General features: G+C 39.6%; 2 protein-coding genes across 4 annotated transcripts; both read left to right on the top strand.

Annotated features, from left to right (window-relative positions):
- The first annotated feature begins 73,151 nt into the window (after window positions 1-73,151).
- LOC146319252 (uncharacterized) lies at window positions 73,152-88,595 on the top strand. The gene is made up of 5 exons (XM_084730647.1): window positions 73,152-73,323; window positions 82,309-82,620; window positions 83,085-83,175; window positions 84,785-84,930; window positions 87,647-88,595. Exons 1-5 carry the CDS (start codon window positions 73,152-73,154, stop codon window positions 87,811-87,813), a joined length of 888 nt encoding a protein of 295 aa, XP_084586773.1. The 3' UTR covers window positions 87,814-88,595.
- A 2,495-nt stretch (window positions 88,596-91,090) lies between these two features.
- Window positions 91,091-139,766, top strand: sh3pxd2b (SH3 and PX domains 2B). Of its 3 annotated transcripts, XM_084729840.1 has the most exons (15): window positions 91,091-91,492; window positions 96,080-96,160; window positions 109,883-109,958; window positions 118,017-118,093; window positions 124,877-124,968; window positions 130,852-130,877; window positions 131,507-131,542; window positions 133,655-133,786; window positions 134,779-134,880; window positions 136,190-136,273; window positions 137,057-137,174; window positions 137,393-137,601; window positions 137,833-137,879; window positions 137,997-138,125; window positions 138,235-139,766. In XM_084729840.1, the coding sequence occupies exons 1-15, from the start codon at window positions 91,421-91,423 to the stop codon at window positions 139,726-139,728; spliced, it is 2,775 nt and encodes a 924-aa protein (XP_084585966.1). In that variant the 5' UTR covers window positions 91,091-91,420; the 3' UTR covers window positions 139,729-139,766. The 3 variants fall into 3 exon arrangements, with proteins under 3 accessions (XP_084585966.1, XP_084585964.1, XP_084585965.1); XM_084729838.1 differs by lacking the exon at window positions 136,190-136,273; XM_084729839.1 differs by lacking the exons at window positions 131,507-131,542; window positions 136,190-136,273.
- Window positions 139,767-144,179: the final 4,413 nt, after the last annotated feature.

Below are 144,179 nucleotides of genomic sequence, written 5' to 3'. Positions count from 1 at the left end.
CTCTTTTGTTCCTGTTATAATTACTATGGCCACTAGAGGTCATCGCTTAACAATACATGTAAATATAGGTGACAAACTGCTTGCGAAGATGACCTATACACCAGTTTTTCTGGTGAGGACTCGCTGCATAATCCGAGGCCACATCAGAAGAAGGCTTGAACTGAAACTGAGTATTTTCTTGATAGCCTGTGTTTTTACAGGAAAAAAAGCAGACAGCATGTTTTCAGGTAAAGTCATAAGTGAACTGGGTAAATAATTAATGCTGGAGAATAGATTTTGTAACAGCAGTGTGGTTTACAAGGAGAGGGATGATTGCCTGTTTTCAGTGCTGCACGTGAGAGGTCACAGCACAAAATGCCTCGCAGCACAGCAATCAGTATGGGGACAGTGTGGCAGACTCTGCAATGATGGTCAGTAATGTTATGTAAATATGGAGGGAAACCATTATGTTCCCAGATGGGAGGGAAGTCAGACCATTTCAGCTGTCTAATGAGTGAGTGTGCGCATGCGAAGCGGGTGTTAACCACTGACGCTGATGCAGAATGACAGCTGAAATTAAACATGAGGCAGTCATTGACATTTGTTTTTCTATTCATTCACAGCTGCAGATTGCTGTTATTTTATGATCTTGATATTGACAATTTTACATAGCTGTTATGATGCTGCCAGAAACCACTTTTCTCTTGTGATTATCATGATGTGCAATACAAAAAGTGCTGATCTGAAATTTTATCTGGCCAAGAAAGCTGGATCTTATTAATGGGTGTAAATGATATACACAGACGCAGATACACCCGATCTGTGCATTATCTGGAAAATAGATGTGTACTAATGACAGGTGTTAATAGGGTCTGTTGGGGACAGTACTCTTCACTGCATCTGTGATTGGAAATGGTCATTTCTATCATTTTTTTGGCTGTGGAGAGAATTTCAAATCAACTGAAGCGGAGGGGATATGTGTCAACGGAAAGAGAAGTAGTCTGTGAAAGATTAACTTTCTTAAAATGGCAAACATTCGATCCCTGCTTGACTTAAAGGAGCAATATATAGCAATTGTGCGTGCCAAAATTTATACTGCAGTCCAAATAGTAGGTTTGAGCTATAGACTGTATATTAAATACTTTAAAATCATACTTAATATACAGCCAATGGTTGAGATGAGTTGTTTTCCCTCGCTTCTCCTTCCTAGACTTGGGGAAGCTCAGGCAGACTGCAGGGACACTGCAGGAGTGCAAAACGTGTGCAGCATTGTAATTTGACAATAACAAGCAACAATTCCTATCCTGTAAGTTATCAGCTGTTTATAACTGTTTGTCTGTCAATGTAAAGCCAAGCCCATAATCCTGAATAGAAAAAACCCTGCTCTGAAAATGCACACTCTGCTTGTCAGACTCCATTAACATATTGCTCATTTTAACCATTTTATCAGTGTTTTCTACAAGATTATTAATGATTTATTATGTGTCATAAATAGACACTTACTCATTGGAAACATTTGGCATTAATTTGAACTCTGATTAACATGAAGTGGAAAAACAAAAACAGTTATTTTGGTCTCAAAACGAAACTGCAAAGGGAAACACCACAGCTCTAGGGCTGATGATAGAGAAGTGAGTATTTCAACTTAACATGTTTCCTTGATCTCTGATGAATGAATGTGGTCATTTTATGATTTATTAAAGTAGATTACAAATTTCTCTTTTAACTGCTGCTTTTGAGAACTGTTTGGCATGTCAGGTTTCACTCGCAAGGCTCTCTTCTTATGTGAAACATAAAGTTTCAGGTCGTCAAAGACAATTATTTCTCCTCAGCTCCATACTACTTCTGGGCAACCTGATTAGTCAGTTCCACTACATCTCCCACCATTGCTATGCTGATGATATGCAACTCTTTTTTTTTTTTTTTATCAAAGAATGAATGTCACTCAGTTTCCTCAAGCTTCATCCAGACAAACCCAAGGTTCTCTTTATTGGTCCAAATAAATGTTTTTCTGACAGGGAACCCTGTATCAGCACTCTGGCTACCAGTGTTAAACCATCGTCAAAAGCAGCTCTGTCCCATCTACAACTTGTCTAAAATTCTATAGCCAGGCCACAACCAACCACAAATCCCACATTACATTTTAATCACTGAATATTTTCATTGACTCTCGGTTAAGTATAGAATAGATTTCAACATCCTACTTACAAGGCCCTACCTTGCCCTCACACATTTCTGAACTTTTGCATCCATGTTCCACTTATAGGCCGCTCAGATCATTCAAACAAGGTCTTTTATTTACATTCTGCACCTTTCAAAAATCCAAGGGCAGCTGTGCTTTTACTATTTAGGAGATCAAGATCAGCTGAGGCGGTAAACAGCTTTAAAAAACCTCTCAAAACTCATTTTGCTTCTACAAGCCTGTAACTGACCCTTACTAAGTCCTGCCTCTTTTCACTCTTGGTACCTCGGTCAGCTTTCTCCTTTTTCTGTTTCCCATACGTAGATATTCTCTGTGCAAGGCTTGTATATGTTGGACAGAAAAAGAAATATTTTGAAGATGATTAAAATACATTGCTGAGGAACCTGTAAAAGCAACATATACTCACATCTTAAATTAGTTAATGTTAGCAAAATGCTAGGTAACTAGCTAGCTACTACACATCAATCACTAGCTAGCAATTTGGATAGCATTTTGCTAACATTAGCTTATTTTAGATGTGACCAAACCAAGTTTGCTCAACTGTTATTGGAGCATGAAGAAAAATAAGGTTTGAATTAGGAAGGATCCTTTGTTTTGTTTTTGTTATGTTTTTCTATATGTACAATATATTTCTCTGTCATATATAAATGTGTGTAAGTGCATATATACTGTATATATTTTCATTCATTTCTTGCTGTATATATAGGATGCTGTAATCTTCCTGTATGTATATCCTGTGCAGCATTTTGTAACTTATTTTAAGAGGTGCTATAAATAAAATTTTACATACTTATTTTATTGTCTTCCTGTGAATGACAATGGTAAGTGACTGCTGCTCTTTACCTAGAAGGTCACTCCACAATGGTGAATCCAGGACAGAGAACATTTGGCCAGCTTATAGATCAAGTCCAAGCAAGTGACTTTTGAATGCAGCGGGAGCAGCCATGAGTATTTGGAGTGAGTACAGAAGGGAGGTTCAATGGGAGAGCAGTGGGATGTTAAGACAATACTGGTCACAGCATTCTGGATGAGATAAATGTGGTTGGAGGAGGTCCTCCAGGTAGCTGGCCAGGAATGAGACACAGTGGTTCAGAAAGGAGAAGTTTGGTAAAAGAGAGGATGAGATCTTTTGCTTTCTCTCGCTCGAATGTGGGATGTTCTGTTTTACTGCAAAATTATTGATTGTGTAGCTGAAATCAATAGGATAACACTCACCTTGTGTTTTGTCATTCAAAAGGACAGGCCAATAATTGATCTTGTGGAGAGAAAACGTAGAGAGAAGGGGCAGGGTCAGGCAGGATGCAAGAGGGAGGCAGTCTATGAGGCTACTTTATATTTTGGTTCATCTTCTATTAACTGAGATGGATCATCACTAGGTCAAACCTCAATTTGTTAAATGGTGATAGTGAGCCCCAATCAATCCACTAAAATGTTGTGAGTGGATTCATTTTAGGAACAATGGATTGGGGAAGGAGGAGAAGGATAGCGGGAGTGCAGTGATAGAGATTAATGTTAAAGTGGACTAATGGACTGTCTGTCTAAGCACTCACCATGGAAAAACTCTGTAATCAGCCCATGGAAGCTGCTCGGGTTTGCAGCAAGGCAGCAGGCTGCAATGGGGTCGCACATAGAATTTATTAGCGTGTGTCTTGGCAAAACGCCTCATTTCCCAAAGCCTCCCAGTCCTGTGATCTGCATTTTAATTGTTTCTGCATTTACATCCTGATATGCAGCAGCACAGCTCTCTGATTGAAACTTTATGACCTTGATGATGCCCAGTATTCCTCTTTTCCTTCTTTTCCCGCATCCTTTACATTTACATTCACTCCCTGTGCTTACCGTCACATTTCTAGTGCGTGATGGAAACTTGCAATGTGTCTTTTAATACATGTTAAGATAAATCATGGTGTTAACCGTGACACAGTTCAGTATATCTTGAACTTGAATGTTTTCACAAGGTCACTTAACTTAACTCAATTGTTTTTACATTTTCAAAACTCATAAGACGACTTTGAACCAATTATCCAGCCCATGTTCAGTTAACTCACATTTTTAAAGCAGCAGGACGACTTACATTTTTACGTTAAAACAGATTCAAATGATTTACAGTGTAACTTCTCTTGCTTTTAGCTTACCCATTCTGACTTCTTCTCAATTCATCATTGTTTCCTGATGAATACACTGTGTGATGGAACTGTGTGACTGACAAGCGGAAAGGTCATCTGAGCACCATGAACAAAATTCAACAAGAAAGCCTGATATTACAAGGCTACCTGAGGCTGTGCAATTACACCTCCAACCTGTAACTGAATGCAACTGCTGACTTAAATTCTGTACTTTTTTTTTTTTTTTTTTTTTTTAAAAAGTGTCAATGGTTCCAGCTTCATTTGACTGAGAAAAATAATTTTTTTTACAAGAATATTATACTGTATTTGAAATGGCACTGATACCACTGCTTTGCAGCTAATGTTTCTCACTCTCCTGGAAAGCAGAACTGAAACTTGAAAGTGGTATTCTTATATATTTAAATATACAGTGTGATAAGCTGCTTTTGAAACATGAAAATGCAAATGTGCAGAGTTAAGTACCTGGCTTTTAAACTTTTTCCTTCTACTCTCTTTTTCATAATACGCTTTCATCATATGCTTACATATTTGAAGCAATAAACTTCAATCACTACCCCGCATATCTAAATTGAATATGTTTTATGTAGCCTTTACAGCCTGCAGTTGAAATAATTACAGCAATATTTACACTACAAAGAGGCGGAGGACAGCTGTGTAATACATATCATTCATGTAAAGACAAATATGCCTCATGGCAAGCGAATTGCATGACTCCAGCATGGCACAATTGAAAAAGCCCAATTAAAATGCAGTATCTCAGAACAAAGGGTGGTATGAGTGAATTTATGTTTGTTAATTTAAATATCAAAAGTCTGTCAACTTGGTCTACTATTCAAAGAAAAATAATCTTTCTTTTGGTCAGAAAGGTGTTTTCTTAATATGAGTTTTGCACAGAGACACAACAGACGAAGAAGAGAATTCCATGTCACATTATCTCACATCATCATCCTATCTGGTCTAATCTCTCCATGTGTCACGTTGCCATGGGGATCATAGCCAAGCTCTCCGGGTCTCCTGTCAGGTAATGGAAATGTCTCTGGCACAAACACGACGCGAGTGTGTTCTGAATGCAAAACAAGCCATCTCAGTGTCCAGCCGTCAAACCAAGCGAGGCTCCGAAACAGTGGTTGGCGAGCGTTCACGGACTGACAGAGCAAATCAGAGCAGACCTCCTGACGTCCCAGAGACGGCAGGAAAGTGACACTTAGATTTGATTGCAGAGTCAAACCGTTTTGAACGTGAGCACATGGTCGCGCAAGACACAAGATGAGAAACCTCAAATGACATCACTTTAGGATGAGGACAAGCAATGTTTACTATAGAATTGATACATACTAGTACAACATTTTATTGTTTTTGCATTAATCTTTTTTGCTTTAATCTACTTTTTTTTCATTTATCGCCCGTGTATGCTGTATATTCATGCAGTTGTCAATTATAAATGGTGATGGAGCTTGTGACAGATTGTCAATAATACAACAAATGGTCATTATGGTAATGACAGTGGGAGAAAATGTCTGACACACTTATCAATGGCTCTTAATTTGATACATTGATCATGACAGGATGCATGTCAATGTGTATATTCACCTCGGGAGTCATTTATTACATTCAGATGTCAGTTTCATTTTTGTAAAGACAGATGAGCCAGTATTTTAGTTGATATTGATTACAGTTGTTCCACTAATGAGAGTGACCTGAGGAAGTATGCTGTGTATTATACCTTAGTTAGTGATATGGCACCTCGGCAAGATGTATGCACCAGTTAGATATGACAATAATATGGTTATTTAATTTAGAAAGCTCCTTAAAGTTGCAATAATTATGGAAATATACATTTTTCACTGCTGCACTGAGAGAGATAGTCCTGTTTCCATCCAAATTGCAAATTTGAACTGAATTTCAAGTACATCAGCAAAAGAAAATATGAACAAATGCTCTCCATACTGTTATGCAATAATTAGGAGCTGGTTCATCGAGATGAGCAGAGGGTGGCGCCAGTTTTCTGACCAGAAAACTGTCATTGTAGAAGAAGAGGGCACAACAAGATGATGTGATTAAAAGAGTGCTAAACCTAAAAAGGTGAAAAAGAATGTAGAAAACAGGGTGAAAATATGGCATTTCTGTTAGTTTCATGTATTATTGTAAGGAAGGTTACATGAGATCTGTGTGGAGTGATCATTAAATATTATAGCACCATGGGAGCAATGAGGGGACTGTGGTGTTAAATTTACATTATAGGTGTCTCTCACAATAAAACAATGATTAAACACATAGTTTGATGTTGTTGTGAAGTAGCATGGAATCATGTGAGTTGTTATTTTCATTATTAAACACCCACTATAGCTGATGAAAATGTATCTGACATGACTCGGGCAGAAATCTTGCAAATGGATGCCGCAATATTAAAGTTTTATTCACGTTACGCTTGCTCACGTTTGCCGACTCCTTTCATCACTCTCTGACGTAGCCATCGTATCCCGTGTTTTACCAGAAGAAAACTAGCAAACAGCAGCTAACAGGAAACGCACTGTTACCTCCTTCAGCATACAGGCATGAACGTGCACAAAAAATACTAGCCTGATCCGTCTGATAGTACTCAAGATAAGCTCTGGACACACGCACGCACAGACAGAAGTGATTACATTACTTCTTCCGTCCTGACATGTTCTTTATTTCTTCCTTTCTCCTTTAGCAGAACCATAGATGAGCGTACCCCAGTGGATTCAAAGCTGAAAAGTGTGGCATGCCCTCATTTTGGCGGTGCTAATTCACACTTCAGTGACTATCATCAAGGTGTCAGCAATGGCATGCTTGAGTATGTACACACACACACACACACACACACACCAACACACACACACACACACACACACACACACACACACACACACACACACACACACACACACATTGTCCATCAGTGACCACTTTCTAGCAGCCCAGGCCTTGCAGCTGTCTGTGGCCTGGTCTTAATCACTGTCTCCTCTGGGTGCAGACGGGTCACTTTAATCTCAGTGGTAAGTCACGCTGACCTTTCATATCTCTGATGCTGACCTCTACATGACCTTTTATAAGGAGTGTAGGATGTGTGTCTCACCTGGCAGCCATTTCTGGCAAGCATGAGCAAGAGTAGGTCACACTGGGAGTCCAACAAGATGGAACATGGCCTTCAAACTCTGCAGAGTACAGATGCACCTATCACAGAAGTGCCAGACTTTTCTATCTGTCTGTACTGAAATCATCTCTGCGATGTGACGCCAAAGGAAAGCAAGGTCCTCCTGACCTGCCAGAAATTAATAACACTGGGGTATCTTACTTCCAAAGCAATTTTTTTCTGATTAATGGATTAATTGTTCATGTCAAGAAATACAAAAAAATTGGTCCATCACAAGGCCCCAGTGCCCAAAGTGACAAATTGCTTGTTTTGTCTGATAAATGGACCAAAACCCAAAGGTATTCAATTTGCAATGACATAAAACTGAGCAAATTCACACATCTCAGAAGCTGATAAAAGATTAACTAATTGTCGTAACTGTTGTGCCAACTCACTTTGTATTGTAATTTGTCACTTCAAACAGCAGGGCAATGAAGAGGGGCCCATATTAATTTATTTTTTTTCACTCGGCCCCACTCCACTTTGACAAGCTCGGTGCACTATTCAATAAAGATTACAAACCTCAACTACCTCAACCGTTACAAATTTTCATTGATTTTAATTTTCACACATATAACTGCTGGGCATACACACTGAAGCACAGACTCGGGACTGTCATACCGTATTACCTTGAACAAGGCATGCATATGAATGAAAGAGCCTTACAGAGCAAGGAGGGTAATACAAAACTGAAAGAAGTCTTGCCAAGATGGAGACGTGGGGATCTGGCACCGACAAGCATAGAGTAATGGGCAAGAGACGCTTTCTAAAAAGTATTTCCACAAATACCCTTGTTCCTGTGACAATTCGTCTCGTTCATCACCGATGATGGTGTTTACCTTTCCTCCACTGAGATAAACAATGCAGCATTTTGGGATGTTGTCTTTGATTGGCTGTGACAAAGAGCTGTTAGGGTGGTGAGCAATGATGGAGACAATCACAGCAGGAGAAGATGGCAAAGAGGAAGCCTGACGCCCTTCCCTGCATACATATATCTCTGCATTTTTTTGTTATGTGTATTTGCAAGCCACAAACACATGAGCACAAAAGTATGGACAAGCCAAAGTGTCGAGAGAGTCTAGAGAAAGAAAATGTGTAAGATGAAAACAGCTATGATAGAAGACAGAAGCCGGAGAATATAGATGCCTTTTACCTTTTACAACCCGGTCACATAGACTGACAGACAAATGGATGGCTGCAGGAGTGTCAGAAAAAGAGTTGGGAGATTTACACACACAGGGTGCCGGCTGAAAATGCTGGCATCTGCTAGCCGGCCTCACGTCCCCCTGTCTCTTTTACGCAGGGAGAGGTATTATTTATGAATGCCAGAGTTGTTTATGCACTGTAAAATAACACCTTGAGTGGGTCGAAATGAAACCGGCGTTGGAGTCTATGATGGTACCATATTATTTTCATTACATCTACTGTAGTCTGAGCTGTAGCTGGAAAAGAAAGTAATGTGAAGTGAGACAAACACTGTCAGCAATTCATAGTAAAACTGCTTCAACATGCTGTTCTTGACTCTGGTCATAGTTATGTGATTGCAGAAGGTCATAGTAGTTATACAGCTGCAGAATCATGGCTACAGAGCTGGGGGTTCTTACATAAATGCCAAAAAAATTATATTACTATTTTTATTTCATTATTATTGATTTCTGGGAGACCATTCGCCCCTGTTTTTCTCACCTTTCCACAGAGGCCAGGCCAGGGTCCAGGAGGAAAGCCACACTGTCATACTAAATGATCCGTGTCTGCAGAAATTCTTGTCAGAAAATTTGCGATTATGAGATTCTGCAGAGCCAAAGGCAGAATACTGACAGGCTGTGAGTTTGAAAAAGGATTCTTTCAATTGCCCCTGGAAATGGCAGCTGTGGTTGGTTTATTTTTCCAGATAAATATGCTCCTACAATATAAAAGAGTACATGCTAGCTACAGTTTTAAGTTGTATTTGCACCTTAATGAATAATGGCTTTAATCCTCTCCCTCTCACCGGCACTCCAATTAAATATTATTTAAATACTGTGACATTTGACATTGACATTAAAATCCTTTACTCCTGAAGTGGTAATCCTGGCTTCTTTTTTTTCTGCTGGGTTGATCTGAAGCCTTTGGACTCTGTGTTCCTGTGTCTCTTTCTTCTGAGCCATGTCAAAGCTCATTTTATGGTGGTCAGCACATTCAATGATGTTGTTGATGTCTTTGCAATGGGTAAAGGTGTCTGATTTGTCAAGGTTTTCTCAGTTGTCGTGCGTGTAATTGAAGTCGCGATGAAATGAAAAATGCCTTTAAACCCTTTTAGATCACATCCCCAGCCGTAATTAACAATGAATGCCGGAAAAACATTTTTCTATCAAAATCATAGAAAATCCATTAGCCTAATTATCTCTTCCTGGAAAAAAAAAAAGCATACAAATTAATGTTACTGTACAAAAGCACAACTTTATAACTTTATTCAGTGATTTTGGTGAAACTGGACCGTATTTTATAGAGAAACTGCTTTCTCCTTTTACCCCTAAAGTCCTCTAGCTGCTCAGCTAACTTAACTGCCATTAGCTGGCAGCAGATCCGTACTCAGCAGACTCCCAGTGAACATGACCAGACCTGGACTGAACACAACTTCTGTGACCGACATGGAATACAGCACCAAGCATAGTGTTTCCTGATGATTTCTTGAGCATCCTGATAGCTTTACTTGTTGCTAAAGTAGCTAACTGCTGTTTGTTCAGTTAGCCATGCAGCTAAGTTAGCTTACTCAGCCCAATTCAGCAAGCAAACTGCCTGTGTATCTGTATTTACTGCCATAAAACCTCCGTCAGTCTCAGAGGCTGACGGAGGTTTGGTCCTGGTCTTGCCGTGTTCACTGGGAGCTCCCAGGACACGTGGAAGTATGCTGAAGAAAATATCACTTTTATTTCCATTTCATGTAAACATCAACATCAGTTATTGTGTGTGTGTGTGTGTGTGTGTGTGTGTGTGTGTGTGTGTGTGTGTGTGTGGTGATTTGTTGGCCTTGGTTGACATCAGGTCTGTTCTAGACAAACTTTATATATTTCACAATTTGATTTCTATACAGTCTGTGGAAGTCAGATGTAATAAAAGAAATTACAATATAGAAATAACCAGAAATGTAATCTTTACTAAAGGTATGAGGTCCAAATTGGGGACCAAAATAGGAATTGCAATTCTATCTATTCAGTAACGCACACATACATACACAGCTCCACACACAGATGAGTATCTCATTCAGAGTGGACTATTTTCACAGTGCAGCAAAGCTCCTATTACTGCCAGAGCAGGCATCTTGATGATTCAGTCTGTTGCAGCAGCACAGCATGGTGCCTCTCGCCAAAGCTCTTAATGGGCCACTTATTATCATGCAGTATATCTAACACCAGTTCAACTGGCCTGCACAGATGATTGCTGTGCTTTGATGCACAGAAAGACAATAAAATCTGCCTTTCTTTTCTTTCGCTGTTGTTTTGTTTTTTTTCTTTTGATAAACGGGCAGTTATGAAACAGAACTCAGTGCAGAGGTCGACAGTAACGCTTTCCCATAAATTCTTCTGCTGGATGAGAGAACTCTGCTTCTCATTTGCCCAAAATGTCAAGTCAATTTTGACTCGCATTTCAAGTTGATTTTTAAGAGAATTTAACAGATCTTTGACATGTACTTTCACCAGTAACTCTTTTCAATTATGTGTGTGTTTGGCATTTTAGCTGCCAGTTCCTAATTTTTAGATGTCAGAGCTGCACATGGAGCTGCTTCAGTCTGTGGCAGGACTTGCACTGTGTGGGTCTCTCACACAAATAGATCACCAGAGAAATCACTTGTCACAGTGTATGCATACATAATTATTGTCTTTTTTTTCTTTGCAGAGTTGGCAAAATTTATTACTGCAGTCCTCCCAAACTTTTAAGTGCAGCCTTTACTGAATGCACTCAAAAGCCAGGGTGTGAGCTCAGCAGACAACAGACAGCCTTGGAGGTGCCCTGAAGAAGGTTGACGTTTGCTCATTTCAGACATAAGTAAAACACTGTTGAGCAGCCAGCGTGATTCTTCAGAAGTGCTTGTCAGATGGGCAATAGCTTCAGAAGACACTCACTAATACATTTCTGACACCGGATTATGGGGCCGGTGTCTGACCATTTCAGCAACTTTCCCACACTGACATTCTGACATTCACACGCACTTCACACCATGACTGTGCATCGGTGAGAAAGGAGCCTTTCTCTGGATCTATTTCTGTCACTTTTAATGTGAGCTGTCAAATGACACACTATGAATGCCTTCCAGGATAGACTATTATTCCTAGATTTGAAGAATATCACATCTCCTCCCTCTCAATGATGGCAGACTTTTCGCACCACTTACAATCATAGCTGTCAGCACACTGGCCCTCCAGGTTTGGGGGTTGGGCATGGTGCTAGCAATGCCATCCCATCATCAGTAAGGACAGTGGGGCCCAAAAGAACACCAAAGCGAGGCTGGGAAAGGCTCAACGTGCCTTCTCTCAACTCCATCCCATCTGGAGATCCAAGCAATACAGCCTTAATACGAAGATGCTTTTGTACAACAGCAATGTCAAGTCTGCTCTGCCTTATAGAGTTAATAGTATTGGTGAGTTGTCAAGACATGAGGAGAGTGGAAGCCTAGCACAGATGAATATACCAGATGTTCTGGCCAAACAAAATCTCTGACCATCAACTATACAAGGAAACAGGTAGCTGAATCAATGAAATCACATACAGACGTTGAGATGGCTAGGCCATGTGCTGAGAATGGAGCAGGACCAGATCACGAGAGTCGCCTTAAGATGGACACCACCAGGCAAAAGAGAACCTGGGAGGCCCAAAACCACCTGGCACAGAACTGTGACACAGGAACTGAAAAAGATGAACCTAAGGACCAAACGCAATGGAAAAAGCTCATTAAAGCCTTACGTCCCATCTGGGATGAGAGGAGTTGCTAGGGAAGTAATAAAAAGCTAAACCATCAGATCAATGTCAGATTGTTCTGCCTCTTGCCCTCCACATGGACTAAGTTACCTCAAATGCAACTGTCCGCTCATAAGTCCCTCCGCTTCTTTTTGCTCTGTGCTCCAAAAACAGTTGAGCAAACTTGGTACTTTCTTCTTCTCCTGTAAAAGCAATGCATATGATCACATCTTAAATTAGCTAATGTTAGCAAAACTCTTCCTAAATAACTAGCTAATGCTAGCAGATTCTATCTAATGATTGATGTAGATTAGCTTGCTAGTTAGCTGGCATTTTGCTAACATTAGCTAATTTAAGATGTGAATATATGTCGCTTTTACAGGTCCCACAGCAACATCTTTCAACCATCTTCAAAATTACGTTTTCTTTTCCAAGCACATAGCATTTAGCGTTTTTCAACCACCTTCAAAATTAAGTTTTCTTTGCAACATAGACGAGCCAGGCACATAGCATTTTTAAAACAACAAACAGGAAAAGGAGAAAGTTGACTGAGGTTCCAAGTTTGCTCAACTTTCATGAGCGCACAGAGTGAAAAGAGGAAGGGTCAGTTGGTCAACACTACTTGGACTAAAAATGGAAACCAGACAGCTTAAGAAACCAAAATCTTGTCCTTTGTCTACAGATTCTGCATTCATACGCAGATATGTGATTACAGAGATTAGTTTGAGTGTGAGGGGTAACATAAGCATAACCTGACCCTTATCTGCCCCCCTTTACATCATAAGTTCTACTTATAATATGCACTCAGTTTGCATTTTACTTGGTCCGCTTAGATAAAAATACTTAATGCAGTCTACTACAACAGCCCTACAATAAACCCACCCATCATCAAAGTATAATGTTCAGTTTTATTTGAAACTCATTTACAGACTTGTTAGTGCAGCTTGATGGTCATTTTAGAGGCTGTAGTTTGTGCTGCTGTTAAATTTTATTGTTACACTGAGGTGTTTATAAAACTTTAAACCTGTGTTTAGCATCAGTGTTGAAGAAGTGAGAATATAGTTCTGCGCCAGAATTCAAAGTCAAGTTATCAATTTTAGTTAACACGCCACTGAACCATGCAATGTCCAGAGCCCAGAGTTCCTCTCAAAAGACACACATTATTTCTCTCCATATGGTCCGGCAGTTTGTCCCAAGCAGTTGACCACAGGGCCAGGGCTCTGTGGCTCAGCCCCCCTCAGTCTGCCCATATGGCCTCGCAGGCTCCGCTGGGCTCCGATGATACACCAGCCACTGCTGCCATCCCGCTCGCTGCCAGGTAACACCCACCCACAGACACACCACCACTGAGGTTGGTGATGGCATGGAAATTGTGGTTGTTTTTGAGCAGTTTTGGCTCATGCAGTTTCTGTCATGTTTTCGTTTATTTGCCTCAGGCGTCAGCCCCGCAGCAGGTTGTGGAATCGGTGTGAAACACTGTATGACAGAGACACGCCGTAGGAGGCGCTGTATGACTGCAACCTAAGCATCTGTGTTCTTTTCAGGTAAAGTCAGAGGTGCTTTTGAGTTACAGATATAACTTCGGAATCAGCTTTACTATTGCCAGTGCTATTTTCAGTGTTAACCTGTTTACCAAGTATGAATAAAATTCCTCTGCTGACTCCAGTCGGAAATGTGCTGTACCTGAGTTAAATGGACTGTATTGTGTGTGTCTGAGTCATTCAGGTACTAAAGATAAGCAAACTGAAACTAATAACTAAAGATAGTACTTTATTATCTTTGTCTTAATCCGTTCATACAAACCCCAATTCCAAAAACAAAAAAAATATTATTGCAATTATTTGCAAATCCTTTTTAACATATTTTCAATAGAATTCAGTACAAAGACAAGATATTTAATGTTCAACCTCATAAAGCTTATCATCTTTTTTAATTATACACACAAAAATTGGGCTTGTTTACCATTTTGTTCCAGTACCTTTACCTTTAAGCATTTTGGAACCGAGGACACAAATGTTGTGCCTTTCAGCATCAATGGGAGCTTCACAGATGTGACAGTTAGCCATGATGCCATGGGCTCTAACACACCCCCATATCATCACAGATGCTGGCTTTTGAAATTAATGCTGGTAACAATCTGGATGATACTTTCCTTCTTAAGCCCAGAGGACACAATGTCCATGATTTCCAGAGAACCCAGAGAAGTCTGCAGAGTTTCTGGATGATGCTGCATTATAGAGTCTTTTTTCTTTTGTATGTTTACTTTTATTTTGTTTACACACAACAGTTTTCTGAAGTGCAAGCTCATGTAGTATTATCCAGTGTATAATCTGTTTTTAATGCAGTGTTGTCTGAGGGGTTGAATGTCACAGGAATCCAGTGCTGGTTTTCAGCCTTGCCCCCTAGATGCAGAGATTTCTCAAGATTCTCTGAATCTTTTATTGCCATAATGGATTATACACGGTGAAACTGTGCATTGAGAAACACTGGGCCTCATGTGAGAACATTTTCATATTCTTATGTTACATGCCACAGTGTCTGTGTGGTGCTGTGCTCTCCTGTGCCCAGATTCTGCCCCTCCCCCCTTGCAGGTTGCAGTGATTGGCATCAGGTGCAGCTGCTCTGCAATCAGGTCCTGGTGCTTAAAAGTCTGGAGAGTGCAGCCAGTCGGGGCCAGTGGGCCATTTGATGGACAGTAGTCCGCTTGTTAGGGCCAGAGGGCCATTCGTTTCGGGGCCAGTGGGCCATTTGGCAGATGGAGGTCTGCATGTTGTTGTCTTTGTCTTTGTCCATGTGTCTTTGTCGGCCATTTTGGCTAGCATGGACACTTGTTGTCCTGTATGTATTTGTTATTTGATTTAGTAGATTAAGTTAACCCTTATGTTAATTTAATTTGTTAACTTAATTTCACACTTTATTTGTTGATAAAAGAACCTTTTGTTTACATCTTTGTCTCAGTTTTCCTTCCTTCCTTTTTCCTTTTTTATATTTATTAAAAAAAATATAAAAAGCCCAACTTGGGCTTGTAACACTTATCTTACATTTCTCTAACTTTTTTTCATATGAACATGCCATGTCAGATTCAACAAACACTTAACACCCCAATTAATGCAATATACGGCTGCGCTTCGTGCCCTATATGTCAGGAAATATGCAGAACTTTACAAGTTTGTAGTTTGACGTCCTGCTTTCAGGGATCCATGAAGGACAACATCGATAGTGGAATTAAAATACCTGCTAAAGCGCTGAAACAGGAAAAGCAAATGCTGTAATGTTACCAGAGTGTCAGACTGTCAAGGAAATGCCTCGATATGAAAATGACTTCAGAGGAGAAAAAAAAGACACTTGCCACAGCCACAGTAAGGAGCGATCAGTAACTGCAGCAGGAGCAGGAGGAGGCTAAGAGGAAGTTTTCATCAAGGAGATAAAAGAGAGAATAAGTGAAGATCTTTGCCTGGACAGAGACTTCATAGACCTGCTTGTGCAGATATACAGTCAGTACACCTGATAGCAGGTAATAATGGATCATTGGCTTAGACTTTATTCGTAAATTTACAATTATATCATAATTTGAAATGTAGTCAAACAGGATAATGTTGACATAATTATGAAGTGTAACTTATTTTTCAAAATCAAAATGTCTTCAAACTAATGAAAGATACAGTCGTTAGTCAAAAACTTCTATTAACCCACACAGTTTTGCATTAAGTGGTGACTTAGTGAACACGTGCCCTTAGTGGTGCTTGTGAATGACAATTAGACCAGATGTTTATATTTTATAAAGAAATTTATGTAGAGCGTCTCTTTGAAATAGTATAAGCATACACTAAAAATACTATTATTAATGATGGTGTTTGTACCTTTACTCTGCAGGCCTCTGCAAGCCTTTCATGCTAATTTGAATACTGACACAGCACGGCGAGAGGACTGACTGTGAGGTCAATAAAGCCTTCGACATATGCTGCAGGTGTAAACAAACATTGTATATCCAGAGTACAGAGCTAAGGTAAAAGTAGCACAACTATCAATAAAATCAGCACATGCTGCGAGATGAAGCCTCAAGCTGTTCTCTTTGTGTCAGTCATTGCTTCTAATTAGTGCACATTTAGAAGATGTCCTGACATACTTTGTCTGAGCTCATGCTGCGCCTTTTGATTACAAACAGGCTGTGTTGATTGTGATGATAAAAAGAGACTTGACCCATCGGTGCCCTTCTCTCAGCCCAGCTCACTCACACCTTGCCAGAGACTTTCTGTGGATGTTTGTGGAGGTAATGAGGAAGCTTCACCAGAGGCAATTAGTGAGTCTATAATAACGAGCACTGTCTGTGCCACCGCTCAGGCTTCTAATGCCTCTAATTCGTTTAATTAGTGCAACTTTAATGAGTAATACCCAATTAACTCCTGAGCAGGATCAATAGCGCCAATGAGTTATCAATATGATTAGCTCTTAACCTTTCAGTTTAGAGGTCGGGAAAGCTTAGAGAAGGATCAATGCGAGCACAAGTGTGAGTTTTGTTTTTAGAATCTAATGCAGGAAATGCAGCAGTTTCTTTCGGTTCACTTCAAAAGACTAACAGGTGCACTCAGTGACACTCAATGTATTCAATCACTCAACATACACACAGCCACAGCACCTCATTACTGTGTTTTTTAACTGCTGTTGATGTCATAAAACACATCACTTCCTTGTGACACAACAATATAAAAGGTAAATATTAAAGCAGACTGTGAGGCCCAAGACCACAACTCCAGGGACGTTACTAACTTGTCTGTGCATTGTTGATTTGTTAACATCATCATTATGATTGGATTACAGTGAACAGCTGTCTCCTGTTGGCTACTTAAACCATAAAGCGTTCATCTGCAAAACAGTGTCCAAAAGAAAACACACGGCAGTTTGCGAATCCTGCAGTGTAACACTTACCGAGACAGCTGGGGCCATGTCAAAATTTATTGGCACTTAGAAACACAACAGAAAGAAAGTTATGGTAAGTATTAGTGACATTCGCAAAGCTTCTCTGTACCAAAACTCTTAAGAAATCTCTTCAACCCTCACCCAAACACATAGCTTTACATATTAGATACCTACATATATACTGTATTCTACAGGGTGCTAGTTTCAGATGCTTGCTCACTGTTTGCCCCCTCGCTTAGTGCACAACCTACTTTAGTTGAGTTATCTTGTGGGCTGTAGATAATGAAGTTGAGAGATTGAGTGTACAGGGCATGCGGTGACATATTCCTCCAAATATCAGCTCCAACATTAACACTATACCAGTGCTCCCTCACTTGGGTGAGCTAGAGATGTGACAGCACTTGGTCTTAACTTTTCTCAGTCTTGGTGCACTCTGGTCTTAGTCATGACTTATTTAGATGGCCTATATATATACCACAATACAATATAATATATAACGTATGGGAAGACATTTAAGAATCAAACATTGTATTGTGACATACTAACATTTACAGTCGCTTCTTCTCAGTTGTTCTCGAATCACAAAACTAGAAATCACTGTTTTGAAATACATATTGGTTTCTGCTTTGAGGTACTGAAAGTTCAGAAGTTTAAAGCCATTTCAGGACATTTTAAGCACCGTAGTCATCCAACACACCATGACAGCTACAACAGTTCAACAAACACAAAGATAAGTGACTATATTGCAATGATCTAATGGAGGATAATTTAGTTTGCACGTTATTGATGTTTGTCATCAACTTGCAGAAGATGAAGATGAAGAGAAAGATGAAAAAAAATCTCCCTCTGAAGTTCTGTTTCAGATGAGGTTTTCATTTCAGGGCTATCAAGAGAGTGATCAGAGAATCTAAAAATGAAACTCAATTAACTGAATGAGATCATTGCTGTTTTTCTTTTTTTTCCCTCCATCTAATAATATGTATCCATTAAAAGTAAGTACACAAAACACTGTACACATACATATAAACACACACTGAAACAAGCACACTGGTTTCTCCATCTGTATCTGTCAGCTTCACTCAATCTCTGCACTGACCAGGAGGAGACTCACACTCATGTACATACAGATTTCAAAGATATTATTAACACTGACGAAAATGAAATTCGATAAAACTTAAGAACAAAGAGATTCAATGCAAGTTCAAACACGCAAGGCACATGTGCATTGAGAAATGCATTGTTTTTGAAGTAACAACCTGTGCATTACTGTGCAAAAACTCCTGCCTCACACTCTTCTGCCTCGTTTCTCTCCACTAATCCCCTCCCAACAAACCAGCAAGTTCAAACGGCGGTAGAAGGAGTCAGTTGCCCTGCAAAACCTTACGCCTCATGGTCCGCCTCTCAATGGCGTGAGCCTCACCAAGACGCCAGTCCCTTTCGCCACGACCTGTCTCCTCCCCTCTAGCGCTCCCATGGCAGAGCGCCCCAGGCCTCAGAGGGAGCTGTTTGTTATCATGTCTAAAAGCGGGAAAAGAGGCTAGTACACTACCCACACACACGACTGTTTATTCCCCACTGTTTGTCATCATGCTTCTTTGCCACTTGTCGATAGGAGCGGCACGACATCAAACATAATGAGCCTGAAGCTCAGTGTGGAGCCAGGACATGCTCATGTGTGTTTGGTACTACACACTGTTGTAGGCAAAGATGTTATTAGAAATTTATCACAAGTTCAAGGATTTTCTGCAACAATTTCCACCATGGAATCAGGCTTTCACCATCTGAAGGGACAGGCACCTGCATCTTCAGAACGCCATTCTCCAATCGCAGACCAGATTTTCTAAAGCCTGAAAATAGCCAAGAGGAGGTGCAGAGGACCAGTTTTTCACTCAGACCACTTGAATTACATTATGCTGAAAGGTTATTATGTATTTTTTTGCCCACTGATGCTAAAATACTACTGCTTACTCAATTTTGGTTATATTTTGACATTTATCACTAAAGTGCTAAAGCACATTCTATTAATTTTAAAAGAACAGTCACCAAATCTTGAAGCGATGTTGCCATAGTGATACAAGCTTGTTAATTTCCTGTTAGCAAAGACCTGCCACCAAGAATGCAAATATTCTTCCCATGTAGGCTTGAAAAATGGCTGCCCAAAATTTCTCTTTAGATATAGTCAGCTTCGATTCATGTGAGTTATAATGTGCTCCAATGGTAGAAAAAAAGTTTTCAGTGCTAAAAACAGTATAAATAGAAGTTTTGCAAACTGTTTTACCAAACTTCAGTAGAAAACTTTTTAAACTTCAGTAGAAAACTTCCCAGACTGCCCTTGTTTCATTGTACCTTTCTACTGTCCATTCATGTGCTCAGTTTGTTCCAAACAGTACTACAAGAAATGGCTAAATACATTCCATCTGTCACCTGCTAATGAGAACTCATGCTCACAAGAGTGACTGCCTCAGGAACAAGCAATAAATGGGAGCATAATTTTTTAATAGCATAATTTTTTATTTTGACGTGGGGAAGGCACAGGTGGTTTCAAGTCAAAAGGCTGAAGTGTGAGTGAGGTCACAAGTCCTTGGAGTTAAAGTCAAAGTGCAGTTGCAACTCGTCAGATTTATGACTCAGGTCTGGCCGGTGTCAAAATAACATGACCCTGATCCACACCTCTGGTGCACACGCACGTAAACAGACACACAGTCTCACGTAGTTGCGTCTGTAGAATTTGGCAGCGACGGAGTCTGGTCACGTCCTGCAGTGGCTGCAGTTCAAAGAGATGTAACAGGCTCTGCTTGCTGTGCATGTCTCGCTTCGCGCTCCACCTGTTCCTTTGCCCTAACGCTGCACTACGTTGGCACAGGATCCACGTATACACACAAACATGCACTCACATTCACACACACAATGACACATGTGAACAAGCAAATACTTACATATGCTCACATAGACAGTACACATGTATAGTATACACACAAACACACTAACACTCAAAGTTCCCCTTCCCAACCTCCAACAGCTGCGACAACAGGAGGTTAGAGGAGTAAAATAAATTAACAACATCTGCAGACTGCAGATTAATGGGAGAAATCATCTGTAAATTAGGCATGGAGCTTATTCATCTGCTCAACCATGCACCGGAGAGAGAGAGAGAGAGAGAGAGAGAGTTGGAGAGTCACAACATCTAACAAGGCAGCCAGCTCATCTTCTGGAAAATTTTGACTGTGTTAATTTTGCAAAAGCATTTTTAACGGTTATAATGTCTCATAAATTTAGATTTGATTCCGGTGAAGTGGAAATTTTCTCTCAGAGCAGTTTAAATTAACTCAGTAATGTATGAATATTTTTATACTGTGAATAAATGTACTTTTTTAAAAACTATTCAAAGTATTTAGAATTTGAAAGCTTGCAGTGGGTGCATCGTACAATTCAGTTTACTTGACGATATGCTAAAATGGACAGAAATATTTTAGAGTAAGTACTCATAAGGTAATGAAGGACTACTTAGTAATTACTCAGAAATATATTTCTTTACTTGAAGGGGCACAAAAAGGGTAAGTAATCATAAGGCAATGACGGACTACATACTAACTGCTCAGAATTATATATCACTTTACTTCAGGGGAAACAAAGTACAAGTAATGAGAAACAAATAATGAATTAATGAGGGACTTAGGGAATTTGGGGACCCAAAAAGAGTAAGTAATGTTTAAGTAATTAGTAAATAATGAGTTGTTATTTGTTCTGTTCAGTGTTAATTAGGAACAATTCAGAAAGAAAGTGGTCAGTATGATTCATTAACAAAGGATCTCCCAGTCTAACTCATCATTATCTACTATATAGTCCTCCATGAGGAAGTATTAGTGAAGTACTCATTAAGGATTCATTCATTATAAAGTTATTCCTGATTCATTCCTTGCAAGTTCATTAACTAACCACTTTCTAGTCATTATCTTTGAATTGCATGGTGGTGCAGTGGTTAGCACTGTTGCCTCCCAGCAAGAAGGTTCTGAATTCAAATCTCCCAGTCGACTGGGGAGTTTGTGACCGGGGCAAGCCCTCTCTGTGCGGACTTTGCATGTTCTCCTCGTGTCCGTGTGGGTTCTCTCCGGGTGCTCCGACAGTCCAAAGACATGCAGCGTAATAGGTAAATTGATAACTCTAAATCGTCCGTAGGTGTGAATGTGAGTGTGAGTGGCTGTTTGTCTCTACATGTCAGGCCTGTGATGAACTGGCAACCTGTCCAGGATGTACCCTGCCTCTCGCCCAATGTACAGCTGGGATAGACTCCAGCCCCCCGCGACCTGTCAGGGATAATCGGTTACGGATCTTCTCATTTTTTGTACACCTTATTATAAAGTAATACCACAGCATCTATTTGTCCAGCCTGTTCCCATGACAACGTGTTCATCACATGTATGTGTGATCATAATCATGTACTTACACAAGTTTGCAAACTTTTACTCAGTAGCTTACCAATGGCAGATAGATGTTCAGCAGCAGCTGCTGTTATGTCACATATTGAACAACAGATTGATGCTGAACTGCTCTGTAACACTGACTACACACTGCATATCAGGTTCTATGAACATGCATAGGGCACAGTGCTGGAGCTCTTTAGGCTTGAGTGCTCATTTTTTATTCATGCAAGCACACAAACTTTGCCAACAAGCCTTCAGACCTAAACAACAAAATAAGTTACTTATCAGTGCCTTTCAAAATAACCCAGAGGAGTGTTTCTGATCTGCCACTGCTGTGGTCAATGTCTGATAAAGGAGACTTAAGTGACTTCATGGATAAAAGATGCAAACACGGTGCAAACTATAGTTTGTGTCAAAGTCACACACTTTCTGAACTATAGTGGTAGAAAGTAACTGACTACATTTCCTCAACTTTACTTAACATGTGAGGTAGTTGAAGCTGGGCTGTTTGTACCTGACTTATTTCCATGTTAATGCTGTCTTTCCTCCTGTACACATTCTCTTGACGTTCCATGTTGCAATGTTAATAGAAGTCCAGGCATCATAAGATTCAGATGCACCGTCTCCTTGTGGTTTTCCGTGTACATTGTCATATTTTTTCTAGCTTGGGAAACTGAAGAGTCATGTAGGGCTGTCGTGGCAGCACCTGGATCTAAAGGCGCAGGACCAGAGAGCATGGAGGGCTGACCTGTGTTCCTTAGGGAATATAAAGGCAAGTAAGCAAATAAGTAAAATACTGTATTTTTAATCCATATGAAAATCTGACCAGCTTCTTTTTATTTTTTATGCATTCGGTACATTTAGCTGCTAATGGGTTTTTTGCTGTTTTTCACCTCTACCTCTTAAATTATGAATGCAGGACTTCAACTTGTATTTTTATAATCCCACCTTTTCTTTATCCACAATGCTTTTTGCAACTAGTGGAAATACAGGAAACTTGTTGAACTAGTGTTACAGTGTATAGCACTCATTGGCACTCTTTTGACTTTAGATTTTATTTACTCAGACTTTGACCTCTTTTTGCTGTAGAGACACCCCCCTGCAATTACACAGACATGACGACTATAACTCATAATATAAGTGAAGCTGCCACTCAGGAAATGAACTGGAGTAGCACGACTGTCAAGCACAACTGAGAGATATCATCTTCTAAAATGTCAGGTCCTTCATATGATTCACCTAAGTGATATATCACACTGAGTAATGCACCTCAGATAGATAAATTATTTGAAATCACTGTAAAATACATCCATCCTAGAATCTAGTACTCTTAGGAGAGCTCCTCCCTCCTGTAGTGTGATAACAAGCCAAGCTTTTGGGCAGCCCGGCTGGCCCTGTTTCACCTTTCTAGCTGTCCATTGAGGCTTCAGTCAGGGAGGAAATTAAAGAGTTTCTTCATCTGGGTTCCCCCTTTGAAGTCGGGGGGGAACATGTGCACTAAACCTCACTAAATGTGGGTCATCTTCAAAACAAAATTTAGTAGCACAAGAAATATAGCATCCATATGTACTGTGTGGAAGTCTGGGATTATGGAAGTGTCATGCTGACCAAAAAGGAGCATTAGACTAAAATATGAATAAAAAGTGACATAAAATTAATAAAACTATTTTTTTTAAAAGATTAGATGCAGCAAACTTAATAAAATCAAATAATGGCCATAAAATATTATAAGCAAAGGCCAGTTATCAAAACCCAGCTCCAGGCTGGACAAAGGAGGGAAGACCAAGCATGAATTGTAATTAAAAACAGGTTTATTTGACATGACTAATAGAGAAAATAACTTAACACAAACTAAAAAACAGGATGGCAGCCAGGGATGAGAGAGCAAGTTGCTGGCTTTTACACTTCTACACTCTGGTCAATCAGTCCAGTTGAGTTGAATCTCCCCGATGAACCGACTTCGCCCGCCAGGTTCCTGCAGGCCGAGCCAAGGAGCCCTGCAAAGTAAGGGTCATCACACCGGCTGCAAATACTAGGTTGGAGAGAAGATGCATTAATGAGGTTAGGTTAAAGGGAAAATTCTGCGCTTTTTCCTGGTGCTGTCCAGTCAGTGTTGATGGTAAATGTGGTCGATTGAAGCAATAAATTCCCAGCGTGTGCTGTATCGATAGAGAAAGCTGAGCTCTCATTCTGTAAAACCTGTTTTTCCTCTTGCATCAAATGATGTCACAGTGATGTAATGGTGTTAAGGAAGAACTACAGACTATGTCAGCTTGGATTTCCAGTCTTCACCTCTTGGTTGCCAGGGGGCATGCCAGATAAGTATTTTTGTCACCTAATACTTTGTTTTGGCTAGCATAGTGATAGCTAACCTCTAGGTTAGGGTGGTGATATACAGCAACATGGGTGTGGGTGTCAGAAGATCACACACATTGCATCCTGGTATGTAGTCACTGCCAGCAAGGCTCGGTGAGCAGGAGAACTCTGCTTTCATGGTCAATATGGCACAAACTGAGAACTATATTGCTGCAATCATTGATATATATAAAGATGGACAATATGACAGCTCCTCAAAAGGTAAACCAACGTCTCAATTGCCCCCGGATGGCTGGCTGCAGTACAGACCATAAATCCTGCCTCCTCCATGTTAATAGATAGGACAGAGGCCAAACTAAAACATCAAAGTATGTGTAAAAATAATGATTGTTTCTGTTTCTGTCATTTTAGGTAGGTCTAAGATCTCTAGAGCAGAGTCAATTTTTTATTTATGTCACTGGCTCCATTTGACTACATTTACCATCAGCACTGACTGAACATACACATAAGAAGTTCCAAATTTTCCCTTCGAGGTTCATTTTGGGAGGTAAATCAATGTAACTGTGACAACATGATGTATAATGTATGAAATGAAAAACCATTAAAAGCAATGGTCCGTTAGTGGCTTTAAAATAATACAAAATAACACCAAACATTTTTGCATAACAACTGTCTCTAGGACCACTGATTATTTTAGGCATCATACAGCACACATTGTATCTTAAGTCCTCATATGGTCTCTGAACCCACAGCATCCGAAAATCCTGGACGAAAACATCTGTGATTCTCAGAATGGCTCTGTTCTAAGAAATGAATTCACACCAAATCACATTTTAAACCACAGTTTCCATATAAAAAAATAGTCAAGACCATTCACATAAGTACTATGTCTGGTTTCATTACAGGGCAGGAAACAGAATGAAATTATGTTGAGGATTAATTTGAGCAAAGTGAACAAAACTCTGAGAGAAACTACATAGTACAAAAGAGGGGAATAACAGGGTTGTTTCTCTTTTGATTAAAACTTACTGTGCAGATATGGCACTCAGCAAAGATCATCATCCATGAAGAATCGATAATTGCTTCAATGTTGGAGGTCAAAAGAGTAGAAGAAATAATAAAAGATAAAAAATTAGTTACTTCCACGACTGAGAAAAGGTTGGAATATGTTTGATTCTAACTTTTATTTTAGAAAGTAAGAAAGCATAACTTTAATTAAATACTGTGCGAGCAGTTCCAGTTTGTTTAGAAAAGCTCACCAAAAATAACCCCACCCCGTCATCATGTTCATTATGTTTTAATTATTATTTGTAGAGCTGGATGGGGAAGAATTCAATTTTATAAGATGAACAAGATGATAAAATCATCAAGTTCCATAAGGTCACACTCTTTACTGTTCATTCATCCAGTGTACATCCCAGAACACAATATGAAAGTGACACTAATGAGCATTAATTAAAATTTCACACTAAGAGACTTTACCTGACAAAAGAAAATAAAGACACAGCGAGAAGTTTTCACCATGTAGCAGGAAAGCAATGAATCCCTTTATTTGTATATTAATCTTCACACAATATTAAATCAGTGAACTATCCTGTTATTGTTGTGTTTTTAATAGGAAACCACGACAACAACACCTGCATATCAATGTCATATGAGGAAAATTATCCATTTACGTGTGCACAAGCTATGATTATTATAACTTGTATCAGTCAGGAAAAGCAAAGATCTCACTGAGTGGCTGAATGCACATTTGTGTGAATAAGACAATTATATATCTGACACATACAAACCGATTGCTGTAAAGTGAAGGGCATTGTGGACAAGCCAGTCATCTATAGGACAGACAGAGTCAATTATGTGTTCAAGCAATTACACGCTGGTGAACAATTTACATTTTCAGACAATATGGTGGCAGCATAGAGACATCAGCTGTCAGTAAGTTAGAGGATTTCAAATCATGATAAATGTCAAAGACAAAAGAAAAAAGGAAAGCTTCATTACCTTTCTCTGTCCTGAAAATATCAAACAACACAATTTTAGATCCGGTAAGTTACTTATTTAGTGGATTTTTAATTTATTTACTACTCTAATTCCAAAAAAGGTCATGAGACATCATGGAAAATTCCATATTCAATTGAATACAAGTGGAAAATGATGAAGCAAATCATTGCTTTCTGTTTTTATTGACATTTTACACAACAACAACTTTTTGGAATTGGGGTTGTTTATTTTAGTCAATGAATGACATGAATATCATGCAAATATGTCTAGAAAAAAAAACATGGAGAAGTTCGTTCTAAAAATAGGGGCTTGGAAAAAAAAATCTCATTAATACTGGGATGATGTGTTGAAAACTTAAAGTGGTACTGTGCTGTATGTAAAAGTATCATCTCCCACTTAAAGTCACTGTAAACTCCTCTAATGGTTGCCTTCAATGCCCCCAGTCCTACAGGTGCTCAATAAAAAGACTGACAAGCACGAATCCTGAAACTCAAATCACGCCGTGACTCAGCTTCCGTATTAAAAGTCTGCTATGAAAATCTGTCGTATTAGCATAGACCCTTGAAAAAAGTATAACTATTTGTAGCTTGTATCAGAAAATCCAGCATCATATGTCTGCAAATCCATCAGCATGTCTGTAAAACTTGATTGAGGTCACACTGTCCCAGAGTAATGCGTATCCAAATGCAGCCATTTGTCCAGTTTTATTGATTCTGCTGCGGCACCTCAAGTCTTTATTAGTTGGCACATAATTTTCCCCCTGGCTTGGCCTGTGAAAATGAGCTACAAGCTTAGCAATGGCCTGTGGCCAGCCACCGCCTTCCTGCAGAATAGGCAAGTAGCAAGGGGCCAAGCCATTACCATAGTACAAATTGACTTTGCTTGACAAAATAATTTAGAATTGAGCACTCTATGAGGTTTTTTTTTTTTTTTTTTTTTGCATGTTAACATTTGAATGAACTGATGGTAGACTGGAAAATTAATGAACACACACATATCTTGTATACTAACAATAATTTTGCTCAATGTAACAAGCCTTTAGTAGCAATATTGTATTTACAACATGCATCCTCCTCAGCAGGTCGACTCTCATCGACTGTTGCCATGCAGGGCCAATTATATCTGCGGGTTCATCCGTTACAGGAGGTCACGCTAGAAAGGTCGACATCATCAGTGTATTCCAACCTGTTCATCTACGCATCTCAGCATGAGTCTGGGCTCTAATGCGATGTTTAGCAGAGAATATGATATCATCATTAAATAGAGATTGTGACAGTGTATGAGCCACCGTCTATTTTGACAGTGTCTTAAAGCATACTGTAATTACTGCTGTAGGCCTCCTGAATGAAAACGGTGAGGGCCAAGCTAATTATATGGAGCCTGAGCATATTGATCTAGCAGGAGAAGCTTTCTAATCATTGGCTTCATGCTGATAAAGCGTACATGGCGGCTGAAGTCAATCCGTCAATTCAATTTCAGGCAATATGCTGTCCTTGCTCCGACGAGTTCGCCTTAGGTTTGCTCCTGCAGCAGGAATCTCATTTTAAAGTACGTGTTCTCTATACTTTGCACAAACTTGAGCTGGATCATGTTCTGAAAAATGTCATCTTGATTTAAATCTGTTCTTTCTCATTGTAATGAAGAGTGGTCTTACAACTCCCACCGTTCCAGCTGCTAATGAGAATACATGGCAGCAGTAGTGGAAAACTTTTGTCCTTCAAGCAGGAAAGCGAAAAGATTCAAATTAATTCACATAAAAATGCATGTAAGAAATGTTCCGCCTTCTTACTCGGTGCCTCGCTGACCTTTATTAAATTCTGTCTGCTATGGCGCGCTCTCTCTCTGTCAGCTCGGCTCATTATTTGTCTTTGCCCTCATTTTTCACTGCTGTGCACTTTCAAATCAAGTTTACTTTGAATGAATTGTTTGATGCTAATAAGCCATCGCAAGAGTTTGATGAAAAGGAAGAACCTGAGCAACTCTGTATTCCCTCGGAGCTCAAAACTAATTGCCTTTTAATTGATAGCTTTCAGCTTTAATGCAGCTTGTCTCATTGTCTGCTTTGTGTCTGTGTTATTCTGAGCTTGGTGACTTTTGAGGTTTTTCCGCTTTATTATCGCTAACACAGAAGAGAAGTTCACATGAAAACTGCATGGCACAAATTTGCTTATACTTTTGGTTTCATACTTTTCTCATTATCATTCATGTGAAAATGTATTGATACAACACGGTACTGTCATGTTTCAACCTGTAATTTTATTATACGATTCTTGTTGGTGTAGGTGCTTAAACTTTGCCCTAGGTAAATCTTATTTGTTGTCCTTAATTGACTTATATCCAAGATGATCTCATCCACCTTTGAGCATGCAAGAGAAGCAGCACTCCAATGCCTTCATCAGTGACTTTTAAGGTAAAAATGTTTCTGTCTGCATCCATGAGTACATGAGGGTCCTCATAACTAAATTTTGTCATCTGAGAATTACACACAGGCTCCGTGTGGACTTCCATGTGCCTCCAATTTGTTGTGACCATATGGAGTTGGAGGCCGCTACCCTTCAACAATCTATGAAATAACATTTGCAGAATAAACAGTATAAGCAGAAGTAGTAAGCATTAATAGTTTCCACAGCTGTCTGGGAATGTGTCCATTTGGAGGCCTTTAGCATGTACGTACGTTGTGTGTAAATTGTGGGCAATAAAATGTAATATTTCTCTGTGCTGCATTTTTTTGTTTGTTTGTTTCACTAGCATGGAAAATGTTGCAGCTTCTTTGTTGTTTGTCCAACGATACAGAAGTGAGCACTGTTATCTATTTGACTGAGCTGAATCATCAAGACAGTCTCCACTGTCATTTTTTCTGAATAAATCAACAACGATTACAACACAAAACTCTCTTCAGTTTGTCATTGTCACCGAACATCAGTGGGAGCGCTCTCATGCAAAGTGTGCCTGGACGGCATTCTGTGCAATTAGTGAATCTGACTTTGTTTCTTTTCTATTCCTTCAATTCTTTAATCCCACAACTTTCTCTAATCTGTTCATTCATGCTGCTAATACTGTATCCTCTTACATTAGTAATACCTCCTCCCCCTCCCTGTGTTGCTGTCTGTGTCATTATGTGTGTGACTGAATGTGTACATGATTAGACTTGTCTTTGCGTGCTGTACTGTGCGCTGTGTGTGTGAGGATATGCGAGTGTGTCGGAAATCATACGCATATGTGCGTGTCTGTGAGTGCCCTGCCCCTTTTCTCAGCAGGCCGCCGGTACACTGACTCCAGTGTCTGGTGGCAGCTGTCTCTCTGTGTGTCCCTGTTTCAGGTGACAAGCTAGCTTCTCATGTCATATCATTGTTCTGCCTCGGCGCTCAGACACCAGTCTTCTGGCTCAGCTGCTCGCCATGAGACCGGGTGGCTCTCCCCAAAGAAGGGCCGTGCTCTGGAGATAAAAACAAGAATGCTCATTCACACGCCAAGCCAACGAGATGTTGAATGTGTGTGTGTTTGTTGATGCACGGGTGTGCACGTGTCAATTTGCATGCCTGAGTGTGTGCGCTCTCTCCTGTATCCCTCCAGTATTTTGGGTCTCCAAAGCTCGCAGCTCACAGTGGGATGAGCCAGAAAAGAAAGGCATTCACTTCTATTTCTATATTATCCTACCCAAGGGCAAGCTGATATAATGAATACATCATTCTGTTATCTGGAGTGAGCAGTACACTCGCTGATACTTTTTGCCAAGCGGACTTAGACGGTTTCCAGAAAGTTTCACTTTTAAAAACATGTAGAGTCCTCTCTTTGTACATTTAAGTAGTTTATCTGTGGCCCTCTGAATTTCTTCTGAGGAATAAAACTATGTCAAGGTGATCTTGGCTGATATCCTTCTCAGAGTTAGTGTGTCCGTGCATGTGAGAGAGTGTGAAAAGAGTCTTTTGAATACAGAGTCATATCACGGCTCATTCACAGATAAAAAAAATGAGGGCTTAACTCGTTCCTATGCACAAAGTTGCGAGTTAGGACCTCGCCATCAAATTCCTCTATTAAAGTGGATTTTGAGAAGAGGGCACTGAAGATACAAAAAGTCACTAAATTTGCATTTCCAGGTGACGTCCTTGGCACACTTTAAAGCTTACACATCCCCAACCAGCAGGCTCGAGGAGTAATGGCTCACACATGACGGGATTAAATAGGATACAAAAACTGTATTCCATTACAGTTACAGACAAAAGACATAACCAGATTGCAGATACATTTTGTAAAAATGGAGATTATTAGCAGGATTAGAATTTTTAAATAAAGACCAATTTTCTACCACTCTGGTCTCAGTGAAACCAGCAAATCTTAGCGGGACAACTCACAATGCTTTGCAGTGAGGAAAAACAAACGCAGACGTTAAACAAGTCTGGATGTCTATTTCCAGTGAGAAGTTACATTATTTTTATATTGTGATTTTTTTATATTATTAACAAGTAATTAGAAACCGTATTAGAATACATTTCTAAAGTAAGTCTCTCACCCCTGCACCCCAGAAAATAAAGAATTTCAATCACCCTTTCCCACACACACTCCTGCTTTTCAGTTCATATTCAGTTACCACACTCTAATTTTGCTCAATGGCCATAAGACCAAAATACAGCCTCTTCTTTACATGGTCAGTTTACTTTTGAAATTGTTTATTTCTCTGCCTCTCTTAACTTTTCTGCATACAAATACAGACTTTATCTTGGGACACAGAGTATCTATTTCCATACAAATTAAAGTTTGACGAAGGCAATTCAAAGCAAAATAGTGGTATGGTTGGGGAAGGCGGTGGGGGAGGGGGTTAAGCCTCTGAGAAACTGGCCCTCTGAGAGGCAGAGCAGGGAGACTGGGGCACCAGGCAATTCATCAGTGACCGAGAACGCTGTGATCCGTAGCAGCCACCGGCATGCTAATGTTCCTCTCCTGACTGGATGTGTCACTCTTCTTCGCGATGTCAGTGCATGCATGAGGATGCCACTTTAATCTCACATAACAGATGTTTAGAGGAAGACTATCAAATTTAACTTCCTTGTGGCATTGATGAACAATCCACTCTGACAGCTGTATTCCACATCAGTAAAAGCAGTTGCGAAGACTTAATGGAGAAAGCACATGAATGTGGAAGCCAATGTTTTTCACAGTGCTCGCTGAAGAAGGCTGTTGTTCTCATGATTCGATCAATCACAATCCCTGGCACAAACCAAACGTCTGGACTTTTTTGCACTTGGCTGACTCACGAACGTAACAACTGTGTACCTGTGAAGTCTGGAGTGCCTATTTAGATCCTGTGCCTGACGTCAAAGCCTCAAACAGCTGCCTTACTGGCAGGCATAACAAATAGTATTCCCAGCCAACATACGACTGCATTGATACTGACTGCCGAGTTACATGAGAGGGTTATCACTCAACATTTCTACTATGGCAGATACACAATGTAAACAAAATGCTCAAACAGATGAAACTCAAAAACCATATTTGATTTTCTTCACAAAGGAAGAGGACAAACACGCTTCGCTCAAGGAACTGCAGGCCCTGATTTACCCTGATATTCTTACCCTTACCCTAACAAATCACACCACTTTGATGGAGCCTCAGTTGGTCCAGGGAGGTGGAGGTGGACAAGTTAAAACTGAGAGGCTGCTCACTGTAGAACCAGTGGGTGGAGCATGACTGAGTCCAGCTACACTTCTATGTCCAGCTGCACCTGAAGACTGATGGGAGGCCAGTGTGATTAAATCTTAATAAATCATATCAATTTAACTTGTTTTCACTCTGTATTTCTCTCCTGGTTATCCACACCACACCTGCAGTGGCTACATGGCTCCGCCAGGGGTCCTGGTTTTCCGGCTCAGATTTTTGCAAAACATTTTATCGTACTGTTTAGGAATAATTTGAGAACGTTTGTGGCCAGGCCGCCATTTTCTCCTGCTTGAAACAGACCGAGCACTGCCCCAACTTGCATGCGTCACACGTTTTATTACTCTTATTGCTTGTGGATGTATCCAGTTGCGTCCAGAGGTATTTTGGTCTGCGCTCCTTGAAAACGCTGAAAATGAACTGAGAGATCCCAGGCTAATTCGCATTTGTCAGTCAGTACATTTGTGAATAATTCAGGCTATTCCTGGTTATGAACACAGCTCTCCAAGTTCACATTTCATCAAGTACACATAATTCTTAGCAATTTGGATGTGATTATGAGAAAATAACAAGATAAAAAGTTACAAACTAATTTTAACACAGCGTCAGATATACAACATTAATGTCGGGCTTACTCGAGGGCGCCTTTGTCTTTTAATCTATAGCTATATTTATCTGAGGCATGAAACTGCATATGTAAATTCCTTTCACAATGGTTGATAAAAATAATCTGAGATGAATTATGGGGTGTGTCATGATCTTGCATATTCATGGTAATGGCTAAAGTCTGAAATACTGTCTCATAGCCCATATAATTTTATTCCCCTGTAAACAGTCTACAGGGAACAGTTCAAGATATGGATATAGATATTTTGATTTGGCTTGTGCCTAACATGGTTACAAAGACAGTCAAACACAAGGAAACTTCCACACAAGACAGTAACAACTTTCTGATCACCGTGATTATGATTGATGCTTGAAGAACTAGAAACCCTTGAAATTTTCTCCACTTGAAATCTGCCTCTCTTCTATTGTGTCACATCCTCGTATCCAACGTGAGCGCAAAAAGTAATCAAACCTTTGCAAACGTGCAATACACATTTCCAAAACACCTATCAACCCCCCGGTGTTCAGTGTCAACACACATTCTGATTGGTTGAACAAATAATCAGAATTTAGTTTGAGGCTTTGACTTTGTTCCTGCTCTGTTGTATCTTCCATCTGTCCTTATCTAGTTGGTAGTAGAAGTTTTTATTCCCTTAATCAAAAGGCCCCTCTTCCCTCCCTCCTTCGTCTCGCAGGATCTTGTGGCAGGCAGATGCCGCTTAAATCTCCTCAGAAAAAGTTCTGTGCATTTCCATGTCAAAGGAAGAGCTTCCACACAGACAATCCTTCCTCTCAAGACCAGCTTCAATCAAAGCTGTGTTAACTGGAACACTGATTCAGATGGTACTATATATACAGTATACAGCAGTGGCATTGGCCCTTATGCTGTAGCTCACAGTGATGACACTTTCTGGAAGACTGCCTTTCAATTACTGCATGTTACAATCAGTAATGCGGATTGATTTGTGCATCCCTAGGTCCAGTGTTTTTGTTCTCTCATGATTAATTATGACTGGAAATGCTCATACTTCACCTAAGCTCATTCATTATTGCATGTTCCACATTGGTATTCTGTCCGAGTCCAGGTAAGGGATTCAGGATGCAGAGGGCAAACACAGGACAGGATTTATGAGAATTTACCACATTTTGCATCACTTGTTTACCCAACTGCTCTGCAATAATGCAACCTGGAGGAACATCAGAAAACACAGTGTCAGTGTTTTGGCCTTGAGCAACACATCGGCAGAGAAAAGAAGCACCTAGACAATTGACACTGACATTCTGTGTGGATGATTGTTATTGGTTTTATTACTTTTTGCTTCATAATAATCATAGTAAAGAAAACAACAGAACTAAAAGAAAAAAATTATGGACAGGATACTTGATGATAGACATTTTGCTAAAAATATGAATCTCATGTTGGCGCTAGAGTCAGGGGATGACCAAAGGTTTTAGCCTTTCTTGGAAAACAAATGACTGTACTAAATTTCATGGGAATCTATCCAACAATTATTGAAACATTTCACTAAAAATCAAAAGTGTCAGTTTGCTACTGGTTGAGGAAAAGTGAACTGTTGGCAAAAATCAGACAAAAAATGTGCATACTATACTGACAGCTCTAAACAATGGCCTGACAAAGGGCTCTATTAGATTGAAACACTGGTCCACTACAATTGCTGGAAGCTGTCAGGACAGTGTCCAGATCTTTAATCTGATTCATGCCTTCAGTTTGCCTTTTTGATCCAGCACATTGAGAAGATTTTTGGATGTGTGTAAACTGGATTGTTATCAAATCCACAATCCAGGGCTGTTATTCTCCTTACTGTGAACATATTTCGAGATATGGGAAAGACTTTGGTAAAACAAAATATTGAGGCAAGCAGCATCAGCCTCTCACAGCTCTCCAAATACATTTCAATTTTATATAAGTAAAATTGAGCCTGGCCAAAAGTAAAGACATGAATTAGCCCCCTGGATTAGTTTCTTCTAGTGTGGCCCCATGTCCATGACAACACGATCATGCCCTCTAGAATCTCCTTCTAGAAAAAAACATGGTGAGGTGCCCTCCAGAGTGCCCGCACACACAACATGATAAAGGTCCCTTGCACATGGCCCAGTTTCCAAGTCAACATAGTCAAGTGTCCTCAAAGGAGCAATTCCAGTAAAAAAATCTGATAAATTGCATCACAACTTTTGAGCCATAAGTGCCCCACAGACTCAGACAGCCTGAGACTGTATAATTGTACTTTGTATGGTTGTATAAGTCAGTATATTATAACAGCATCGGGTGTTAAGCTGCTACATCATCGACATGCTCAGTAAGCATTCCAATCCCTTAGTCAGTACACTTTCAAGATGGTGAGTCCACAGTGCAGATCAGTCACTGCATGTTGGTGGTGGGTTTTCAGCTACCACTCTCTGTCCTCATCCACATCCAACAGGATGGTAGTACTTCAGGGCTTTCAGGATTAGCGCATGTGTAATGGTTCTATTTGCGTTTGTAAGATCTTTCTTTCCCTCTTAGCCTCAATGCGAGTTAGTATGCTCCAGACATCCTGAGAATCCAGGAATCCTTTTTTGCACATGTTGATGTACTGGTTCCCTGTAATATAAGAAAGAAAATCCATCCACTTTTCTTCTTTTGGAACAAAACAGCCCTCTGCAATTTGCTAACAAGCTGGTATCTTCCCCTTCCTCCAGATCACCTCCAGCAGTCTCCACAGATGGTACAGTATCCTTCTGTAGTTTGCGTCAGGGAGTAGGAGTTCCTCAGCTCTCTGGTTTTGGTCCCGGCTGTGGTCCTCGTCCGTCTGACCAGTGTTAACTGTGCGCTCCCCCTGTGGCCTTGCCTGACCACACATTGTTTTTGCCCGGTGGATCTTGAGGCCCCAAAGATTCTTGCAAATGTTGCCACAGTGGCGCTTGGTGTCTGCCACTTACCTGCTCAAGGCTGTTTTTACTAGCCATGTCGTCACTGTAGAATTAGTCCTGTTGGGTTTTTCACCCCCACCCCCCTCAGAAGACCCTGGGATTTTGCCTCCTAGCTTCTTTTGTAGCTAAATTTATGAGTGTTCCTTCAGAGAAACTGCATGTTGGGCTGCCAACTCTCTATGCACACAATAAAGTTGACCTTTATGATTTCTAATGAATCACAGCTAAGGATTGTAAATTAACAGGATTCTTTCATGTTGATGCAGAGGTAAAAAGTAAAACAAAGAAATGCAAATAATTTATATCTAAAGAAAAAAGTCAAGTATAAAGTTGATTTAGTTTTTTTATGTTTATACCAGGGGCTCTCAAAGTTATGATGACTGAGCGCTAATTTAAGAAACCCGCATACGACTGAAGGCAGCACAAGAAAACCCAGGAACTTGTAAGATTTGTGGTCAGTCTTATAATGGCATTAGTGTCACTGCTGATTAGTGAAAGTACTGAAATGATTAAAATGTTTCTTATGACCCCCATTGGCCTGCAGGCCGGACTTTGAGAAGCTATGACTTATATATTTTCAAAGCTGATCAGTCTTTCAACTTGCATCATTGTTTCCCGATGGCGGTCTGGTCTATGATTTGTTTTTGTTTGCTGGCTTTTATGTTGGTTTGTACATATTTTATGCATTTATGTACTGCTCTGTCTCTTTTATTTTTAGTGGCTGCTGCGAGGCATGTTTCCTTTGAAGGAACAATAAAGAAAAGCGAAGTGATGTGAAGTGACATAATGTCTTTTGCTCAAAGACATATAAAGATTTTAAGACTCAATACGAGATTGAATCACATCTTAAAAAAGGATACTTGAATGAGCTATGACTGTGAGCATGTGTTATTCCTGCCCACACTTACACTAACCAAGACTGTCACTTTGTTCAGTTGTATGGATCCGGGGTAACTGAGGAGCAGGAGCAATCGAATGATTCAACCTTTCCTATTATATGATAAGAAGGCCATCTGCTGACAGGCCTGCATGTTAAGAGACTGCCGCTGACAAAAAAACAACACACGTTTCTCTCTTCTTCATTGTTCTTCATCAAAAGCAGCCCAGGGGTGAAGGTTATATGGGAGAACGTCTAATGATGTGTGGACCAAATCAATCTATTTCCCCTCCTCAGTGGCTTTTCTCAACACGATAAATGGAGGAGGCTTTCATTTCCCATCTGTACTCCACATGTTGTGTTAATGTGTCAAACAGGGTTGGAAATACATTTCAGTACAGACTTCATCAAGTTAGCTAACCACTTCACATAGGCAAGACGGTCTTATTTATGTATTTAAAGTAAGAATACAGAACTACAGAATGAATTATAAGTCGGTTAGTCTGTGAGTATGAACCCAAAAAATGATACTTGGATCCTAACCATTGATTTCCTATCTAACTGAATGAATTTTCACTCTGCCTGATACTCACACTAATAAACGGGTTCTCACACTTTATTGTTATAACTGTGACAACAACTACAACTCTGTTTTGTCTAAAAAAGATGACCCACTTGAAAATGAAATGGTGCATATGGGCTTTATCCTCTCATTCAAATTTCCTTTAGAAGAACTGGACCTCTGCTTTCACTGCACAAATGATGTTGACGAGATTAATTCAATCAGAAGCGAGACGTGAGTGTTGGTAACCAAGCTCCCACCGAGCTGACAGGACAGCAAGTGGACAAACTGTCTTTAATTAACAGGCTGATTAATCAGATATTAAAAAAGGAAGTCTTGTGGGTTCACTTTAAAACATACTCAAGAGAATGTGTCCTCTGTAGACTGCCCTTTAGTCAGCCGGTTCTCGCTCCCAATGCATCTCTGTCAGTGTCACTGCTTCAAACTGTGACAGTGTATGCACTCTTCTAGCATCAATTCTGGAGTCACCCCTTTAGTATGATGTATGGGTGTGCCGTTGAAGTCAGGTGACACGGTATAAAGAGCAGAATGTCAGTGTTCGGAGGAGGTGGAGTGGAAGGATGGGTCAAACAAGCACAGGACAGGTAGGGTACCTACAGCATCATAGTTTGAAGCATATAGAGCCACAGACCAAGCTTACATATTTCACAGGTTGTGAGTGTGAACATGCTTTAATCACATTCTGAACACTATAGCAGTATTATAGAATATTATTTAGTTCTAAGTCTGGCTATGTGAGAGTACATATTCAGCGACACATAAAATGTAGCGTATATAAGCATAAATAGGCCAAAACTCAGTTTACTTCAGTACATTGAGTAATATTTATGTTGCTTTAAAGAAAGGGGTGATGATATTCTATACACTTAATTTATAGCCAAGAAATTCAATGAAAAGACCAAAACAAACAATGAACTGATCCTACTAACAAGTGTGGTCTGTAACAAAAGCATATTGTAGCTCATTCCTCTTTGCTATAGAGCTCCATCGTTGTCCAGTAACTATTAGAAACACATCAGTGAGTCACACTGTTACAGTGGATTACAAGTTCCTTCATTAACATGAAAAATGGGCACTGTTTTCTAAAATGAGTCAATCCCACACACACCGTCCTGCTGTTGTAAATACTCTCTAACCAAATGTATAAACCAGTTTGTGAAAATAGCCTCCAACAAATACTAATCTGTTTGAGAAAGGTTTGCCAAAAGATGATTTAGGAAATTACTCCGCCTTATTTTGTTTTTGAACTGTAAGATATATTATACATACATTTAAAAACCAGCAATGGACAGCATAATAAAATTTATTTACCTTTATTTTCCAGAATTAGCTTGAAAACATATGTATATATCCTATGTATATATTCTGCTGTATATTTGTGCTGGTTTCTAGATGTTTGTTGGTGCAGTTTCAGAGGTTAAGGTGACCAGACTTGAGAATATTCAAAACTGTGATTAAGAAGAGGTCTAATGTATTACAGTAGGCACATCCGGCCCAGTTTCTGCCTCTGCAGGCAGCAAATGTGGCCTGACTCTGGGTGGAAGGACGCATCCTTGGTTTTAAGGTCAGCAGCCCTGTTAGTCTGTCGGCCTTAATCACCTTTCACATTAGCATGTTGGCTTCGCTGGGGATTGATCTCCTGCTCACACTCTCCATGTGTTCTGGCCCTTGTTCAATCACACTCGTCTGCTTCGAATCAACTATAATTTATTTGTCTTACAAGTGGAGGAGACGCATACCAACCCAACTTAATCAGGGCTTGAAAGGAGAAGGTGGGTAACGGATCGATCTCTTATTCTCCCATCACAGGCTGGGGGAGGCGGCGCACCAGCCTGAGACAGATATAGCTCGGCTGTTTGCACAATTAATTCCAATCCTCCACAAATAAAAACAAAATACAGACTTTCTGTATTACTCTGCTGATGATTCCTGATCAGAAGCATGAACAACAGGTCAGTTGTCATAAAGCAGATGATGTTGAGGAATTTAATCCTCTTATCTGTAGATGGCAGTGTGATTTTGTGTAACTGATCTACAAGAGTGCCCCACAGATATTTATTTGGAAAAGTTTTGCATTAATTTGCTTTTATATAATGCTTTCAAGACTATCTTAGGCTCTGGCCTCTGCATTTTTAAAACATGTACCTTATTCCGAGAATTCCCTGAGAATTCATTCACAAAGTGCTCTTTTATACCTGCACAGATTCCTTGGCTTTCATTTTGACAGTCTCAATGTCTTTGAGTCCCCATATGGATGTCTCACCATCTGTCGCATCTCAGCCCTGTAACTCATCCTACATATATCCACCTGTCAAACCTGCGCAGTCTTTTGACAGGCTGCCCAATTTATTCTCATATGGTTTAATTCCTTGAAAATTGCTTTTAGGTACCAGGGAGAAATGGGTCACACAGTTGAAGGAGTTATGAAGTTATGACTTTGTTAAATGCATATCACATATTATGTGTTGTGTGGTCCTATTCAGGATGTGTGACTGTACAGTACAGACTCAATATTTCCTTCTGTATGACACATGTTTTTATCTGAATGTTTTACGTAATTAAGTGTCTTTGTGTACCAGAGAGTACCAGAACAACAGTCTGTGGACAGTCTGAAATAAACTCTCTGCTGGAACTTTGGCACAGCGCGTTTGTTTGGAGGACGAGATGATGGATGTACATTTTTCCTGCTTCTGCGATGGAAAGTAGCATCACCAGTGTGCATAGTTACTGAAGCCTAGGTTGTAAGTGCAGCACCCCCTGCAGATGGTTGATGTCTTAACACGCAAATCGGATCTGATCACTCAGTAATAACAGTGTGGACAGTTAGTCTTTACGATCTAATTTGAGAAACAAATCAGATTTACCTGCAATCTGAACAAAGCCTTAGATGAAGTAAGTAGTGTAACCCAGATTAATAACTAACTATGATATTTACTATATTTGCTGAGTCTTAACAACCTATGCATTTACTTTAAGCTAATTTTTTTTTTTTTTTTTTTTTTTTTTTTTTTTTTTTTTTTACTGAGATTTGGTTAAGAATTTGTTGTACGGCATGAATTTAGATCTTAAAAATGTATAAGCTACCATCAAATCCTAGAACAACTGAAATGAACTGAACAAGCTCCTACTAAATGTGCTAGGAACAAACTAGAAAACAACATTGTGAGAGAGTAAATAGAAGCCCTCAGTGCCTGTAGCTCCACCCAGGTAAATAATTACTAGCCGCCGCTGGTTGAGAGTGTGCTCAGCCATAAAGCTAGTATAATTGCGCTTTGTGAGGTGACCTGAGCAGGTGGGAACACGAGTGAAAAATCTGACAACATGGAGGGTGTGTTTACCGCCGTAGTCTGCATGTATCACTGATCTCTCTCCCCCTCTCGCTGTCTTTGCTGTTGCACGGCCTATAATCCAAAATGTTATCAAAGAGGCCGTGTTGGGACAAAGCAGACCGCTTAAGCAGGCACAGCAGAGACATCATTTGAATGTCAATGTTTCCAGCTACGTGTCAGTTGCACAGAAAATTCGACACTGAAACTAATAAAAGTCTTCAGTGGGACTTAGCAGCATTTTAATTTGAATGCATGCATCATGTATGCATTCAAATGCATCTGCTTCTGTGATGTCTCTTGTGGTGTGTGTGTGTTTGTGTGTGTTTGTGTGTGTGATTAAGGCTAACTGGCATGCTTGGATGTAGTAAGTGATGGCAATATGGGATGCATGGAAGCAGCAATGTTCCCTGTAGAGAACCAATTAGATGGAAGCCTTGGGAATGCTCAGAGCCATACGTTAGCTTGCCAGCATGTAACAGGCCAAACGTAGGGAGGGGGCCTTACTTTCCACTCACACACACTCCAGAACACACTCACTGAGCAAATACACATTTACGCAGGCACACAGAGGCACAAACAAGAGGACATATGCACCAGCCATAAACAAACTGCCATTTTCAAGTGGCAGTGCAACTGTTTTCAAGTGGTTATATGAGGTGAAACAATCACAAGCTGCTCTTCTCAACTCTTTATGTTTTGATGTTTGAGGGCTCCTTAAAATGTCAAAAGCTTAGAAGAATACAAAGTCTTTGCCACTGCAAAGGTATGTTAGAAGAAGTGGTTGATCTGAGAGAAGGCTGCAGACAAGGGTAAAAGTTATTAAACTCAGATTTCTTTACTCTTTGCTTCAGTATTTCCTCCTGAAGAACAACAACCCTGTGTGTTATAGGATTATTCTGTGTGCACTATACAACAGAGACTGATTCATCTAAGTCACAGAACAAGGATAACTGCTCAACATGTCATGTTATATATTTCAGTGTTTCATTTCTCCATTCATGGCTGCCCATACTGTAAGCAGATGTCCATCTAGCATTTGCTTTTACAGATTCATCTACTGATCACTTTACATGTGTGCATATATCACCTTCTGTAATGCAGTGTTTGACTGAACATGTACACTACATTGCAAAAATAAACTATATGTATTAACTTTGAAAAAAAAAGTCCAGGCTGCCTTAAAATTTTTAAGTTGACTGAATTTGAAAGGACAAGTTGTGGTAATTGTATAATGATTCAAAACTTACAAACTTTTCTAGACAAATCCAAAACCCAAAATTTAATTCAATACTAACCTTCATCATGGTTCACAGTGTCTCATTATTGTGATAACAAACAACCATGACTTATCTTAAAGTTTATTAAACACACAGCAAATTTTCATCATATACGTTTCAGCCGAGTTCAACTCAAATAATGCATGCAGGCAAGTCTGCTAATAAGCTGTTCATGTTTCTTTAGAAACGTAATTTAATGAGTTGATTGAACTATGTACAGTACATTCATTCAAGTCATTATTTCAAGTCAAAAGACTTTAAGATAGAGGAACTCATCTTTGTAAGTCCTGTGTGTAGATATTTTAAGTTTAATTAACTGAAATAAATAAAAGCTGCATATTTACAGTAAGTTAATGACAAATGATTAGTTTATTCCACTAAATTCCTGTATTTTTTGCAATATATATTGCCTATCAATGCTGCTTCAGTCTCATAGGTTCACTAAGCCACAGAAACTCCCACCAATCTGTGCTTCAGGCCATATTTGAAAGCAGTGGTGTGTGTAGGATTTCATCTTAAATCCCCTATAGATTATATCATTTAACAGATTTCTGTAGATTTACACACATGCACAAATTCATTCATGAAAAAAATCTCTTCACTAATGTTGGTGTAATTGTATGTGTGACATTTTATGGAACCAACCCTCTCCCCTCTCTGTCTTCCACGCATGCTTAGTTGATTTGTGGTGGCCTGGTAATTAGTCAAGCAGGTGGGAAGTCATTAAGGAACAGACGGTCTGTTCTAACCAGAGGAGAAACCTGAGCAACAGAAACACAACTTGCTGTTGTATGGAAGTTGTACATGTACGTGAGTGCAGTCACAATATGTGGTATCCATTTTTTAGGGACTGTATTTTTTTTTTTTGAGGAGCTATTAAACCATAAAACACTCTCACAAGATCTGTTTTAATTCTTAAGGTGTGTTAAGACTGAGGCAAAGAAACAGCACAACTGCATATTAATTCGATGGATAGACGCAAGTGGGCGTGAACTTGCTCGAGGCGAAATGATACAAGAAGACAAAAAGGAGGAGAAAATAGAGAAAAATAACAGAAAAACAGTTGATCCTAGTGAGTTCTGCAAAAACATGCCAGCAGCCAAATTAGTGATAATTTTCCAAGATGAAAATTTTCCTCTTGTTTTGTGTAAATTTACCTCCAGGAAAATGTTGAGGAGCTTTGCACATAGCATAATCAAACACGAGGATCACATTAAATTCATTATCATGCCATCGCTTCCGTGTATGCATGTATAATCAAGGGACCTGCATCTTGTCTGGAGCAAATCTTGCATACCACTGGAATGATCAGTCTAAGCCCCCATGTCAGCGACAGTTGAGGCATTATGTTTTCAGGTCATCCCATTCAAAGATTTTTACAAAGTTCAAGGTCACTGTGACCGAATGTTCATCCCATTCTTATGAGGGCGTTATCTCAGAACTGCTTGGAGGGAATTTTTTTGAACTCACTAATTCATACCTTTATTGTAAAAAAAAATGACACACAAATATCTAAAAGGTTAAAATGATGAAGTTTATTTATATGCAAAAGGACAAAAGGTCAACTTCACTGTGATATGATAATGTTCAACTCTCTATCAGATCTGTACTTCTCTGTAAAAAATGTCTCTTGTTCCTCACTAGAAACTAAGCACTTTTTGCTAAAAAAAAAAAAATACAATTAATATTTGTTATAAAATTCCTTCAAAGTGATAAGTTCCATATTGAATCACTGCATACATTACATGAGTCTGGACAGACATGGATGTAAACTGCCACGTGACTTGTTGGCAGAGGAATACAACTGTGAGGCAGCAATTCTGTCTTTTGACTGATCTGTTTTATATCACAGTTGACAGCTGACAGTTCTTGCTATTCTTAACTGGCCGCAAGAGGCCAAAAGTGATCAACCACAAGTGATCCTACCTCTCAAGATTTCAAATACCGAACACAGTTTTGATAATGACTCCATACAGACGCTCCTCTCTAGGCCAACTCTTGTTTGTACTCATGAGTGAGTGGCTGAACCAGCATCAGCGCTGAATTCATCTCACAGCTGCACGGGCCGTAGATTCTGCAGCCATGATCCATCGCTGAATGTGAATCAGTTTACTCCTGTGACATTTCCTTCCTGTGTAACACGCTGCAGGCAGTAAAGGAGATAACACTAACTCACATTGATCCTCCATTTCAGCTCTTTTGTTAGCTGATTACCGGGGAGGCTTGTGACCACGGGCTGTTACAATGCAAAGGCTCAATGTCAGGTCTAACTTGAGGCAAGGCAACCAGAATATATTATGTAGAGGGGTTCTGATGCATCCCTGAGTGCAGTTAATCTCTGATGTTGCACTGGACTTGAAGGACGCTGAAGGCGAATTACCTCTGAGGAGATATGAGTCAACATTTTACACAGAAAGTTTGTCAGAAGCCATTGTCTGTTGTCTCCTGGAATTTAAGAGATGTGGCCAGCACTAAATATGATGGAGTCCAACACAATAAAAAACTCACAAAGTCATGCACACAGCTTACACATGGCATAGCCATACTTTTAGTGAAAGGCAACCTGAAAAGAATATTTGAATGTAACCCCTTTGTAATCACCAACATTTTGATTAGTAACTGGTTTTAATTCCATATTTTTCAACAGATTACAATTGCATTTATTTTGTAATTTGACTACATGCAGCTAGTTACACATAAGTTTTTACTCTCCATGCGTAGCTGGTATCCCAGCTATTATAATTAGCATACATTCAGTCCAAATGGAAGTTTGTGTCAAGTTTGAAGAAATTCTCTCATTCTTATCAACAAAAAAAAAGGATGACCCAAAAAACCTAAAGCAGCGGTCCATGGCTGTCACCGGAGTGGAGGCATAAACAGGCTTTTGCTTTGTTTTGTCTTGTTTTGCTGGCGGAGATTATGAAGTAAATCCTGCTCTATTTTGGTCTGGAACATGATAGCATACATGACACATACAGTAAGCTCAAAAATCTGTCTGCGTAGATTTCTGTAGAATTCTCTATTGCTAAAAGATTAAACAAGGAACCATCTCTTGGTGAAATGTCTTTGTGTGTAGGTGCTGGCATTGACGGTGTTGATTTATTTGATCTCTTTCCTCTCTTTTTCCACTTAATTGCGTTACTTCCTCAGGTGCCCAGAGCGCTGTGCACAGGCGGAACAATAACCATTTTAAAAGCTAATGGTTCTCAAATGGTTGTTGAACACACAGTCATTTTTAAATCTCGAAGACTGAGAAAAATACATGGTTAATGGTTTAGGTAATCAAATAGAATTTGTCCCACTCTAATGTCTTCCTACAGTTTGCACTGCACAGCATTGAAAGAGAGGTAGAAGACGATGATGACAGTGTTTATTTTAAATCTTTTATGGTGCGATCCTTTGAGAAATAAACAAAAAGACATCTGGGGTTTCAAATATTGAGTCTTTACCTAGCCTACGAATAGGCAAAAGTCGTTTTTAACCTGAAAATTTCAACCAACTTATGATTTAAATTTTGATGCTTTCATTTTCCTCATTCTGTGTCCTAAAAGAAGAGTTAGGGCAGGTTCATACCAGCCTCGTTTACTCTAGTCGGACTGAACCAAACCAAACAAGCCTTCACCTCCTCGATGCGGTTTGTGTGGGCGCAGACAAAACAACTGCTCTCTGGTCGACCTTGAAGGGACGGCCGGCTGCTGTCAGCTGAACTCTGGAGTGGTTTATTTCTGCTGCGAGCACCATTCAAACCAATCACAGAAGGGTACCATTATATGTGTCATTTCACTGGTTTCTCTTCCTGTTTTGGTGGTTGGTGAATTAGTAGCATGTTTGCTACCGAAATGTGGACTGGCACGGCACTAATCTGATGAAGTGAGGCATGCCCACACTGTAAAATACCAGATGTCTTACAAGATGTTCGCCGTCCTCTAAAGTCTGTGTAGATGCACTCTAGATCAACGCCAACATGAACAGAACCTGACAGTGCCCCTCCACCACATGTCTTGTGTTTACAATTTCTGGACTGTTCAGTCTTAGTTGGGAAATTATCCTACACTTGCCACTGGCCAGATATGTACACACGATTACATCCAATGCATTTTACTTTCACGTTTAAATAAATGTGTCCAAGATGTGTATTTATATTTCAGAATTGGCTAAATGTTAACGTTAGCAGGTAAGGCAGCTAATGGGTTATCAAATATCTTTTCAAATATCTCTATTTTAGCTTGAAATGCTAACACTTGATATCTCTACATTTATATAACTTGCTACCTGAAACATAGCAGTACAACATTTGAGTTTCCCACGACTCTTTGCCAATACATTTGTCATACCAAGTTTATAAGCTGATATTATGTCAATGTTGTGTTTATACGTTGCTGCATTGCCCTCTAGTGGCAAGAAAAATCACCTACTGCATGTTAAAAATTATTTACTGCACTCAAAAGAATGCTAATTTTTAAGGTGATTCAAAATTGTGTTAAAAACACAACCCGATGAGAATTCAGTAATGCTTTTCCTGGCATCACTACAGTTCAGACCTGCCAGAAATGGAGCACAATATTTGAGAAGGTGATTATGTTTCTCTCTTCTCTGCCTCAGGAATCAAATAGGACACAAGGAGATTTAGCTAGAGGGGAATTTAATCTTCCAGAGAATGCTCTCAAACTATCGCTTACCTTGCTTTGGGGGTCAGATGAGGGGATGGAACCTGTGAATTAAATTTTGGCATTACTTGTTTTTTTTTTTCCAGGCAGGACAGCTGAATGTCATGTTGCTCAGAACAGCGTTTCCACTTCATCGCGGCGGAGCTTTCAGAGAAACACTTTGCTGACTAAGCGGGTAAAACTCTTTGTTACCTCAAAACAAATCTGACATCAGTTTTCCATTAAATTGAATAGAATTATTCTGGAATAAAAGCTTGCCAAGTCCTCAAACTGTTTTTTGTAATATTCTTTAGTCCATGTCCTTCACACCGGCACAGTATAATGATAATTACTGAATCTATTGAATGCGAGATTGCAGTTGTGAGGTAATGTGTAAATGAGTTGGAATGGGCCACTGTGGTGCATTTAAGTGTTTATCTGGCTGTGTGATGAGCAAATACTTCTAAATCTGGGTTTTACTTTAGTTTGATTCTTTTTAACATCAGACCAGAATGAAGCACTAATGTGGATGTTTGTCACTGAGACTTTTTACTACTATATTTGTTTGGAAATATCAACTATTATTAATTGCATTCATGTTTACATTTTAATTCTGCAGCTGACAAAAACAAAGACAAAAACAAGAACAGCAACAAACACTTATATCTGCTGGATTTCTTGTGGTCACACTGTTAGCAAAAGTGTGTAAAAAGACTGCAATATTATTATTTTATGTGTAATAGGTTTTCTCAGGTGGAGCTGCATTATTATGAAGTAAACATTTTGTCTTACGTTATCACTTTTTGATGAGCTTAATACAAATCTCATCACTCCCGCCTGGTTAGTCTCGGGTGCAGTCCGGGAGCTGTCAACTTAATGACCTGCTGCTTTAGTAAATCTGGCGCTGAACACTCCTGGATTTCTGCCACAAACCCAGTGTAAAGCTGGGCACAAGTGTCCACTAAATGCATAATGAGATCAATATGGTTGTGGTGACGGTGCACATTTGATGCTTTTTGAGATTTCGCACCAGTGGTATCCATAGCAACAAAGGAGTAAAGATTGACTATCCTTTTATGCAGCCTCACACCTCTGTGCCCTTTTAAACCCACATTGTCATGCTGAGCAGTCATCTTCCGAACATCTAAAACCATAGTCTGTCAACATTTGGTTTCAGCAATATTGTTTCTTTGTCATGCAATCTCTCATGAGTTTATGTTTTTTTGTCCTCTGAAATCACTGAAATGCATTGTGTGTAATTTCTGCAACTATGGATCTCTCACATCAAAACAATTGACTTTCAATCTACATAAAACTGGCAGATTTACATTGAAGTTATTTGATTCCACAGAGAAAAGCAGGGTTCTTATTTCGAGCTGACAATCATGTTGTAGAATTTTCTTGGGCTAAAATGATGATTGATGATGAAGTGTAACTAATGTAAGCTAATGCTTAAGCTTAAACTCCTCAAGTTAACTGAGAGGTCTGTCTCCAGCTGACTATTTAATGTTTCCATCCAACAAAGGGTCGGAAATATTCAAAGTTACTAAACAGGTGTGTATGTGATATTATGTCAATGCTAAAAGTCTATATCCCAACAAACACTGGACAGATGTAACACATAATTTATTCAATCAGTGACAGAAATACACTCACTGATGTCGACAAACAAAGTGCAAAGATTAGATTAAGTGCAGCAGACCTTGAGACAGTCACCCAGCCAGACCAGCCAGACCAGCCAGACTGCGATCGCCCCAGGCAGAGAGCCGGGAAAAGGGTTAAACTGACCCAGCTTAGACCTAAGACAGCAAGCCAGAGGGAGCTGTGTTGTTGTCGTCCCTCTTTCATTATGCACCAGGAGTTACTTTGTAATGTCTTACTGTAATTCCGCTACTTTTGGCAGCAACTAGACATGTAACTCATTACTTTTCTCAAACCAATAACACAATTACAATCACTGGAATTGAAATGGGCTCAGTACTTTGTCTTACCTGAAAACAGCAGGCAACTGCAGACATAGCAGAAAAGCACAGCCTATTCAGATCTATGGTCTACTGTCACCTAACCTTATGGAGGTGCAAAGGAGTTCAGGCAATGTGAACTAGCTTGCTCTAGTATGATTTAAAACTGTAAATCATATATGCTAGTCGCTGCTGCCTCGTAATGGTCAGGAGTAACTCCTATTAGTGATGATGACTATGGTGATCAGTGTTGGGCAAGTTACTCAGGAAGTGTCATAAGTTACTTTTTGGCAGCCTTATTTTGCTCCAGAGTTGAGCTGCTGATCCATGGAACACCCAGAAAAAAATTGTTGTTAGCTGTCCAGATGTCCGCTGTGGTAGGAACAAAGAAGCCGAACAAACTCAAAATAATGTCAATACTTCCACCTATGAAGTCTGCTTCTCTTCCTCTCCCTCATCCTCCACCCTTTGTTCAGTTGATGTGACTGCCCTTACCTGCTACACCTACACATCATCATAAGAGCCTACAGAAGTCAAAAGTAACTCAGGAACTCAGAGTTACTTGAACTATTAACAGTAATATTATTACTGTTTTGGAAATTGTAATCCCTTACACTACATATTACTAGGTAATAGTATTACACAAATTAATTAATGAGTAATATTACTGCCCAACAGTGACAATGATAGATAAAAAATTGACAGTTGAAATAATATAGCTTCATTAAAATATTAAGTTACGTGTACATTAGTAAGAGAATTAAGTGAGACATTTAAAGGTTAAATTACTTTTCTGAGAGAAGTAAATAGAAATTATAACTAATTACTAAATTGCTAAATAAAAAAATCTATGTGGCATGACTCAGGCAGAGATCAAATTCATGGACAAGGTAATATTAAGTTTTATTTTCATTAGTTACATTGGCCAACTTCCTTCCTGCCCATCTCGCTCTCTCTCTGATGTATTTGGCAAATCCTCTGTTTTTGTTATGCACTGTTATCTTAATAATATAATGGATTTCTCTGCATTTGAACATTATTGAAAATATTTTAGATAATATAAGCTTAAGTGCGCAATTCAGCCAAATGCAGTATACACTATAGGTCTAGTCTTTTAGACATTTTAATAAAGAAATGTTACATATTATATGTTTATTTAAACAAGCATGCAAGTCCACTTTATATGTTGTAAGTGCAGAGACAACAACACGACAACTGAACTGACAGCCGAGCTCTGCTCTCGACTGATTTCCCATCCCCCTCACCATGACCCCCACAGTGCACTGCATGCACACACACACACACATACACACACACACACAGAGTCACAATTCTTGATCCCAGTGCTAGTCAGTTACAATGGCTCCCACTTACCATGTCAGAAGCAGTGCTCATCTCAATCTGTCTCTCGAGATGCATCATGACAGCTTCTGCTGTCTGCTGTGGACAATGTTTTCTGTGATGTGAGACAGAGGGAGGTGGAGAGGTGCCAGGGTGAAGGAGCAGAGAGAGAGATGATGTGATACAGCAGATAGAGAGAGACAGAGACGGAGTTAGTGCACGTGTTCTCAGTCCACTATCTGTTAAAAAAAAAAGAAGAAAAAAAACGTGAAGGGGAGAAAATGTTGAACATCACAAGGCTGTATGTCACAGCAGCACCGCACATCCAGGCAGGGACATTTTTCTTTCACTTGTGCAGAAGAAGTTTGTGGTCTTTGTGTTTGACTGTGGTTTCATTTGAGGAAATTGGTGAGATATTGGACTCTCCATCATGTTATCAATCTTACTTACTGCCGGTTAAAGCTTTCAGGCTCTCACTTGAGAGATGTGAGGAAAATACACAAACACACACTTGCACGCACCCTTAAGACTTGGAACGTAACAATGTACTGTACTTCTGACTGAGATTGTGGGCTGAACTGTAGGCACCACAGTAAATGTCTGAACAGAGGATGTTTAAGAATAATTGTGGTTCGTTTAAAATTTGGCTTATTTTACACCTGACATCCTTTATACTTAAATCTTCATCACACATAAAGAAATAAAAGAGAAGACAATGTTCAGGCACAAAAAAACAATCTATAGTGACATTTTAAATAGATTAAAATTTAATTCAAAGATAAAATGTAGAAGTACTTCTTATTCCTCTTGTACCAAATGCAGACTGGGCAATAATGGCCTGACCTTTCAGACTTGGGCTGTCTGGAATGAAAATATACTACATGTCTGGCAGTCATTTTCACGCTTATTTTATCTTGTGTAGTGGAAGACAATTGAGGCAGCATCTAGAATGCCTCTCCATTGATGCTGACCCACGGAGGCACAGAGTGCTCTTCACAGACAACTGTAAACAACATGGAGAAGTAAAAAAGAGGATTAAAGCTTCATTTCAGTGAACCTGCAACCATTTGATTATCAGCCTCAGGTTAAGAGCATTATGCCAAATGAATCACACCTGTGGCTGATCTGCAGGACTTAAAATTGAGCGATAATGTGATAAAGTGCTCTCTTGGGTTCCGTTCCATTGGTAAAAACATGACGAAGGACAATTAAAGGTTCTCTTCCATTGGAGAAAAACCCTCGGTACATGCTGCACACCTACATAGTCACCCTTTGGGAAGGACAAAGACATAGCTCACCTTTGCCATTGAGTGCTCATGAAAGGCTGTCAGGTCAGTTCATTCATAAAGCCATGATTATATGTATAAACATTTTGTGCGGCTGCTGTCCAGTAGAACAATGAAGTCGGTCCTTTGCAATTTAATGCTCACCAGTGAACACAAAGTCATGATTGGTTTATGGATTGTCAGGGCGGCCATTTCTCTCAGTCAAGTCACTATAGGAATGTATGGCTGAAATTCTGACTTAGTTAAAAGGTATTTTACAATTCATTTATGAACACTGTTTTTTTTTATGTATATCACTACACTGTCATTTATTATATTATTGGTATTTGGTTACATCTCTTCTCTTAAGTAGAGTCACAATGCAAACCTCACTCACGAAGCTCAGAGACATGTGACTGACATTGTGGATGGTGAATACAGGATTACAGCATCCATAACATTAAATGGGAACATATTTATAGAGGAGCTCTTATAAAGTAAAAAGAGATAGCATAAGAGAGGGAAAAATAAGTTATGAACAGTATGAAGGGGTGTTGGCAGCAAGGAGACAAAGGAGAGAATAAAACGAGGCTGGTGAGAGAGAAACTAAAGGACACATGACAGAGTATGAAGGGCAGAGAAAAAGGAAAAAGGAATGGAAAAGACGTTCAGAGAAAGATATATTGAGATGGAGGTGTGATTAACTTAGAGTCTAAGAAAAGTGAGAGAAGACAAATCCCTTTGCTCGGCGTCCTCAGCGAGTGATGAAAGTCATTTCAGTTTTACAGCCATGATGACATGTCCCCAATGTCCACAGTCAAATCGATCAATGTGTGCGAGTGTGTGGTTATGTGTGAATGTAACCCATTTACAGTCTTTGACCGCCCTTGGAGTTTGTGTCTGCAATTCTGCTCCTTGAGTATGAACGCGCATGTGTGTTTGTAGGGTGTTATGCATTTATTTTTATTTACTGTCACAGGTAAATACACACACTAGAAAGAGGTGTCCTTATGAGAAGTATAAAAAAAAGTAAGATCATTTACCTTTTATTTGTTAAAGACATATTTTTAAAGTTCCCACAAAGTCAAAATCAATGTCTAAGTGTTTTTATCACATATGTATTGACAGACAGCTTTAGTAGCTTACTTTCTGATAACGAGCTACCCGTGACTGTTAGCTGTTGTGGTTGGGCAACACAACTGGGTCCAGCAGCCTTCAAGACAGACAGGGAGTACAGTACAGAGATCGTTTAAGGTGTCTCCTTACTTGATGTTAACTGCCAGTTGCTTGACAAGCCGTGACTCAGCCCCAAGTCGATTCCTTGTCATCAAACTGGCCTTATTTGGTCTCTGAAGCTGTTTTTGTCCCGGTCCTGCCCTGGTTACCTGGAGCTCTCAGTCTGGGAAGAGTCAGCTTATAGGACCACTGTCCTGCATGGTGGGGGGGGGGGGCAGAACACACATTCAGTGCTACTGGCTACTGTAAACACCAATCAATCCCTTCCTAGCTGCCTGTTTTTGTATGTATGTAATATGCATAAGCAATAAGCACTCCTCTAACTGTTTCATAAGAACTTTAAGCTGAGGAATTGGTTTAAGCAGCACAGTTTTAAAATGTACTGCCTCATATTTGCTATGTGATGTTCAGTTCTTCAGCCTCTTAAGAACATTGTAATTGAACATTAAGTCCCTTGGCTTGTAGCAAATGGTGGCATAATAAATAAAAATGGCGATCAAAATCAAACTGGAGACAGTGGTTCCACTTCACCATGATAAACTAAGAGGACAATTTCCAGAAAGATTTCAAAGAGTGAATCAAATTGAAATGTTTGGGTCAAAAATGGGAGTTGAAAGTAAGGTCAACATGTCCCCTCATCCCCAGTGGAAGCACTGCCCCGGTGTTGAGGTCTGAGAATGAATGCAGTCGATAAAAGTCAAATGTTTGTCTATTTTAAAAGCCTGTGACCAACACAGCCATATGTCACTTTGTGTGCCTTTACATCTGCTTTGGTACCAGTGTATTCCTTCCAGTGTGTGTGTGTGTGTGTGTGTGTGTGTGTGTGTGTGTGTGTGTGTGTGTGTGTGTGTGTGTGTGTGTGTGTACCGTTCTCCTTTTTTTTCTTCTTTCTAGGACGTGTGAATGGACTTGTCATGCTGCTGGCAGCCTCCAGTGAGCAAGCCAAGGCAAGGGTTCCTCATCTCTTTGTTTTTTTCGCCTTTGATCTGCCCAACTGTCTGGTGAAAAGGGTGACATGAGCTGTCGCTCTCCTCTCGACTGCTGCACACGCTCGTCCAGAAGAGCTCACAGACACCTCCAGGATCGCCGAGAGTCACACAGAAGGCCATACACACAACATTTGTATCTGCAGAAGTAATATTCACACATCAAGCAATACAAGGAAACACACTAACAGAGGTATGTGTCGAGGTGTGTGCAGGCATCAACAGTCAAAGACAGACAGATGCACATACAAACAGGGCAAAATTAGAACAGTGTTGAAGGTAGTGAGATTTCTGACTGACAGGCTGCCGAGCCGACAGCTGGCACCATTCAAGATGTTCTCGGGACTCACACTCAGGCTTGTTTTGACTGGTGAGCATCTGTGGCATATTCACTCACTTGGTTTGCAATGAATGTGAAGCAGAGAGTTACTGAAAAAGAGCAAGAGCTGAATAAAAGTACAATCATCAAACCAAACATCCGTTTTCTCTGAAAACCCACACTCTTGGATATAGAATAAAAAAGAAATGCATCTTAGCATGCATAGCAAAAGTGATATGTTTCAACCTCCAGCATGTCCTTTGGTGGACTCTTACATTCATCTTATCGAGGCCACTTCTAAAAAAGGGGAATTTGAGTGCATCTGCATCATATTTCTATATGAACGAGCAACAACTGGACTTCCTCACCTTGATATCTCAGCTGTTAGGCCGTCAACTTTGTCCTGTCAGTTTTTTCTTGACTCTTCTTAATTGGAAGCTCCACATGATTTTGAAAAGCAGAATTACATCTTAATTGAGCCTCCTAAATTCTACAAGCGAATCATGCATGTAACTTCAATTTCAATCCACTGGACTGATCCAACATTCAATCTGTCTTACTATGACAGTAATAAGTTCAGCAAGACCCACAGAAAGTCTGATGATCCAGCCTAATATTTACTAGCACTGCATTGATAGTATTGCATAGAATTGATTAAAATATGAATGTTCACTTAAACCAAATCAAATTTTTATTCACTCCCATGAATATTCCATGTTCATTCGCTGCAAACAGCAAACTTACCACTTGTGTCCTTGCCTCATTTCCTGCCTTGACTGTAACATGGTCTACTCTAAACACACATGCAGTGAATGAGCTGAGCTGACAAGTTTTTGTTTTCATTATTAGGGGAGACTGGGGAGTGTTTTAACCCTGGTTTAGTTGTACCACTGTCACTTTAACTAATCAGAAAAGAACTGCAGTGATGGCACCAATATTGCACACTTCCGTTTTGACCTCACAGGAGACGTAGCATGTGTCTGTGAGCAACACTGTGGACTTTATGACCAAAAAACAGATTTTCAAGTTTGTTTTAAGCTTGCATGCTAAAACAGTTAGCTATGTAATGGCTGCTTGTGGTGGGGATAGTTGTAACACTTCATTAAAATGATTAGAATTTCTGTGTGTGTTCACTACTCATAAATGTTTATTTTTATTCTTTGATAAAGTTATTTTGTAAATTGCAGCAAATTACCTCCCATTGTTTCATTTATCCCCAGCTAATGTTACAATTTACCCCAGTATTAGAGTAGGTTGTAACTCTTTGTATTTAACTCAAAGAATCTGTGATTGTGTAGTAAACATCCAAGTGAGTTTTATTTTTAGTAAACAAATATGAGTACTGTGCATCAAAGTCTGAGAGATCTAGCAAGAACAAAACACACAAGCTCAAACAAAAAGTATTACTACCATCTGCCTCCCCCCTATTTGTCATTTATCCTTACACAGTACATAGCACAACTTCTTTTTAATCTGTAACTATTTTTCACCTGCTTTTGATTTTTATTGTCCTTTAAATGCAATATCTGTTTAATCTTTATTTATTTTCATGACTTGCTTTTTGTTTTTATTGTCTTTTAAATGCAATTTTAATGTCTTCTTAATGTCTTATTTTTAATGTATTTCTATGTCCCTGTAAATCACTGTAAATTGCCTTGTTGCTTAATTAGGCAATATAAATAAAAAATGGCTTTTGCAATCTGTGATTCATAGTCTCCTTTTTTTCTGTGGACAGACATTTGGTGTCACAAGTTGAGTTACATTCATACTAATGAGAATTAAGCAGTTATTAGCAATTGGATTGCATTCAATTACATCGCTTTACACACAGTGTAACACAATGAAGCATTTAACACTCAACATTTTCAGTGTATTTGACAACATCACATTCAAATATTTCAGAGGTAATTACACCCCTTACATGTCTTTAGTGCATGGCACCAGATTTGACCCCTTTTATTTGGTGACAAGGATTTCACGGTCAAATAATTTCCATCTAGCATCTCTGGATGGTGAGGTCAGAGGATAAAAAGCCTCATAAAGTGCTTTCTGCTATGCTGAGCAATTCAGGTGAGAAAGGACAATTTGCATTTAGGTAACCTTTGCTGTAGCGACTCCCTGGGGAGGCTGTAACAAGTAAATGGCCTATTACAACAAGTTAACTATGAAATTGCAATCTCTACATGCACATTTACACTCATTCAGTGTCCTCTCATTTTCACCTCTGCCATCATTTCTCTGCTGCTTCCAGGAACACGTCTGAGGTGCTCGCCTCTCAAGTGGCTTGTTCCACTGAGGCTGCCTGTGTTTCCAGCAGGGTGCTGAGTTTATGAAGGTACACACACTGTCAAACTTTACAACTTTAACTTGAGCAGGCTGTCATTTCTCCGCCTACGATTTTCCAAACTTATGTAAGCATGAGGAGAAAGTAAAGAAATTCAAACACTGAATATATTATTTAACTTTCTGTGCCAAAAAAAATCCTGTAAGGAAGGACTCTACATAGCCAGAGAGATATCAAAACTAGACATAGCTGCAGAACTGCGGCATATAGTTCCACCTCTTGGGACAAAGCTTAAAAGTTACAGGCCCTACTTATATTTATGACTCATGGAAAAAGCTGCTTCCTCTGAGAAGAGCTCACCTTGAACACAGTCATATATTGCCCATGAATTTCTGTCACTGGATTGATCCATTGCGCCCAACTATCCTTCCATTAATTCTGATGAACTTGTAGACATTATCAAATATATAGGCTCAGAGCCAGCTGCTGGTATAGGCATTACGCAGTAGGCAAATGCAAAGGATACCAGGGTGTTATACAATTGTCCAGCAGGGAAATTATAAGAACAAAGATAACTTAATTTCGGAATCTTACCAGACAAGGTAAGGTGTCCACAGCTGTCCGTGTACATGTCTGTTTGGAACATTGACAGAAATACAGATTAAATTGAGCTAGTGACATAATTTGGGGCCCAAGTCTGCGCAGTAGACATTGGGGTTTGAGCCAGCGTATGCACACATCTGCCTTAAACCGGGAGCAGGGGGCAGCTTTCCATCATGACATGAAACCTGCTTTTCATTGCATCAAATAACTAATAAAAAAAACTTGAACATACATAAGAACTGCTTGAAATGGCAGAAACCATCTTTGGGAAAGAAAATTATCTGATGTGGATTTGATGTCTTAGTTTGGTGCATGTCCTATCTATTAAAATAGAGGTGGCTGGGTTTATGGCCTTTACTGCAGCCAGCCACCAGGGGGTGCTCAACATGTTTTGACTTCACTTTTGGGGAGCTCTTGTGTTGTCCATTTTTAGAGGGCACTCTACTGGACTCCACTGGAAGGACACCCTAGAGACACCCCTGTTTTGTTCACTGGAAGCGTCCCCTAAAGGGCACTTTACCATGTTTAATCTACCTCAGGGTGACCAAAAGAGGAATTTGGCTGTGATTTTTTTGAACACAGAGCCACTCTGAGTCCACCAGTGCCAGGGGACCTTTAACAGATTAACTCATCCATAGTAGAATGTATCAAGTCTGCATTTTTTTTTTTTTTTTTTTTTGAGACCTGGTCACAAAAATGGTATAATGTCCTACGCTGGACAGTTCCTGCAGTCACAGCACAGAGGATCTTTATAGCCCCAGATAAAGGCAGGAAACTGGCAGAACTCCAGCAGCAAGAGGGGAGGTGATAGAAGAGTTACAGAAGGAGTAGTTAGTCCTCCCTTTGCATCAGTAGAAAGAGGAGTAGTAGAAGGAGTTTCTGCTATCTTGAAGTAGGTCACGTACACAGTACTGCATTTGTCATAAGTGACAGCCCTATTAATCATGAAAGGGGCAGTGTCAATGCCCAGTGGCTTTGCTCTGCAGGTGGGTTGTCCCTCTGGATGCCAGGGCTCCAACCTCGGTGTTCTACTCCTGTTCTCCCTACTTTCCTCCTCCTCTTATCCCTCTGCGCTCTGACGCTCTGAAATGGCTCTCCTTGCATGCCCTCTGTGCACATCTGACTCTCACCTCTTTCTTTTTCCAACTCCAATTCCCTCTTTCCCCGCCCTTGGAACTTCTTGCTAAATTCTAAGTGCTGCACTGACTTTCCCATTGAAAAGCTGACACTCTCACTTCTGTCAGAGTCTGAAACATCTCTGACTCTTGCTCTCTGTCTTCTTATCGGTTTGTCTCCTTTTTCCACTGTCCGACCGTTCTCCTTCTTTTCAGTCCTCTTCCACCCTATTTCTCCTCCTCTTTTCCCCAGACGATGGCTCTGGTTTTTAAGGTACTCAGCAGGACCTGCATCAGCAATCAGCCAGTTTGCACTCCAAGCACTGACACGTTTGGGTTCCCAGGTGTTTTGACCAACCTTGTTCCACTCACACACCTGTCTCTCCAATCCTTTGTGTAGAGAGTTGTTAGTACAGACCTTCAGGGAGACGGATGTTAAAGGTAGAGGCCCGTGTAACTGTCTGTTTGATTGTCTGACAGGTTGTCTGTATACTAATGTATGCAGGAACATGGGATATGGTAAGATACGAGGAAGAGGAGGAAGAAGAGTTTGGCACTTTTGAGTTACTTTATCCTTCACACCCTTCAACTGATTCGCAGCATATTTTAATTTTCTTTGTCCCTCAGAATATCACATAAATCACAAGGGACTTTAGAGATACAGTATGCAGAACTATCCACCAGCCTTATCCTGTACCCATACATTTGACTTGCAAGTATTTCATGAATGTTAAAGGCACATTATGTAATGTATGAGCTTTTTTCGCAAACACAAGGAGCTGGGAGCGCTAGGAGCCCTTTAAGAGACACTCACAAAAAGATGCAAGAATGCACATGTGGGTTGCCCTGAGAAGTCTGTTTATGAGTGTTAAAAAGTGAGTGAAAGTCTACCACAAAATGTATTTCTGTAATTCATAGTAGATACACTTAACTGTAGATACTTAAAGCTACTATAAGGAACTTTCATATTTTGTTGATATTGGAGGATAAAAGCAGCAGTGTTTCCACTGCCGTAACCACAAAAGATAATGTCAAAAAATAACATTATCTAAAGAAAAATCTCCTCCTGCTTCTTTTTAACTGGCTGATGTACTACTTTCTGTAACTTTGGCTGTGAAAATGTAAACACTAGCTTGTTTCATCGAGTAAAATCCGACCTGATGGCAACAATTAAGAATAACTACATAGAATAACCAGTCTTGTTTTCCTATGTAGATCATATAAGAGCCAAAGTATTAAATTAGGAATGTTTCATAACCAGTTAAAAACTCCTTGCAGTAGCTTTAAGTTTTCCACATTTTAGGAAAAGCAACACTGTAGCACCAATGCAGCAATGCATGGGGCCAGTTTAACAATAAGGATGGTTGGACTGAATAGTAATAGTTACGTTTTCTATTAACAAATAATGTAATGGATGAACTGATGATGAAACTCTGTCCTCCGTTATGGCAACATTTTGCAAGGTTGGCTTGTCCGATGACTTGTGGAGTTTGATGGATGGATGATATCAGTTTGGTTTCTCACTCCATTTAGTGGAGAGACTGATATGGTCAGCCTGTCCTCATTAGAAAAACAGCTGTACAAGTCATCTGTGCAAGCAGCTTTTTACGACCCATATTTACATTTATTGTTAGGCGGCAAACTTTAGCGGCAATAGTAATTACAGTAGAAGCAGTATATATATTATATTATTCCATGATTTATCCTCATTTCATTTATGGTAATATTGCTTGGGCCAGTACATATCCCACCAATCTTCATAAACTTTATTTGCTGCAAAAATGATTTGTAAGACTGGCAACTTTTTCAGACTCTGCAGAGGCCTCAGCTCCTCTGTTCAGAAAACTTAATATTCTTTCAGTATATGACATAAATATTCATCAGATATGTGAGTTTATTTAGAAATATTTGTTTTTGCCCTTTTCTTTACCATCATCCTTTCTTAACTTCTTTATATTCATTTCCCAAGTTCACTCATACAACACTTGACAGGTTGATCATTCTCACCTTGCTTTTTGCAAAATGAAACATGAACAGTTCTCCCTCAGATATAGTGGTGTACAAATAAGGAATGCAAAAGTATTGAGAGCTTGTATACTTTAGAGATTTTTAAAAGGAAAATGGCATTACATTTAAGTCACGATGTTTAATTATTTCTTGATATATACGAACTTGTGTTTTGTAATTGTTTTTTCCTTCTTTTTTACATATTGTATATTGTATTTCTTTGTTTTCACTGGATCATTTGTGTATTGACTTTTTTTTGTTTGTTGTTTGTTTGCTCAGTGTATATTTCTTGTAGTCATATTTTTGTTTTTCTTCAGTTATGTGAGTTCTTGTTTTGATTAGTATTATGGTGTTTATTTGTTTTTTTGTTTTTTCCTAAATGGAGGGGACGTCCCTTGTATAAGCCTGTGGCCTCCTGACCTCTCCTGACACACTGATTTATTCATTTATTTTTTTCTCCTTCATTATTGTATTTGGTATGTGTGCAAATTAAAATAAATAAATAATAAATAAATAGAACAAGGAAGACTTTGTATGGAGGAGGTGGGGATTCAAGTCCTTTGTCAAAACAAAGGTCAGTGTTCACTTTTTCACTTTCGTTTTAATCCAGCATAGTCTTTATTTCTACAACAAGCTGTTGCCATGTTACCATGGAGACATTAACCTCGACAACACAATTTATTCCATGACACTAACACAGGGGGCTGTCCTGTCAAATACTGGCCTCTGTGTGTGTGTGTGTGTGTGTGTGTGTGTGTGTGTGTGTGTGTGTGTGTGTGTGTGTGTGTGTGCATGCGTGTGCGTGTGTGTGCGTGTGTGTGTGTGTGTGTGTGTGTGTGTGTGCGTGTGTGTGTGTGTGTGTGTGTGTGTGTGTGTGTGTGAGAAGATGGTTGTGCCCATCACCGCTGCTGATAGTGTTACATATTTCAGTCAGATTCCACAGTCATATATCTGGGTGCATTTGAGACTTGAGATAAGGAGGGATTTATGAGGGCAGCCCTCTGCTAAGTCAAGGTGAACACCAGAGATATGATGCTTCTGTGTGTGTACGTGTGTGATTTAGTGTTTGTGTGAGAGAGCACAACATGATAGAATGTTACACCAAACATGTGCATGTCTGACTGAGTGTGAGTTTCTGTGTGTGTTTTCAGTATTTTCAACTTAACGGTTCCCCCTGTGGAACACCTGTGAAGGATTTGATACCTTATGATGCCTGAAATCCATCCGTTTAATATCTCAATATCATTTAATTCTTTCATTCATTCGTTTTTTTTATCCCCCACTGACTTAATCCTTTTTTTTCATGGTCACAAGGCTGAAGCCTTTCCCAACTTGAATTTGGCAGAAGTCAGGAGGATCTGTGATGGACTAGAGACCTGTTTCAGGTGTCTCCCTGTTTTTTACACAATGTGTGCAATAAATTCAAGTCTCCCAATTTAACAGAGATTTTAGCATGATTTCTTAACCTGATGTTATCAGACATTACCTGTTTTTGATATTTTTCATATCACTGACACTAATAACTGTGTATTGCATTCAAAGTCATTTCTCCTACTACTTAAATTTTCAGCTGATTTCTTAATCCTGTGGTTAAATCTAATGTGCATACTGTTTGTGCAGATAGCCAATACAAACAGTATGCAGAGCTGTTTTTTATTCAAGCCATCAAATGTTCACTCAGCAAGCTGTGTGTCGCTGGAAAGACCTTTTCAATTGTTAGTACTGTCTTTTTGATGCTTGCTAAGCTACCATTAATGAAGTGTTGCTTTTCCATCTGTCATTTCTTATTAGTATGTGGAGGATCATTAGACAGTGCATTACTGCTAACTTGTTCTTTTTATATGGGTCAATTGCCAACTTCAATTTATTTGCATTCAAAGAAGGTCCACCCTCTCTCACCATATTATCCATGACTGTTAACATTACTGTGGGTCCTGTGTGACAATTCACTGAAGGCCCTTACACGTATATACAGTCCTCCAAAATAAAACATTTATCTTATCAACAGCGAAATGTGTTCTACCTAAACCACAGACTTCCTCTGCCCTTCTGTAAACTATCATTCATGCTCCAACCCATCTCAAGCTTGTTTTCCTTTAAGGAAGTAATATAGCTACTGTGCATCCAAACATGAACACTGCAGTCCAAAGAGCAAGTTGGAGCCATAGACGGTATATTAAATAGGTTGAATCCCTATTTACTATATGATCTATGGTTGAAGCGAGCTGTTTCCCTGCCGCTGAGTCCTACACTGTAAGCTGATCAGCTGTTTATAACTGTCAGTTGGCGGTCAACGTAAAACTAAGCTCGTTATCCAGAAAACAAAATCTCACTGCCCTGAAAATATACACTGGAACTGGAGCTCAGTGGCTGTCCGTCTTATTGCCTGCCAGACTCCATTCACATTTTGCTCAGTTTAACCGTTATAAACATCTACTCTTTCTAAAAGGTTATTAATGATTTCTTATGACTCATAAAGTGACACTAATTCATTTGGCAAACATTCTGCATTAATTTGAAGTCTAATTAATGTGAAATGGGCAAACTAAAACATTACATCCCAGAACAGAAATTTTAAAGGACTCTGCAGCTGTAGTGTTGTTGTCAGAGAAGCAAGCATTTCATTTTAGCATGTTTCCTTAACTTCTGATGGTATATCATGGTAATTTTATGATAAACTGCAATAAATATGTCACAGATTTCTCCTTTAAGTTTCTCTGCTGACACACCAGGAGCATTATGAGCTTAAATGCTCTCTGCTTTGAATCCATTTGCCTGTATTTCTACCCATTTTTTTTTTAACATCACTAAAAATGCTATAATTAATATTTTAATACTATATTACCAATGGACCAAATTACTTTCAGCTCATTGTTTTAGTTTTATGGCCGGAAACTTGTTTCCTGCTGCAGCTGGCAGCGGTTTTCAGAAGCAAAACTTTTGGAAACACTGTCACTACCTGGCCAGACCAAACAGTACACAGAGAATATAAATGACTAACATGAAGAATTTAGCAGCTACAGAGCCACATATTACTCTCAGGAGGTAAGGAAAAGCAAAACAAAGCTAAAAGGAGAGCCACTTTTAGCTTACGTGTTCACCATTCCAACTTTATACAATAATAATATGTCCATATTGTGTTTACAGGTTGTTGCACTGCCATCAACTGGACAAAAATATCAGTTCATGCAGTTTAAGGACAAGGGCCCCCTTGAGACTGAGGTCAATTTAGTCTTCCAGTAAAAAAAAATTAATAAGAGCAATGTCGTTGAATGTGTTTGGTTTCATATGGACAATTGCCTGTAATTACTGTTGACAATGCAAAGGTATGTCAGGAAGAGTGAGGAGGGGAATCTGAGGTGTTTTTTTAAGTGGTCCCTTGCACTTGGAGGTCAAAGTCTCTGGGTTCTTTTTGGAGTTTTGGTGCATTTCATTGGGTCATGTAGTTTTTGGAAGCTTTTCAATCAAAGCCAGAGGAATTTGGCGTGATTTTCCAAACTGGAGAAAGTGACTTTTTTGGAAAAGCTGAATAGGCGATTGCAGAAAAGTAAGTTTTTGGAACCTAGGACGGGAGACATCACTGCAGAGGGGAGCAGTGTTGGGTGATGTGTGTCACTCCCTATTGCTTGTCTCTCGCCCCGCCACCCCATCGGCTGGCACACTCCTAACTGAGGAGGATCGGACTGCACAGCACACAGTGACTCCTGCCTCCTCGCATTTTGTTATTTCATCCGAGAGTTTCTCTCTTTTTCAACTTTTCTTTCAGGTCTCTTAGATCCCCTTGTCTTCCCTGTCACACAACTTTCTTCTCTGTCTCTTTCTAAAGCTTTTATCTACTTTATTCAACACTCAATCACCGTCACCAGGCAGCCTATGCAGAGAACTGGGACAAAGATAAAAGGGTGTGTTTTGAGGGGGATCACTTATTCTGTTTGGTAAATCTGATTCTTTTTGGTACATCTGCTAAATGCCTTATACTGTCATATACTGTTGCTAATCTGTCTCAGGGGCGGTTTTCGTCATTTCGGGGTCTAGGGCAAAGGTAGGCATGGGGCCCTCTACATCTATTGTTTTCCTCCTGTTTTCCTGTTCTGTAGTCTTTTGGTACAGCAGTAGATACTTTGGTGTCTCTTGCAAGACAGCAGCACAGTGAACAGGCTGTGGCGGGGGTGGGCATGAGGGTGTTTTTAGTCATCAGCAACTCCCAAAAAGTAGTCAACCAGCCATGGGAGATTAGTCATATTTTTTTTTTTTACCCAACAATAATGATCAGCTCTCATCAAAAAGGTCTCAGATACAACCACTTAACTAATGTAGGCAGGACCAATCTGGGGGTAGATGAAATAGTTCTCGATTGGCTCTCAGAGGCTTTTTACAAATGAGCTGCGATCTAATTGGGCTAAACCCCCACAGACATGGTTGTGAGCAGTTTCATGTAGGAACTATTTCTTTTCAAGTAGAAAGACAGTTGTTCCAGCTGAGTCTACAAAAAGAAAGAAAGTAGTTTTTTTTTTACCAGAGAAAGATGTCATGATTTCTGGAAAGAGACATCGCTGTCAAGTCTTTCAACTGTAATTTTTTAGTGTTTTGATCACCACGGGCCAAGTGCCATTTAGTCCTGTTTTATTCGTCAGACATCTCTAAGGTCTATATTTTGAAAGCAATGTAGATGGACAAATAGCACTACAGGTAAGATAAAAAATATCTAGTTTTGATTTTAAGATGACTCGTCCCTTTAACCATAAGTTTATGGGGCATTTTATAGGGCCCTTGGTAGTTTGGGGCCTAAGGTAATTGCCAAGCATTGCCTCACAGTAGGTCTCCCCCTGATCTGTGCACAAAAACAGTTTGCACAGACTCTAAGCCATGTATTATCGTAAGCATTGGACAGACAGAGCTTTACGTGATTATTTTCAATTCTACTTAGTGTCAATCAAGTGACACCCACAGGAAATAAGGCACGTCTCCATGAGGGAATAATTCTTTCAAAAACATTGCATTTAGTGTTATTGTCACATTCGTGTCCTATTAGAGGCATGTTTGCAACAACAACTAAGACAACAGTTAATTTCATGCTTGGTTTGACACCTGCAGGACTTGTTTTATTCTGAAAATTGTTGAATTACAAGAAGTAAATAGACTAGAGCACTTCATGAGAACAATATTGTCCTTTAACTGTCCCATGAGTAAAGACTGTGTCTGACTGCAGGTCTCTAATTACCAGCATTTTGTGCTCTTGTGGCACACTGTGTGAATTCTGACATTTCTGTGTATCACATAATGGATTACCCGACCTTACTGTACAGTGCCAGCCTGGCAAATATTCAACCCACTGGTGATTCTGAAGACAAAATACCATTTTTCTACATGGGTATAAGGGGAGAACATTGCCACCGTGGGAGTGTAGCATAATTGGAATACACTCTCACACACACTGAGCTTCTTCACCAAGCTGGTCAGTGCTTTCTGTGCTAAATGGGCAAAAAAGATACCCCTGAGCATTCTTTATACTATTTATGTCTGACGGTGGTGACACTAATGACTACTGTTAACAATGTCCATGCTTCCAGCCCATTGATATTGACTGTAGGCCTATTAGCACACACTGTAGTTCTTTCTCTTCCCAGCTATTTTCTTTCCTTCTTTCTTTGAACACATATGCGTGTACACCAACTGCAAAAACAGGTTTCATCATTACTGGAAGTGGGATTTTATACACGAAATCTGACCAATTAAGCATTTCCTTGCAGCAAAGTCTTTGAAAAAACATCCAGTTGACTGTAATTAGCAATAAACACAATATCACATCCTCTTTGAAACTCTCATTTTGAAATAGAGAAAAGTTTCACCTCAGGTCTGCAAAAATTTAGTTGATTTTTATTCAGTATTGGTTTAGTTTTTTGAGGAAAATGTCTATTATTTTTAGTCATATTTATTTTAACATTAATTTAATTATTGCTAGTTTTAGTCAATTATATATGGCAGGAATGCAATAAAATATTCAAACATATGTTTTCATTCATGTATAATCATCTGAAAATACAATTTGTGTTTTCCTTACCTTAAAATGAGCTGTATATATCTACACGGAGGCCACCATGTTGCACCACCATATTTACAGTAACCCAGAATGGACATACTAAATACTGGCCTCCCTGTTAATTTATGTTACAAATTGTTCACACAAAGCATGATGGGGTTACTGACAACAAGGAAGAGGTGGGTGACACAGTCGACAAAGTTCAGTTAAGTGAACTGTGACCTGGGAAAGCACTGATAAATCACACCAGGAGTCCTGTGAGCATAATCTGTAAACGGATGAAAACCGCAGCCCATTATAATGGAGCTGAAATAAAAGTCTAATGAGACTTATGAGCCCAAACTGCTCCGGCCGTGGAAAAATCTGAATTTACAAAACGATGGATCCACCCACAAGAAACTGATTGTGGTAGGCGTTGGCAACCCCATGGCAGTCATCGCAGTATTCAGTCCGGCGGTTGAAAGTCAGCTCCTCTGGTTGATTTCATCTAATCAAGCATCCTTGAAAGTGCCTCTCCTCTCACTGACCCGTATAGGTGATAATCACTAATCACCGTAGCTTTTTCCATCCAGTTAACTGCGCCTGTAGCCAGCTGCTTCCAGCACCTGACAGCAATCCCAACCACCAACAAAAACCCTCCCCACCACCATCAGAGCTCATAACAAGTCATCAACACCAGATTGAGTCCACACCATTAGTTTAATTCCTCGTTTAGATGTTCGCATTTTGTCAAGTCTAGAGGAATCTGAAAGCTTATAGGCTGTATAAACTGAAAGAGTTGATAATTGTTTCTCTTGTCCACATTGTCCCTGAAGAGATCCAACAGCAAAAGTCACAGTCCAAGTGCTTTGCAAAAATACCTTCTGAAGTTAATTTGAAACTAATAAGAGACCTCAGCAGTCTGACTCATACTCAATTCTTTTAGAGTGGAATTTTCTCTCTCTGTTAATATCCACATACAGCTCTGTCAGAAAACACTGTAGAAACCCAAAGAGGAACTAAAAATACTGTTTTTGTGAAGGATAATCACTCATTTTACTAACTCAGACTGGTAATGGCTTCAACTAAACTCGAAAATACACTTTTGCACAAAATTGCAAGAACTTCCTGTTGTGCAAGCAGACCCGTTCACACAAATTCAACCAATACCTGTGAATTCTGTATGACATTTCAGTTTTGTTCAATTGCTGCAACTTTTCTGCAAATTTGACCAATCATAGCAGTCCCACATGCATGTTTACATGTGGAACTGCATCTCAATTTTTTTTTATTATTTTTTTATTTTTTGCATCTTTATTTAAGCCAATGTTTGTCATTGCCATTGACATATAACAATGCTTTATGTATTTTTATATTTTATATGTTTGTAGTTGCTGTTTTGGCTGGAAAAAAGATCACAGCATTTTTTTTTTTTTTTTTTTTTTTTTGCAAATTTCACTTCTGCCCACACAATTTCATTGCAATAAATGCCTATAACCATCACAACATGCATCTTAAGTTTTTAGCAAAGCTGGTGTGAAATTAGACATTTTTCAGCCACAACAATCTCAAAAATGCCTCAAAATCCTAGTGGGACTGTTTAGGTAGGGATCTCTTAAGGACGGACACGAGAAACAATTGTAGTACTATCTGAGTATTTAACAAATGTGAACCTCTCCTCTAAACTATTAGCTGACAGTTTTTCTACAATATTTGTATACTTGCAACTCAGCCTGGACTCCTGGATAATGTACCGCCACAAAATCAAAACAGATGAAATGAGAAATCAGAGCCTATTGTGCCCACATCTTACAGAGATCTGCTCCACCACAAGACCCCAAATCAAGCCCGCACTTGGCAGGCAGACCGTGTTCCGATCTGACAAGACGTAACACCCAAGACTCCAGGGGTGCAGGAGAATCTGTGTTTACATCAATGATGCTTATGATGCCAAAAAATCAGTCAAAGTTGAGGGACAATCTTTCCCAGATGTTGAACTTTTTTATGTGTTATGTTGACCATATTATCCACACTATCATGTTGCTGCTGTTTACAAATCCAATTCCAAAAAGTTGATGAGTCCAGATTTCAAATTGTTTTTTGGAAATCATGGATGTCATGTCCTCTGGGCTAAAGAGGAAAAGGACCATCCAGATACCAGTGCAAATTTCAAAAGCCAGCATCTGTGATGATATGGGGATGTGTTAGTGCCCGTGGCATCACTGGTAACATACATCTGTGAAGGCCCCATTAATGCTGAAATATACATGCAGGTTTTAGAGCGACATATGCTGCCATCCAGGCGATGTCTTCTTTTTTTTTTCTTGTGCCAAGACACATTCTACACACGTTACAACAGCATAGTAGAGGAGTTTAAAAATGTATGGTGCATTATTAAGTGTGTAGCACAAAGGAATTGTAGTTTTCATTTCATTGTGCAACCCTGTGTTGTATAATAATAAATATTAATAAATATTTATTGTTTTTATTTTTTGGTGTACATGGTCTTCAAGTCAACAACAACAAATATCCAGTCTTGCAATCTGCATCCGTTCATTTGTTTTGTTTGCTTATACAAAAATGCAGCCTGCTTTACATGCGCATCTGCTTTAAGTCACACACCATCACTGCTGCTGTCCCCATGAGCAGGGCAACATCATTTATGAAAGATGCTGTAGTGTGACATTTGTGATTAAATATTATATGCGGAGTGGAGAAAACACATATTGAGGATTTCCTCCCGCTCCAGACTGGTCACTGGATTGTGCTTAAACTGGCCCACCTGTCATTATGGGGACAGTGACAGAAAAAGAGACACTGCACAGACAAATTGAGCTTGTGTGTGCAGATTATTAGCAAGCAAACACAGTGACACAATTATTAGCAAGCAAAACAAAAGGTTTCTCTTTTTTCTCTACCTGCCATCTCTCTCACACACATTTTCTTTTTATCTCTCTCTACAGATCTCTCCCTGTGTGCTTCTATCCAGTTAGATACTGTTTGAATGATCACATTCCCTGGCATGAGAGTGCTATGTAATTAACCTACGAGGTTCTTGCTGTTGCAACGTGCCTCCTGCCTGCCTCAGCGGCCTCCTCTGGTGGATTATTACTGCCATCTTCTGTCCAAACAAAAACCTGAATGTTCACACAGTGAGTGGAGGATGTGACAGAGGAAGCAGCTGACATGTTCACCTGCAAGTATTCCTGAGATGACAGATTACAATCAAATATCCTTTGTCTCGCATCTCTTCAGAGGTGATTAGGATCTAAAGAGGGACCCCTGAGAGAGCCGTTCTGAACTTTAAACAGAAAAGAGAAAATGGTAAAGCTCATAAATGACTTAAATAAACACAGCTTTGGGTTTTATTTGTATAGTTCAGTGTAAATAAAATTAATGAGTGCCCAAAGATTTATATATAGTTGCAAAAGAGATTCCAAAAGAGGGAGAAAAATTCCCAACTTCCATATTAGCTATTAATTATTCACATCAATCATACAAATATTCTTTCATTTAAAGGATCAGTGGGATTTAGTGGCATGTAATACCACTGTCCCCTGTGTTTGGTTTGACCATTCTGGGCTACTGTAGAAACATGGCAGTTGAACATGCCTGCTTCCATGGAAGAGGACCTGCGCCCCCTGTAGCTTATTTTCAGGTGATAATAAACTAATGAAAACATACTTATGAATATTATATTCAGTTTCTGTCATATTTTGCCAATAGATCTGACCATAAAGCTTATGCACACTGGACCTTTTTTAGTAAGATAAAAAATACTAGCTAAATGGTTCAAGTTGTAAACTAAAAGAAATGGCTGCAATGGTTAATGTTTGGTGAATGGTTCAAATTGTCAGCTAAAACAAATAAATAGTGGTTGAAATGGTTAATGTTACTTAGTTAGCTAAAATACTGGCAATGTGGTTCAAAGTGTTAGGTAAAAGAAATGGATTTAAATGGTCATAATGGTAAATGCTAGCTCAGTTAAATAAAAATACTGGCTTAATGTTGCAAGTTTTTAGCTAAAGTAATGGATAAATGTTTGAAATCATTAATGTTAGCTTATTTAACTAAACAAAATACTGGCTAAATTGTTAAAATTATTAATGAGAGCTTGGTTAGCTAGAAATATGGGCTACATACTTCAAGTTGGTGGCTTAAAGTGATGGATAATTGTTTGAAATTGTTAATGTTAACTTAGTTAGCCAAAAACACTGGCTACATGGTTCAAATAGTTTGCTAAAAGAAATGGATAAATGGTAGAAATGGTTAATATGAGCTTGGTTAGCTAAGCCAGTCAGTCTTTAGGTTACTATTCGGTTGCTGCTCCACCCTGAGCACTCTACTGTTTCTGTTTCCTCCACTTCTTCCACTTTTTTCTCTTTGTTTTTGCAGCTGTTGGAAGGACAACTATTCATTTTGCGTGTCAAGTTTAGAGTTTCTGCTTCAGAACAAACTGAAAGTCACTGTGGGCAGGTGGACGGCCAGAGACAAGGTTTGCAGGTTTATGTCATTGCAGCAGTGTCTTTATGCGGGTTTTTTGCTGTAGCTGTCAAAGTCATTCTTTTGAATCCCCCTCAATTCTTTATGGGTCCTGAAGGCATTTCCTACCTTGCTTGTCTGTAAATTGAACATATCTACTTTTTTATTTGCCTTTTTTTCACTTATACATGACAAGAACACTCTCTTTTTCTCACACCCCTCAGTTCAGCAGAGCATTATCTCAGCAGGGAATCAACTTGTAGTGTTCAGTTAAACAATAATCATCGCTGTGAAAAGGTTTACTTTGTGCCTTTGTAGATACTACTTTTTGCTCTGCCTGTTAGACAGGTGTATTAGTATCAATTTCTCTCTAATTATGTGTGTAGTAGGTGCTTACGAAGGCTAATTATACATTGAAGCTGCATTGAAGGAGTTTTATCTTGGAAGCGTGATGTAAAAACACTGTAATTATAGATAATGTGAGTGTAATTAGGTACTTCTTAATGAACAGACTTTAAATGAGATGTTGCTTAGATGAGGGCAGAAGCTAGATAGGAGTGAGAGACTTTTTGAACTTACTTCTAATGTATTGTCCTCACTTATGTCTCCTATATGAGCTTGCAACACCAATTTTTAATGTGAAAATGGAAGTCATCTGTGTTGTTCACTCATCAATGCAACCACATAGTGCAGGCTAATCAACGTGTCTGTGCCCGCCACATTTAACAGCTGGGATAAACACCATTACAAATAGAATATATTGGCCTTATTTCACCTTCTGCACATAAAACTTGAACATTACAAACTGTCAAACATCATTCTGCAACCCATTTTGCACTCTGGTATATGAGGATTTTGCAGTGCATATTCCTGAAACTCTTCCATCTATGCAGAAGTTCTAAAAAAAACAAAAAAAACATTGCTCTTTCTGTTTTTCTGTGCCCACCAGCTGGGATCAGATACTAGTGAGGGTGACACGGCTGACTGCCATGTTTTTCAGCAGTGACTTCAGTCTCTCTTAATTCATTTATTCCCCTGCTCCACCTCGTCTCTCGCTGCGTACCTCTGCCTTCTTCCTCATCAAAGCGAGCGGATGTGATTGAGCCATGCTCCCCGCTGTGTTTGATAGTCTCACTTTCCTCCGCACTGATCCATCAATCACGAATCGGCGCTTTGATCCATACACGATTGGCCGTGACATGTGTGACATTCATCGTCTTGGCCTATCACATTCACCACCATCATTATGTCCACTCCTGCACAATTTCTCTCCTGCACATTACAAGGCTTTCGGTCCTTAGAGTGTAATCTCTCCCCAATGAACTAGGTTTAGTTCACGTTTTTCTCTCCTTCACCCCTCTATTTGTTGTGTCGTGGCCTCTATTAACTCTCTCAGAACTAAGGCTGTGAAGCAACATGAAGGAAATGTGACAGGTTAAAGTGTCAAATGGAGCCATTTGTTTGAACATAAAGATAAGATACACAGCAGTTACCTTTTAAAAAAAAACTGTTCCACATGCCAACTTTTTGTAAAGAAAAGATCGTTATTACAGGAAAAATACCTGCAGTGCCCAGTTGCATAAACTATCTTAAGTTTCAAACTTAAGTTTGTCCCTTGAGCAAAGTATTTTCCTAAGCTAATTGTCACTTTGGAGTATTGCATAAAGCCTCTAAAGGTGTCTACCTGTCTAAGTGTTTGACTGAGGCTTTCACTGCAGTTTCTGTCATAATACAGCACATATGCATTTCAGTTACCATGGTTACGCTTCACTCACTTCGTTCTTTAATATTTCTAGACCGAACCTCCAGGAAGACAGCCAGGTTTTAAAGCTAATTTAAGATAGTGGACAAACTGTAATGACAAAGTCTCATGATGCACTGCAGCCCAAAAACTTTTTTTTTTTTTTCTACAGACTTACATTGTGAAAGAAGCAGCTAAAACAGTGACGAAATTTTGAGTGAGTGTCACAACCCCTGCAAAATGACTAATTTCACTAGAAAGATTAGATCCATTCAGTCTAATAACATTTGGAAACTCTAGAAGAGCAGCATGATTAAATTATTTTATCCCCATTCAAGTTAGCAGAGGGCTAAATCGGAAGTTAGCTGCACAGCTGAAGGAATTCTCTAATGCATTTGCTTTCTGAGTTGTACAATCCTTAAGCACATGCACTACTGATCAACTCTCAAATGAATGAACAGAGGCCCTCCAATGTTATATCCAGTTTTTCCTCATATGTACTAGACAGCATTATTGTCAGTTGTTAGCTTGCTTAACTAACACACTTAGTTAGCCTGCGTTAGCTAACTTTTCCAAAATGGACAGCAAAGAAAAACAAAAAATGAGAATGTTCTTCTCAAAGTGGTGAGTTTCAATAAAGTGATATAGCTAATGTTAAATTACAAAAGATACGTCAACACTTGGCTAGCTAGCTTCAAAGTTATTAGTGCTAACTTCAAATCTGTACTCTATAATAGGTTGCTAGCGTCACTCATAGGGTCCAGTTTCCATGTAACATAAAATGTGTCATGGTATCGCTAAGCTGTTGCTTGATTTTACCGACAAATATTTCACTTTTAAGGGACTGTTATGATTCCCTTAAAATACTTCTGAGGAAAATGGTCAACAAGGACCTTCTAACAACACATAAGGGAATACTTAATGAACTGAGGGCAAACACTAATGAGGATGACACAGCTGACTGCATGTTTTTCATTGCTAGCTAAAAAGTTGCTAGTGCTAAAATCAAATCTGTACTCTCTAACAAGTTGCTAGCATTGCTCTTTGTGTGCAGTGGGTTTTTCCCGTGACATAAAATGCATCTTGACATCTCCTCCTCTTCAGTCACCATAATTTGTACCATTATGTTATGTTCCACAAATTATTCCACAGATCCCTTAAAAATGTTTGGTCGCCAAGGATCTTCTAGCAGTGCTTAGGTAGCTTAGAGCAAACAATTAAAGATTTAAGCATTTTACAACATCGTAAGGAAACCCTTATAGTGATTGTATGTAGGCTAACTATTTTTTTTCCTAATGCATCCTTAGATGCACATTTAAGGGAGACCTTAGCCTAAGTGGTTTTTACACCACTGGTCACAGAAGAAATAGGCGCTGCTGAGTGATATAACTTCTCCCTCTGTGCTTAATACACCATTATTGCACCTGTAAGGGCCGTAATGATGTATAGTGGACCTAAAGCTTTATCAAATGCACACATCCACTGCAGAATATCAGATTATTTACCGCTCTGGAATAACACTGCAAGCGGTTTCTTTGATTTGATGCTGGTCCATGCCTTTGAGGCTGATGGGCCTTAAGATTCCAGTCACATTCACTCTTCTGTCTTGTTGTCTCTCTGCTTGTTGCACAGGTCGGCTTTTAACTTGTACTGTAGGTTCATGGGAATTCACAGGAGGGGTGAAGGACATGGATTGACATTTGTATATTTTAAAGGATATGCTCTGCCTAAATGTTGTTGTTTTGTTCCCTGCAGACCCAGAGAGAGACAGAGACGTGTGACCAGACTTCAGTCCATCCACTAACACCCTTTGAAAGCCCTCCCTCGGCAGACATGGAAATGCTTTTAGCAGAACACATTATTCAGACTTTGGTGCCCCCTGTCTGCTGCCACGAGCGTCGCCAGAGTTCATCCCCTGCCCCACGGCGCTCCGTTTGTCTGCTCAGACTGGCTAAACACCTGCTTCCCAAACCCAACGAATATGTTTACAAATCAGCAGAGCCAAGTGGGTGTGACTGGGGCCGGTGTGTTGATAAAGCTGATTTAGTGCAGTTGCGATCCATCAACGGACCACAGAGCCTTTTCACAAGCCTGTTTTTTGTGAGATGTTCCTTTCACCTGAGCGGCAGAATGAGGCACAGTAAAAAATGAAAGAGTAAAAGTCAGGCTCATGCCCAGTAACCGCTCAGCCTGTAAAATGGGTGAAATATCGCTGCGTTCTTTTGTTATTTTGTCTGCCAACAATTCCAGCTTGCGGTGCCTTCAACCTTCACAGGGAAAAACCTCGCCGGGTGCTTTTTCTTTACAGATGACAGGGGCCTGAATGTCATTTGATGCAGGCCTGGCGATTTGCTGAAAGGAACAGGAGGGAGCGGGAGGGAGAGTCAGGAGAATTAGAATGTATTTCAGGTCTGAGGCAAGTGGTGCATTGCTGCAACTCGTATCTCAGGGAAGGAGGGAGTTTAAAGCGGGGTGTGTGTGTGTGTGTGTGTGTGGAGGAGAGGAGCAGGTGGGAGGAGGAGGAGGAGGAGGAGGCTTTTGCAGCAAACTGTTGCTAGGAAACACTTGTGGCATCTCTACTCCCTCTCGTTGAAATGCCAGAGCTAACTGACAGAGAAGCCGGAGTGAAATGTCAGTCCTATCCTCGCAGGAGTTTGAAGAATGTGGCGCGTGTTTCTATTTAAGTAGCCATGTTTATCAAAGGGTTCTCATAGAGTCACCACAAGCCTTTCTTCTGCTGGAGCACAGAGAGTGTTTGGGATGCAGGCAGGCAAGCAGGCTGGCTCGAGTTTCTGCTGCTTCTTTCTCGTCTACTGTTTGTCTGCTTGGCTGTCTTTCTTTCTTTATCTTTGTTGTTTTTTTTCCCCTCTCGTTCTGTCTTTCAAGATTTTTCTCACTGTTTTCTTGCTGCCTCATGCCCCCCTCCTCCCTGTACTCACTCACAGTGGTGTAATCTAACAAAATACGTTTATTCAATAACTGTTCCTAAGTACAAATCTGAGGTACTCGTACTTTAGTATTTCCATTTTGTGCAGCTTTATACTTCTACTCTATTACATCAAATATAGTCTTTTTAACTCCACTATATTTAGCTGACAGCTTTAGTTACTTATATTTCAGATTACACATTATTTCATAACCTTCCTCTGAGTGGAAACCAGTGGGGGAGAGAGTACTAAAACTCTGTACTCAAATATTACTCAATTACAAGTAAAAGTAGTGGTGTTAGAAATCTATTTATGTAAAAGTACAAAGTATTTGTTGCAAACACTACTCAGAGTATTAGTGACTTTTAACCGTTGATGTCACAGTCACCTGTCCAAAGTAGAGTTGCAGATTCTGTGTGTTTTCCTAAACCGGCCCTGGTGGAAACCACGTGACTCCAAATTCATTGATGCTGAATTAGATTTTTTTCTGATAAACTGAAGTGCTCCTTTCACGGGTTTGGAAAATTCTCCAACTTCTTCAGCTTAATAAACGATTTAAAAGTCCTCTTGGGTCAGCTGGAAAATGCACAGTCACAAAGCTGAAAGCAGTTTGTCTGAACTCATGAAAAGTTTACTTTTTAGAGGTACACGGTTCTCACAGGACAGAACGATTTGTTGGTATAGATTAAACTGCCTAACAGCATATAAAGTAGTTAAGATCAGCTCAACCTTGAAGATCTACAGCCATAAACTGCAACATACATCTAATGCAGCAGTAATATTAATCCAAAAACCCTGATTTTTCTGAAGAAAATGTTTACTAAGGACTTTCTAGCAAACTTTAAAGGGTCCTTAGTGTGATTTTAGGCAACTCCTTAATTCCTAAGGCATACTTACATGCAAATGTGAAGGAAACCTTAGCCTAAGTGGATTCATGCAACCAGGCACTGAATATTTCTTCCACTACTGCTGGCTCACTCACTCACTCACTCACTCACTCACTCACTCACTCACTCACTCACTCACTCACTCACTCTCAGTTGAGTGTTATTAACTCTGTCTCTCATTATTCTCCTTGCATTCTCTGTCTTTTATTGGTCTCTGTCGCTCCCTAATTCCCTCTCTCCTTTTCAAATTCTAAGCCATATGGTCCATCAGTGTAATCCTCTGCCCAGATATTTGATTATCAAAGCTGTCTGGCTGAAAAAAGACTCAACTCTCCACTGGCCACTATTGAGTCCGTTCTCCTACACGCAGTAAATTGTAATTCAGGGAGAGTAACTGGCTCTGAATTAGAATAAAAGCATTCAAATTCTACAGTGACCTCATCCGCACCACAATACATCAGGAGAGTATGATACACTTCTTCTCAGACATACAAATGAAGAGAAATTAGAATTAGGAAACAAAAATTGAATATATTTCTGGACTTTCCATTTAGCTGTCATAAACAAACACTATGTCTGACTGTAATTTAAAAAATAATAAAAGTGTTGGTGTTGTGCCTCATAATTACTAACTTCTATAATAAATGAATCACCTTTGTGCTCATGCCAGCTGAGACTAGTTTGTTTTCTGCCAACTATTTTGTAAGTGAATGCATAGCATCTCTGAAATAAAGACTAATTTAGACATTGTGCATTGTTTTACCAGACCCAGTCAGGAGGATTGTCTTCACAGTTTTCCTCAAGCTTTGAACTGGATTATATCATCCTCGTAACCTTGAATAAATCTGATTTGCTGCATACAGCACAAAGCAGACTCTTAAATACCTTATATCCGCGTGCTTTACGGCATTCATTCATGTACCTGCGTATCACTCTCCCACTGGGAGGGGATAAAATTCATACCATTGATTGACTTCCGTTGCATTGTGAGGCCTTAAAGCTAATTATCTCATAATAGATGCCAGACTCATGCGGAATAATGATTTTTTTTGTCTTGTTAAAGGGAAGAAGCCAGGATTTGACAGCGTGAGGGCACAGAGCAGTGAGACACAACGGTCCTATGCCTGCTGGTTGCGCTGCACATGCTAATGGTTCTGTATGGGGGGTGTAATTGGAGCCATGACGGGAGTCTCAGTCTTTATTGCATGTCAATTGTATTGTTCCTGCATTCTTAAGTGAAAATATCAACATCTTGAAAAATTCATGATGCATTTTTTGGACTCATATAAAGGATGGTAATATAATTCTGTGTTTGCAGTTTTGTAGCAGTTGACGTTCTACTAACTGCCTGGCATGCCTGTGAACATAATCCAGGCAGTAATTACATTTTTCACCACAATATAATTTGGAAAACAAATAAGCACTATATAAATGTTCCTGCTCGGAGACAGGTTTGCAATATAATGACATGATAAATTGTTCAAATGTCCCTCTAAATTTATTATAATAAAACTTCCAAATAAAATTACACTGAACAAAGAAATAAATGCAACACTTACATTTTTGCTCTCTTTTTCATGAAGTTCTGAGACATTTTCTGTGCACATAAAAGGTTTATTTCTCTCAGATTTTGTCAAAAAAAAAAAAGTTAAAATCTGTGTTAGTGAGTGCTGCTTCATTGCCAAGATATCCATCCACCTGACATGTGTGGCATATAGAGATGCTGATTAAACTGCAGGATTATTGCACCGGTGTTCCTTAGACTGGTCACAATAAATATACATATCTGTAGCTCTGTGTGAAAGAGCCATAATTCAGTGCCAAAGGAAATTCTTTTAAAAAAAACTAAAACTGCAATGGAAGCAAAAATAAGTTATCTTTACATTTTTGTTGAGTATGCATTCATCACATTATAACACTACCTGCTGATTCGTAAAGTATATTGATAACAGTCTGTGCATTATCATTATAAAGCATAATTAAAAATGTATGATTAAGACTTAAAGGATGCAAAGCAAGTCAATAACATGTCATATTCATTTTGTGATGTGTAAAATATTGCAAAGTAAGACGAAATTTACCAAAATGTGCTTAGTTGGTGATCGGCTTACTAATTTTGGATGGAATTCAAGGGTTATTTTTCAGGCCTTATCCAGCTGCTTCTTCTCTGAGGTCAATAACAAGCTCTGTGTAACTTTCAGTATAGCGACAAAAAAGTCAGTATAGTGAGCCTTTTCCAGCAAGTAAATGGGTGTGTTTTCCACAGGCCAATATCAATATTGACAGTAGGGGGACGTCCTGCGGCCCGGGCTTGTGGCTTCCACAGCCGGCTGGTTTTCCAACAGTCCCTGCTTTGTGTTTCTACCCACTGCGCCACACTACAACTTCTCCATAAGATTTGTATGTATGGTTTCATTTTCTTTCACTAGAAAATCTGAGCAGTATTCAGTTCATCCGACTCTGTTTTGCACTTGAGATTTGAGACATGTTTTGCTGTATTTCCTTGTCAGTGTGTAAGAATATGCTTCAGGTTTTCTTCTGTTTTCTATCATTATTTTGCAGATTTCTGACATCTGACCTGCTCCAGTGAAAATGTTGTTGAGAGTCTGTCTCATGGCAATTCTTCTAGCATGCTGTAAGTACCCTTTACTGTAGAAGTTCTAAAAGGCCCAGTGTGCACAATTTAGTGGCATCTAGCAGTGAGATTGTAGATTGAACTGAATACTGCTCGCCTCACCCTCCCTTTCCAAGCATGTGGGAAAACCTATGATATACTTTATGTTCAATTTTTTCCATATTATTCCAATGGATCCTACTAAATCTTAAACACTGGACCTTGAACATGCATCACAACATACACACACACACACACACACACACACAGGCACACACACACACACACTCACACATATACATATAGTATGCCTGGGGTATTTATGCACAATAACTGTATCCAGCTGACCACCCAAAAACAAACACAGAGACACATGCACAAAATGTTTATACATAACCACACACTAGCCTATAACCATGTATGCGTAGGCACACTCACATACACACAGCAGTTTGACATTCGAGTGTACACTAATAAGATTCCTATTATAGAAACAATAAATGGTGTAGAAATATCTGCCTGCCCTTGGAGATTACCATGAACTGAGCCCTATTAGCAGACTGTAAACTCCTGTAAACATAAACCTTAGGGGGGTTGGGGCATATTGCTGGAGTGACTGTGTGTTGGCGCAAGTGGATGAGACATTTAAAGCATGATTGAATGCTTAATGCAACATCACATAATTGCGTCTAACTGCAAAGCTTAAGGCACATTCTGACTCTGAGGGACCGTTGAGCTACATGAAAATGACACAGCCATCTTGTTATAGAGATAAATGCCACACAATGGACACGACTCTCACTGCAGTTGCATGAGAGGTACTCAGAAATATGCATGTTAATTGTGTTTGTCGCTGTTTGGGTTATTCCATTCTGTTAAGCTGCTGATGACTCTTTGTCTGAGTATCCTTCTTTTTGTTAGTTAAAAGGTTAAATGCATTTGTATATATCTGCAGTCTCCACCCACAAACAGAATACCTTGCAACTGAAGTGAAAGCATGAAACAATGCAGCTGCCATATAGCTATGGATTGAATATGATGTCATTATTTTAACGAAAACCAGAAAAAAATCTTTGAAAGGTTGAGACTCAGTGTTTGAAAGCTTGAAATCTAATAAAGAAAGGTTTTGCAAGTTTGAAACTAAGTTTTGAAAGCTTGTATAAGATTTTGAGAGGCAAAAAAAAATTGACCCTGTGAAACACTTTTTTGTATTTTTTGTTTTCCATGTTTGAAACCTTGTAATTGGTGATCTGAAAACTGGTTTGCATATGTTGGGGGAAAAAGTTTTGTAACGCTGAAACTTCAGCTTAAAAGGTTTTTCAGTTTCCAGAGATCTGCACACGCAATTGCAAGCTTGCAAGCCATTTATTTCTGGCAGCGTTATCATTCCATACCCCCTTTGACCAAGCATCTTTTTTTCCCCATCACTAACTCCCTAAACCCAGACTTTTCTTTTGTGTTTTCTGTGTGAATTCACCAAAAAACTCAGACAATGTTCAAGCCCGCTCCTTTTTTAAAGCTATTCAACTTTGTTGAAAGAAACACAGAAATTGAAGCTGTGACAGACACTCTAAAGAAAATTATAAGACTCTAACAAAAAAATAATTTGCATTTTTTGAGATTTTCACTAAATCTATTTGTCTGAATGAATGTGCATGTTTTGCTGTGTCAGTTTTGGTGCCGCAAACACACATAAAAGATTCACAAAACAGTAGAAGGGAACAATGAGTATGCAAATAGTAAAAGCTGGCTGTGGCTTGTCATAGCAACCATACTAATTACGTATTAGACACATGTGTTGCCTGGCAAACACACTAAATATACTCACAATATCATAAAAATATGGTCTTGGGTCTGTCTGATACTGTACAGTTAATATAATGTGAAAATGTGATATTTCATAAGCACTACATTGCATGTGATATGTTCTTCCAGTATTATATGGATGTGGACGTGACTCAGAAAGTCAACAACCACCACAAATAGCTCCATAATGTTGTAACCACCTGGAAATGCACTAACAAAACACCAGTAAAGGCTCTTTGGCCTGTTCACATAGGTGAATCCTTTTTTGGAAATATCTTATTTTTTTTATCTACAAGGGTTTGACCTTTAACCCTTTAGTCGTGGGTTTTTAGTTTAGGGTTCTACAAAAACCTTAAGCATTTGAAACATGCATAAATCTTTGAATGGTTCTGGGTAGAACATCACCCCGTCACAAAGACCCATTTTGGAACCGCTATTTTTTAGAGTGTACAACTTTTCAGGCAACAGACACCCTTACATTTTTGTTACAAAATGTTTGCCGTTTCTTTCTTTTTTTAGTTGACGCGCTGAGGAAAATTGCTTTTCCGTGCTACAGCCAGCTATCGAGGCCGACTGTCTCCCAGTCATTACGGCCTTCCAGTGATAAGCAGCTTCTTTCAATCACCGAGCCCAGCATGTGTTCCCGCGCCAGGGCAGCGTGATTGAAATATTTTCTGTGCCTGTGAGGTTAATGGAGTTAATGAAGATCAAAGACTCATGTCTGGGCAGGATAATTAGTATTCTGTCAGAATGAAAACACACTATGAATAACTGAACTATGACTCCGTGTGTCTATATGTACAAGCAACACATTTCTCAACAAGTGTGTGCTGGCGGTGAGCTAAGACGTGCCGAGAGACTTTGTTAAAATGTTAAGAAATTGTTAGGAATAACCAAGTCTAACAAAAGTATACTTCAAAGACATAATCAAACGCAAGTTCCGTGAACTCATTAAAGTTTTTCCATTAACATCCATCAGGTGTTAATGTCTAGAAGGTGTGCTTTTTTTAGCTTTCTTTTCCACATTACTGGATTTTTATGGTATTTTATAGCAATCAGCAGTTCAGCGTGTCTTAGAAATTTATCAAATTTGCTTCAGGATCAGTTTTGGGGGATAGTAATTTAGGTTTCTTTCTTTTTGATCATATGAATTTCTTATGATTGGCTGGTGATTGGTTTTTGAGGTCTGATGTGAATCAACTCAACTCAACTCTACCCACCTCAATATTCTCAGTATTGGGAGAAGTTACCCTTCAAAGCTTTATGCCAGAGAGGCTCTGGCAGGACCGCTTTAGGAAATTATGTGATAGTATAGTATAGTATAGTATAGTATAGTATAGTATAGTATAGTATAGTATAGTATTGTACTGTATAGATGATAGTTTAGTATAAAGAACAACAACGTCCATATAGGGAGCATGTTGTGGTAGATGAACAACACAGGACTTTCACAGTGTCATTCAAACATCTTTTTTATCTTAAGAATAGCACCAAGATCAGTCCTTTTTTTTTTTTTTTTTTAACTCAGAAAGATGCTGAAATACTCACCAGGCTTCTGCAATTCCCTTTTTACTGGGTCACCTACAAAGTCTGTAAGAAAAGAACAGCTCAGAATACCGAGTTTTAATCAAAACAAAGAAAAGTGATCACATTATCTCACTGCTTACATTTCTTTTACTTGTTTGTAAAGGTCTGGATGACCTTGATACTCCCTGCATTATAGATTCTCACTTTCTAAATCTTGAGATTGCCATAAATGGGTAAGTATGTGGGTAGACGGGTAGGATACCACATACACTCAGTTACCTGTGTGTTATGTACACTTAACTGGAAGTCTGACACAGCAGTCCTGTAATAAAACCTACTTTCATGAAGGTTATGATGCTGTTGTTATTTTTTGCTGAAACTGTTTGAGAGAGTTATTGATTCAACTGTATATTATTGTATTGCGCTCTGCCGACAGGGTCTTCCATTATTTTGTCTATATAAATGAGAATGGAGCGAATAAAAACATGTCTTTCTATGATGCAACACAGTTCAACAGCACCACAATCATCATCACTGAGTGTACAGCAGTGGTGGACTCCAAATGTCTGAGGGGCAGGACAAAAAAAACTAATAAGGGCACCAGCAGTATGCGGTGGGGCACCCGTGCAGCAAGAGTCATGGTGCGTTTATGGTGAAATAATTCCAATCTTTGTTTTCCAATCATCACCTTTAACCCACTAGAAGTGTGTAGTAGCGGCTGTAACTACACTGACCCTGCCCTCTGCCTGTATTTCCTTATTTTTTCCTCATTGTTTTGTTGTGCTCGGGACATATCACCAATCCAACACACTGATATTCGACAGCCTGATGCGTTTATGAACAGTTCAGTACAACAATTACTACACCCCTGTAATACAAATGCACAATTTGATCTATTAACTCTTAAACTATTTGCAAATAAGTAGAGGTCAACTAATTTTCTAGCATCTCTATATTAATTTTCGATGAAGGGCAGCCAATATGGCACTGCATTAAATTTTATCCACAGGAAGGGCACCGTAGAAGGATCTTTACCACATTTTCTCAAACAAAAGGCACTTTTGATGGCTCTTTATCCCTCAATAATCCCTCAACTAAACTAAACTGAAACTAAATCCAAAAGTGAAGATTTTGATTAAATCCTTTTTCCAGGAAAGTTCTTTCTTCCCATATTGTCATTTTAATTCCTGCCTCCTTAACTCTCTGAGTACTTTTCATCTCTCCTCAAGATGTATTGTTAAGTTGTGCTTCAGGAGACGACAAGAGGAAAGGTGAAGAAATGCAAAGTCCTGACAAGAATGTCGGCAATAACATCAAGGTGAAGAGAAATGACACAGTGGCAGGTGATGGGAGACTGAAGGCTGTAACTCCAAGAAAGAGGGTCAAGAAGCCGGGAAGTAAAAGACCTTCAGTGGGTCCAAGAAGTGACGTCGGCTGTATCAAACTGAGAGGCATCTGCCAGCCTACCCGTTACGTCTGCCAAGGCCGTTACCTCAAAGACAAGTGTTCAGGGTCAAAGACCCGGCAGTGTTGTATGCCAGGTAGTGACACAGTTACCATAAATGTAAACACATACCAGTACACGTGCAAATATTACTCAAGGCGAGAAATCTAAAGTAAACAGGCAACTTCACTAATATAGTGCTGCTTTTTTGCCAAGTAGGGTTTAAGAGGGTTATGTACCACTCTTTCCTGTCTGAGTCATGAAAATGTGTCATTGTGGGTGTGAGTCTGTATCAATGTCTGACACGCCACTGATATAAAAAAAGAAACGTCAATACATGACATTTGAATAGTGGTTTTCTGCTGTAATTGGCCTCATTTCCACATGAATGGTACAAGAGGTGACTCAGACTCAGCAGATGTTAAGTTATGTTTTTTAATAGAATTTCTATGCTTGGCCTGTTGGAGTGCAGTGCATCAGCCTTTAAATATGCTGAATATTTGGAGGAAAAGTACCGGCTTATCTTTTTTTTTTTTTTTTTTTTCTTACCTGTCTCTGTAGTCGGAGCCTGGAGTGTCCTTTGTGCTGGTCACCACAACAACAGAGTGAGGGCATGTGATGTGCACGGCTGTGGAGCTTTCAACTCCAGAAGGTGATTCTTCCAAATTGATTTTTATACTTGAGGCCATGGCACACCAATCAAACTTTCTCCAACAAACACAGATGTTGGTTTGGTGTGCCATGGCTGTCTGTCCTTCTTTTGAATTGTTTTGGGGATATTTGATCTGATTTGACATATTCGGTCTTTGTTAGTCCATTTTTGATGAAGTTTGGTTGGTTTGTCATGCTTTCAAATTAATTTAACAAGATTAATCAAGAGTTACATTTATTCATATTGCTTACATACATGGGTGGATGTTGTGTCCTCTAGGCTAAAGAGGAAAAGGACCATCCAGAGAGTTACCAGCAGTTACTTAAAAAGCCAACATCTGTGATGGTATGGACTTGTGTTAGTGTTCAAGTCTTGAACTGTTGCATTCTGTGAAGGCCACCATATTGTTGAAAGGTACATACAGGTTTTGGGGCAACATATGCTGCCATCCAGACGAGGTCTTTTTCAGAGACGCAACTGCTTATTTCAGCGAGACAAAGCAAAGACACATTCTTCATGTGTTACAACAGTGTGCCTTCATAGTGAAAGAGTTTGGTTACTTGACTGGCCCTCCTCAAGTCGAGACCTGTATGCCATTGAAATTGTGTGGTGCAGTATGAAGCACAAATTATAAGACCGTGGACTGTTGAGCTCTTGAAGTGGTATGTTAAGCAAGAACAGGGAGGATTTATCCTTCAAAACTTCAACATTTAGTGTCCTCAGTTCCCAAATGCTTACTGAGTGTTGTTAAAAAAGAAAATGTGATGTAACACAGTGGTAAAAATGCCCCCGTCCAAACTTTTTTTGGAATGTTGCAGGCATCCAATTCAGAATGAGTGTATATTTACAAAAACAATAACGTTTATCAGTTTGAACATTAACTTGTCTTTGTACTGTATTTAATTGAATATAGGTCAAAAAGGAATTTTCAAACCATTGCATTTTATTTTCATTTACATTTTCCACTGCATCCCAAGTTTTTGGAATTGTAGTTTGTATTTTGACGTTTTATAAGTGGCGTAACTTTTCCCAACAGCCTTCAGTACTGCTCTGATGCAACTCAAGAGAAGATTACCAATCTAGACCTCTATCATTTTTCAGGTCACTACAAAGATGAAAAGCTCCCTTGTGTTTTCTTCTTAATAACCACTGCTCACTCCAGATTTTCCTCAGATATTTCCGATATTTCTTCTGTGTATGAAGACATCTAACCACTTGTACATTTCAGCAGATATCCTCTTCACTCTCCATTTTGGGATTATTTTTGAAGTCAATTTTTTGACCTGGTAAATTTGGTCAGCTGTTTTGTTTCTGCATTTCTGGTGTGGACGACTCCCTCACACTGTTCACTCTGTGGCTTCTTACATGTCTTGCTGAGTGATCAACCCGAAAAAATGATGAGTAATCATTTAAGGTCATGTCATTTCATGCCACAGCTCAGTTTTACTAATCTACTATCAATCTATACTAAAGAGACAAGAGATGAATGTTTTACATATGGCTCCTCTGGGAGGAGGGCTAGGCAGACAAGTACTGTATCCATAGCCTGAAGTATGAGAGGCCTTTTAAGATGGCTGTGTAATTCCGATCTCTTCTGTCTCTCTTACAGAGGTAATGACCTACATAAAGCAGTGGACCTGGTGTGTGATGACTATGGTATTGTCAACACTCCATTCTCAGGCTCTCTGGCGGGTCCAGTGAGTCGGAAAGACCCCGCTGGGAATCAGTATGATGGGGTCAAACTTCTCAATGATGGTAAGAAGGGCAAGATGTCAATACAATTCTTGAAAGAGAGTGCAACCAGGGAAAGAAACTAAAAATTCTAGTAGAAGCCAGCCTTTGAAAGTATAATCTCAACAATGTCATAGAAACCAATGTGAAAATCATCTTTGAGTGCATCTGTCCGCTGAATAAAAGAAAAGTAAGTGTTTTATATTCACTTAATGAGGATTGTATACTAAATTAACAACACTAACAGTGTACAGCCATAAAGGGAGCTCTGTGAGGATGCAATGTGCATTGTAAAGAAGGATAGCAGGTTAGATAAAGCATGATGGGAACTGTCTGTGAAGATTATCAGAAATTCAGGTCATGGTATTCTCTAGGCAACTGGACTTGCTGGAGGTTCTTGAAGAGGATTCGCCTCTCATCCAAGAGAGGCTTGATTCATATGTCTCTCAAGGTGATGAAGACCTCACAAGAGGTTAAATACCTGGTATTCCCCACTTGTCACTTAGAAATGAAGAAGCTTCTTGGATGAGAGGTGAAACATCTTCAAGAACCTCATGTAAGTCCAGTTGCATATGTCCAGCTCCAAGAGAACATGGTGGTGATGATGATAAAAAGTAAGGGGAGGTTCACAAAGACCATCAATGTCAATAAATTGCATGATAATCCATCTAACAGTTGTCAAGACATTTCACTGAACCATAAATTTAAATCTTCTACTGGCAAAGGAGGAAAGGTCAGGCAATTGGCAAAGGCAGTAGGATTAATCATCTGGGAACTGAGACTATCTATACCAAAGTTTGTGCCAATCGCTGAGGTGTAGAAATATGTCACAAGATAAGAGAAAATTTGATCTGCTGGTGGTGCTAGACCAAAACTCAGAGAATAATCAAAGTCACCAGAATTCATCCTTTGGGCACCATGTATGTCTGTACTAAGTTTCATGGCAAGCCACAGAGATACGACCATGGTGAAAAATTACTGGGCACATCAGCCCTATTTTTCTGAAATTTCATCTAGAAATCATACTGATATTTGTTACAACAGAAAATAATGAAAAAAACAAGATTTGTTAAACCTTGCTTTAACCTTGTACCTCAGCAAGTAAGTTCCTTTAAACTATGGTGTGTATAAGGCCATGGCTAGGGCACAGGCGATGTTAAGTTATTATGGTGTAGGCGTTCGGTGGGGATGAAAAGAGGGAGTGATTTAGAGAGATTAGTGAAGGTGTTGGAGAGACAGCAGCTGAGACTCCATTGAACTCCTGGTTGCCTCTAACACCGGGACCCAGCTGCATGTGAAACCCCATCAAAGGCTGTTCATGAGTAATGACCCCCACTAAGGGCCATCATTACAGAACAAAGCAGCGCATCAGCATTTGTGTGTTTGTGTCAGAGAGCGGACACATGCCTTTGCAATATGTTTGTGTCTGTACATATGCTCGTGTGAGTGAGCGGATTTTCGGAGCATCCTGCGTTGATAAGGCACCGGAGTGATGAGTAAACATCATTAGTCCTCATTCTGCCTCTACCCCTAATTGAACTGTATTATCAGAAGAACACATGTACTGTCAGCTCCTTTCATCTCAGGGTAAAGCACAGACATGATTAGACATCACAGAGACACATTACCTCGCCATGATACCCACATTAATGCTGAGACACTCATCATTAGGAGCTCGTAGGATTTAATGATGGTGTTGTTGAGTTGTAGACTAGCCTACTTTTAGGTTGTTTGTTTCTAAGATGCCAGCTTGCTTGTTTTGTCTACAGAATCGAGCAAGGGAGACGTTTAGACCTTTGCTATTTAGGGTCTGGAGCCATTAAAGATTGTAAGAGCTATCATCATATTTGTCACAGGTGTTTTATACATTTATAGAAACTGTATACAGTCCATTAAGAAGGATTTATAGTTTATAGTTTTGAGGCCATCATTGGTTTTCCCACATGCCTGGAAGGGGAGGGTGAGGTGAGCAATCTGGGTTGGTTGCAATGTACAAACTCACCATGTAATGCCACTAAGTCATACACACTGGTCCTTTAAGGAGCCGCAGCCCTAGTTGAGGGAAATGCTAAATATTGTCATTGGGGAATTGCCCTTTATTCTGATGGCACATTATTCCACAACCCCAATAGCCTTAAAAATGTCCCACTGGGCAGAAAGCCCTTTTGTTCGACAGCCCTTTCATCCCAAAAACAAACACCGTGCACTCTCTCTGCAGTTCTTAGTTCACTGACTGCGCTTGTCTTCTAATAATAATTTAGCAGCCATTGATTCTTATAGTACACATCTATTCATCTGGGGTATAGAAACAGCTGTCATTCAGCTGAACTGCATCTACTGTTTCCAGAGACTAGAGTCAGAAAAAGGTGATTAACTTCTCACAGATTTATGCCATGGTATGTAAGGCAAGGCAAGTTTATTTATATTGTACATTTTAGACACAAAGACAATTCAAAGTGCTTTGCATAAACATACACATAAATAGATCATATTTATAAAAGTGATGAGAGCAACCTGACTCCACAGGTGTAAATGGTAACATCCCATAAATATTCTTAGTTTTGTTAGTAAACTGAAAAGAGTCACTCTTCAGAGCCTCTTTCTATGGTAAAAATGTCACTGATATCCTCAAATTACTGATGGAAATGTGTACACGCCTTTAAAAAACTTCAGTGGGTCCAAGCAGGACATAACAGTGGTTAATATTCTCAAAAACATATTTTTTGTTTCTGTCATCCAGTGTACTGTGTTAAGATCTTCAACATCCGTCCTTATCGTTACATCGGCCCGGTGGCTCAGGGAGAAGCCTTGGGTTATCTGTTGCCTCTGCAGGAACGCTTCTCTGGCATCACATCACACCTGGAGCTGCAAATGTGCGATGGCACTGACCCTACACCTTTCATATGACCTCATGCCTCTCATGTTTTTATTATGACATTTCATATTACCTCTTTTCATTCAAATTACCCTTGACCCTTCACCTTTAATAAGACCCCGACTTTTACTTTAATGCTTCCTGTAACCTGTTACCTTTTGAAACTCTTAACAGCAGATATAATCCTCGATTCCTAAAAAAGATTATGACACCTCATAGTTCTGACTTTTCTGCACCTTGAATTTTTTATTCGACAGCTCTTGAGTTCTCATATCATATTTTAAAATCTAGCCTATGATGCAACAGTCTCAATTATTTATCCTCCATATAGCCTTACAACATTTGGGTCTCTCTTATGACAGCATTTCAAAAACCAGTGTCTAACATTATGAGAACTACAATGTTCCCCTAATGACAGCAATTTAAGCACATCGATCTAACATGCTCCTGATGGCCAGTTTTTATGTGACTGATGATCCTTTCTGTCCATTTGTCTGTTTTTTTAGGCCTTTTGTATATTCTTGTATTATCATTATTATCATTTTTCCACCAAATGCCATGTTGTATCATAAAGTTTTCTGGAAAAGCTGAATATGTCTGATGACTGTGACTCTTGGATCTTTTCTCCTTCTTCTTTCTTATGAAAAATGTTCCATCCCCAACACAGACTCATATGATCCCTTTTATGTAATCTCTTTATGTTTGAATGATGCACTACATCCCTACTTTCATTTCTGCTTTTGCTTTTGCCTCTTTAAGTTTTTTTTATTTCCTATAACCTGTATAGAAGTAGCATGTATATTGTAACAAGATTAAATTGGGAAGCCACACATTCATTACTTGTCATAAAGACTAAATTGTTCAGTTTTCTCAATACTTTATTCTAAATTCTAAAATGTTATGACAATTCTGACCCCTGAGATTTTCTCCATATTACAGCCATCATTTTATATTAGCTGCAGTTCTGCAGGAGAAGTGCCTCCTCTGTCAGGGGAAAACTGCCACATATGCAGTATTGATGTAATGATTATAAGATGCCAAAAGATGGAGCTGTCTTGCAACAAAATTGTCAGTCAAGTCTGAAACTTGGTCATTAGTCTTGTTAAAATCTGTAAATATGAGCCATGTTACAAGTATCAGCTTGACATTTTTTTGACATTGGCCTCCTTGTGAAATAATTAGGTTTAAATAAAAAAACAAATACAGCATAACACTGTGATATTAATAGGCTGAAATAAATGACACCTTTATTCTTACGAAACAGTTTTCTGAAATAAAATTAGAACATTTCCACTTTAACCCACCACAGCTTAACAATCTCATGACTGAGAGACACATTATTAATCACATATACACGTGAGGATATCATGTGATGTAATCGTAGTGAGTCAAGCTCAGTGGTTCCTCCCTTTCACCCCGCATTTTCCACCATTGTAAGAACAGTTGATGAAATTTACCTTCACGTTTATAGGAAACCTATGGTGGATTTAGGTTCAAATACAGATCATCATGCTGACCATATGCACAAGCAATAGTGCAACTACTGGTGCACATATGAGCAAACTGCAAAGTTATCCATAATTCCCATATTAGCCATAATACAAATTTATCTAATCATCACAACTCTTGTACCTTTGTTGTAACCCATGTTGTTGTATTTTTAGACATTTCCAAATTGTTTGTTTTATTTATAAGACTTAAAACCACAAATTTGTCTGAGAGGGCTATCTGCAAAGTGGTGAAACCAAACAGGGGTGCTTATGGGGATGCATGACACAAAACAAGTTTTTCACAGCAGCTATAATTTACTAAGATTTTCTTCTATTCAGGTCAAACAGAATGACGGTGCTGCAGGTTTTCTCACTGGAAAGGCCCTGCTAGACTAAGGGGAATGGGACTTTAATTAGATTGTTAGTGTTATCTATCTCAACTAATTTGAAAAATAAGACGATTTGATGAAAAAATATATAACATGTATATTGTCCACTAACCATAACACCAGAACACCACGTCTGTGAACTAGCATTGCGCAACCAAGCAGAAAAGTTGAAACAGTAATATTAGCGAGATAAACATTTAAGTTAGCTAACAGTGAATGTAAATGGCTGAAATAGCGAGACAGCTAAAAGTAACTGAAAGCTATATTGTTTAAATCACTAAAAATAGAAGCCAAATGGTTGAAATATTTATAACTTTATTTACCAAAAATGAATGGTAATGAAAATGGTGCTGTCACAACAGTAAAATTACACTAGTGCAGTATAGAGGACAGAATTACAAAATGAATACTTATATAAGAAACTCATGAATGTAAATGTATGTTAATATTAGTGGTGTATAGAGCACTGAAAATTTATACTCAAGTACAAGTACTGCTACATTGCTAAAATAATACTCAATTACAAGTAAAAGTACTGGTGTTTGAAAAATACTTAAGTAAAAGTACAAAATACTTGTTGCAAAAACTACTCAGATTATTAGTTACTTTTAACTGTTGATGTCACAGTCACATTTTCGAAGTAGGGTTGCAATTTTTGTGCATTTTTCCTGAACCTGAACGCGAACAGTTAATTAATCGTTGATAATTTATACGATACAAAACACGTTTATTTCCTCATTTTCAACAAATGGCTCCGTCACACAAAACAATGTCAAATGAGGTGCAAATTACCACCATGTCTATTTATTAAACATCCATGAATACATTTTTAATCGTTTAAATTCTTAACAGGAATTAAATGATTAATGATTAACATCCTTGCTCCAAATGTGTGCTGCTTTGTTTTGTTTTTCATCGGTGGCCCATTTCTGATCAGATCACCTGATTGGCTACAAAAAAAAAAAATGCAGATCAAAGGTTTGGATATCAATTAAAATTGTACTCAGCACTCAATTATGATTTTAAAAGTAACTTAGTGGATTACATCTTGTAACGTATACTAAAGCACGAGTAAAAGTATATACTTGAAAATGTACTCAGAAACGTGCAAGTACCCCAAAAACCTACTTAATTAAAGTAATTTGAGTTTTTGTAAGTTATTTCCACCCCTGGTTAATATACTGTATTACACTGCCTTTGAGTGCTGCTTCAAAGATTGTAATTGCCTCTTTGCGATTTTGCTTTACCCTTCCCTTTGCAAATCTGTATTTTGTGTGTTTTGACAAACAGTTTGAGACATAATGAATCAGAGTGTTCGCACCCTGCTACAGCTTTAAGTGATGGGATTGAACCCCTGGCTGTTATGATCCCTCAGCCTGTGGTTTGCTCTGACGCTGGAGGGTTGGTCCATGGAGCATAATGTAGCGTCCCAGCTGCTCAAATCAGAGTGGGCGAGCTGGGATAGGCTGGGAGTTTGGTAGGATCCGTCAGCGGGACGCGACTGGGCACACGAAACCGAAGAACCGACTGAATACTAACTTCTGTCTCCTTAGCGGCTGAATGTTGGACAGGAAACTTGACGCAGACAGCTTTACGGAAAACAGCGGTTGTTGCGACCAGGGGTTTTACGGATCTGAGCGGCGCGGATGACAAAGAAGCGTCGCCGTGCAAACTTTCTCAACCGGGTTTGATCGCTCGTAAAAACCCAACGGGAGATTTCTGCTTTTTCTTTCTACCGGAGGCGTAACGAAGAGGACATCATGCCACGGCGCACCGTGCAAGAAGTAACCGTGCAAGATGTCCAGAAGAGAAGGAATCCGAACAAACACTATGTAAGTCTCATTTAAGTCTCGCAACAACAACGTTTTGCTGCTCGAAGTGAGCAACAGATCGAGGGTGTACTGCAGTACTTCTCCCTTTCCTGTCGGGTAAAGTCAAAACAAAGAGAGTATCAAGTTACAGTTTACCAAGCCAGCCGAAATGGACAGTGAGACTTAGACTCTATAGACCAAACTTGACTTAATTATGAAGACTAATCACCACAGTCAGTGATTTATTAGATTCCAATAACTGAACCAGTGAAGAAAAGACAACAAACACTGAAGTTTGACACCCTCAAAGAAATGCATCTCGTTTAGGCAAAGTTGTTCTTGAGTATTTTTTAGGTTGACATATATCTTACTATTGAACAAGGCTGTAGAAAATAGTTTTGTATCTATAATTTCTTTGGTTGGATCTGACATTTGACCAGCAACTTTTGTCTTTTTACTCCTTTGAGGAGTAATGTCTTTTTTGGGATAATGTTAAGAGGCATTGAAATTGCTCTGGCTCATGTGACCTGTGACTTTCCCTGCATACCTTCAAGTCACTATCAGCGATTCAGTATCACATGTAGGCCATATGTGAATATAGACATTGTGCTATCTCTGCCACTTTCCACAGTCTAACAGTATCTCTCCCAGCGCTTTTCCTTCACCTGCTGCCACATGTGGGCCGTCGCAGAGGAAGGTCCCAGAAAACATCTTAATAGGCAAATCAATCCAGTCCTCAAACCACCCAGACTAATCCCCATGAGGATGGAGCTCAAACTGAGCATCTCAGCTTTGTCACGCCTCAGGCTCTTCAATTTACTCAGAGAAACATACCTACAGGCACCGGTAACCAGGAGGTATAACTAACAGAATTTTTAAGGTTATCATGGTTATTACAAGGCGATGTATGAACAGTTGAATTGGCCTAACATTACACACAATAAGTCGTGGCGTTTGTAGTTTTATGACTTCAGCTTTGTAGTACAATATATTGTGCACTGCTCATTCAGCCTGTTTTTACCCAAATGTATTGGTAATTTGAGTATTTACCCATAATAGCTCTAATTTTAGGGCTGCAACTAATTTCATGAGTAATGGATTTGTTTTGTACACAAAATATCCAAAGAAATTGTGAGAAATGCTCATTACAATTACCTAGAGCCTACACAGGGCTATTCAAGTTCAATAGCAAGTGGGCCAAAAAGGAAAATCAATGGGGGTTCATGGGTCACACAGATACTAATACCCCTGCTAATAACTCTTACTGTGTAAACAGATGTAACACTACATGGAGCAAACTTGTCACACAGATCCCGTTTTTTCACTTTGGTATCATTCATCAATTCCAGACAGCAGCCAGTTTGTACAGAAATGTAGGAAAGCTGTGGTTCCTAGGCTTGATACAGCAGTGCAAAAAGTTACCCTAGTTTCATTTATCATATCACCAATGCCTGCCTGGTTTACTGGCAGCCTCTTGAGGGTCATTAAAAAAAACTCAAAAGGCCCGTTGCTGGCCCACTAGTTGAACAGGCTTGGCCTAAAATGACGTGTTCACATTCTGCATACTTCTGATGTCCAGCTAACAGTCCTAAAGTCACTAGCTCTTTATTTACTACCATAAATGACAAAGAAAAGCAGTTCATCCTTATGTTTAAGAAGCTAAAACCAGGAAATGGTTGATATTTTTGCTTGAAAAGATTGATCAATTATCAAAATAGTTGACTAATTTTCTTTTGATTGAGTAACCAGGCTAATCAGCTAATAGTTGAAGCTCTTTTCTGTAGTGTTTAGTGTATGGCATTAAAAGTGGTATTAGCCTGACATCTATAAAAGATGTGAGTGATAATGCAGTCACTATCTCATTGATGACAGTCAATGTTCAGGTCTCATTAGGGTAAGAGAAAAGTAGGGTTAGAAAAGTGTATTTTTCGAGTTTCAGCAGTCATTCCCCACTGCTACTGGAAAGCTTGTGTGGGAGACAAGAATGTCAAAAAGACAAAAGACCCATTGCTCGCTTTTAGGCAATTTATAAACAAAGGAGCTTTCATTATTCTTGTCTGAAAGTGAACACGGGGGGATACATGTGGGTGACTTCGTCTGCAGAAGTGCACATGGTTAGTTTAAAGTAACACATATGACATCATCGGATTGCGATGGCCAACTATGAGAGTCAGTGCCAAGGCCTTAGCAGGTGTTCATGTTAGTTCCGTGTACATGGTGTGTGCCTGTATGTGTGCTCGTATTGCTGTGTTGGTTCGTTTCCATCCACTGTGTATGTGTGAAAATGATGCCTGGGTTGAGGAACCAGCAGACCTTATACCGCTGTGAGTGTTAGTGGTCAAGGACGCAGAGTTCTCGAGGTCCCGTGTCTTCTCCATCTGTCTGTTTGCTCTCTGGTGCAGCGCATGTTACCGTGCCTCTGGTACTCTTTCTGTACATGCAGGCCGGACACCTAAAATCATTCCACATCCCTTTAGGTGTTGTTTAAGAGTACAAAAAGCAGCTGATAGATCTTTTTGTGCATTAGAGTTGAACCTATTATGTAAAAAGGAAAAATCAAGACTTTCAAAGAGACTTGGATAAAAGAGTATTTTATTGCCAGTATTAGTGTTTCATTGAACAGAGAAGCTTTTATAGCTAAAGTTATAGCTTTCTTTTTCTTCCTCAGAGCTATGGCCTCAGCCCTGTTCTCTAGAGACCTTAGTTGTCTGAATAGTTTTTACTGACTGTCAAGGAAAAGGGGGAAAAAATGCATCATACACCTTTTTGCATAATGGTTCTCCTTCATTTTTAAGAATTGAGTAGTTTCCAAATAGTAGTTGGTCACAGAAAATACAGTGGAAGTAGTGCCTATGCTCATCTTATTGCGTCATGGTCCTCTGTTGGTTAGTTTACACACATGCACGCATGCACACACACTCACACACACACTTGGAATAGATATATACTGTTTTGAATGAAGACAGCCTCCCTGCAGACCTCTGTAGTCGGTCCATCCATGCCCATATCTGACTTCATAGCCCTGAAAGAGACAGCGAGGCCAGAGAAGGTCTGGGAGTGGGGCCAACAGCATTCAGCCAGACACAGCGAACCACCAGGGAGTTTCCGATCACCTCCTTGCCTCTCCCCTCCTCTTCTTCTTTAGCGAACAACATAAAGCACTGTGTCTGTTGCCTCTAGACTGCAATTGTTAGGGTAGATTTATGAAAATGTTGATATGAGGCAGTTGGAATTTGCGGTTACACTTATAGACTACAGAAAGTTATGTTTTAACTAAAAATACGAAGGTGCCAAGCTGTATTAAAAACTCATGGACTGATGTTTCCATTGCTGCTTTTGCTGTTTCATGGCAATACCTGCCACAAGATGTTTCTCAAAGACCTGCAGTATTGAAAAGATGATATTTTAAGGACCAACCTCACTGGAAATGATGCTGCCTCCCACATCTTCCTCAGTGACTGGCACATTACATGTGCATGTCACCGCCCCCGTATAAAGAAGGGTTGCCCTAAAGACTTTGGATTGGTTCTGCAGTTCAGGGTTGAAGATTGTCTTTGGTCTCTACTAGGGTTGGGCCACATCTGTCATGATGGCTGACAGTCATTGACCGCTGAGTCTGAACATCATGATTTAAAAGTTTTCTGTATTTGAGGTAGTGTGTCCCCTCAGAGTTGTTACCTAAGTTCCGTTTTTGACATGCGAGAGAAGAAAATAAAAAGAAGCTGTTGCTGCTGTTCATTGCACTACATCTCTATCCCAATTTATTGTTTTCTTATTAAACACAACTAAGTTATGGACCCCCAGCAACGATATCATTGTCTGTCATGATGCTTCACTGTGGACATCATCATATGCCAACTTGGTAGACGTCGCCCAACCCTAGTCTCTACTGAGAGAAGTGTTTAGAGACTGACTTGTGAGTCTAATACCATGGTTGTCTAAAGGAGAATCTGGATGTGGCATCACCTCTCATTTCTTCCTAGTGCCTACTCGCAGAATGGCAGTGAAAAATTCCCCTGCAGCCCACAAAATTTCCACATAAGCCACCATTATAAAAGAGACTTCCATCAAACTGTTGACAGGACACGTCAAACTGCAAAAAAGGTCAATTATGACTCTTCCTATTATGAATTTTTGAGTAAAACTTTCCTCAAGACGATTTAAAAAGAATTTGCAGACAGGGCAAGCAGGAGAAACACTACTGTAGATATTCAGTGGACTGCAGGAAGTAAAGATAGAAAACTTTTTTGGTGGATGTTGCCAGGTGAGCAAATCTCTCAGACTGAATGAGTGCCATCTTTGCATCTTGTATCCTGTCCTTAATAGATCCAAATTCATACAGAAAAATGACTTCCTCTTCAGCAGGAAGTGATGCAAACGGACTGGGAAATGAAATAATGGGATACTTCTATTGTGATCATGTGAACGGATGATGGCACTGAATGTTGCCTGACAAATGTGCCTGCCTTACCTCATGGAGTCACAGTTACTGGCACCATGAGTCACGAGGGATGTCCTGGGGGGGCTGTGGATCATCAGGTGGTCTACAGTAATAGCTGTTTTTTAGTTTAAAAGTTCCAATCATTTTTTCTTGTTTTGCTTTTCCAGGTTTACATCATCAAAGTGTCCTGGAGCGATGGCAGTACGGAAATCATTTACAGACGCTACAGCAAGTTTTTCGACCTGCAGGTGAGTAATTGTGTCTTGGTATGTGATTGTCTTTTTATGCTGTAGTTGTGTGAGCAGTTGTGTGTTTTAGGGGGCATGGAGTGCACCAAGTTCTAACCTTTCCATCAGCGAAGTCTAGCAGGGGTCAGGAAGCTAATGGAAGTCCTGTCTCCATACAGCACTGTCCTCCTGTAGACCCAGAGCTTGTAGCAGAGCTCTCCCTGCTCCACCCACATGACACTGGTAATTATATTGTGCGAGAGGAGTCGGAAAATGTCCCAATGAAGTTAATAGAGGACAGTGATGAATGCGACGACCGCGCTGATGACCACAGAAATGTCTGAATCATTCTCAAACGTCACGCTGGCAGTGTGTGTTGCACAAGGAGGGAATCTCATTAGTATCCTAGTTTCTCTTCCTCTTTCGAAGGTAATGGATCTGAGGCCCGGGCCATGTCTGAGCTTAGAGAGCATGGACTGCTGGAAACTCAGAAAGGCAACCGCTTTTAATGAGCACGTAGTCGATTTAGGAAAAGCATACTGTCAGCCCTAATTAGATTAAATTCCTTTTAATTGATTAGGATGGTCGAAGCATGAGCAGTGAAATAAAGAATTGTAATGCTCCGCAGAGGGTTTTTTTTTCTCATCCTGCAAATGTAATGTTAACCAGAGGAATGCATACTATTTTGTTGCTAATTTCATTAGCTTGACTTAAGCCTACAAAAGCTGCCAACAGTCTTACTTATGAATCAGCTCATATAACGCTCATAATTGTTTTTTAACAGTAGCACCTTTCTGAGGCCATGCCAAAGTAAAACTGCTGTACAGCTATCAACAGTTATTTCTGTAGCATAATGCAAACAGGCTGGCTAAAAACTCTCTCTCTGCTCTTTACTGATAACATGTAAATGGGTATTAAGTCATCTCTGCCAACTGTTGTCCTATTGTCAGCCTGCAAGAGCAGTTAAAGAACCTGTCTCCTTCTACACAAGCACAGACCCCATGAGAATGTTTTTCTCCTCGAAAAATATGGAAAGCACGTAATCCAAAGCAAATTTTAACTCGGCCAAAACAAATACACACAAGCAGAAGATTTGACAAGAAGTCACTGACAAACCCAATGCGAGAAATCTGCTCGGAAAACAAACAGCAGATGAAGTCATGGAGAAATCCGAAAATATGACTATGACAGAAAGAAAGGAGGAAACATCGACGGTTAGTCAACAAAAGTCTCAGTTTGAATAAAACGATATGGCTAATGTTATGAGACAAAGTTATGTAACGTTTGGCTAGCTAGCTGCAAAGGTGCTAGCTCAAACGTCAGATCTATACTTGGTAACAAGTTGCACATTGCTCATAGTCTCCATTGAGTTTTCTCTGTTCCAGACAACACTTTTGTTGATTTTATGCAACTCATTTTTTTCCTAAGACATCCATGGATGATTGTCTTAAGGTAAACCTTAGTCTTAGTGGTTTTATGAAGCAGAGCACTGGACTTTTGGAATTTAGGTTGAATGGTTTAACAATTATCAGTGGCTTCTATAAATATTCTCAATTACATGTATAGAATCTGTATTATGAAAATTGCAGCTAAAGTGAAGTAAGGTCAGTGAGAGATTCCCAATGTTGGGAATTCAGTAAATGGGGTTTCATCATTGAGCTGTAGCACTGCTTTGCTTTTGATGTTTTTGGCTCAAGAACAAGGCTTTTAGACTTTGTGAACTGTGTGACTAAGTGAAGGGAGGAGGTTGGGAGATCCAGTGACAGAGGAGTTTTCTTTCCAGTAAAGGCTGGAAAAGACGGCTTAGCACCAGATGAAGTAACTGCTGTATCAAAATTAATTAATGACTGTAAATGTTGTCATTTATGTGCTAGGAATCGCAAAATCTCTCCTGTTGCCTCTTTGAAACATCCCCAAATATTGATAAAACACATAGTTAACTATCACTGATCATTTTCAACAATATCGTTCGGTGCTTATTTCATCCATGCTCCAGCACACTGCCAGCACAAATTACTAGTTACATCACTAAAGACCTACAGTATCGGATCAATGACATCGACTCAGATGAGCATGTATGAGATATTTTCAGCGGGGGCATTCCCTGCTGGTTTTTACCCCTGCAATGCCATTCAGCTGCTTCCCGCTGCGCTGACAGCCAGTGGGTGGGCTCTTACTGGTGAGAGAGATGTAGATACACCCAGCTGGAGAGATTACAAGCCAATCTCTTATCTCCTGTTAGGTTTGGCATTGACGTATTATAAGCCACCTCGAGGCTGGTGTTTCTTACAGAAAAGTGGTAAATTGAATGCTCAAAATCTCATCAGCTTCACAGCAATAAAGGGATTAAACGTGTTTTGTGCGCCAACATCATTTGTAGAATTTATTTGAAATCGTTTTTTGTAACCTTTTTAGAAGGTTATTTTATTGTTTTAACACTCTGGACTATGATGAGGGATAAGACAGTGGTTTGACATCATCAGGCGTCATCCCAGGTGCCCGGCCAGGATATTGACATAAAGCTGAGTCATTCAGCAACCTCTCGTTACCATGTCATCATTTCCTGTCAGCCACTGCTTTTTTTTTTTTCATCTCATCTTGCCCCTTTCCCGTCTGCTCTGGTCATCTCTCATCCTGTGGCCTGATGCTGTTGTCTTGTTGTGTGATTCAGGAGGAGTTCATATAAATAGAGAAAAGATGACAACATTAAAAAAAATAAAAAAAATCTCAACAGCCAGACAGGAAGTGTTATTCACCACATCCTGTCAACACAGCTGGCCCAAGCTGTGGACGCGTTGGTTCAACCAGGGCAACATGCGCCTTTTGTGTGATCACTGACCACAGACCGTGTTTACTCACTCTGTCTGACTTCACTATGGTTTCAACATTTATTAAAATGGCTACAAGGAACTTTGATATTGCGTTTCCACCACTATAACCACAAAATATAACGTCATAAATAAAATGATCTCCTCCTGCTTCTAATGTACAACCTCAATAAAAAAAAAAAAATCTGAATGAGAGGTCAGCAGTGTTTCTAGATGATGTTGATATACTTTCGCTTTGAATGGTAGAGTCTTAATTTGCATTTGTGGATGCAATGACAAACGGTGTTTAGCAACAAGCAGACAAACATTGAGCAGACAGTGATTCTGATGCCATGGAGAAAAACACAGGGTGTCATTTGACAATTATAACCTTAATACTAATTTGCATTACTTTAAAGTAATTCTGTTGCATTAACTCACCCAGTAATGATTCTCCTGCCAGATTAAAGTATTTACCGGTTAATGGAAGTAATAAACAAGAACAGTATAGCGTTAACTCCACCACATCAAATGCATAGTCTGCTTTGCGACACGGCTGGCATCACGGCTCAAACATCTCTCTAATTATTGATGTCTGACAGCATTCATTTCCTGACAATGCCTGACCACCAGCCAGAAGTTTTTCTCACCCAAGATATTTCTGCTACTTCTCACCCACCTTTTTCCTGCAACACCCAAACCAGAGTCTCTGTGTACTCGCCACCACTAAATAGCGTCCCGGAGTTTAGCATCCACTCTGCATAGTTGCAAAGGACTCAGTGGTGAGACAGAATTATTGCCTGCACTTATGCATAAATGTATGTAATGCAAAGTATGTGTTTACTCTTGCAAGCTGTTGAATACTGAGAGAATGAACTGAACAGTTACCTTTTAATAAAAAAAAAAACTCCCATGGGGTTGTTTCCCTTTCTGTTTCAGTGTGTTAAATTGTGAAACAAAAATAGACTGATCTGTTGCTTCAGGCAGATGGAAAGTGCAGAGATTTTTTGCCATGGGGTCATCATTGTGGCTATGCAGTTTTATTTCCATGTCACCAAGAACAGTTTCCATGCTGCACACGTGTCCGCTCGGCTTCACAAGCTTAGACTTACAGTATTCCCACTCGCTTTGGATACAGGATATATTTTTTACTTTAAAGCTGTAGAAAGAAAATGCAGTACATTTCTGCAAATGATTCAGAGTTGCACAGCTGTCACATATTTTCCATCTGCTGTAATCAAGTAACAAAACTTTTGAAAGGGGGGTCAGTTTATTTTGTGTAGAGGAGTGGGACTGTCTGTTGTGCGGCAACAATGTGCACAGTTCCTTCTTGTGCAATTTTCAACATAAAATGAATGTATCCTTAATGCAGTTTGTTCCCGGAACAACATCCTGAAATGTGTTTTAAAACAATTTAGATTTATTAAAAGAAAGTTAAAGAGTTAAATGCATTGTATTTGTACACATACTTGACCAATAAAGCATATACCGATTCTGATTTACTGAAGTTGTGTTTACAGTGGGATCTAGATGGTGTGTTGATCTGAATATTGTGTATTAAAATGTCAGATGTCTTGTCAAACATTTGAAAATCTAATGCACTGAAACTGTCTTTGATAGATGAATATGAACTCTTGCTGGGACTGTACTCTTCATGATTCAGTGCAACTGATACAAAAGTAGACAGTTATAAATCACATAACAAAAGAAAATCTTATTTGTGTGCATTTGTTTATGACTGCTTGGATGTCAGTGGCTTGTAGAAAGCATGACCCAGGCTCACACAAGTGTAAAACAGGAGCCCTGGTTTGTTTTTCTTACCCTCTGGCTTCTCAGCCATTTGCTGTTATTGTGCTAACTTGATTGGGCATGATTTTCAGTGATCAAATGACTAGCTAAGATTAGGTGAAGTCATGTTTTTCAGAAAAATGGTTTATTGTTGCTGGCTGTCTGAGAGACGACAGGCACAAATGAACCCACTTGCTATTCCCATCACATGCACTTAAAGTGGCAAGAAACCAAACAGAAACTGATTGAGCCTCCATCTGCTGGAGCTATAAAATAAGAACTGAGACAGGGAAGTTATACTTCCATCTTGTGATTGACTGGTGACCTGTCTAGAGTGTCTCCTGGTGCATTGTCCATTGCATACAGGGCTATACTTCAGACCTGGCAGGGGACAGAATATGACAGCAGACAAATTGTGTCATATGTCTCAGAAGAAGAGGGGGTCCAGAAATATGATATGTGATTACACCAAGGCTTTTCAGTGTGGCGTTAGCCCACCAAAACAGTAGCCTAACTCCTGAAACTCAGAGGTTAGACAGTAGCATTTAACTCTTACATAATGCACAAATTGAAGGAACTGGCACGATTACATTTCACTGTGACTTTACCTCATGTGAGTGCATGTGACAGAAAAACTTGTTTGATTGGGCAAAAAAATAGAAACCCAAGTTACATTTGAGCTTCAACTAAATGTTAAGTTACTTTTAAGCAGTTTTAGTCATCAAGGCAGGGTTGATATGATATGTACTGTGAAACGATAGACATTCAACGCTTCAGATTTTCTGAATTGGTCTGAGATTCAGATATTGTTTATACTGAGGTTTAATCCCTAATCCAGCAACAGATTAACTACAACCAGACAATAGCAAACAATTATTTAATTGTTTTCTCAACTGAATTGTCATCAAATTTACCTCAATACATAAAACATATCAATACTGAAAAAATACATAGACCATGATAGAAGATTTTATTCACATTGCCCAAGTGATCAGGGAGCAGGTCACCAAATTGAGGATCCAAACACCTTTATTTACTTTTATTTATTTACTTTGCAGTACAGAGCATAAAGTTATTTTTTTAATCATAATATTTGTAGGAGTTTTATTTATTCTGTGTACAGAAGACTGGCCAAAATATAGTCAATAAATCATGTTAAAATCTAGCATTTATTTCCAGAGGTGCTACAGTTGATAAAAAGCTTTTGGCATTATGCAGTATACTGTGTTAAAGTGTTAACACTGAGAGCCACAATGCACTGATGATCTCTTTGTTCTCACAATATCATAAGTGGGCTAAAAGCTCAGATTTCCCCAAATGTGTGGTAACAGTATGGTTGTCCCCGAAGGGTTAAAAATGACCTCATGCATGAATGTACAGTATAGTGAAGTGACTGAAGGAATCAGAGGTCTACTGAGACAGAGCATGTTGTAAAGAGAGCAGCTATTGTTCTCTGGCCTTTTATCCTCTCATTCAAGAGACTCTCAGATCCTCTTTATTAGGCCTTTATTTTAGGGTGGTGTGGTTAAAGCGGACATGAACGAGACAAATTATAGCTCCTTGGAAGATTACGTTAGTCTCTGAATCAGCAAGAATTTGGTAAATGGAATAACAGTGTTTAAAAGTTTACAGCATTACTGGGCCTGTTAACAGACTGCCAATGTGACAATGGGAAGGTTTGTTCTTCTTCATTACACCCCTGCACTGGGGCTGTTGGTCTTCATGTAATCAATGATTAAGGGACAGTTTATGTTCAGAGTGTATTCACTCTTTCCATCATTCAATTTGCTTGGCAGATGAAAGCTTTCCAAATGTGTTTTTTTTTTCAATTGTAGGAAATTGAAATTCAAGCTTCATGTTGAATAGTAGCAATATATCTTGATTAGGCTGAGTCCATTAATCATCACTTTAATGACAACAGTTGTGGAAAACAGTGCCATTGCAGTTGAGGATGTGTAGGAGCTAGAGTTTGGTGATATGTTAAAATTTTCCAAACCATCATCGTCAGCCCATCCATTGGCGATTGGCGATTACCTTCATCCCACCTCCCACCTCCTCCTGTCCTCTCGGGTCTCAGCTGGGTGATGTGCGCAAGTGGCGAATTCAGTATGTTACACATGCTGTGTGTGTTCACTACGTCCAGTAGACAAAATAAACTCACAAACTGTCTAGAAATGACATGTTCTCATAGCTTAATTGGCTTGTTAACTCCTTGGAAAACACACTTAATTCAAACTTGACAGAAAAACATGTAGAACTCACCAAAACTGTCTTTGTTAGTCTGTCCACTCTTCCAACAGTCACCGACTCTGGTTTGGTCAAAATGAGTCCTTAATTCACCGTGTGAAAACAGCGTAAAGAGTCTGACTCTACAGGCTGTTTTCCTCACTTGTCACCCAGCTCAGCGCACTCATGGTCGGCTGAGTGGGTGTTTACTGAGATGAGGATCACTCTGCAGACTATTACATTAGCAGAATAAAATGACAAATGTTGCCCTAAAAATCATCCAAAAAAGCAATCAGAGATGGATTCAGTCCATCGTCGATAGACAATATCTTCGTCCAGTTGCTCAACCCTTGTAGGACCAGTGTGTAGGATTTAGTGCCATCTAGCTGTGAGCTTGCAGATTGCAACCAACTCACTTTATCCATACCAGATAACTTTTACTGCGGCCACATCATGTCTACCGCATAATTGAGCTCATTACTGTCATCACTGCAAAGTTTATTCTTAATGGTCAGTCTCACAATGACTTCTAGATCAGTGTATGGATCTGTAAATACACCTATGGATCAACACTGCCACACACAACAAGTCAGGAATACAACCTCTGATTGGCTAACACATCCGAAACACAGCCTCTGATTGGTCAAAAGAGTTAACCCAAGGCATTGTGGGCTCACCACTGGATAGCTCACAACATGCTAACAACCATGACAACTGTTTTCAAGACCAAAAAATGGATAAATAAACACAGAGGACAGCCTTTCCTGCTCAGCGTACCTCAACGCTAACCCCCTTCAATTTTCCAGCACTTGAGAAAACTGATGATACTATTCTTGATCTTAAGAAGCTGCAGCACTTATTAACTGACACGCTGTAACCTGTACTGTACATTTACTGCCAAACTGATAATTTACTGCTAAGTAATCCTGTGGGAATATTTAGCCTTTTCACCACAGTAAGAAAAAATCCATTACAGCCCTACTCACTCACCCCTTTTAAGCGTGTAGAAGAAACTACAGTGGCTGTGACACTCGTGAAAAACATGGAAGACCCTCTGTAGAGCTGGTGTTTGGTTAGTCCATTCTCAGCAAATGTAGAAACATGGTGGTGCAACATGGCAGACTCTGCAGAAGAGGACCCGTTCCCTCTGTAGACATAAACAACTCATTGTAATGTGATAAAAACATGCTTTTGAATATTATTCATATTATTATTTCTACAATCTGCTGCAAATAGATCCCACTAAATCTTAGACACGTGACATTAAACTTTTCCACAAAGTTTTGAATATTCTGACAGCTTTAGCATAAATACAGAGGTATAATATTTATCCAAAACTGAAATGGTCATTTCGGTTAAGCTGTTGTTTAATCTGGCCATTGTCTGTCAGTCGATACTGCATAGTACTAACATGGTATGCATTTGTTTTTAACTGAAATAAACTTCACAGCAGGATTCACTTTACAATAACGTACTTCAGAATAGCATTGGAAAGTCGACTTTGCCCGTCATCCTTCTGCCTGTAGAGCATGAATATTTGATGTCGGGCGCATGATGTAACTGGTATTTTGAAGAGACATCTTTACTCTCTCCAGATGCCTTTTCTTGTTTGAGTGGCTCTGATTACAGAGTAGATACAAGGTTAGGAGTAGACACAGAGACTGGGTGTGTCTGCACTCACAGTCAGACACATGGGAACAATTACAATGTGTGGGGTATTGGCTCTTCTGTGTTTGCCTCTCTCTGTCTGTCTGCCTCTCTTTGCCAGGGCCGTCTCTCTTAAGGTGGTACTGTGTCATCAATGAAGCATCTGACTCTTAAGTCCGAGCAGATCGTTGCTTTGGAGTCTAGTGCTCTTTTTTTTGTCCTTTTCTGAATTTCTTCTTGGCCTTCTGCTGAATGTAAGACTTAAGTGGACTGACTCACCTCTTTTGTTGTTTTGATTTTGTAGACAAAGAGCGTTCCATGGCTCACTTTACTGGGCCTGTCCATGTAATTGTTTTTCGTTTGACAGGGGAAATTACAGCTTTAGCTTTATGGAGCTAAGCCTCAGCAGTCAGAACCAATGAAAGGTCATTTAAGTGCAAATGTATTTGGCTTGATATTCACTTCTAAAGCCTGATCTTTGACCTCATAGTATATACAGTACAAAACATAATCACCAAATACAAGTTTTCCGAAATGCAACTTGATTATTTGGTCATATTCGTATCTTTTATTAATCAAAATTGACTGCTTGTTAAATCAATTTCAAAGAAAGGAAAATTATCATAAGCCCTTTGAGGTGGGAGAGAATAGAGAATAGTTAGAGAATTACAAAAGCAGTGTCTTTTTTTCTTGGCATGCTTAAAGATTTGAGGCTTGTGAGGCTCGTTAGACTGTTTAAAGATTAGGTTAAAATGAGTGTTGAATGAACAGATTGTTAGAAAAAAGGTCAGACTGGTACAAATGACCATTTAGAAGTGTAAGGTATGAGAGAGTTATTGAAGTAAGAGAAGAGTGAAGCAGAGAAAAAAAAGGCCAGTAGGGTCTTTCTTTAATGCTGAAGATCTGTGGATATTCATTCACCTGCAAAACATATGTCTTCTTATATGTTTGAACATATATCACCTTCTTCTGTTTTTTTCTGAATGGTGCTTTTGGCTTTAGTGGCGCTGTTTGGATTTGAAACTATTCTTGTATTTCACTCACAATCCTTTTTTTTTTAATTAAAATCCCTATTTCTATTATGAATGTTTATACATGGGTTACATCTAATGCAGTTGGGCTTTAGTTTTCACCATTCAGTCCACTCTTCTGACTGGAGTTACCATTAGGTAAAGTTCAGCATCTGCCTTGCTATCAAGGGCCCCATAAAATACCTCATAAACCTATGGTTAAGAGAGGGTTTTTTTGGCTAATTAATGGCATCGTGTAAACAAACAGCTTGATATGTTGTACAGACTCTTGAAAAATGAAGTGAAACTACCCCAACAGTGCTGAAAAAAGGAGGAAGTGGGATGATACTGAAAGACCACCCAGTCACTGCCTGCTGCCGTCTGGCAAGAGATACAGAAATATCCACTGCTGCTATCAGACTTCAGTGCAACTTCTCTTTTGAGGCTATGACACATATATTCAAGGACTGAAAAAGGGGGACTATAGAAGACGCTGAGGGCTTCATACCTGTGTTTGCCTGCGGCTCCAAAATGTTTAAATCCACCCCTGTCTGGCTGTCTTGGTCAGGATTACTGTGTCAAAAAATTTATTGCGTCTGTGTTTCCCTCCGAATAGAAAAGTATCAAATCCTATCTACTTAAGTGATTTGAGGCTGTTCAAACAGTATGCCATTGTTTTACTGCAACAACAACCTTTTGGCACCTGACTAGACTGAGGCAGTCCATAGAAAGTAATAGAAAACACTTGGCACAGGTCGCTGCTTTTCCCATAACCCCTCCATCACCTCACCTCATATTACATCCTCCACTTTGTCTTTCTGTTAGTTTTGGCTCAATCCAACTTATTGTTTCTTTCAAATCCAGCAGAGGACATGTTGTGACAGCTTTGCTTAACTTAATTTATATTGTTAGAAAACTTGCTGTTGAAGTTACATGATTACACATAGCAACATGACATTTATAGCAGTGTCAGGGCAATATTTTATCATAGAATCTCTAAGAATTCAAATGAATAATCAAAGCTCAAATTAAAAATAATGTCTGGTGAGCAGATAAAATGCAGCAGCCTACAACATGCAGTGATATCCATGGTTCATATTTTATGACCCACGTGTGTAAAATTAGATTCAAGAGTAGGTGGATCAGAGGAGGCTGATCAGTGATATAACAGTTTGTGTTCAAAGTATATTTTGTAATATAGTATTGAGTCTGGTATGTTATATTTTGAGGCAGTCTAAATGTTTCTTATACCCTTTTTCCATGCACATGTGCTGACTTGGCTTGACTTGGGTTGACTCAGTATGTCAGCCCAGCACGACAAGGATTTGCTTTTGTCTCCTGTTATTTTGTTATTTAGAAGATGAAAAGGTTTGATTATGAAGCAGCAAAATGAGGAACTGTCTGGTTTTCAGCAGTGTAACTTATCAGGATTCCTGTTCAGTTGAAAGTGAACCTGAAACAGTAAAATGAAGCAGATACCTGAAGGTAAAAACAGCGAAGCAAAACTAAACTTCAAACCACAGAGGTTCAGTTAGTCCTGAGACATGAACACACTGAGACTTTTAAAAGCACTTTTTCTCTCTTTTGTCCTGCACACACACGAGTTGAGACTAAACACACAGCTGTTAAAGGAGGAGAAGCGGGGTTGTCACTGTTTGGCAGCAGTTGACAAGGGTCTGCTTGGAGGCAGGTCGGGAGCACTTTGACCCCACTCCAGGGGGGCCATTTCGGGCATGCCTTGGCACCTTATAAGAGGTAATAGAAATGCAAATCAGTGTGGCACGCCTTGACACAGCACAGCCAAATGTGCCAACAAAAAAGCCCCATTATTGTCAAATATGGAATAAATGAGATCACCATACCAAATAAAAAAATCTGACTCACATAACACATCAGAGTCTTTTGTTGAAGTCCATAGAAAAGTCCAGAAAAGACAAATTATGCACACATAGACACAGAATCACTATGAGATCTGAAATGTAGCCATTGGTAACATTACTGTTTGGGTATTGCCAGTGCTGCATATTTTAGAAAATGAGTCTCTCATTCCAATGAAGGCACAGAACTATTTAACCGTGGAGGGAATGAAAAACATCCCTGTTTGTATATTTGGCAAGCCAATTTCTTTTGACCCTCAAATGCCTTTGTGCAGCACAACCTTGGTAGAAATATCATTTTATCAGGTTGACATTGAGCAGAACATAGTCAGAAATTGTATTAATCTCATTATGTGATAGTCCTGTCCCTAACGACAAAGTTCATATATGGGACATTTGCCCATCTGTCACTCATTTACTAATAATGACCATGTTGACACCAAAGTCCTCTGTGTGTCAACAGTACACTTTGACCAAGTATTCCATGCTAATGTTTTAGATCAGAAACATTTTCTCAAAACTTAGTCGTTGCTCCTGAATACTCAGTATTTTTATTGTACACAAGACTATGTCTGGCAGTTTAGTGTCAAAATGTGGTACAGAAAACAAAATCACTGGATTAAAGTATCTGCAACTCAATTAGAGCTGTACTGATCCACTTCTTTCAGTCCAGATTCCAAATTTTGACATCTGCTGATACTATACCAGTACCAGCACTGTTTTTTTTTTTTTTCATGATGTTTAATCATTATAATTGTTGTTGTCATTGTTGGTGTCTTCAGCATCATAATTGGCGTTATCATCATCCTATCATCTAAATTTCAGGCTGAAACTAAACTGAACTAAGTCTGGAAAGCTTCTGTAGTTTGTGCAATGTAATCTGTCTAATGGCGTCCTTCAACCATTGCGGGGGTGCGGCAGGATTCTGGCTTGAGACATTCACATGTGCAGCTCGTAGGCTGAGAGATTGCTGTCATGTGCACAATTTCCCATGATGCATTGAGAGAATTTAAGTTTGCTATTTATGCTCCAGAATGCACATCTTTCTTTTTATTACTGTTTATAAGTGTTTGTTCACAGATTAGTGTTTATGGTGGTGGTTTAGTTGGTTATGGTTGCTGGCTTATTGTTACACCATGAGTGCGGTAGGTAGTACATTTCTTGACTCCAGCTCTGTCATAATACAACAAGTTGTGTTTCTGGAATTTCAAAGTTCGAAAGGGTTTCCCTCATATTTCATGCAAATGCAACCTGTCAATGAAAAGCTCTCAACTCGCACTGCTTTGGCCTAGTGTTTACAAATAGCAAATGTGGTATTGTGGACATTAGGTCAGGAAAAGGGTCGGTGTTGCGAGTCTGATACCAGATGAATGCCATATGTCAATATCAGGCCCCGATACCGACAGCGGATTGAATGTCCTGATGTTCTGATATGATGTGCATGAAAGAATGGTTTAGTTTCAGCTTGGGATTTCATTAATACAGCATTTAGCTGAGAGGAGAAACTCAACAGTGAACTTGAATTGAATTCCCTTAACAATATTTTTTCTGTAGTCAAATAAAATTTGCCTTGGAATGTGAAAGTCTTCTCCTAATATTTTTTAAGTATTAGATTCTGTAATTTGAGTGCAATATGAAAGAAATATCCAAACACTACTCTATTAAACTGATAATTAAGCCAAGTATTTCTATTCTTAACCCTAAATCTTTTGGTTGAAAGTGTCATCAGGTTTTACCTTGAGCATCATACAGGGATACATAAGTAAAGACAATGTGCAGATCCACTGTCAGAAAAGTGCATAGGAGGAAGAGAGAGTGCACTTAGAGTTTATTGTTCAGTATGGCAAGGTGTCATTTTATTGGCCTCAGCTGCATGGAGAATGAGGAACATGCACAGACACACATGCACACAGGCACTAATCTGTATTTAGACAGTCAAAATGATGAAACATGACCTAGAGTTCAATGTGACAAAACAAACAAAAGACTGACTCTTAAGACAGAATTAGTTGTACAAGAATGATCAAGAGAAATGGTATAGCAGATATAAGGAATCACTACTCTCTGGCCCTCGAAAATGATGGAAACAGAAATGTTCCACTATGTCAGTGTTGCCTTGCTGCTAACAGCCCCTTCGCTGCTGCAGCATACGAAGCAGAGGGGAAAAACCATACCATCTGCTCAGGACATTCCTAATCATTGGCAGGAGGCCTTACTTTATTGGCCGAATTCCGTGTAGGAACTGCTGATTTGTAAAAATGTGAACCCTTCCACTCCGGCATGAGCTATTCTGTTGTGTGTCATGTGAAGTGTATGTTTATTTGTACGCTATGTGTACATGTAAAATGTTTGTGTGTTAATATATTTTAATTGATTGTGGTGTTTCAGATGGAATTGCTGGACAAATTCCCAGTGGAAGGAGGCCAGAAAGACCCTAAGCGCAGGATCATTCCATTCCTACCAGGTAAGAGTTAAACACACAATGTCCTCAAGGCCCTTTTACACACATGCATAGCACACGCACAACTGTGGTTTGTTTGGAATGAACAGAGAAAGAACTAAATTGAGAAGATTAAATTGAGTAATATATAAAAAATGCCAAACATTAACTGGTTGGAGCTCCTGAGATTTGAAGGTTTGCCATTTTCTTCCATTTATATCAAGACCTTTTGGGTTTTGGATTGTTAGACGAACAAATCAGTTCAGTTTTAGAAATTGTGATGGGCATTTTTCATATTCTCCTGAAATCCTACAGACTAAAAGATTAATCAGTTGATCCAAGAAAACTATAATGATTCTATATATATATAAATACTTGTGAGGTTTCTCTAGATTTTCTGAGACAAAGGTGGCAAAGGCTGGAGAATGTGGGTGGCATGTGCAGTGTACAGTTTGGCCATGCACCTTTAGAGTGCCCTGCACATAAGTGAAAGAAAAATCACAGCTTCTTTCGCCTTAGCAACTTGAGTGCAAGCAAAAAAAAAAAACAGAGAGAGCGAGAGCACAGAGCCTAATATTAAAGTAAAATCAAGAATCTTCATAAATATATTAATATAAAGAAGAAGAAGCACTAATATCCAATAAATTCTGGATTGATTTGATTTGGAGAACTATATCACATTACATGGAAGCTATTAAAAAACCAGCAATTATTTTCTATTCAAATATTTATGTAAAATAAATTATGTACACATTTGCAGTAAACATCGATGTGCCACATGTGAATAACTTAGTGTAATTTTTTTAATCATAATTTTCACAAAATGGGCAAGTCAGCACAAAGATGTTGAAAATAACATTAATTTTGTGTGATTCAAACAGTAATTTATTGACGGCCCCTATGTGAACTGATTTTTACACAGAGCTTGTTGCGTCTGATCAGGTAGAGACAGGACAGAAAGGAGACATCTTGTACAGTAATGATTCAGGGCTTATTACTGTGGGATCACTGTCACACTGTTTTTTATAAGGGCCTAGAAAGACAAAGTACACGGAGTAGTGTACAATCAAATCAGCTTTTGACCTATTATCATGGAAAATACCGCACTGACTTACATACATGTTTTCTAAATGATCTGTCAAGTACAGCTGCTGAAAAAGCAGCTACTGAGGTTTCATCCAGTCCTATTTACTTCTATAACTTCAGCTAACTAGCTTTCATTACAAACACACATTAATTTGCCTCACGATTACCTTCGTCTTGCAGAAAAGGTGTCACTCCCCCATTGCTTCCACACTCAAGTGCCATGTATAACATGTGCACCAAAGCAGTTGGTGATAAAAAGCACAATAGCTCGGCGTTAAAAAAGCCTTAAGTCCTATTTTTTTGTCATAATTTTCAACTAAGGCGGTGAACAAAAATACAAAGGCTGCCTGCCTTCGAGCTAGATAGGCAGGGGAAACCATGTTCTAGCTCTATTTATGATAAGTTGTCACCAAAACATGCACATAACAATACACAAGGAACAGTGAACTCTGGAGTATCTCTTTAATTAATCACTTCGTATTTGCGCTGTTTTGGCGTGTCTTTGTCCCGTTCCTGCTCCCTTTGATTTCTCCATCAAAAACATTTGCACACATTCGGTTAAAATGTGGACAACAATGACTCAGTGACAGGCTGTGAATGAACTGGAGGAAAGTACAGCATATTATTTTGCACACAAAAGAACCAACAATCAGAGCAATCTGCTGCTACATCATTTCTCATAACCACACTGTTTCTGTGAACCAAGAAATAATAGGTATATTTTCCCATTTACTCTTTAAGCATTCAGCTGAATTAGCTGATCTCTTAGCATATAGCCCATAAACATACTAAACAATTATATGGATTAGTGTTGGAGCCTTTGGGTGAAACATTAAATATTTGCCGCTCTACCTGTGATCATAAAATGAAAATGTTATAATGCTTCACATCCATTATGAGCTATTCTGGGCGAGCTGCACCATTGTCTTGGCTGAATCATTATCTTGCGTAAAACCTGCCAGGCCAAAATGATGCATTCTTCTTTTTAGTTTTCATTAATTTTTCCTACAAGTAAAAGTGGCGGTGAAGTTTGTTTGGGGTAAGAGCTTTGGGTGTGCTCGAACAACTTTTGAAATAGTTTGAGATTTAGATCCTGTTGAAAGTAATCCTTTATGAGAGTTTGGAAGAAAGCCTCACCCAAAAGCCCCTCCCACATCTCCCCTACCAGGCTTGGGACGAGTGGGGGATAGTTTTTTGTTTTTTTTTGTGGCCTTGCAGGTCTGGAACTCATTGAGAGGATACACACACACAAAAACACGCACACACACACTCTCAGACTGTTTGATGAACTCTTGAGTAGGAGGAGGGGAAGGGGGAGAGAGATAGAAAAACACTGCTTTTCATAATATTCCCTACTATTCCTGCATACAGTCTGACAAAGCACACCGCTCATGGATACTATTACACCTTCTCATCTACATTAAACTGTCCACTTCCTTCCTGCTTTTACCGTTTTATCCTGAAATTCTAGATTTTCTCTAAAATTTCTGTCTACTTCCCATGAAGGATCTTTCCTTTCTCTTCTTGTCTTCAAGTGAAGCTCTGAGTGTTGATAGGAGACTTTTACTCCTTTTTTGTAAAAGAAAATAACTATTGAAATGCCACAGAGGAAGGCACTAAATCCCCAACTGCTTCTGTGAAACTTCTAAGACACCAAAAGCGATAGGCTGACTTGACTCTGCAACCTCCTGGAATGCCATTGTGGAACTGTTTGCTTTTGTGGCACAATATTGCTAACAAATGTTGTTTATGCTCAGTGCCTGCATAAACTTGAGGTTTTGGAGAATGACCATTGCTAGTCTTAGATCCCAGATCAGGTCATGCACCTTTTTGAGACGGCCTTCAGGCTATCATTTGCCTGATTTGCAGAAGGATTTTCCTGACAGCCGAGGAAAAACTTCACTGAAAGAGCAAAAGTCTGGACTGTGGGCTGAGGCCAACATAACAAGACACGGAAGTGGTTTTCCCTCCTTGGTTTGGTTTGTTCAAGGCCCCAAGCTGTTTTTACTTATTTGGTATCTCCACATCAGCAAAGTGGCTTGTCTCTTGCATGTGTGCACAGTGCAGAATTTCTGCTGCGTTTTTTTGCCAGGTGAACACCCCAAAAGCTTGGCTGTTACTTTTTGGTCCGAGTCCATTCATTGCCTCTAAAGACGGGTATTCACTGTGCGATTTTGGGCTGACCCAGACGAAAGATGGACCTTGAATTATTTGAGACATGACTTGAGACTGTTATAAAACTTGACAGTTTATCTCAAATGATTTGAGAGTTGACTTGAGAGTTGCTGGTACAAATCCAAGTCAAATCTCAGGTCTCGTAATAGTAAGTCTCAAGTCTTGTAAATGTCCGTTTCAAGTAAATTCTCGATTTATTTGAGACAAATCAAAGTTAAAATCTGTGTCTTACAAAGGGAAGTCTTATGTCCAGTCACAAGTTTTTGTAACACAGAGTCAAGTCTTGTAATGGTTACAAGTCATGAGTCAAGTCACGCAGACCTGAACCAGAGGAAAGATGACCAACATGACTGAAATGTGGAAATACCTTTGATCATCAGTCCTGTGCTGCACTGAGAGAGAGATACAAAGATGGCTGTTCTCTTGGTACTGCAACCAAACATAGCTTGGATACCCCAAAAATGTTACCTCAAGCTCTCTTTGCAAATTTGACTTCCTTGCCATGACAGGGTCCACATTCCTCACCTCCTCCTCTTCTCTGGATTTTTCTCCATACACCTAAATACTACTATTAGAAGGGCATGAATTTTTCATTGTTTACCATTATAGCAGTGTAAATGGATGACGGATGCTGATCACATTTTCTTGTGGCTTTTGCTGTAGCCTACGATTCGGTAGGTGTGATCATCGTACAGTCTACATACATCAGACTTGATGTTAGATGAGGTTAGATCCAAGTTACACAGTGTGGCTTATAATAAACTTCTAGGTTCATACCTGACATTTAGATAAAAGTGATAAATTCAATCCCTTCACTCTCGAGCCTGACTGATGCTCTTCAAGGCAGTGTCAGCAGGTCAGCCTTTGAAAAAGAGCTGATACACTCTTGACCAATTATTTAAAGTTAAAGTTGTTCATCCATGAGTCAAAATGCAAGATGGACTGTGGATGTGTTTCTTTAGGGAGGCTGCATGATAAGAGAGCTGATATTCTTTCATGAACTTGGATTCCAGAAGTAGAATATAAATTTGTGGGTTGACATTTTTCCCCTTTTCTTCTTAATGATGGATATGTAGTAACTATTTTTCAGCTACTCCGTCTGTCTGGGGATCTCTCTACCTCCCACAGTAGGACGCACAGTATGTCGGCCAGGTCAAATATGTTTCTGTGGATCTGAATAACACATTCCCCAGTTGGCTCGAGTGAAGGGCAGAAAAACACAAAATTACTGAACAGTTACAATGACCTTGCTGCTTGTGCCTCATTCATATCACGTTCATCTCTTGTCTGCAGGGCAAATCCTTCACTGCCCGTGGCGTACCAGTAGCAAACTTGCCTTTTACGTTAGCTTATGAATTGTTATCTGCCCTTTGTCTTCTTAATCATTTGAGTTCAAGTCAGTTGTAGAGTTTTGTGACAAGTCTCAAGTTAAGTTTTGCGTTTCGTCTTGTATCAAGTTGACCTGAAACCAGAATAAAGAGTGACGTAAAATGCCATGTTGGCCTAGTAAACCTAGAATTTGAGATTGAGTTCAAGATTTGAACATTTTCTTTTCAAAGCTTTGTTAAGAACACATCTTTTTACTAACAGAGTAAGTTATTTCAATGCATAGTTCTGTATGTCCAATTTGTTTTCTTGTTTTTTTACATAGTTGAAATTCAATACTTGAACTTATTTGTCCATCCAAACTTGTTTCTCAAACTTGTGTCCCAAAACGTCCAGAATTTTTGTGACTCAAGTCTGACCGGAGTCCATGTTTTAAGTCTACGGCTTTGGTGTTACGTAAAGGTTTTAGCCACTCAAAATCCGTCTGATGAGCCAAAATAGGGTGAAAAAACAGGAGGCATTCATGTGTGGTGAGCCCAGTGATTAAGAGGTGAGTGCCGAGAACAGCTTTCTGTGTGTGAGGTGCGTAACAACGGCCCTCTCTGTGTTCCCATCTCTATCTGTCTCTTCTCTCCATCTACTACCCTCGCTCTCCCCGGGAAACAAAAGTTGTTTGATACCCTTGGTCAATGCTGGCTCTGAGATTTGCCATAAAGTCGACCCTGCCTCAGCAATCGCTCCAAGGCGGCAGCTTTCCTTTCCTCCCTCCGCCCTCCTCAAACATGCCCTTTTCTCGGCTGCACCCATGAGCCGCCGTGCATACAGAGTGGGCAGTGTTGAGTCAGTACTTCTGTCCTGACCCCTGAGAGCTTTGGAAAACCGTCAAGAAAGCTTTCTGTTTGAGGAGTGATGAGGGGAGGAGAGGGAAGGAAGAGACAGAGAGACAGAGTGAGGAGAGGAGGACGGGTACTGTAGGCGTCCAGGGGTTGACTTTCAAATATCTTTAGTTTTCACGAGCTGTCCAGACAGTGTGTCCTTTCGGCTGCTCTGGCAAGATGTTGCCAACACCTTAGAGATTTGGAATGTCTTCTCTCATTCTTCAGCAAGTTAATCTCCCTTTTAATGGTCTCCCTTGTCTAGTGCTTTACTGTTCTCCTCTGTACAAACATGTGGGAAGTAAATCTGATCAGTCATGCACACATTTTATATTTCCTACCTTTATTTGCCTTTGCTATAATTACATGTCATATGTGAAACGGTCAAGAACATAATTGCCATGCTAGCAGCTCTGTGATGGTAATGCTTGTTGTGCCAAAGGGTTATGTAAATAGGTTAGAGTTAAAGGTCTTTGGTAACTTGCATGTTGTGAGTGGGGATGCTACTGTGAGGAAAATTTCTCACTGGATATTAAACTCCCACCACCACCAGTGTTGCAGATTCCACAGGACATTTTCCATGAAAAGATATTCATCTGCGACACTCAATATCTTTAACATTGAGCACTTACTTTGATCTTTAATGTTAGATCTTTTGTTATTCCCCTTACTTTGAAGACCTGCCTTTCCAGGTCTATCAAACATCCACCATACTGACTGTTGAAATGTTAGTTCTTTGTCAAGACTAGCTTGGCTTAGCAAGCTAAGACATAGTTTTGACCATTCACAGAAATAAAGATGCATGGCGTGTCTCCACTTCCCCCCACCGAAGAACATGATGGCAGTTCCTACCTTCACATCCAGCCAACTCAGTCATGAGGAGGGCTCACCTGTCAATCATAATGTGAAACCAGCCTTTTTAAAAAATTAAATATTTTAGTTTGGTTCATGTCCTGTCTGCCAAAATGGAGGGGACAGGTCTGTTCTCCATAGCAACGACCCATTATTCATAGCAACGCATCATCTGCAATACAAAAATAACAGATCTTATATTGCTGTAATTGACCAGTCAGACCTGCCACGGCAAGCCTAGTTGTAAGCAGTCCGTCAAATAATTGTTGACATTTCACGCAAAAATTTCAACCTGCTGAATGTGCTAGATGAAAAAACGGGATCACTCGCATCATTATGATAAATAATCTGGGAATCATAAATGTCTGTGCCAAATTTTGTGCCAATCAATCATCAATAGATGCCAGAATATACCACATTTAATGGCAATCTGTCCAGTTGTTAACCTCATGCTGGCACATGATGGAAAGTCACCCAAGTCTGTAGGGTTTATCCTCTGTGGTCCATGAATGCCTGCACAAAATCTACCCTATGTACTCTGGCATGGCTAATCAGGATGTGGGGTGTTGATTGTGGTTTCTGTGTAAAATGTGTGAGATCTGAGGTCTTTTGAGGAAGTTGCCACACATCTTTCCACTCAGAAATCTACACCTCTTACAAATTCTCTTTTTTTCTTCACTTAATCTTCCCCTTCACCTGTATTTATTTATTTTTTTTAGTCTCGAGTCACAAGACAGGCTGTAACACATGTAACAATTTTTTCCATCATGCACACAATCTCAGCGTGCCTTTACCTGTCTTCTCATCAATATGTCACAAACAAAGCAAACATTTGTTTTTTGTGGTTTTGAGCCATATTTTTCAAAGAAGCATAAATTCATTTTTAGCAATATGAAAGAAATGGTGGAGCTGCAGGAGGGTTGACTGCTCGGTTGTGATCTCCTGTGAGATAAATTCATGTTTCAGCAAGTCTGCTTGAGATACTAAAAAAGTACCATAACCCCTTGATAGAGGCGATACAGTAACTTCTCAAAACATGTCCCTTTTTTGTGTTCGGGATCTTGTTACAGCCTTGACTTCATGCCCAGTTTATATGCTTGCATTAGAGCTGTCTCGGTGAATTTATTGGAGAAACTTCAGCAGCTAAAATGAGGAGAAAATAAATGCCCAGCTCTGAAATTTCCTGCATACCGTTAAGTTAGAAAAGTGTTTTAAGAGGCCTATTTGTAGCCATTTCTTGTTATTGTTATGGCGACCCGGCTTGTCTGTGCATGTGGTTATTTTGTGCCTGGAGATAAGAGCAGTAGAGTAGCATTTAAGCTGTCATGCAGACATAATTTGCTTTCCCAAAATCATTTATTCATGACTTGGAAAGGCCAGCTATTCACCTAGCTCCTTACCCACCTCATTGTGCTGTCAGTGTTATTGATGACATGACTGTATTGTGTCTGCATGCTAATTCACAAAACAATGTTTTGTATTAGCCACTGTGTCCTTATTGTCCTTCAGTGGACCTCTAACTTTTTAAAGCTGCTCTTGACAAGAACATCAAAGAATTGAAAAAGCAATTCATTGTTTTTTTATTATTATGTGACAGACATGATTATAAAGAATAATGATTAGAATACAGTGTATAATTTTGCTGTGGAGTACTGGTAGTAACACTGATGAGCTTTGTTTCTTAGTGAAAACTTAGTGTAATAGACATGCACATCTGATAAGTGTGGCTGTTCTGACTTCTAAGTTTGTTTTTCCTTCTTTGTTACAGGGAAGATCCTGTTTAGGAGGAGCCATATCAGAGATGTGGCCATGAAAAGGCTAAGGCCCATCAACGAGTACTGCAGGGTAAGTATACGACTCAAGGCTCAGTTGTACCCCCTTTATTTACGAAAATAGATATGTCTGTTTCAAACGACACAACCCTCACAGCCCACACACTTCCACACGTCCTTTAGGTTGGCATGGATGTTAAGCAGTACATCCAGCTGTGATGTGCACCTCTTCATTGTGTGCTGTGATCGTTTCTCGCGGCTACTCTGCCCTGTTTCTTATGAATCTGGAAGCTTTCAGAAAACGGATGAAATGGATGCAGAGTATGGACAGAAGGCTCCATCTGTATCCATATGCGTTTCTAATTTTAAGCATAAATTAGTCTCAAACAGCAAGCAGAATGCTTTTTGGTTACGTGTTTCCTCTAAAACAGTACTATAGCCTATTCCCTGTCGCCTGGCTTAACACACAGTTGACCTGCCCTAACTGCTTGAGATTTTCTTGCTGAGTTTGGCTCTTATCACCCTGAGGCTGAGTCATGGCTAACCAAGCTAACAGCAGTTAGCGGTTAACTAACTTAAAAGTCCTTAAATGACCTCGGCACTGTATTTCCTGTCGGTTTCGGAGGCTGTGTGCCTCCTGGTGACTGGTCATGTTCACTGGGAGGCTAAGCTCACTTCTGTTGCCGTCTAACAGCAGCTTACAGTTATTATTAGCTACTTTAGCAATAAGTAAGCTAAAGCTATCTGTCCATCAGGAAACTGTATTTTAATAACCAAGCAGCCAGAGGACATGATATCAATGTCATTTCAACATTGATTTTGCCTTCATGGGAACTTTAATGTGGAAATGGTCATATTTTTTGCAGTTCATGAAAGCTACACAGACCAGTGAGCATTTATGTTAAGCTCACTTAAGCTCAAAGGACTAAAATCGAGGCAGAAAGTTCAGAGTGGTGGTCAGAGGAAAAACAAGTGTCCCGCCCCTGTTATATCAACATAATCATGAACAGGAACATGGAAAATAATCTTTTCATGTCCTCTGTGGATACACAGGCAACGCACGTCCCTGTTTTTTTTTCAGTATATTCAGGATTAAACTAAGCAACCCAACTGTCTGATTTGAGGAGAAATTGTTTGAATGCGTGTCTTTCTTGTGACAACAGAAATGTCTCAAATTTGTAAGCCATTACCATCAACAGTTACATATTCACGCTGTCAAACGGACACAGCAGTTGTTAAAAATTCATCAAAACACATATTAGGCACACGACAAGATTTGCCTAACAGACAGACTTATAGGATTATAGTGTCTCAAGAACAGCTGTATGAATAATGCCAATGCCCTTGCCTTCTAAATTGGCACTGTGTGGTTTGTGCCATGCTTAACTCCCTGAAGCAAGCCTCTGTGACAGCAGACATCCACCCTGCTGAGGTGTCCTAAAAGCTCCCCAGGTGCTCTGTAAATGACTGTGACCTCCCTGCTAAAGGAGGCAAACTAAAAGAGAATTTGTCTCCAAGGATCAATAGTATATGAGAGAAAAATCTGTTTCTGTGCAGCTAAATGGGAAGAAGATGTCATTGTACCTCCCAAATGTACAGTAAACCCCTGTGGTCCCTCTGGACAAGAGAGTTTATAAATGTAGTGTTTATGCTTTTAAGTTGCTGTCAGTGGCTTTAGAAAGACAGGATGGACTCCACTTTTATAGAGTATAGAAGTGTATTGCAATTTGTCAGTAGTGTCTGTTTTACCATTCGAAATACTGCAGCCCTTTCCACTTAAATAGGTAATGTAAAACCTGTGCATTATCCAGCCCATTACACTGCTTTTTACCAAAGAGATTAATCACTTGGCCCCAAGAGAAAGAGAGGGAAAAATGTAACTGTACATTCTCGGGCTCCACTGTAGCAGAACTGCACCCATAAACCTGCCAATAGCTGGCTACTAATTGCTTCACTTTGACAGAAATGTAACCACAGCAACCTAAATGAATACATTATGATTGATGTTCAGCTTCCTAGCAACATGGCAAAGTTTTGTGCCTGGGAGGCAAATTCAAAGCAGAAATTTCCATTTTTCTAATTTAGGTTGCAAACTGTTTATCTGCAGTAACCAAGGACTGAGTCTGTTTTGCGAGTCAGTACTTTTTATGATCAGACAAATAGATAGACATCTATAGACATAAATAGACATCTTCAAAGTCACATGATCGAGGTATGAAACAGCGCTCTGGCATTCAGACGTACCAGTCAGTACGAGCTGTTGTCGTATCTCATGTTGTGGTTCTAACTATCAGCAGAGTTGGGCCGAAGGCAAAGAGTCCACTGGTGCTGAGCTTGCTCCAGTCAGCACATCCACAGCCCATAGGTTGTGTTTTTGTTAAATTTTACAGGCTCGCCTCGGGGCCTCTCAACCATACACACCTCCTTCTGTCTCTCAGAGAGAGGAAATTTGAGGATGTTTTTACAAGTTAGCTCTGTCTTAGCCCTTACTCATACCTTCTTGTATTTCCAACTGTATTATTTTATCATGGGATCACTTCTCTCCTTCATAAAGAGCCTCGTGAAACCATCACTGCACAAATTAGTTTCTGATATGTTGCCGATGGACCTTTTGTCACTTCTTCCTCTCTGAATAAAAATAACAATTCACAAGGCCTCAGAGTGAGGAGGAAAATTTTATGATAAACACCGTTGAGGACTGGAGGGGCTGGTGACTGTACGGCTCTACTCCACCAAGTGTCGTCTGGGGTTAAAGGAATGTACAGCTGGTGTAGGCAACATCTTTAACCACTTATGTGAAAAATAAGAGTTTGGGGGAGGAATGGATAGAGTTGTTGGTTCGTTTCTATGGGTGGGGATGTTTATGGGAATAGCTGAGCCACACCAGTGGTGTTGCTGTAGTGAAAGTGGAATGTGGAAATGTCTAAAGAGTTATAAAAATTGCAGTTACCTGCTGAGGATTGTTTAGTGCAGGGGTCATCAACTATTTTTTGTTTAAGGGCCAGAACTTTTCTAAGTAGATGCTGTGGTCAAACAGTTCTTGGGGCTGCAAAACAAACTGTTGTCAGGCAGTAATTGTTTTTTTTTTTTCCTCATTCTGTGAGTCTGCAAACAGCAGGACCCAGTGAAAGGAGTTGGTTGCCTCTTTGAGAAGTTGCACGGGCGCCGCCTGTCTCCTGTAGCTCTTCATCTAACAGCTCACTGTTGCTGCTCCTTCTTGTTTCATTACTGCCTGTCCAAAAAAAAAAAAATGCTGAAAATGGCAACTGTTTTGTTGACTAATCTTCAGCGAACAATAGCGGTAAGCGAAGTTCACTGCCGAACACATTGTATTTCCTGTGACTACTTCAAAATAAATCTGTTAAATGCTTTTAATGTGAAACTGCAGCAATAGGAAATGTTTGGTTCACATTCTGCAAAATATAAATATTGTCACACTCAACAGCAGTCATTCTGTGGGAAGCTTTGGCGGGCTGGACGGGCTGCCAGCTGATGATCACCGGCTTAGTGGTTTACAGCTGAGTGATGTTGATGTTTTCTTTTATTTAAGAAAAAAAAAACAAGATGCATGAATCAGATTCACAAACCTTACCTAATGAAGGTCCACTGGGTGAAGCGTTGTAACAAAATAAAATGACCCACAGTGTGCGGGGTTTCTTAGTCCTTCTCAATTCTGGTCCTCAGCACCTGTTTTTAAGTTTTTATGGTGTGGAAGAAATTTGTTAAATTAATATCTGAGGACAAAGTACCTCAGAATGTGCGAGAGCATTATGTTGATTGGAAATGGATAAAGTCCTGTGATGTTGTTAAATTCATCACAGCTCACCAGCTATTTATATCACACATCAACAGTGTCTGTCACAGATTGCTGATAACAATTTAAAACATCATTGAGCCCTATGATAACATCACGGCTGATCAGATATCAGAGTGCAGTGTTGGCAGTGCATTCTGGGTATTAAGGGTAACTGCTGAAACAAATCTGAACTTGACTGTAAGCAAAAAAGTGGCAGTTTCATCCACCCCTGTAGGCAGCCAGGTTGACAAGGTGAAACTTCATGTTTTTCTGACGGAAGAGCCGAGTCAGCCCTTTTGTTGCTCAGCTGAGGCTTTAACCTGACTCATATGGAATTTCCCTGGTTGTTAAAGCGTAATGTTTTTATTCAAGTCAGGAAACACAGTCGGATAAAAAGAAAGAGAGAGAAAAAAACATGCAATCAGGGATTGCTTGCATAAACCAAATGTAAGACTGCTGAGCCAGGGTGACTACAATGTCACAAAGTTTGATGAAATGCATTACATCAAAAAGTCTGTTTAAACAACTTCCACCCAACCTTCATAAAACATCCAAATTATTTTAAATTATGCCTCAAAACATCCCTTTTTTCTGAGGCCAGCAGCCCTTTTTTGATGACAAATTCTCCAAACAGCGGACATTTTCAAACTATATTCACAGCCCTTTTTATTTTTCAAAAATTGACCCATTTTTAAGTGGATGATGCCCCTTTGCCCTTAATTGATGCAAAAATGTAACATCATACAACTCCTTTGTTGTTGGCGTATGTCAGAACTGAGATTCCCCTTTTTTCTGTCCACATATGTGAAAAGTTACTGTTCACAGATACAGTCACAATGCTCTGTAACATATGGGAGCGCACAAACAGATTTCTCATTTCCATTTCCTATTTTTCCTTGGAGAAAACACACATGCACACACTCACGCGTTCACACACAGAGACTTACACAGGCACACACAATTACCTTAATGCTGCCTGCTGTAAAGAACAACCATAAAGTCCATTTGCTGTAATGTACCCTGAGCCTCCCTCCCGTCTATTCCCTGGGGAGAATTGTAATGAGCGGACGGGCCACGGGCTGACACGAGGAGAGGAATAAATTCAAGCAGACGATAGCCAGTTCAGGATGCACTCTGACCTCAGGCATTGCGCAGCCCTCTGGGCCTTGAGACTCAAGATTGGAGAGGTCCTCTGGAGGTCACTGGTAAAAACTCTTAAATCAGGATATGGATGAAGCTGCTGTGAAAAGGGAGATTTTAAGGTCATGTTGATGCGTAATAATTCAGAAATGTTTAATGCACAAACATGTACATTCTGTGTGACTTTGCAGCTAATAGAAAACACTTTGTTCATGGCAGTAGTCCCACTCCTTAGCTTAAATACAAGCTGTTGGCATGAACTCATGGTTGTAAGTGTGACAAGGCAAATGTGGCATATGGGACAAGGGCACCTTGGTCTGGTCTTTGGCTTTCATTCCATTTCCGTCAGTCCTGACGTTACATCAGTGTCTGTCAGAGAGGCAGACAGAGACTCTGCTCCCTTAAAGGACTGAACAGAAACACTTAGGAGTATTAAAATCAGAGGTAGAGGCCAGCAGAGGAAACTTGATGGATAGTATTGAGCTTTGCCTGCCAGCAAAAGGAGAAGGAGTGGCCTAGCTCTCTCGGCTGAAAGAGAGACAGTCACCACGGGGTCGTTAGCCACAGTTATTCTGTCTCCTGGTTTGGGGCATCAAGCTGTTGAAGCGATTATCTGTTTCACTGCTGCTCTTTAGTGGATTGGTTGAAAGAGTAGGAGAAGCAGATGAAATAGACTCAGGAGAGAGCAAAAAGACTGGCCAGAAACAGACGATAACACGACTGGCCCGGTGTGTGCGAGACAGAGATCACACCAATAAGGAAGAAGATGAATGTGGCTGGTTGTCTTTCATCTCCGGCCGTGTTGTCAGGATTCATCTCCCCGTTGCTAGTGATCCTCCACAGAGACATGAGATTAGGGAGGAAGGTAGGCGAGACGGATCAATAAACTGAGCTCAGAACCAGACAAGAGAACAGAACCGGCTGGTGTGACTGAAAAACACTGCAAAAAAGGATGGAAATGAATAATTTTACTTACTATTGATGCACTTGTATTCTGAAATTCACTTTTTGCTCTTCATATTGAACACCAGTGGGGATCATAACAATAAATATTACAATGTCTTAGAAGGTTTTCGTTGGCAGGACACAGCTTATATAGTTCATATCTTGGATTACATGTGTTGAAATTACTTCTTCTCCAGATTTTATCATGATTAAACAAATTTGTGTTTTGTGATACACTGATGTTGTAACTGCATTTTAGCCTGTTGAAAGAGGTCTTAGACCTTAGACCAGATATCAACCAGTTTTTAACTAGAAATCAACAGTGAAATCCTGGTTAGTGGTCACTTGATAGTGGGCATGTGGCATCCAAAAGTGCAGTGTGCACAATAAGTTCATCATTATTGTAGCTTATGTAAAACAGGCCTCACCTACAAGAATGCAGCAATCAAAAACAGCATGGCGTGTTTTTTTTAGGTGATCCAAATATGTCATATATCAGACGCGAGGAGGATGGCTGAAATGTGCTTATATGCTCGAGATAAGAGCAAGAGAGGGTCATTTTTATGAAATAGTCACACAAAATAGTTAGAAACGTGTGACCAAAATCATAATCTCCCGGTGAGGTTAAGAAAAGACAATTGTTAACTTGATAAATTAACATTATGTTTTGTGATACCTCAGAAACACTGTATTGTGATATCATGATACATGAGGACAGATACGTTCATTTGTTTCAAAAATGACAAATGAACATTAGACAAAACATGTTACTGCATGCTTTTTTGTGCTGTAATATTTATCCCCGCACAGGAGTATGAAAGTGCCTTTAAATGCCTTTTAATTGGTTGTTCTTGGAGACGAGCCACCCAATGAAAACTATATTTAACCTCTTGTTGACTACTGTGCGTACTGATATGATTGTACTTGCCAGTGTGTGTGATTACTTAAGTTACCTGCTATCTTTTGTGCCCACAGGCCCTCATTCAGCTGCCAGTCTACATCTCCCAGTGCGAGGAGGTCAGAGTGTTTTTTGAGACCAGACCTGAAGACCTCAACCCACCCAAGGAGTAAGCAGCACACGTGTCCACACACAGAAATCCCCTTTTAGACAACTCACTGGCTCAAATGCAATGGCAAACACCCATCATTGTTCCCCTGACTGATGTCCAGTAATGAGCGTTAATTACACCCTCTGATGGATACGATTTCATTCTGTTTCACTTCTTCCTGTTGTATTTTCAAGCAGAAACAAACATAATGGGTTCTCCTGAAGTGCTGAGTAAGCGTTTAAGCATGTAGCTGCAGCACAGTCCAGCCACCAGGCTCCAGACGTGGTTGCTCTGAAGTCGTGCAGACCTGCCCTGTTGTGTCTTGTAAATCTCACTCAACACATTAACATCATATCCAGTGCTGACAGTTGCAATGTGCCAAAACTAAAACATCAGCGGGCAATGAATGCCAGCGTCCCACAAGCACGTGTTGACACACACATAAGTTCACACGCGGGGGCTTCGGTTACAGATGTGTTGTTATTAAGGTTACCGGCACCTTCAGGGCAGTGGAGGTTAGGAGCGGCTGCTTTCAGAGACCATAATGTGAGGTTCACATTTTGACCCTGGAGATGGTTTTTACACCAACAGCTGTCAGCTGACTTATAAGTTTTAACCTCTCTGTCATCACACACTGATGTGTGGCGCTGGATGATGAGAAGTTGCCTCAGTCGGCAGGAAATTGAATTGATAATTCCTGTGATATATGCCGGTAGTGCATGTAGGACCAGCGGTAAGCCAGCACATAGAGAGTGGGTTTGTCAATTGGCAGGAGTTATAGGTTAGAAATTGTGTGTCATAGAAGTGATAGACTGTGTCACAATACCTTACAACAAACTTAATATTATACTACTGTGCTGCAGATAACGCGATCTGTCTTATCTACAAACAGGTGATTTCAGTGCTCAGGAATTTTAAGTCGGACACCATCAAGAGACCAATCCCAAATCCTACAACAAGTTTGTGGGTTTTCCAGTGTGGGCCTCAATCACATACTGGTTCCCCTAAATTGGCACTGTGTCATCAAAACTTTGAGAACCGCTTTCCCAAAAGTAACGTGCTGCCTTCTGTGACGGCTTTGTCCAGGCAGCCGCAGTCTTGCACCTGCCCTGTGCAGGTGTGAGCGTGTCTGTTTCACATACCAACTGTTCTCCCAGTCACGGTGACATTTAAACTCCATAAAACTGTTGAGCCAGTGAAACTGCAAAATTAGTGCTATTGCTCCTGCTGCATGTGACCCAAAAGCAAATGTGTGTAGATTTTTTTTTATGCCTTTCGTTACAAAAATGAGATTCTTGTGACAATAGATGCAGTCTGTGGTTTTCTTTTCAAGCCTTCATTCTCTGTGTACTTGGCTCAGCATCCATCTGCTGTCTACAGGGAGAATTTTGAAATTCTACACATTGAAGCTTTAAGTTTTCTAAACTCTTGCAAAGTTTAGCAAATAACATTATGTAGTCTAATGTAAGTCAGCACAACATTTACATTCATATTCTTGGTATTCAGCTGATGTCTATCAGCAGTGACTTACACTGAGTGAACAGCTGGGGGTTCTTGCTCAAGGACAATTAACAGGACATATTGCCGTTGAGGGGATTGAGTGGGAGATGGATACATGCACCAGCCTGCCATACTGTCATCTATAATGTGGACGTTATTTAATGTGACTTTGAAGTGTACTGTCTGGGGGTTTACTGAGTTTGCTGTATTGCTCAGGCCTGTGATAATATAATCAGTATTTTCAGCAGAGATGCTTCTCTCACCCCAACATTTTTACTAGTGCGATAACTGTAACCTTGTGCAAAGCTCTCATAAAAAGAAACTTCCTCATATCTGTGTGTGATCAGTATGCACACTATATGAACACACACATAGTTTGTCTTCTGGTCTCCCTCAGTGGACGTTGCCAAGGACACATACCTCCTTACTCCTTGTACAAAACCCCAAGCATGTGTTGGGGGAGGCAGGAGAGAGCCAGAGCATTTACTCAAGGCGGATGAATATAGGAAAGACCTTGGTTTGTCTTTATTGAAATTGGATTACTCCTTTCTGCCGGTGCAGCCTGTTGTTTGGCTGACTGACAACAGGGCTGTGTACAGACACAGCAGCCACTGTGGAGAAGATTTATCATGGCCTATAAATCCACTGCACTGAGAGGGACATCTTAGACTTTCTCCTCAAGAGCAGCAAAGTGAGACAAGAGGGAAAAGGAGAATAAGCTGGTGGGAAGAGGAAAAGGAGTAGTAAATGTTAAGAGGAAGTAGAGGGTCAGAGAACCAGAAAAGATGAGTGGAAGTGAGGGAGTCTGCCGAAATGCGGAAGTGTTGAGGCAGCGAAAGGAAAATGGAAAGTAGGGGACATCACAGGTGAAGAAAACAAAGACGGAGATGAATGGATGGGTTGAGGTGAAATAAAGAGTGGTGAGGATAAAGGGAGGGAGATTATGAGAGGAGGGATTTCATATAGACTGGTTTGCAGGGTAATTTTTAAACCAGATCTTATCATGGTTTAACTTTAAATTATGTTGCACAGCACTTGAAAACTACCCAATTGGAAAAGATTAAATTTAAACCTCTCTTTAAACCTGAAACTCTGATTAAATTTATTTGGTTGCACCTAAATTTAAACTCCAAATGTGATCCAGTTTTAACTTTAAACAGGAACTAGTGGTTTAATGGCCACCTTTTTTTAGATGGATTGAGCAAAGTAATCAAGTTCCTCAAATAAACTTAAGGGACAGATTTAACTCAGCTGAGTTTTATGATGCATCTCTTCTTTCTTTCTTTATCTGATCCATTAAAATTGTCTGCCAGTTGCTGCGGAGCAATCTCTTTTTAATGTGGCTCTTTAATGTGTCAGCAAGCACGTATTGTTTTGTTAACGTCTTAGCTAACTAGAAAAAACGTAATGTTTCATTAACTGTATAGTTTAATTTTTTAAATCTAGTTATGCTAAACTCCGATTAGAACTAATCTTAAATTAATTGTTAGTACAAACCTGCCTTAAAGTGATAGTTCGCCCAAAAATGAAATTTCACTAGATATCTACTCACCCCTGTGCTGACCACCACACCACACGAGCAGTATAGAGACTTTTTTTGGTGTGTGTGTGTGTGTTCTGATTTTTACATTTTAAAACTGGTCACCGTTAACTTCAATTGTACTGGATTTGACTGCAACGCTGTTTTCCGCTGAAGCTCCCATCCTCACATCAGCACAGGGGTGAGTGGATATTGAGTGGATCTTTCATTTTTGGGTGAACTATCGCTTTAATCTCCTGTAGTAAAGGGTTTGATGCATTCTGGATCATTTGCCTCTTTTCTTTGACAGCAAACCTGTAAACCGTGTTCTTGCAATTTCTGTGTAGTTAGAATTTGTTCTCCCATTCATCATGTCACAGGCCGCTTTATGACTCAGCCATGGCTGCCTGATGTGAATGTTCCCATGAAAGCTGAAAGTTAAGTTGGCCCCGGTGCTTTTATTTAGTTTGTTTCCTTTAATATCCAGCTTCAGAGTAACATGAAAACTTGTAAGCAGTTGGACTCATTTGATTTGATACTCAAAACTAGTTATAGTAAACTAATCATCATATTAAGGATCCAAGTCAGTGGCTATGCCCAGTGCATGACCCCTGAGCGTACACATGCTGTCTACACTCATTCCTGCTCTATAATAATCCAGAGCATTGGTACTGCTTTGGTTGGCCTGGCCAGGGATTTCTTTTTATAGTACGTTAATGGGCACACTTATGGGTAAAGATTTATTGAGACTTAAGCCTCCGCAATTAACAGTTCTGCCGATCGAACAAAGCTTTATGTGGCTGAGAACGTTCATGTTGATGCAGGGAAACGAGAACAAGCAGCAGTTGCCAAGGAAAATGATCAAGGGAGATGAAGGAGTGAGTTAAGTAGACGTGGAAGACGTGAAATGGAAAAAGGAAAGTGGTGGAAGCACATAAAGTAAGAGAGTAATATTTAGATAACAAAGACGGGGAGACAGAGCGAGTGAGGGAGGAAAATGCTGAGCATTAGCCGCCATTGACTTTTCAGGGCATCTGGACATTGAATCAGCTCCTGACTGCTGCTGTGGAGTGATGGTCTATTTATCTGGCTAATGTCTAAACCAGACACAGCAGATGCTGTATTGAATTTAACATCAGACTAAATTTCAGAGATCGGCTATCTGGAGGCCCTGTATTCACTTCAGAGAGCGACGGGCAGAGAGACGAATCCTTTTCTCATGTGTCTGTAGCAAAGTAATAGATCTAACAGATAGTGATAATGTTAGCAATTACTCTTCATTCTTTGCTTTGAGTAATCAGTGTAAGTGTTGTGCTGTGGCACCATGACAAATTCAAAAATCAAACGAAACAATAAAAAGATCAAATTAAATCAATCAAAAGTTTACTGAAAAGCGTCATTAGTGCCAGCGTTCCATGCACAGTTAAAGGAGAAATCTGTAATATATTTACTGTAAGAAATCATACAATGACCACGATACGCCGTCAGATATTAAGGAAACGTGGAAATACTCACTTCTCTGACAATAACGCTACAGTCCGGGTGTCCTCCTTTGACGTTCCTAGTCTGGGTCAGAATGACTTTTAGTTTGAATCTTGTCTATATTGTGTATTTTCAGAGCAGAGGACTTTTATTTTCGGGGTAATAAGCTTAACTTCACATCAACAGACAACTGTCAACTGTTACAAACGACTGATCAACTTATAGTGTAGGACTTGTCGTCGCTTGTTATTGTTAAATTATGTTGCACCAGTCTTGCATTTCTGCTGGAAGGGGCAGGAGGAAAGAACTTGCTTCGACCATAAATCTCATATTAAATAAGATTTCGACTTGTTTAATATAACACCTATTTGAACATTTTTAGATGCACAGTTGTAACATATTGCTCCTTTAATAACTTAAAACCAATTGCAACATGGATATTACTGGTAACAATAGAAGTGCTATAATGACGTTAAAGCATAAATACAACAACCTTTCACAATTTTACAAGTGTCATCTCTGTAAAGTATAAATTAAAACAAGGGATTCAGACATACGGCCCATGGAAGAGTCCGATCTGTTCCAGTGAAAGACTTTGTAAAGTGTAAAAAATTGCCAAGGAGTCATTAGATCCATACTATAATACAGTTCTCTCAAAAAAAAACAATGCAGAATACTGATTGTGTTCATATTTAAAGATATTGAACATTGTGGAAAATATTAAGCTTCAGTACAAAATAATCTGTATCAGACTTCTGCCTTGAAACAGTTGGTGTTGTGTGCTGATGCAGCATTTCTACACAGGAGGAGGAAATAAAGACTGTCTAGATCTCGACAAGTTGTTTGAAACATACACAAGTACTGCTATATCTGTTCAGTTCCAACACACATGAACGTAAAACTATTTGAATGCATTTATAGATCTGCTCTGATCTGTGTATTGCACTGCACATGTAATGACTGCATAGAAAAACACTGGATCTTTCTGAGACGTCTCAGGCTGCTCATCAGTTTTGTAAATGGATGGTTCGTTAATTGTGACCTTTTCCTTCTTTACACTAAGAAAGAAAGAAAGAAAAGGAAAAAATGTAAGTGCTGGTATTTATAGGTTATTATGCAATGGTTTTACAGCCCACTGGAGATCATATGGAGGTGTATGTGGCCCAAAAACTAAAATGAGTTTGACACGTCTGGATTAAAAGATAACAAATCACTCAAAGTAATATGACTTTTGGCCCACCGTCTTATCTTTTTTTCTAGGTTTTAAGACATTTTGTAATGTCCATAAGATGATGTGAATTATTCTAAAAACTGATAATTGTGTTTGTTGTATTTCTTAAGCTCTGCAGACTGATTTCACGTTTCCTGGTAGTAATGTGATGATTTCCTCTCTTTAACAGGGAACCCATAGGAAAGAAGAAATCAGGTAAGGAGTTTTATTTGTGTGTTTGAAATGAAAATGGGATTAGGAGGCCTTGGCTGTGGCGTTTGTTTGTTTTTTCTTTAAAAAAAAAAATCAGGTATCTTGTTGTTTGAATGCTCCATGATTCCTCTGTAGTATATAATGTGGCATCATCTCCATCTAGTGGTCACAGAGTTTTGCAAAGGAAAAAAAAAACAGAAAAAATCTCCCCAGCCCAAATGTTTTTGTTTCATTACCAAAGACATTGTCTGTCTGTCTGTACTCAGATGTTTTCTTGGAGTTGACTGTAGATCTTTTTCACAGCAGCCGTATTGATATGAAACCGTAGGGTAAACACATCTGTTACCAATGATACTACTTAAGGTCCCGTTCCATTTAGTGTAGCAGATCCTTTCCAGTGAGGCAGCATGCACGCGGGCAGCACCCTGACTCTGTTTGGTTCACCCTTCTGCTTCATGTCAAAATGGCTGCTGTGGAAAAAAAACACATCTATTAAAATACTGGTAACAAAAGAAAACCACCTTTGCCATTGTTTCACTGTTTCTTTTTATATTCTCTCTGTCCTCTCCATTCAAGCTGCATCCATGTCATTGTTTTCAGTTTTCTTCTCCATTCGTTTTCCTTTCCATCAGGGATTGTGGAGAGAGCGACTACTTTCCTAAAGCGAGGTAGTAAACACTTGGTCGTGCTGTGTGTGTGAGCCGGCGGGTTGCTAGTGGCCTGTTCCCCCCTCTCTCCTCCCCTGGCCTGGGCAGGTGGGATGTGGCTCTGTTGAAGGCTTGGGGCTTTGCATTAGTTCCATAAAGAAATTGAGGATTTTCACATGTGAAAATGAGCCTGTGTAGCTTATTTCTTGGGTGTCTTTAAGTATGTTGTGTTGAGACAGAGTAGAAAAGACTATTCTAGAGGCAGAAATAATGTTACTGGTTGAGTCTTTTGGCAGTGTGTGTAACAGTAAACTAAACCCCAGAGAAGAGGATTAGGAAAGTCTAATATTATAAACTGTTAATTTAAAAGTTAAGCAGAGTTACCTCGGTTAGTTTGTCAGTCAAGTAAAAATGATCCTTGGTAAGCTTGCCTACCAGTTTAAATTAGCATGGCTCAATTATAATTTTCCCAAAGTCCTTTGCTCCTGTGCTATCTAACCATGTTGTTTTTCTTAAAATTAATGTCAACCTGGTGTTAGTTTCTCTGCAGTTCTGCTGTTGAAAAATTTGCAATACTAATATTTACATCTCTGATTGATAGAATTAAGAATCTAATTGATTGATAATTTGGAGACCAAAAAAATATGGCTTTTAATTAAACCAGTTTGCTTTTGCACACTGAAGGACGTGCACAAAAACACAACCTATGGTATTTTAAAGGGATCGTTCTGATTGTTTGAAGTGGGGTTGTATGAGTATATTTTATGTATATTTTGCCAGCCCAGTGTTGTTCTCTCTGTCTTAACCAGACTCCTTTGACAAAAATACAGTTTTACTTCGCAGAACATGGGAGTTGATGGTCTATTGCTGTCTCAGTCATTTGTGTTGTTGTGCGAGTTTGGTGAATCTGAGCTAACCTTTTTAAAACACCAAAGTCACACAATAACAAAAAACAAACAAACAAATCGAGGCAGCGGTAAACCAGGTACTCTCATGTTCTGCTAAGTAAAATGATTGATTTTAATACTGAAGCCTGGTTAGTCTGGAGAGAGAGATATATGGCTTATCTCATAAAACCCCCACCTCAGTAATCCAACTATCCCTTTAACCTGTTGTAAGAGCAACACAATATGAATTTTATCACATTTGTGTAATTTTCATATTGTATGTAAAATTGTTGATGTTTTCATCAGCACCTTCAGTGATCAGCACGCTGTGTCTGATTTTAATTTCCCTTCACTGCTGCACTTAATGCAAAGGCATAAAGATTATTATAATTGCTATGTGCTATGTGTCAGAAGGTGTTTTGTTTACAGTTCATTGTATATGTTTATTAAATTTCATCTGTCAGGGTTTGTTCTGGATAGGTTTTTAAAGAACGTAAATCAAGAGAAGAGCCTTAAGTGTTTCTGGTTGTACTGGGAGCCCTCATGTGTTGATTCTTCTCAGGCTGGCTCGGTGCTAACATTGGTGGTGGGTTTTTCGTGGCGCTGGTTTGTTTCTGTGTGGAAGTCACGGCCATGTTGATGATTGACGTAACCCTCTACACTTTTTTAAATCCTTGCCTTTCACTCCCATTCTCTAAAACTCCCATTCTTCCTCTTTTAGCTCATTGTTTCCCTCACGCCATTTCTCCAATCACGTCCACTACCTCCTGCTTCGTGTCTGGGTGAATCTCCATACTCCAGATAAGCCTCCTCTCACTTAAACTTTTTACTCAAAAGCTTTTGCACAAATTTTGACCTTGGAACAAGAAGTGGTATTTCATCGAAAAATTAGTTTTTCGCTTATTACAGCCCTGCAGATGCAATTTGGCGTTATTTTAAAGACCATGCTTAAATTGGATTTCCAGTCAAGTGCCTATAAAATCTGACATTTTAAAATGCCATAAACCCTTCAGTCAGGGAGATGCAAGGATTCTCAAAGGTCAATATCTCTTATCTCTGATGAGTCCAAGTTCATGGACATTCCTTTAATATCACATTAACAAATATTGCTACAGTGAAAAGCAGAAGGTAGAGTGGAGGCTTATTTACATTATTGAGATTTCATCCATCGCCTGCTTAACAACAGAAGAGCAAAAAGGAGAAAAGAGCTAAACCAGACTCTCCTCTGATTTGCTCTCGTCAACAGGAGACTCCACCGCAGCAGACCCTCTCCTCCTCGACCAGTATGTGGCGGTAACAGACTACGAGAAGCAGGAGAGCTCGGAGATCAGCCTGCATGTGGGTCAGGTGGTGGAGGTCATCGAGAAAAATGAGTCTGGTAAGTTCTACCCAACATTCAGTGAGCTCTTTTTATTATTTTCTCAAGTTTAAATGTGCAAATGTCACTGGTTTGAATTGAAAAGCAGTGTGTAAAAAATGAAGAAATATAGCTAAAAAGTTTTTACACCTGACTGAGCACATCATCAAACACATCGTAATTGTTATTCATTCAACCTTTATTTACTTCTCGGGGATACATGGAGGGGTGGACCTCATTTTCAGTGATGCAGAAATACAATAAAAACAAAATGGGGGAAAAAACAGAAATATAATAAAATAATACAGACAATAAGAACTCAACAACAGTTGGTTAAGATAATTCCAAGTTAAAGCATGTACATGAAAAAACGTTAAGATTTCTAAGTGTGTTTTCAAAATCTCTCAAAGTTATCAGGTTCTCTAGACTTAAAGTGCATTGTAAGTTATTCCATGAGTCAGGAGCATAAAACCTAAAAACAGTCTTTCCAAGTTCAAAACTGACACGAAAAACATGAAGTGCAGTCCAGTCCTGAGAGTGAGTTTGATGCGCTCCTGTCTTGAAGTGTAATAGTGAGGTCAGGTAAGTTGGTAATCTGTTTAAGAGTACTTTGTAGATAAAAAAAAAGTACAGATGCTGGTCTCGTCTCACAGAGAGAGACGGCCAGCAAGGAATTTATACTACCATTTTGTTTTCCAAATGGGTTTCCATTGTTTGAGCTTTTAAAGGCACCATTTTAATTATGGCATCTTGTTTTGCTTTCTTCCTCAGTAGTGGTTTAATGGCACCAGACTGAAGAATTTGTGCTCTTAATATTCACATAATAAAACAGTAGTGGAAGAAAATGTGCATTAATTAGAATTTTCTTTTTTTTTAAATCTTGGCTCATGTACAAGTATTTATGATTTTCATCGTTAAGAATTGTTGAATTGCATAACTGATGTTTTTTCAGTGAATTTAATCTTTAACTTCTCTAAACATACCTTGCATGTGTTTATATTTTGCTCCTTCAGGGTGGTGGTTTGTTAGCTCAGAAGATGCTCAGGGTTGGGTCCCTGCCACCTGCCTCGAGGCACAGGATGACCCCGATGACTTCACTTTTCCAGGGGAAGAAGGTACATCAAACTTTCCATCTGGGTGCTATTGTTTAGACTGAATATTCCCTGAAGGAGAAGTTTAGAATGTAAAGAAGCCATTTAGCATTTACTCTCAAACCCAACTGTACGTGCAAATTATTTCTTAACCTTGGAATAATGCGAGCATGTAGAAGTTAGACTGTACTTGTATGCCATTTTGACAAAAAAATATTTCCTGCTATTGTCTTTCTGTTGCCTTCTCAATGCAACACACACTCAGCACTACATGATGTGGCACCATTTGTTTTCTGTAGCACAAATCTGACACCATAGAAACAGAGGAGGTAGTCATGGTTTGGTGATGTGCAGATCCAAACAGCAAGTGTTTTTTTTTTTCTTGAGACTTGATTCGTGTTGACACCCAGACGCAGCCAGTTTGTTGATGATAGGTGAGGGTGCACATTATATACTGCTGGTGTGTGTTGGTCTTAAGAACTGCAATACAAACATGTTGAAATACCTGAATTATAGAGTGTTCATTAATGCGAATAACATATGCAAGCAATACAACAAAATCAAAGGTTTTAAATGATATCTATTTGTAGAAAAACCTGATGTAGATTATAACGTACTATAGTGTAATGATACTACACGGCACACAGTAGCAGACCTGCTATGCAAAGAAATGAACCCAGCCAATATGCAAATTACAGACCATATTCTGACCTTGGCAGGCCTGCGAAGTTTGAAGTCTGAAAGTGGGCATGGAGCTGGCTGTCCTGTCTTTGTTGGGCAGGCCACTCCTCAGAGCTCTGGAATTAGAGAGTCACCCACATCAGACATCCACACTCACTGACATTATCATAGATGAACAGAAGTATAATAATAAAACAGAAGCAGAAATGGAGAAAGTACGTAAAGTACAGTCAACATGTCCCTCAGCTAGTCTGCATCAGTTTTGCAAGTCTTCCAGTAATGACAAAGATTTAAGTAAACCTCACTAAGACCATGCTCATCACTCCACAGACCCAATTAACCATGAACTATATGGTCAGTAACCTACTACATTATTGAAAGAATAAGTTATAAATTGAGCTACCTTCTGTGGCAGTAGCATGATACAGCAGTGATACTGATAAGGACTACACATGGGTAACTGTAACACTATGATTTTAAAATGTGCACAAACCTGGATTATTTGTCAGTAAACAGGTAAAACAGCACCGTGCCTGTCAGGAGGAGAACTTCCAATACTGACAATGCTTTCATTTAGGATGAAAACATCCTCCAGATGGCTTATGTAATGTTCACTTCCTATTTTGCCCCACTTACTGTGCTGGGATGTCAGTACCGCGGAGGTTCTGGTCACTGCCAAGGCACATGGGTCGTCGCAGAACTTTAGGGGATCTATTCAGCACAGGCTTTGGGCAAGGTGGAGCGCACGCCTTTCTTTCTCCCCCTATTCTGAATGTGTGTTTGTGTGTGTGTGTGCATACATGCACACAAACTGTGTGCATGTCTGTCTATGTGTGTGCATGAAATGTTTGTTGCATGACAGATCCAAGCATGTAGATTAAATCCTTGCATGTAAAGTGGATTGTGCATTTTATTTGTTATTAAAAAACCATGTATCATTTCAATTAACCAGCATTAAACACTGGATAGAGCTGTAGCATTACATAGAATATCTATAATATGTAATAATAGTAGAAAATAGCTACTATATTTCTAGTAGAGTAACAAATTTGTCCTGTTTTAATTTTTGTGGAGGATGAATGTGTGTTTTATGTGTTGCACATGTGTGTATCTTACATTCTTACATACTCACTCCACAAGATGCTGCTCAAGCCTTGCCTCATTTAATCAGTTAGCTAATGTTAAAGCAGTTACAGTATCTCATCCTAAATCACAAAGGGGATGTGTTGAGATAGAGAAATAAGCTTAAACGGTTTATAACTGCAACACTTCATAGTCTGACATCTTTGCTGCAGTTTGAACTTTTGAAACTTTGAATTTTAGGAAAGTTACAGATGGCAGCTTTGAAAAACTACAAGTTTACTATAATCCAAGCGTTCCACTGTGTGCTTTTTCTCCCAGGCTTTTACCCTACATCAGCATTTATTTGTGCTCCCCTATTTGTGAACCTGTGCACAACAATCTTCAGAACAGACAGTGAGGTCATGAATTTAACATTTCTGTATTTTTCTGGCTCCAGAGGAGAAGTATTCAGTGATTTACCCGTACTCGGCCAGGGACCAGGATGAGATTGACCTGGAGAGGGGCATGATTGTCGAGGTGATTCAGAAGAACTTGGAGGGCTGGTGGAAGATCAGGTAATAAAATCAAGGATATTAATACAGGAAATGCAATTATCCTATACATGAAAGAGAGACAAGTTAATGTTTGTACAAACATGAATTGACATAAGATCTTAGATAATAATGAGGGGAAAAAACTGACTGATATCATTGTACAGACAGTCAGTCTAACCAGTCATTTTTTCAGTGTTTTCACCTGGAACCACTGATTGTCACATCTCTCCTCTGCTCAGGTATCAGGGCTGTGAGGGCTGGGCCCCAGCCTCCTACCTGAAGAAGGCTGACATCCAGAGCCAGAAGCAGTCAGCCGGTGCTGCTGCTCACGCCAGCACCAACGACCTCGACGGGGTCTCCAAACAGAACCAGCAAAACAACGCAGCCAGAGAGAATCGAGACAACAGCCATAAAGAAAACAGACTCTCATTTTTCTCTGACAACAAAAGTACGACGTGAATTTCAAATCCAGTAAATTATTGCTACACTTTCTGTTTTGCTGCTCCAACACTAATGCAAAGACGTATGTAAAGACACTAGAATAAGTAAATAAGAATATTGTATGTTATGAGATAAACCCTCTATTGTTTGACAAGGTAGTAATCTGCTTTAGGCTACAGTCTAACTGCTCAGCAGCTCAACAAAATTATTGACTACTTGACGTCTTTTTCCTCCACAGAAGTGGGATCAAGACACAGACCTCCTCCACGCAGAGATCTTACCATTGTAAGAGAGCCTGTTTCAATTTTCTATTTGACAAAGACAGAATTCTACTGCATTGGAAGATAACTCTCAGTGTGTCTCGTCAATTTTACCTTGATATGTTTCTCTCATATTCCACAGCCACGTGGTGGAACAAACCTACCCAAGCCGCCTGTTCCTCCTCAGGTTGAGGAAGAGTTTTACACCATAGCAGACTTCCAGACCACCATCCCTGATGGTATTAGCTTCCAGGCCGGAGTCAAAGTTGAGGTGAGTCAGACACTTTCTAAAGTTGCATTGACATAAAGAATATAGTAAAACTTTTATCTATTTGTTTGTTTCTTTTACTAATTTTAAAAAAAAAATTTTAACCTATCAGGTGATTGAGAAGAATGCAAGTGGTTGGTGGTACATCCAGATAGATGAAAAAGAGGGCTGGGCCCCCGCCACCTTTATTGACAAGTACAAGAAGACCAGTAACGCCTTGCGACCTAACTTCCTTGCTCCCCTGCCCAATGAGATGGAGCAGCTGAGGCTGCAAGATGGTGGTGCTTCAAATGTTTCAGGCACAGATGACAACTGGTCCAAGCCTTTACCAGATGAGCCAACCACAGCCCAAGAGTCCTGTGCCCGACCCAAGCTGAGAGACTGGAAGTCTAATGCCAGCAAAGGGGGCCCTTTACCTCCAGCCCCAGTTGCCCCTCCAACCGAGGAGAAGCCAGCTCTGCCACCTCGAAGGGAGTCCATTAATAAGAGCTTTGAGTTGGAGGTAGCAGAAAAACCAAGACCTGACCATTCCAAACCTTTGCCCCCAAAACCCCCAGCTCCTGGGGTCATCGTGCCACTGGTCACACCCAAGACTGCCCCCTTCAAACAGGACAAACCATCAGAGACCAAAAAAGAAGATAAAAGTAAACCTCTTCTCCTTAGAAATGAGATGGGGCTTGAATGTGGCCACAAAATCTCTGCCAAAGAGGTGAAGAAGTTTAATCTGAAACCTGTTCCCAAACAACCACCAAAACCCAAAGCAGAAGTGCAGGAGGAGAAACCAGAGGCTGCTGGTCCAGCAGCATTTATGAAGGGGAAGCCAGTGATTCGACCTAAACCTGTTCCAGCTGCCAAGCCGGACTCTCCGGCAGAGAACAAACTGGACATCACCAACCTGAGGAGCAAGCTGAGGCCGTCGAAACCTGCCGATCTCGGCTCCGACTCCTCAGCTGCAGCAAATAATTCCCAAACCAGTTCACCCCCTAGCTCTCCCCCCATCCATATCCCCACTCTAAATAACGGTAAGCACTGTGACGAGCCAAAACTGCCCCCAAAACACATCAATGGTCACAGCCAGGAGAGCTCATCACCCCCTGCAAAACCAGCAGTGCCTCCGCACAAGGAACCCCCACAGAGACCCCCCACCATGGCTCCAAGGAGACCTCCTCCTCCAAAGAAGGAAAACCCATCCAGTCCGACAGAGCTCAAACCTCCACCTGCTCTAAAAGATGATATTCCCAAGGCCGCACCACCCCAACTCAGCAGACCCCCACCACCAAAACCAAAAGGGTTTGCTGCACCTCCAAACAAAGAGAAAGAAGAGCCTAAAGTTAACAAAGTCCCAATTCCTCCCAAGCCAGGGGTGAAGAGTGAGAAGCCCGGCCCGCCCAAGGACAAGCTTCCTCCTTTACTCAAAGAGCCCAGTAAGGATGAACTGTATCTAGCCGTGGCGGACTTTGAAGGGGATGAAAACACATCCGGCTTCAAGGTGGGTACAGTGTTTGAGGTTCTGGAGAAAAACGGCAGCGGCTGGTGGTTCTGTAAAAATGTACGAGAAGAAGTCGAGGGCTGGATCCCCTCGAATTACCTGAGCAAGAAACCTTAGTGTGAACGTGCTCTGAAAACCATCGCCATATGAATAAACGAACTAAGAATTTAAAGGGATAGTGTGGATTATTTGATGCAGGGTTGTACGAGGTCCTTATTGATAACCAGTGTATTTCCCTCAGTAGATTCTGGATGGCACGGCCCCAGTTTGGAAAAGCAGAGAGGAGTACCAGCAGAGAAGCTAAGCAATGTACTGCTATGGGCAGGATCAGCAACAAAAAGTGTTTTAGCCACTTAAAAAAAGGTCCTCCTAAAAAATTAAACCACTCAGCTTAAGTGTATGCTGCATCCAGAATATTTTCACCACTTTACTTTTCCATCAGTCATTTTACCTTTCAGAACAGGGGGGTTGTTGGGCTAATGCTGCCTGCTCATTATGCCTCCAGTTTGGTTGTGTTAGGAGGATTGCTATTTGGCTTACATAAAAGGCTGTCTGATGGCAAAATAAAGTGTTAAAATAATCTAAATATAGCATACATTTAAACTAATGTTTTTTTATAGACTTTTTGGAAGTGGCTAAAATACCTTTTGCTGCTGACCCTGTCCACTGCAGTACATTGCTTAGCTTTTGTTCACATACCGTCTGCTTCTCCAAACTGCATGTTGACTGGCTGCCTCATTAGCTCATGCACTACTGATAAGTACCTCACACAACCACACTTCTAATAAGCCAAACTATGCCTTTAAATGAACAAATTATCACTACTTTGTAGCTTATTAGCTTTTTTTTTTATTTATAGGTACCTTTTTTTTTAAATTGACATGTTTTTATTATGTTTCATTTTGGTAAAAAAAAATATTCTACCTAAACTGAACCAGCAATAACACATGACCTTGTTGGGTCTTGTGATGTTTACTTCTTTTTGTTTTTATCTAATATTACATGAACTTGTAGAAAGTTAAAAAGGTTAGACGCTAGAACAGCAGTAAATGTATCTCCACCCCATGCCTTCTATGATACGGTGCCTCTATATTATATGCAAAGTGCTTCAGTGCTTAATATACTGTATGCAACTGTAGACATAGTCCTTGTGGGAATCTTAAAAACCTTTAACTTAAAATCTAAAATCACAGGAGAAAACACTAGATGATTAAATCCTGCTAGTCTTTCCCCAGCAGCAAACAAAACAAAAAAAAAATCCTAAATCTCTTAGACTGCACATGAACTCACTGGGGGAGTTCCATGACTATATCTGGGCTTTCAAGTGCTATTAGCAATTACTAAAAGATGTCGTTGCCAAGTAGAAGTGCTGTTTGTTATACTAGAAACATGCATATTAGTTTTTCGTGCTATCGTAACGCTCTCTTCGTTGACTGCATAATTATTGTTGCAGTGACTTGTAACAGACGTGCACTTTTTTCAGTCATTCTAGATGAGGTAGGTTTGAGGTTTGCACACGGTGAAGGAAGGGGAAGAATGCCACGGTGCATTTTGGTGTTTAGTTTTATTAATCATTTCATTAGCTATGTTTTGGTTGGTTTTTTTTTTACTCACTGTAACAAATATCCACCAATGAAAAGATGAGGCTGGAACATCCAAACTGACAAGGTGAAAAGAAGCTCTCATATTATCTCACACCCAAAAGTAAGAATTGTGAAATGTGACTTGCAGAGCACGTCTGCATATCTGTAAGAAATTGGAGATCTACAGTGATTTGTGCAATGATTTACAGTATTGTGAGTGTACAGACTGTTCTTAACCGAAGTTTGGTGCTCAAATAACAGCAAAGTATGACCATTGTATAAAAATGTTTTACATTAATGCTTGACTGGTCTCAAGCATGGTCAGTATAGCAAATTATTTTTTATTGTACAGAAATGAGAGGCGTATCTTTAGCTGTTGTCACTTTTCTTTGATGGCCTGTCTGTTCTTTTACTCTGTATTGATGAAGGGATTAGAAGGAGGAAAGAGACACAGAGGAGTCCGGTTGGTTGAACTGTGGAATTAAGAAAGTTCTGTGAAACAACTGGCTGCTAATTTCACAACAGGTGGTCCAGAAATTATTGTTTACACACGAATCGGAAAATCAAAGTGTATGTTCATGATTGTCAGTACAATCAGACAAGGCTACAAGCTGTAACACTGTTCCGCTTCTAGTCGCAATAATGTTATTCAGCCTTTCACACACGTTTTGTAATGTCAGTATCTAACTTGAAAAAAAAAAACCAAGCAGGTTTTAAATACACCTAAATTGTATTGTTAAAGTATACAGTATGTTATGTGGATAAAAGGCAGGAAGGTACAGAACAGTGCAAGGCAAATGGGTTGATGGTGTCATCATTTCAGTATTGTAATCTTATTTACTTTTTTTTTGCTATGTATTTTTCATTACATCAAGTCTTCTTTTACTTAAGTCAATAAAAGTTTCTGATTTTTCAGTTCAGTTGTCATACTGTGTCTGAATTGGTTTTCTCTCACTGTTTTTAGAAGAAGTTTTTTAAAAAAAAATGTAAAAGCTTAAGTATCCTTTCTTGTTGCACTAATCAGTCCTGTGTTTTAAGATTTACAGCTGGTCTGTTGGCAGGATATGGCAGGTATTGAATATTAATACGTATGTAGGTTTTCATTAGTGTATAATAACCTGAAAATAAGACTTTGTTTTTTTTTTTAACCTTACAATGAGTCGTCCTCTTCCATGGACCACCACGGTTCTACAGACAAAACTTAGGTTCTGGATGGGGCCCTGTCGCGTTTTTCACGACCACCGTAGGGTTACTTTGACAACCTGCCCAGCATCAAGAAGCAGGCAACTAGCCGGTGAGACTGTAGAGCAGCTGAAGAGCCATATAATCCCTCAGGACTTGGCTGAGACCAAAACAGAGTTAAAATTTTTTACTTACTTTGTAAATCGACTCCTAAGGAAAACTAATATTGTTCTGTCACCTCAGGGTGTGTAAATAGGCAACTTTTGTACAGCCACATTAACTTTTCTGTGATAATGTCAATGTTGTGTTTGCAGTTTTTTTGCACTGCCTCCAAGTCGCCAAAAAAAGCAGGTGTAACTACACTGTGTGGTGACCCACCTCTCACACTGTGTCTTTCCGATTCTTGCAGGAACTGAGGGAGCCAGTAACCTCTGCTTCTGTGGATAATGACAACAAGCACATGATTAGATATGAACAGATACAGAGCTGCAAAAATTTGATGCAAATACTCAGGTGAAACTTACCGTAACATGAGGTGATCCTCTTCTTGCCTTCTTTTCGATGTCACACACTTCTCTCAGCATGATCTTCATTTTCAAGATTCAGAAAACTGAAAACATCATGTTAGTCTTCATAACTTCATGTGCTATTATTAGAAAGAGGCTCCGCCACAATTGAGTAATTAGAAAATCTGCCTTTATTAAGAGTTATTTACAACAGTGGTTCCTTCTGATACAGTTTCATTCATACTCACAACCCCTCCATACAAACAACATCATGTAAACTGAGGCAGAGAGGAAGGCATAGATGGAGCCATTAAACATGACAGGAAAGAGAATTTTTACAACAAATTTAAATACTTTTGAGAGAATATGCGAGAGGGAGAGAGAGAGATTAAGCGGTACCTGATCGCTGACCTGCTTCAGTGTAAATCTGCAGGTCAAACTGCTCCAAAAAACAACAACAAAAACTTTCTCTCACTCTACAAGGCAACAAGTTCCTCAGCTGCAGACTTAAGGTTTAGAGGCATCCTACAGCAGACTGAAGTGTTGCACTCCTTTGAACATGATATGGAGAGTTATTCTCCAAAATTAGATAATTATTTAAAGAACAAAACCTAAATTATTGCTTTGCATGTACTACAAATAATTTTTAAGCAATGCTGTTTGTTTCAAAAGTTTGATGCATCTGTTTTTGGACATTAACTCTTCATATCATTCCCCCTCTCAGTGCAAAGGAAGGCAAAGTTTAAGAAAAATAAACCTCTTTAAGCTTAGCAAAGACATACATGTAATATTGCACTTTGGTTAGCAGGCAGTGGATTTACTGCACATGGTAGAACAATTATACATTTAATACATTTTTTAAATTCAAATTTAAATCCCCTGTCTCACATCCTTCACACAATAACAGTATTTTGCTTTGGCTTTGTCAGTTCCTATCCAGTGTGACTGATTTTACAGTAAAAACACAAACAGAAAAAACACAAATAGCAATACTTTAGTCTTCCCTTGTCGGTTAAAATCTCATTCCTAAATAATCATTAAAAAGAAACTATTAAATTCTGATCTGGATTCATCCTCATCCCTCATTTCAAACAAACATAATAAGCACGTCCTTCATACCATGGGTGTGTTGGTTAAAAAAAAAAAGAGAAAGAAAATATTTAAATTAGCCTTTACAGTGATGAATCTAGATAAGGTTGTTCATTATCAGTAAAAAATAAATAAAGGCAGACTTTAGCTGCTACACGACATGCATCAGACAACACAACTCAATTGGCCAAGGCATTCAGAAATGGGA

This window comes from Lutjanus erythropterus, chromosome 11 (genome assembly GCF_056507025.1).
Source record: "Lutjanus erythropterus isolate fLutEry1 chromosome 11, fLutEry1.hap2, whole genome shotgun sequence".
Lineage (NCBI taxonomy): Eukaryota > Metazoa > Chordata > Actinopteri > Lutjaniformes > Lutjanidae > Lutjanus > Lutjanus erythropterus.
Note: the sequence above shows the minus strand (reverse complement) of the source record. Positions and strands in the feature narration are given on the sequence as shown.

Coding starts and splice junctions, on each gene's coding strand:
- LOC146319252 (XM_084730647.1), top strand. CDS start 73,152: ATGGAAATGCTTTTAGCAGAACACATTATTCAGACTTTGGTGCCCCCT. Junction 82,621..83,084: donor CCGGCAGTGTTGTATGCCAG/GTAGTGACACAG, acceptor CTGTCTCTGTAG/TCGGAGCCTGGAGTGTCCTT. Junction 83,176..84,784: donor GGAGCTTTCAACTCCAGAAG/GTGATTCTTCCA, acceptor TCTCTCTTACAG/AGGTAATGACCTACATAAAG.
- sh3pxd2b (XM_084729840.1), top strand. CDS start 91,421: ATGCCACGGCGCACCGTGCAAGAAGTAACCGTGCAAGATGTCCAGAAG. Junction 137,880..137,996: donor CACGCAGAGATCTTACCATT/GTAAGAGAGCCT, acceptor CATATTCCACAG/CCACGTGGTGGAACAAACCT. Junction 138,126..138,234: donor AGGCCGGAGTCAAAGTTGAG/GTGAGTCAGACA, acceptor TTAACCTATCAG/GTGATTGAGAAGAATGCAAG.